Source organism: Pyrus communis, chromosome 16, assembly GCF_041283825.1.
Source record: "Pyrus communis isolate YQ-2024b chromosome 16, ASM4128382v1, whole genome shotgun sequence".
Taxonomy (NCBI): Eukaryota; Viridiplantae; Streptophyta; class Magnoliopsida; order Rosales; family Rosaceae; genus Pyrus; species Pyrus communis.
Genome location: NC_142580.1, coordinates 10,300,442 through 10,442,132, shown reverse-complemented (window position 1 = coordinate 10,442,132; position 141,691 = coordinate 10,300,442). Strand labels below are relative to the sequence as shown.

The following is a 141,691-nucleotide window of genomic DNA, read 5'->3' as shown; positions in this document are numbered from 1 at the left end:
ATGAGTAGTTTTCTTACTTGTTTTGTCTTTCAAACACTTATATTAGAGTTGTGTACTCTAATTTTCCCAACAATTGGCATCAAAGCAGTACGATCATGGACCAACTATTTGAAGCTCTTGGGAATCGTGACACATGGTTAATGTTGTACCGAGGCACTATTACTGTATTACTGATATGAGCAATCGGTAACCTCAAGTCGTTGGTTGTCACCACCAAGCGGCCTCCTTTTTACTCAATCAGGTTTTGTAACTTTTTCCTCATCACTTGTCATGTGGTTTGAGCAACCTGAATCCACAACCAATCATTCTCGTAGTCAATCTGTTCCAGACTTGTTGTTGTGAGAGGGAACTCCTGGCCCTCCATAGCGAAGGATGCTTTAACGTCCCAATCTTCCTCGTATTTCGTCTTTGGTTTCGAAGTGGCAGCATTACTCTCGACGAACATTTTGTTGCCCTCAAATCTTTTATTATTCTTGGATTGTCCACAATTACAGTGATACTTTGGAGCTCCCCCTGACCTAGGACTCCCCTCCTTTTGATGACCTGTCAACTTGTACCCGATGGGTTCTTGTCATTGTTATGTTCCATCATCATTGTACTCGTGCACCAACTGGTCATTAAAAGGCTGATTGGGTGAAGGCGACACATTTGGAGAATCTAAAGGTTTTCAGCGATGAAAACCCTAATGTGTTTCATTTGAGATGTCAAAAATAAAGATCTAATGGCTAATGTATAGGAATGAATCAAAAAAGAAATTTTTATTGGTTCTACCTTCTATTTTTTATGAAGAGAATGAATCTTTAACAAAATTTTGTTGGAAATTATGTATGATAAAAAAAATTTTGCTTATTTATACCGCATCGTAGTAGAATTTTCGATTGTAGTGAGGAGGAAATAGGAGAAAATTATAATGGAAACAAGTGGGGAAGTTTGGAAGTCCATCAACATAATGCATTTAGTCTTGAAAGGTTAGAACTAATGGTGTTTATGAACAAAGAATCATTTATGCTTAATTGTTTAGGCATGCTTTTGCAAGACCTAAAAATGCTTTCAAATAATAATCCAAAGAGCCTTTGGTAACAGTTACAAGTGGCTCCGAATTATAATAATGTGATTTTTTAAGAAGTGCTTACAAATGTTTTTTCAAGATGCGCTAGAATTTTTCACAGAAATTTTAGCCTGCTTAAATCTAATTAAAGCATTTTTATTGAAAGTGGCCATGTATACAAGTGCTTCCTACAAAAGTATTCTCGAATGGCTTGTAGGTCTCTTTGTGAAGTTTGGAAAGAATAGAATACAATCAATATATTGATTCCCTTTGGTCCCATATGAAACTGCAATTGACATTCTTTAGAAAAAGCTCAGGTCAACAATAGAGCATCCCTTCTTTATTCATCAGTATCTGCCAGAAAATATTCTTTTCTTTGTTTTTGGTTGAATGCCAGAAAATGTTCTTTGAAATAATTAACTATCAGCAAAAGAATAAACCAAACAAAAATCGATATGATTGATAAGAGTATAAAGGGGCAACCCAGCCAACAAGAAAGCTCCCCGTTTTGTAAGGGTACAAGGAATGTCTATCGTACCATTCACGAGGGAGAAAAAGATTATTATAATCTCATAAGAAAAGACATAGCATAGTTGGAGCTAACGGAGAACTTGGTGCAAAACCGACTGCACTGGCGTTCTAGGATTCATCAGCCAACCCCACTTTATTTAGTGGGATAAGGCTTTGTTGTTTGATGTTGGAATCTAATAAAAATTGCCAAAATTGCAGAAAAAATAATATAATTTATTTGCCCTTCTTGAACAAGCCTGCAGATGAATGCAATTAAGCAGTCTTTTGCCAAGCAAATTTGGTAAACTATAAACATTATCGCAGAGCAGAAGCAAAGTATATCTGACATCCACTATATACAATTTGAAACCTAACACCCTGGACTGCCAAAAATATCAATCATTCTATCACACATGAAAAATAGTCTTACACGCACGTTGACGCCTTTGTCGTGCGCTGATCTGTACCGAGCATAATCACAATTACAGTTACATCATCGTGATACTTCCTCCGCCTTCCTGCTGGAATGTTCATGAGTTCTTCCATGCTGAAACCTGCAACGAACGAATAATGTGCTTAAAGACCTGGCAAACGAAAACTATGCCAAAAGACTAAATGTAACCAACCCTGTATTGGTATTTACTTTTGGAAGACTTCAGAATACCAAATTTTGGAAGCAAATGTGAATGCATGCCTTCAGGTGTGGTGTGGTGGACGTATGCATATTGGTGTCAAATATCATCTAAGTTAAATCTGGTCTTAAAATGTTTCGATCAAATATGGTTTCAGGAAGAAATCTGTGTCAAAACTGGAAGTTTCCTACCAAAAGGTATTTACTACGTACGATTAGGAGGACATTACATGAGAAGTTAACAAACAGCACCAAATAAAATTGAGACAACTTATTTTAAACTAAAAGATCTGTTATCTTTCAACAAATGCAAGAGGTCGTATGATAATAATACCACATACACCATAGAAGCGGCATCTGAAAGCAGAGAAAACGAAAGTGAGAGAACTAAGAGCACATGATATATAAAAAAAAACTCTACCTGCAGAATTGGCTGCTCTTACTACAAGCTGCTCGAGCAGAAACTTAGCTGGATCGCCAGAGGGGTTGCTCAAGATATAGGAGTGGACAAGCTTTACTGCCTCGTCATTGGTAAAAAAGTCAAACAGGCCATCACTACCAAGTACTACAAAGCAATCAGATTTTGATATTCTGTGCACATTCAACGCTGGTTGAGTGGAAACATATGGTGGGCTTATGAGGTTACGAACTTGAAGAATTCCCATCAATGCATCATTCAGTTTTTTCTGCGCAAAAGTGAAAAGAAAATAGAATCAGTAATCACCACTAATTGAAAATATATTGATAACAACGAAGGGGCATAAGACATAAACACACCAGATAGTGTCAGTTTATCTAAAAAACTTCTTTTTATCCTACTTGGTGTTGGTGCATAATTGTTAAACAGTAAGAGTAACCACCTTTTTCAAGTAACCAACTCCAAAAGCTCGAGTGACCTTCAATTTCCCCTTTACTTTTCCAGCCACAACGGTCATGGGATCGTCAGGATGTTCACACAAAACTCGCATTCTCTCACTTTCATCATCAACTGTATGACTATCAGTGAGCTGGATAGCCTTTAACCTATCACTCCCACTCATTAAATAACCATCACCATATGTTGCCAATACAGCTCGGCTGTCACCTAAATTAAGTGTATACAAATCCTTTCCATGTAGAAGTGCAACTAAAACACAACACCCAACGGAAACTAAATCTGGGCGATCCACCATTTCCTGGTCAACCATGCATAGAAAATCATTCTCGGCCTGACTAAGAGCTTGTTGGAGGCTATCAAGCACCCCATGCCTAAACGAATCAGTTAATGTTTTTACTTTTGCACATGGAGCATTCTTAGAGGTATTGTCAAAACTTGAATCCTTGTGTGCATAAATTCCGGATGAAAATCTTTCTCCACTAATAGTACTATCATCTCCTATATATGGAAGGGACTCATCTATATCTAGATCATTAGAAGCTTTGATGGATTCCTGACTTGATTCCCAGTCTAATGAATTAAAGTGAAATATGATGGTTTCATACAGTGTCCCAGCCAGAAAATCAGCTGCGTCTCTTCCATTGAAACCGTCATAAATTGCACAAAAGAGCCACCCATTTTCTTCAGAACAAACAGCTTGGACCCTGTCTTCACCAGCAGCTCCACCTGCCACTTGCACTTCCATGCCACTAAGAAAACTATCATTTCTGGAAGGACTCGTGGATTTCATTAAGTAAGAATCAGAATCAGGTGTAGATGGACTGCAACTTAAGTTCGATATACTACTCTGAAAAGAAGATGATAATATATCCAACCTTGACATAGACGGTGAAGAGGGAACTCTACGAAATGAATTAGGAGAGTCCCAACTAGGAAGTATTTCTGCCCCTATCAAACCATTGCAGATATTTGTGTTTGCCAGAGTGGCATTTGCACTTAAGGCAGCACCAGACAAGCAAGAGAAACTACTGTTCCTTCGGAATTCAGGCGGGATTTCATATTCATCGGAATCCTCACAAAAACTGCCTCTGTTGCTATTGCATTGATAGCCAAAGCTTACTTTTAGCTCTCCTTCAGGTTTAACCATAGTTTCTCCTAGCATGATCTACAGATGAAAACATACAAACATCTAGGTTATTCATTAACTCAAACGTTTGCAATGTAACAACTTGGAATTGATTTTGGCCATCTTTATTGCACAAATACCAAATTTTCTCCAAATAACATGAACTTATAATTCATAACTGAACCACTGTTTTCCGAAGTGCGTTGTTATAGTTTTAAATGGTGATACATTGGAAAACTTGAAGATCCGTTAATATAACTACAAAAGAAAAACAATAAAAATACAGCTTCTTAACTTCAAATTCTTTTATCTATGACGATGATGTAAAAAGTGTGTGCCTTTGTGTGGATGTGTGAAACACCGTAAGTGAATTTTCCAAGCTATAAGCCACAAGAATGCATAGATCTCCAAGTTCAATGATCAATACTAATAATTTAAATGCTTATTCACAACAAGAAAATAAATTGAGTTGAACAACTAAACATGGAGCTTATGGGGGCTAACAGCTCTAGTGATCAAGAACATTTAACGTTGCACGAAGGCCATAGTTTGAAACTCCGTCCCCTTGCATAAACTAGATGATTAAAGAAAACAGAAGGAAACTAAAAGGTTGGAACCAGGCAGTGGGACTGGTCCGTTGCATCCAAGTTTGAATCCCCCTCCCTTACATTAGAATTGTTTAGAATAGAATATCGTCGTGTGAAAAAAGAGAATGAACCAAACTTGGAGGTTAAGGAAATTAGAAAATACAGAAATTATGACAATTCAAAAAAGAACAAAAGCAATCATAATATACTTATATCCTTATTACTCCATCGAAAAATCAACACTTGGCAATAAACATACGGTTCCAAAAGTGATTCTTTTAATTGCAGAAGCAATAAAAAAAACCCAACAGGGTGAAACAACAAGCAAACTCAATCAAATAAAAGGTTCAGAAAGATAGAAAATATGGTTCAAGCAAAACCCAATAACTATTTGTGAATTGTAATTCACGTATTCATACATTTATCAAAGAAACACAAGAAGAAATGGAGTTGGGATTGAAAACCCACCTGGCCCAGTTGTCCTTCAACAAAGAGGCCCCCAGAAGAGCAATGGAAACAACCCCAGAATGCGGCTAGTGTTATACAACATATATATGTGTAAAGGTGTATGTATAAAAAGAGTGATGCGTTGTTGGGTGGTAAGAGGGAGTGATAAAGGGTATGACTTTGGAAAGAAAAAGCAGAAAAGCAAGCAAACAGCAGATCTGAGAGAAAAAGAGAGACTTCGAGAGAAAGAGAGAGAGGTGTGAGTGGAGTGGAGAATCTGTATCTGGGTGGTACATCAAAGGGGGGAGGGGGAGGTGGAGTTGGAGGTGCGATGGGGAGGGAGAAGGAAATGGAATGGAGGGAATGGATGGTGAGGAAGGGGCTTTGCTGAAATTAGCGGAATTTGTTTGGCTGGCATTTTGGCTTTTTGTCTATTCGTGCTCTTACCGGTAATGCCGTTTTCCCAGTTCCATTTGAACTCTGCCATTCATCAATTGTATTATGCTTATTATATTATTCCTTTTTCTTTTTTTTAATTAATGATATTATTTACACTGAACAGAGAAGTGGGTTTTAGGGCTTAGGGTTTAGGATAAATTACCCTAAATTTTTGTTTAAATTACGAGGAAGAGAATTCAAATTTGAGTGCAAAAAGGAAGCACGTTACTTTAACCAACTTAATCAAGCTTAGCAAGTCATGATTATACATCATTTCCGAGGCCGGGATCAAAGTCAAGCAGACTCATCAATTTGGAACATAAATGCCGGGACCTCCCACATTTTTTATTTATTAAATAATCGTAATCCGCGTCCTTACTACTGGACCACTTGTTGCGGTTGTAAGTAAGATGTTATTCATATAATGTTTTAGTTGGCCTAGCCCACGGATCACATCCAAAGTACATGCGTGGTATTTTGTTATGTTATTATAATTTTTCAAATTAACAATTTAATTCCACGGATAAAGCTCATTTCAATTTCTTAATTTGAAAATAATTGATTATCTTCATATTAATTTGTTTTGGTTAATAAAAGTTTAGATAGAGAGGAGTCTAGCTCATTTTAAAGTCAGGATATACCACAAGCTTCTTTATGAGATCTGTATGTTAATTTTTTGTTAACAAACAATAAAACAGTCCACATAAAATTCATTTATCCTATTTCACCAAAAAAAACAAAAAAAATTAATCTAAACTATGAAAAAAGAAATTGATTTGGATTTCGAGAAATAAGGACGCAACTCTAACCAATTTGCCTAAGAACATCTCCAATGAAGACCTTAAATGGAGTTTTTACAATCGTATAGTCCTTAAATATAGGTACAAATCACTTCTAATGGGCCGGAATCGAAGTCCTCAAAGTATCTAAATACATAGGGACTAGCTACATACATCAAAAGAATTCTCAAATATGAGGACTATATATAAATACTCAAATAATGGACTTCATATTAATTTTGAGTGGGAATGGTGCTACTCTTTATGTTTTTTTTCCTTGTTTTTTGAACCCAACCAAGTGGGGCAACTTCTCATTTGCCTTTTTTTTTTAATTCTTAAAAAATCAATGTTAGAAATAGATTTTTATTTTTATCAATAGTTACAATATTTCAATAAAATAAATAATATTTTTTTAGTTCCTATATTTAGGGATTATATTATAAGAAATTTTCTTTGTAAATAATATTCTTTTAGGGAATCGAATATTCCTCTAAAACTCCTTAATGAATCCTTAAAGATGATGGTATGAGTCTTAAGTAAGAACTCTCATTGAAGATACTCCAAGACGGTTACTCAACCAATGTCTCCATCAGATGATCGATTTTGGCTGAGTTAAATAGGTCATCAGATGCGATAGTCAATGACCGAGAGATGGCTTCAAACTTCCCCAATCAACCTTCCACGTTTTTCAATGGATTTGACCTGGTCAAAGTCCTAACGAGAAGCCACGTTTCAAAGAAAAGTTGAAGCCAACACAAACATTTTGACCATATTTACGAGTTCAGCCAAGCTAACTAAAAGAACGTGCTACATTTCGATATTTAAATTTGAATCTTCGTTCTTATAATTTAAATAAATTTATATAATTTCTACAATGTTATTGTTTGTCAATGAAAACGAAAGTTTTAAGCACCCAAATGGAAAAACAAAGTGTAATCCAAATTTTTGTACATTTCCAATGATTTTGTAAGTGTATCCAAAATGTAGGAAGATTGTGAAACTTGAAGCGATTCTTTCCAAGCATTTTCTGATACGGCCTGCGGACCACACAAGTACATCTCCTAGGACACGCCACAGGAATGGCATTGGCGATTTCCAGCTGCCCGATAAGAATTTCGAATCTTAATCGAAACTTGAAACCAGGGAATCCAAATGAGGATGGCGACGCTTTCGACTTGTTCGTGCGAGACAAACTGCTCTCCTTGTCTATGCTTGTGGAGTGTCAATGGATTCCAAATATACTAATTAAACGGAACTATTTAAAAAAATACTAAATACACGCACACAATACAAACAAATTACAATCATTGCTTCGCTTTCGACGGAATTGTAAAAAACCCGAAAAGATTTATAGGTTTACAAGAACACGCTATGATAAAAGTTATATAAATTGTCAAATTTTACACAATGATCCAGATCTTTGTATCAAATATTACACAAAGATTGAGAACCTGAGTCACCCGATATTGTAAAAGACCTTTGGCGGTCCTTTCTATGTCCATATTTCAGTAACCTGAACAAGTAATAAAATAACTCACTTGAAATAAGAGTAGACCAACATATTCTTGCTTTAAACATTCATTTCATGCTCCTAAATTTGAGAAAAATTTGAGACATCAATCAGTGCATAAGAACATCAAAGCAAATCGATTCTTACCATAATACTCTTGATCTCTGATATAACAGAAACATGGGTACGACCATAATACTCTTGATCTCTGATATATCAGAAACACGGGTACCACCACACGGGCAGCCTATACTGTCACTGTCCCCTAGCTTCACAATGCGAGGAATGCTATCCTGCAAACAGTGGCAGATGCATTGAGGGGCAGTGGGGCAGCTAACCCTCCGAATTTGGGTAAACGTCTATGGATATTTTGGATGCTGACCCTTTGAACTTCAGTGAATGTTCATGGGTACCTTAGGTCATCTCCAACCGAACAAGAGCCAAAGGGCTTGTTTTAGCCCTCTGGTCTTCCGAGATATTAATATTTTAATGAACAGTACATGATCATATTTGCCTTCATCTCCAACCGAGCAAAGGGCCATAGGACGCGTTTTAACCTTGTCACAAAAAACCGTCTCCAATCGAAGGCCAAAGGGTCATAGGGCCAAACATAATTCATTATTTAAATTTAGTGTTGTTTCATATTGTTTCATATTACTTAATTTAATTTAATGTTGTATAATGGCTTAGGAAGTTATGAGAAAAAAAATAGAATTTATAAAAAATAAAAAATAAAAGGCATACCATTCCTGTTGGCTATAACCGACAGTAATAAATACAATGTTGTCGGATATAACCAACTAGAATAATGAAAAGTTTGGCCAGCATGAGGCTGGCTGGCTGGCTGAGTTGGGCTAACCAGTTGGCCATTTGGCATTTTTTTGTCCAGTGGGGCCCACGAGCCCTTTGGCCTAGCCCTAGGTTGAAGATGGTTTTCGGCCCTCTGGATCCTTTGGTTGGAGATGGTCTTAAGTGCTACCTTTTTGAAGATTAGAGTTAGCTTTATATATGCACTCCAATTATTTGATAAAATGTCTGAAAGAAGAGTGAATGAAATGGTGATCTCAGTGACTAAAAAAGCATCATCATTCTTGGACAAATATATTATTGAGATGCAATGATATCAAACATTATTAGTGTGTTCAAGATAAGTCTGTTTCTTTATTAAACATTCATATAGGAGCAGCCTTGAAACATGTTAGTTACCCACGCACATGAGGCATTAACAGGTGTGTAGTATGCCTTTCCAAATGACTTTAGGTCTACCAAGACTCGTTGAAATGGTGATATGCATGTTATTTCTGGTAAAAAAAAATTGTGCGCTGTGCATGCCTATTCTTACTAACCCCCTCAATATTATTTCCTGGATCCGCCACTGCCTGCAAGAGACTAGAGATGCAAAAAAGTAAATGCAATTAATAGTTAGTACTGGAATATTTTAAGTACTAAAACTTTAAGGGGGTGTTTGTTTGCCCTCTCTAACTCTCATTGGATTGGACTGGACTAAGGGTTAGTCCAATCTCGTGTTTGGTACCCGCTGGGACTAACTTTAATGACACTAACATTCACTCGCCTCGACTAACCATGGGATTAGCCAGTCTTAGCGAAACCCCTCAAAAACTATGGGATAGCTAGTCCCGTTTTCAAAATTGTCTGCATGTCGTATGAAAGCTACAAGTTTGCAAGCATGCTTCTGGGCAACTCCATTTGCCCTCCCATGCCCAGATTTGAAACCCAAACCCACTCACAACCTAAATCTCAAAATCCAACCACCAAAATCCGAAAAAAAAAAAGAAAGAAAAAAAAAGGCAAAACAATAATATCAACAATCTCAGTAGAAAAATTCTACCTTATTTTCGAAAATTCCCATAAAGGTTCCCTTTTCTCCAGAAAATTCCGGAGAGAAATGGATAGAGAAAGGGAGAAAGTTGGGGACAAGGAGAGATTAAGAGACAAAGAGGGAGGAGAAGGTAGCCTTGGCGATGATTTTGCAGGAAACTTGGTTTTGAAGCTTTTTGTAAGAAAAAGATGGGAGGAAAAGAAGTATTGGGGACAGAACCAAAGTGGAACAAAAGTAAAGAACTCTCTAGAGAGAGGTAGAAGTGCGTGTTCGAATGTTTTGGGAAAAAAAAGTTGAATTAATAATAAAATATTATTAGATATATATTAAATAATATAATATTATAATTTGTTATTTTATCCAGTTTTTTAGTCCGACATTGCACCAAACGCTTCACTAAGTTAGTCTAGTTTAGTTTAGTTTAGTCTAAGCCAGTCCAGCTTAGTCTCTAAAGGTAGTCCAGTCTAAGATAGTCTGGTATATCAAACGCACCCTAACGGTCCGATATGAGAATGTATTTGAAACAGGTCTAGAATAACCTTTGCAATATAATTGGTAAGGTAATCACCACATAACTTACATGCTTCTTCTTATGGTAACAAGGCAACAGAAATCTAAGAAAACTATGGTAACGTATTAGATCTAAGGTCATCTTCAACCGAAGGGTCCAGAGGGCCAGAGGGTCGAAAATAGCCCAAAAACCGTCTCCAACCGAGGGCTAGGCCAGAGGGCTCGTGGGCCCCACGAATTCTGAAAGGGCCAAAAGACCAAAGGGCTGGCCCCTTCCAACCAGCCAGCCATCCCTGGGTTGGCCAGAATTTTGCTTAAAACTGTCGGATTTATAACCGACACGAATAGTAACGGCTACACAGGAATAATTTTGATTACTTGCAATTGACACAAATAGTATTACAAATTTGAATACAACGGCTAGCTGAGTCAACTAGCTGTTGTATTCATTTTTTTTTTTAATGAATTTAAAACTTTGTTTTTTCTATTTTTTTCTATAACTTCTATTTTACAAAATTTGTTTCATATTTTTTTTTTTTAAATTCTATTTTTTTTCCTATAACTTCTATTTTACAAAATTTGGTTCAAATCCAACGGCTAGTTGATGTTACTTAGCCGTTGGATTTGAATTTAAGTTGTAGTTTTAAAATAATAAATTATGTTTGGCCCTTTGGCCCTCGATTGGAGACGGTTTTTTGTGATATGGCTAAAACAAGCCTTATGGCCCTTTGGCCCTCGGTTGGAGATAGAGGCAAATATGACCCTATATTATTCATTAAAATATTAATATCTTGAAGGGCCAGAGGGCTAAAACGAGCCATCTGGCCAGCTCTCGGTTAGAGATGGCCTAATATACCATACCAAGCATGCAAATTCTGATCAGATAAATATTGCAACTCACTTTTCCTCCTCTGGATATTAATGCATTAGCTTCTACCTTCAACTCCTTTTGCTTACTTGCTATATCTTTTTGCGGAACTGTGCTTTTATATTCCGCTTATGGCCTGGAAATAAGTACATTATAAATTTATAAGTACCAAATCAGAAGGATATGCGAACAACAACATCGTGTCTAAAAGAAAAAAAAAAAAAAAAACTGTTCACATCTCAGAATACTAAGGCCGATAATGAACTCATATGAATTTGAGAAAAACTGGTGAAGGATATGTTGCTTCAATCTGAAGCATGTGCGATCACTTATGCCACAGCGGGTTCTTTTATCTATTTAGGGGTAAAAGCTCCAGCAATATATGCTGACACTCAATAGGTCCCCAATTCAGAGGAACACTTTTGACCTAATTGGCTCTAAGTAGCATATTTATTTGGTGGCTTATATCGGGAGACACAACCCTTTCCACAAGGACCACATAACATACCGGAGACTTTATGGAGGAGGTTTGGAGGCCTACACAAGGCAGCTGCTGCCTAAGCCAATTCGGTGGGGGTGGGCTAGGCTACACTCAAATCCTTGTGTTTACATGTGTGACTCTGATTTGGCCGTCTAAATATATCGATCCAAATTCACTTACGGGATGGTAATAAGTTTTCACTTTAAGGCTCAGGAGGAACGATCATTGTGCTGTTTGCCACAGATAAATTGACTCGTGGAAAGTTGAAGTAAGAGTGGGCTGTTACCACTTCCTACAATCAAAAGGAAGGATCATTGTGCTGTTATGTGAAAAATTTCTTGGACAGCTCACGTTTACCATATCTAAACTCAGAGTGATCGTGCCTTTCTGCTTATTCTAAATTAAGAAACACACTCGCCAATGAACGAGGATTGAGGAAACAATTAAAAAGAAGGTTCTTGCCAACTAATAAGTTCAGTTCCCTGATGCTAACAGAAGATTTTGCAACAAGAAAAATGCCGACACCTTCTAATAATATAGGCTTAAAGCAATAAAGCAGAAGTAATCATACCCCGGAGGGAAATGGTAGCCTTTGGTTGGCTCTAAATCACCCAATCACGCATTTCTCGTACATGTATGCATCCAGCAAATGCCCGGCCGAGTGAAGCCTGCACAAAAACAACTCCACAATCAATCATCAAAATATGAAATATGAAACAACGAGTAAGCAAACAAGCTTCGGAGTATTTTGGCCGAAAATCGAACTTGGAGTTCGTTGTACAATAATAGTTTAATCAAAGAACAAGCACAGCAACTTAAATGATAAACTTAAGCAATCAAATGAGTCGATTTCTGCGAGTATATGCGTAATTAGCTTTTGCTTGACTCATCCACACACACCACCACCGCTTTACCTTTCTGAATTTCGGACTCCGATTCCTCGCCGGAACTCTCAACGAAACCGTAGTGGAAAACCTAGTCAAAATTGGGTGAAACCGTGAAACACTAATAAAAAAACATAATTTTTTTATTGGAATACTTTGAATGCAGTTCCTAATTCTTAACTTTTTTTTATTAAAATCTTAATAGTATTCAAAGTTTGATCAAGGTTTCTTGACTTTGTACACCTCATTATATTAATATTAATATTAATATTTTTATAGTTTTGACATTTTATAAGATTTATAATCCTATAAATTTAAAATCCCTCATTATAATACTATTAGAAACGGTTACAATAAAAAAATTCAAACATTTTGATTGAATAAATGGATAAAAACTATGTAAAAATAAGAAATAATAAATAGCAAAAGAATGTATCCATAGTGTTAAAAAAATTGGTACATTTCACATATAACAAAGTGGTACATTAATAAAGAAGAATGGGTACATTATAAATAAAGAGGAAACTTGATATAGATCCAATTTTTTGAGCCAATAGTAGGAATAGTTCAATTTATTAAAATAAGTCCAATTCCTTAAATCTTATTATTTTATTATCAATAATTATCTCTTAAATGATAAGATTTCTTATAAGAATCAAATTTCTTCCTAATTATCTCTTTGATTATTTATTTATTTTTGTTCTTTCTTGTTCTTTATCCTGTTTTAAACCCCATTTACATATTTTATTTTTTATTTTTATAATCAACCTATATCACAGGTTAATTATATTTATCTACCTATATTACAAATTCTTTTTTATAATCAAGTAAGATTCATGTGTCTTGCTTGTAGATATATTATGTTTTTTTTATACCTTTTAGTTAAGTTTCATATCTTAGTTATAGGTATGATATACATTCATATATTGATTACTTGAGTTAGGCTAGAATGATTTGCAGATAGATTTATGTCAATATATATATATTTTTTTTGTTATAAGATATTAATTATATTTTTTGGGGTTGAAAATTCATAATATTAGAAGATTTTAATTGATTTTTAATATTTTTAGAAAATATAAAATGAGCATTAAAAAAAATAAATACATATAATTAGGTAATTGGACTCACTCCTAAAAACCATCTATGTTTTTGGACCTGGATCTAAAAGCCCCATAAATAAATGAGGGTACAGATAAAAGATTAAAAATTATGAGTACAAATGAATTTTTAAAAATATAGGCGCTAAAAGAAATTAATACATGGGTACAAAATAAAACTAAAAAGAAAATACTACAAATTTAAAAAAGAAAATGTTGCAAATTAAAAGTGGGTACAAACTAAAAATATAAATATATGATACAAAGTTTAGGCATAAAACATAAATATACCATATGTAATTTTTCTATCATTGATTAAATATAAAATGTCACGTGACGGTATACATATGGGTACAAACACAAATAAAACTTTAAAAAATATGGGCAAAAAAAGAAACTAATATATGGGTACAAATTAAAAATGAAAAGAAAATTGATACAAATTAAAAAATATTTGCAAATTAAAAATAGGTACAAACTAAAAATAAAAATATATGATAAAAACTTTAGCCATTAACATAAATATACTAATTGTAACATTTTTAACACTAAAAGAATATATTTAAAAATAAAAAATATTTTATTATTCAAATAATTAATGATGTTATTAATATCCAAAGACCTTGATCAAAAATAGAAAATGAATAGGATTTTAATTAATGGAGTAACAAAAAAAAGGATGTGAACCTAATTTTCTCTTTTTTATTTTCTTAGCAAACATTTGAAGATTAAGGAAGAATAATATCAAGTCATCAACAATTTGATTACTTACTATGCCGTCTTTGCACCGCACATCTTCAGCTACGAATTTGATGCCGGAATCGGCAACGGCGATGACGCCTGTATCGGCAGGTTGACCACTGCCTTGCGGATGGAAAAATCGTCCGCTTACCTTGCAGGTTCTCTCGGGAAAGAAACATAACAGAAAGGAAAGGACTGAAGAGTGTGAAGTGAAAAGCAACTGACTTCAGATAAGGATAGCAATGTGGCGGTGGATTGGAGCTTCCACATGTCGTCGAAGTAGTCGAGATTTGTGGAGCTCGAGCTGCTCGAATCCATTTTTCGTGCCGAAAACCGAATGCCGACTTGGAAACTGAGCGGCCGCCGCCGCCGCCGCCTCAGTGTTCGGAACTCGTAAACAGTACAATGCCATGTTTGTTGTAAGGGGTGTGATATTCCTTTTCATTTCTCACGCATTTTTTTATAATTTTTGTTTGTCGGATCTAATAAATTGAATAAGATCACACAGACAAAAATTAACAAAGATGCATGAGAAGTAAAAAGGGATGTGGATAGCACACCCCTTATTGTAAATATTATTTTTTACGTGATTGTTCACATTTAAGTATATTCAATGTTTAAAATATTGCAAGTGACCATTTACTACAATGGTGGAAAGGTGTTGAGCCTTGCATAACAGTGTGGATTCAAAACCCGCTGGTAGCTAATCTAACATCTAATCTAACAAAATATATCGCTTGGCAAATGTTTAAAATATTGATATTGGTAGAAATATCGACGTATATATCGAGTATATCACAAATTTGTATATCCAATATCTATATAGATATCAGTTGCATTCTATAGATATTATGGAAATTTAAAGTCAAACATGGGATTGTTAAACATGGATTTGTACAAAATATAAAAGTTTCTCCAATATATAAAAGATGGGTCTGAAATATCAAAGATATTTGTTGATTTTTAGTCTAAACTAAATAGTTTTTCCGATATGAGGTGAAGTTTAGACTTCACCACCCATTTTCATATCTGTCTTTGATCTTTTAGATATTTTATGAAAATATCGACCATATCGAATAAATATTAAACACGGATAATATGTACTTAGTTAAAATAATTTCCATGTAAATTTTAAGGCCAATAAATAGATATTTAAAGGCTTTTTTTAGTAGCTTCAATAAATGAGTGTTATATTAATATATTAAATTTTTACATAAATTTATTTTTATAAGACCATCTCCAACCCTTAGAGTAAAACCTAAAAATTTTAACCCTTAAAATTTAGGTTTTAACCCAGAGATAACTTTTCTGTTCCAATCCTTCTGGCCTAAAATTTTAGCTCAAGATTATTTAAAAATAAATCTCACCTGTTAGATTTGAAGGAGATGGAAATCTATGCCGTTTAATAGAAATAAAGGAGATGGGATTGCATATTGGTGGCCGACAACCTCATCAGGTTGGGCCCCACTTCCCCTCAAAGTGTCCCATTTTCCTTGCTCTTTCGCACGTTGCCATGGTTTTCGTGCATTAACTAGCGTGCTTTCTTTTTCTTTTTTTCATAGCGCGTCTACACACACAGTGGGCCATGATATTTAGCCTAGGTTGGTTTCTTGGCTGGTGCTTGAGTTTTTTTTTTTTTTTTTTTTTTTTTTTTGAGTTTAAGCACCCAATTTTAGAACAAGGGTTGGAATGAAATTTTGGGAAAGGGGGGGGGGGGGGGAGGTTGGAGTTAGTCTAATAAGCTAGAAAATTTGAGGTGATACAAATTTATTGTACTCTAATAAACTTATGAGTGTCATATTGATATTGAACTAACAATGGCTCAAACTCAGGCGGCATGATTCATATTTCCTGTATGTGTATCACACACACTCAAACTACTTTGAAATACCTGATGAGAAAGAAAGCAGGCTCTGATTTATTCTTCCAATATCTCTCTTATCACTCTTTTGTTCTCTTCCTGTATATTTTATTTCTAATACTTTATCACTACAAGATGCTATTGATTTCAACGTCAAACCAAACAGACAAAATTGACTTTGAATTCATGTATTTCTTATTGCGTATTTGTGAGCTTAATCAATATCTTATAGTCAAATATTTTGATCAATGACCTAGATATATCTACAATCTACAATTTACGTCATTCGCCATTATTATTTATTTCTTAAATAGTCCAATCTGTTTTACGCTTTATATACTACCAATTTATGGTTAAGCCTGACAATAATTGCTTACTTTAATAGTACTTCTAGTTCTTTTCAAAAGCAACTTGTTGCATATTTCAAATTTCAAATTATTTTGTGCATGAATTTTATCTACTAAAAATATGACTTTAGCCCTTGAAACTCAAGTTTCTTTACATAAAACCCGACATAGTCTTTTTATCTGAATAAAACCCAATGACTAGGCTCCACATAAGTAAATTCATTAATTTTGTTTGCCTTTACACATTTTTCATTTTTTAGATGCCTAAAATACCCCTAATTACCGTTTTGATGTAGACATTTAATTCTATGCAGATTTGAAGGGAGAAATTAATAAAAAGAAATGTATTAATGTTTAAAATCATTGCATTAATATATCAAAACAAATTGTATGTTAAGGCAAAAAAGAACTAATAATGTTATACTTTCCTTAAGAGTTTGTAATTGTTTTTTAAATTTGCATAAATTTAGACAATTTTAATTTAATCTTTTCATTTTCTTACCAAATGAAAATTTGGAAGAGCACTATAAAATAATTTACCTATATTTAAAAAATATAAGTAAATTATTTGGACATGTGCATTAGTAATAAATTTGCCCTATATATATAATGATACATGCAAAATAATTTACTCCAGGGCACCCTCTTGCATTATTGTATGTCGTCTTCTTGACATTAATAAAGTCGCTATCATTTCAACTCAAAAAAAAAAAAAATTAAATTAATTATAGAATAAAAAATGTTATTTGATTCAAAATAATTTTATCTATATTTTATATGATAATATAGGTAAATTTTTCCACACATATATATTAGTAGTAAAATATGCCCAATATATATAATAATGCATGAAAATAATTCACCAACAAATAAAGGAAATTTGATTAAAAATTAATATATCTACTACTTTTTGTTTATGAATTTCAATTCTTTTTTTATATTACAAACATAATGTACCTACAATATAATTTACCTATTGTTTAATCTTATAAGAAAATAATGTATCTACTATTTTATTTTATTTATTTATTTATTTTTGTTTTTGTCGAATATGTACTGTTTTATTCTAATGGAGATAATTTGTCTTGGTTTAATTTTTACGAAATTATTTATGCACTGTTTAACTTTCCCAAAATAATGGAACTACTATTTTAATTTACCTACAAAATAAATACTATTTGATTCAAAATTAATTTACTTATATTTTAAATATAAATATAGATAAATTATTTTTAACAAGCATATATGATAACAAACAAAAAATGCCTAATGTATGTAATAATCTAGGTAAAATAATTTACCTACAACATAAAAGAATATTAATTGGTTTTTTGTTGTTTTATAAAACAATATTATTATTTGATGCAAAATAACTGATTGTACAAAGGATTTTTCTTTCCAAACGAAAAATGTGCCCATAAATTGTTTATGAACATAGCTATATATATATATATATATATTCTTAATATTTATCATACAAGAAAGGTAAAATTTTCATATGGGGTTAAATGCTAATCATAATTAGGGTGGATTATAATATTTATTGACATAACTAGAGTTTTGTGGCATAAGTTGTAAATATGTGATGATAATTGGTTACATATTTGTCTACATGGTACTCTATTTGAAATTTGGGTTTTATTTGGAGGTTTAATATTATGTGGGTTTTTGTTTGGAAAATAAGAGTTTCAGGGCCTTTTTCTAAAGAACCCTTTTTTGACATAATGTTTTGGTCGTAAGAAAATCATCGCAAAAAATAGATGTCGTGTGACATCCCACATCGCCCAGGGAGTGATCCTTAAATGTATATTCCCATCCCTACCAAGCGCGAGGCCTTTTGGGAGCTCACTAGCTTCGGAGTTATCGGAACTCCGAAGTTAAGTGAGAAGGGGGCTAGAGCAATCCCATGATGGGTGACCCATCGGGAAGTTGCTCGTGAGTTCCCAGAAACAAAACCATGAGGGCGTGGTCGAGGCTCAAAGCGGACAATATCGTGCTACGGTGGTGGAGTGGGCTCGGGTTGTGGTGGAGGCCCGGGCCAGGATGTGACAATTTGGTATCAGAGCCTAACCCTGGCCGCATGTGTGCCGACGAGGATGTCGAGCCCTTAAGGGGGGTGGATTGTGACATCCCACATTGCCCAGGGGAGTAATCCTTATATGTATATTCTCATCCATGCCTAGCACAATGCCTTTTGGGAGCTCACTGGCTTCGGGTTCCATGGGAACTCCGAAGTTAAGCAAGTAGCGCGCGACAGCATTCCCAGGATGGGTGACCCATCGGGAAATTCTCCTGTGAGTTCCCAAAAACAAAACCGTGAGGGCGTGGTCGGGGCTCAAAGCGGACAATATTGTGCTACGGTGGAGTCGGGCCAGGGAAGTGGTCCCCCTTGGACTGGGATGTGACAATTTGGTATCAAAGCCTAACCCTGGCCGTGTGCCGACGAGGACGTCGGGCCCCTAAGTGGGGTGGATTGTGACATCCCACATCGCCCAGGGGAGTGATCCTTATATGTATATTCTCATCCCTACCTAGCACGAGGCCTTTTGGGAGCTCACTGGCTTCAGGTTCCATGGGAACTCCGAAGTTAAGCGAGTAGCGCACGAGAGCACTCCCAGGATGGGTAACCCATTAGGAAGTTCTCGTGTGAGTTCCCAGAAACAAAATCGTGAGGGCGTGGTCGGGGCCCAAAGCGGACAATATCGTGCTACAGTGGTGGAGCGGGCTCAGGTTGTGGTGGGGGCCCAGGCCGGAATGTGACAATTTAAGCCCAAAGCGAACAATATCGTGCTACGGTGGTGGAGCGGGCCCGGGAAGCGATCCGCCTCGGGTCGAGATGTGATAATTTGGTATCAGAGTCTAACCCTGGCCACGTGTGTGCTGACGAGGACGTCGGGCCCCTAAGGGGGTGGATTGTGACATCCCACATCGCCCAGGGGAGTGATCCTTAAATGTATATTCTCATCCCTACCAAGCGCGAGGCCTTTTGGGAGCTCACTGGCTTTGGAGTTCATTAGAACTCCGAAGTTAAGCGAGAATGGGCTAGAGCAATCCCATGATGGGTGACCCACTGGGAAGTTGCTCGTGAGTTCCCAAAAACAAAACCGTGAGGGAATGGTAAGCCCAAAGCGGACAATATCGTGCTACGGTGGTGAAGCGGGCCCGGGAAGTGATCTGCCCCAGGCCGAGATGTGACATGTCGTCGTTTGGAAAGTATATTCAACGACCATACAAGTATTTGCGCCCACACAGACATGTCGAAAATAAAATAATTTTGTCATTTTGAAAAATCAATTCCAACTAAAAGATAACTAGTAACGATAAGCCACAAGTATCGTAAATGAAGCATTTTCGACGACTGGTAAAAAAAAAAAAGTATTTCCAATGGATCAATTTGCGACACCCAGCGAGGACTTTTTCCTGTCGTAAATAAGTAATTAAAGGTCAATGAACACAAAATAATTGGATGAGCCTTGTTTATAAGATTAAAGTATAGTCATTTTCTAAAACTAAACTTTTTTTTATATATTGTTTAGCTAGTCCACCAGAGTTAAATTTTCTGGCGCCGCCTTGAAGATACATCCATAAAAAGTGTATTATTTATAAAGTATGCTAGTGTTGGAGTGTGACACGTTTTAACCTCGTAATTCATATTATTTCATAGCAATATTTTTCAATATTGAATGGCCAAGCACCATTACCCTCCGATATGAAGTAATTTTTCTTAGTTAGTAGTAGGGCAAAAGATTCTGTATTAGCATGAAACAAATCCAATACCGATTTAGCCAAGTTAACCGGTTATTAATAACAAATCCAAGTATTTAAAACTCTATAAACTCTTTTGACCCAAAAAAAAAAAAAAAAAAAAAAAAAAAACACAAATCCAAGTAGTATTAGTAACAAATCCAATTCCGATTTGGCTTCGGTTGCTTCTTGTCCTCTTCCTACAAGGATAAAGACTGCATCTGTTTGACTATATATAATCGCACTTAACGTTGTTTAATTGTTTCTTGTACCGGCAGCAAAGCAAACTGATTTCGTTGTCTCCTTCGCAAGTTCTCCATGGTTCGGTCTTTTGTTCTTATTTCAGGCATGGTCAACGGCGCCTCTCACGGGATCAAGAAGAAGAAGATGAAACCTCGCAACGCCTCCTCGTCCATTCAATCTCTTCCGAACGAGGTTCTGGTCCAAGTACTCGCGAAGGTCGCTTCGCGCTCCTTCGATGATCTTTATTCAGCCATGTTAAGCTGCAAGAATTTCAACGAAAGTGCCCAAGATGATCACATATTCGAGCACGTCGACATTAGCAAGTTCCCGCTGGTTTCCTGGCGCGCAAGTGAAAAACACACGAGGTTTCTGAAGCGGTGCAGGGATCTCGGCAATGCGGAGGCCTTGTACAGGCAAGGGATGCGCGACCTCTTCACAAGCAAGAGGATAGAGCCTGCGGGGGTCGAGTCTCTGAAGAGGGCAGCCTCAAAGGGTCACGTAGAAGCAACATACGTGTACGGAGCAATCTTGGTGTGTTACGGGGGCGATTCAAGGCAGAAAGGACTCGAGCTTCTGTACTCACTCAACCGCCACAAATCGAGAGGGTTAAGCGTGACAGAATGCCGAGAGAGGATTAAGGAATTGATTTGGAACACAATGTGGGTGAATAGGGAAGTAATAGGTAGAATTGTAGAAGCACACGATGAGAACACTGCCATGAAAGCATGCAACGACTGTGGAGATCCACAAGGTCCGTACACAATCGAACAAGGATGGGATTTCGATGACCATGATAAATTCAGTAGTTGCAATTCATGCAGATGGCATCAGGAAGTAAATATATTTTGTGATATATTATGTCGCAGTCGTACAAATTAGGATTAGATAGTGCTTGGAATTTTAGGATTTAAGTCTCATCGGATTTGTATTTTGTAACTAATTTCTTTTGTTTATAAAGTGGTTAATTACGGATTTTAATTTTAATCACAAGTGGTTAATTCCTTAATTGTACGCTTGCAAACATTCATATTCATGTTCGAAGTTTTCGACGAGTGACAAGATTACATGTCAGATGTAAACTTGCGTTGCTTCCTAGCAACCTTTTCGATGTTTGAAACTTTGTTTCAAAACGGCGAATCCTCAAGATACTTTTCACTTGTAACTGACATGACATAATCTATGTCGATACTAAAAGAGTCGAGAAACATCGAGGTCACTACAACGTATATAGCCATGGGCATAATTTTTGACATATATCATAAGATAATCATGCATTACGAGTGTAAATCATTTCAAGAAACCAGGAATATATTTAAAGTACTCAATGAGTAGAAGTTTCACTACTTAACAGTCAAAAGAAGCCCAATTCAAGAACACCAAAACATCGGCAACTACTTGCGACCAGCAGCACTAATTGAATAAGAAAAACCCTCAACGTCACGTTTTACTTCAGAAATTAAACACTTCCATCACCAAGAACCGAAGGTTCGAGGAAGCAAGAAGAATCATCATCTCTTTCTACTGTTGTTTAACTTCAGTTTTCTTCTTCTGCCAGAGTCGGTCCAAACCACTGTCGGCCTCTCCCTGAAAAATGAAAGCATGCAAAGGAAATCAGAGACGAACAAATGGAAAGCCAAATTGCAAATGACGGATTCAAAATTAAAAATACACGCTAATTAACTTTCAAGTTCGATTGAAAACCTAATCAAACAACCCCTCAGTAACGCAATATCAGAATAATCGAAAAACTTCATCCTTCGGTTTAAAATCTCTCGGTAATTGAACAATTTCAAAAACAGTAACTGCAAACTTGCAATTGAATCCTGATGTAATAAAGAAAATCACAGCTGAAAAAAAGGATCCTTGTTTTGGCATAGTTTAGGATTTTCGGCCGCAGCCAGTCATTCATCGTGTGAGATTTGTATGTTATTTTTCTCCTTGCAGGTTTTGAATGAAGCATTAGTAATATAGTGAAAACACAAAGCAAATAAGCAAAAACCAATGAAACTAATATAATGAAAACACAAATACAATCAATTTCCGCAACCATTCTACACATTCTAATCACACATTACATTCACAAACGTCCAATAAAAACACAAATATTACCACAATAGCCCTGTAAATGTACGAATGAAAGAAGGCGAACCTGAGCACGGACGTAGCCGCATAGAGCGAAGGTGGAGAATTGGCCAGTGTAGATGCCATGCTCATCCAAATGCCCAACGTTGATCTGAACAGAAGCATGGTCCTTGGAGGTGATCAGCCTGTTCGTCGCCGAGCTGCATCCACACACAAACACCACTAAATTTAATCCAAAACCCTCAAGTTCCAATCCCCCAAAAAATAAAAAGAAAAAAAAATCACAACAAAAAATCGCCGATTAGATTCGATTGAGTACCATTTCCTCGGGATGTAGAGCTCGGTGATGATTCCTTCCTCGTTTTGCATCTTGGCGATCGAGATCACAACCCTAGAAACCAAATCGAATATACATAGAAACGGATCTGAGAATTTTCTCGAATCGGCGGAGATTATGAAGACTCGGAATGTAAGGAGGAGAGGAGAAATCTATACCTCTGGGGAAGTCGCAGTGGTGGCGGCAGCTGCTGGAAGTGAAGAGCTCTGCGTTCGTTAGGGTTTTCTAAAATCTGAAGGGGTTTTTGCTTTTATACGAACGGAGGAGTGCGACAGTGATAACTATAAACTGGGCCTATCAGACGAAACCCTATTCGCCCAAAGTTATATGCCGCGGTTCGGCTCGTGTATTGTTCTGGACCCGTTACGGGATTTGGGCTCGGGCTAGACCAGTGACATGAGAGTCCGACACAATGCGTTGAACGTAATTTATACATACTTGAAGGGTTGAAAATCTTTGTAGGCATTGTATTTTAGAAGATGGGTGATGCTATCCACATATTTTTTTTATATCTCTCTTAGTTTTTTGTCGGTAGATCAAATAAATGAAGATGGTCAGCGAACGAAAACATAGGGTGTGTGGAAAGTAAAAGGAGTGTGTAAATAGCACTACCCTAAAAGACAGTCGTGTGTATAATGTCGTCTCTCTAAAATTAGGTGGGACAATGGCAGTTCCATTAAGGGACCAGTTGGGTTCTAGTCTCCCATGACCCTAAAATACGGGAAATAACTCGAAAGGTTTTTTATGAACTCTATGTTAGTTTAGCATGAAACCTGGTAGTACTCACCAAGTACTTGATAAAATGCATGTTCATCATATTTCGACAAAGCTCGAAACATGATACTTGTTGGGCCTCGACATCATTGTTCAACATACGTTGGCAAGGCATGAAAACATAGCTCGACAAAAATCGATAAAGCCATCAAATTCTTGACAAAATGTCTCAGTGACAGAACTTCGTAATAATAGACGAAACTTGATCCATTTAAAAAAAAAGTTTTGAATTTTTACATTATGACTTACGTCCATAACAAGATGGGACCATAAAGTAGAGACGAAAGGAATTGAAATACACCAGATCCCCTTTTTGTATGTATAGCTGCACATACACGTAATCTAATAGGCGAACACTCAAAATCTGCCTTATTTTGAAACAAAAAATGGTATATGTTTTTTAAATTTAGCCAATTTCATCATTTTGTTGTCAAACATTACCAATTTGATATTTCAAATAACCATAAACTAGGTATACAATGACCAATATAGATTTTGATTTCAATCCAAAACATAGTGATCAAAATTTTTTTAACTCTTCATGTGAATTTCTAATAAGCATGGTCTGAATAGAATTTACTATGGATCGTTACTTTTCAATACTTTATATTTAAGCCTGACATGTAGGCTTGGAAGCCTAACATGTAGTTTTTGCCATTTAAGACTTGGGCTGGAGATTTCCGAACTTATCAAATTTTGGTTTACAAGTTGATAGATGATAAAGAGATTCGTTAAAAAATGAGACTCTTCATGAACTTTCTATTAGGTCCTTTTTTTGGCACAGTGTTTGATAATATTGGTATGAGAATTGACGTTAAACTGTGAGGTAACAAAGAATTCATGAAGAATTCCACTTTAAGAGAATCTCCTTAGTATTTCTCAAACAAGTTTGTTGGCTTCCGTCTTTTGATTTGAATATTTGAATTCAATATTATGGCAATCTCCATTCTTTCTTTCAGGTATTGCAGCAAATCAAACTAATCACTTGACAGATTTTATATATTCTCCAACAACCCAAACTCATTTGAAAATGGTTATACACATCTTTTAAATACGAAATACTTCATCGTCTGACATAAGACGTTTTCAACATATTCCTTCATGTGTTTTTGAACGTCGAAGCATTTATTTTCGTCCCGCCGAACACTCCATTTATTACGATGATGTTGTTAATTAAAAAGAATATAAATGTGTCTACCAACCCAAATTAGGAAGGAGATTGGGCATTTTTTGCACAATAAGAGGAGTGGTAGGGATGGTTCTTTTGCTTAAGTTTGATCTTAGTAAAGCTTATGATCGAGTTGAATGGTGCTTTCTTGAAGCTATGATGGAGAAGTTGGGGTTTGCTAGTGAGTGGATTAAGATGGTGATGGCATGTGTCAAATCTGTGTCGTATTCTTTTCTAATTAATGGGCAGCCATTTGGATATTTGATTATGTCCCGAGGGCTTCGGCAAGGGAACCCATTATCTCCATATCTATTTTTATTATGTGTTGAAGGCCTTTCGGCACTTATTGCACAGAAGGAGCAAGTAAGGGAGTTGAGTGGCATTCGACTATGTGGGAAAGCACCCACGATTCACCAACTTTTGTTTGCTGACAACAGTTTCCTCTTTGTTAAAGCGAATGTGGATGAATGTGTGGTGATTCAACATATTTTAGACATCTACTCTCAAGCTTCTGGTCAATTGGTCAACTTTGGTAAGAGTAGTGTTGCATTTAGTGCGAATGTGCTTCAATATGATCAACAAATGTTAGTAGGTTTCCTCGGCGTTTAGTTGGTGGAACGACACGAGAGATATTTGGGGTTGCCGACATGTGTGGGGAGGAATAAAAAACAAATTTTCTCGTATATCAAGGAGCGAGCACAAAGGCTTAACGGGTAGAAAAGTAAGCTCCTAAGTAATGCGAGAAAGGAACTTTTTATAAAGGTTGTTGCTTAAACCTTCCCTTCTTATGCGATGAACTATTTTTTGCTCCCGAAGACATTTTATGAATTAATTACATCAACTTATGGCACAGTTTTGGTGGGGGAATGGTTCGGAGGATCAGAAAATTCATTGACGGTTGTGGGACAAGACGTGTAAACCCAAAGCTAAAAGTGGGTTGGGGTTCCGTGATCTCTATGCTTTTAATATGGCGGTGTTGGCTAAGCAAGGGTGGTGGGTGTTCCACCATCCATCGTTCTTGATTGCGCAAGTTTTCAAGGCACGGTATTTTCCAAATTCCTCATTTTGGGAAGCAGAAGGCTCTGCATCCTCTTCGCATTATTGGCAGAGTATTATTAAGGTGAAAGAGGTACCGGTTCGAAGGTCTAGGTGGGTGGTGGGAGATGGCTGGACAATAAAGGTTTGGTTGGATAAGTTGTTACCTCGGCCTAGTACTTTCAAGGTAATCTCGGCACCTCCCCCAGAACGGATTCAAATGAAGGTTAAGAAGTTGATTGATACTTCTACATGGATGTGGCGTACCGATTTGTTATCAATATTTTTTAGCCTGGTGGAAGTATCTAATTCTATTTATTCCTATTAGTTTCCGTGCTTCGGAGGATAGGTTAGTGTGGCACTACGATAAGCGAGGTCTTTTCTCTGTTAAGAGTGGGTATTGGGTGGCTCGGTAATGGCTACAATCCTCTGATAGTAGTTCATCCTCCTCTACCAATGTAAGTGCGTATGCGAGACTTCGAAAGCATCTTTGGAAGGCTAACATTCCTCCCAAAGTTAAGAATTTCACTTGGAGGGTGTGCCATGACATTCTTCCAACCAAAGTGAATCTCCGTAAGAAAGGTGTGGGAGTGGAGTTGGCGTGTGAAGTGTGCCAAGGGGAGGAGGAAACTGCAGAACATGTATTACTTAAATGTCCATTTGCTAGAGCGGTGTGGTTTAGTTCTTCGTTCGGTCTCCAGTTCTTTAGGAGTATTCGAATATCGTTTAAGGATTGGCTGCTTGTGGTGCTAGAGAATAAAGAGGTGGACTTTAAGTTGGCTTGTTTGATTATGTGGGGTATCTGGCAAGAAATGAACTCACAGGTGTGGAGGGGTTCCCAAGCATTACCTATGGTTGTGTGGCAGAAAGTTTCTTCTTGGTTATCAGCGGTTCAGTTGATGAATTGTGAACTTGCTAGGTCGGGGGGAGTGCCCACCGCACGGTGGTCTCCTTCTAGCCAAGGATGGGTCAAGATTAATACGGATGGGGCGGTGAAGGGCCATACTAATATGAGGGTTGTTGGAGTGGTGATACATGACTGGAAGGGGGTTTTTTGGTGGCCGAGGAGCAGCAGTTTCCAGGCGTGACTTCGATGCCGTTCCTAGAGCTGTTTGCCGTGCAGTATGTGCAGAGTAAAAAATAATCAAAAAAATTATAGAGGCAACATGTGTACTTTTGGGTGAAAAGGTCAAAGTTACCCTAGAGCCACACCGAAACTCTCACGCCCAAGTAGCGGACAAGCACAACTCAATCAAGGTCAAAAGTGATAAAAATAGGTATTTATTCAAAACTTATTTCATCCATTCTCATCAAATCTTCCCCACAAGGTAACCCTCAATTATTCATTCATATTAGGATTAATTACCTAAATTAATTGATTAATTTCCTAATTAATTAATTAATTTCCTAATTGATTGCAAGATATTATTTTGACATAATATCTTGTAATTACACCCAAAAACCACCATAAGTGGCCAGACACCTTTTCTCCAAATAGGGGCCGCCCACACCCCTATAAATAGCTCCAATTTCTCCCAAAAACCTAAGTCCAACTCTCTTGCAAAATTCTCCAAATTTCTCTAAACACTTTTCCCTTAAATTCTAACTTTGACATCGGAGGTTCTTCGGCCAAAGCCCCCCATTCATCGTGGGCACGTAAGGCTCTTGGCCTTAACCAAAGGTGTTAATTGTTTTGCAAGTGCATTTTTGTCCAAGAAGAAGGCGGAAATTTGCATTCACAAATTGGTGCTTTCATTGAGAGTTTGAGTCACATACTCATAAAAGACTCTCGCATTCAAGGTTTTTCGTTTTCTTGTTCATTTGTAGATTTTTCGTACGTTTTAACTCTTGGAATTCTTATTTATAAAAATTCTTAGATAAAACGTAAAACAGAAGTACAATGACAAAAGATTCAAAAATCTCGATGAACGAAAATTTCAATGTTCAAGAAATAGGATCACGGTGATCCACAAAACTTAACACAACAATGAGTGGAGCGGCACCACTCTCATGGGGCACCACCGTTCAAGCCACAAAGGCCCAAGCCCAAGGCGAGCCAGCCCGAGCCGCTCAAGCCCAACGTGAGCCCTGGCCTCGTACCCACGTGCGCCGCACTCCGAGCAGCTCACTCCCATAGCCCAACCTATTCCCGTGGCCTTCTAAGCAGCCTAAATCGGTCCAAAATCGGTTCAATCGTCCCGTCTCCAAACTTGGGCTAACGATTGAACCAGGGGCATTTTCATCTCATTTCTCAACTCAAATCTTACATCCAGAGACTACCACACTTCTACTGCTCAAGGAGACGCATTCCTTCCAAGCTCTTCCAACCCAAATGGAGAACAACACTTGTCTCGACAAGTCGTAAAGTTGACAAGTGCCCTCGCACATCAGACAACTTTGGTGAATTAGCTTTTGCAGCACACCGAAATGTAACGTGCCCTAGACAAGGTGTCCTGAAGTAGGACAAAGGAAGACGAAGAACCTCTCTAGCAGCGTCCTGGCAAGCAGCCACTCGACTAACCACGAACCAAACGTTCGGGTAGTGTACACTCTCGACTGGGCCCCCGAGATAGCGTATATTCTCGTCTTATCATGCGGAGGAGCATGCACTCTCGACTAGGCCCACGGATGAGCATACATTCACAGTTGGCGCCAAACTTCAATAGTCAACATAAGCAACCTTCTAGGCGAAATGTTCATTCGCGGCTAGGCCCGCAAGGAGCATCATCCACCTCACATCGGAGCATGCAACACAAAGGATGGAGAGAAGTAATCACTCAGTCCGGCTCAAGTTCAACCAGCAGCTTGCGAAGAATTCCCTCGCCTACTAGGAACGAACCACAAGCACCGCCACTACGGCATAGAGGAGCTAAGCACGTAGAAAATTAGCTTAGACCAGCAGGTCGAGATTGGGGCAGCCAAGAGCTCTGTTACGCCAACAAAAACAGATTCAGGAAGAGGTAGATATGCTCTTAAAAGAACGATTGCGTGATTTCCAACACAACGAAGTTGCTGATGAAACGCTACGACGGGACATGACCAATATGAGCAGGTCACCCTTCACGGATGAGATCAAGCAGACAAAGCCTTCATGTAAGTTTGGCATGCCATATTTCGCAACCTTCAAGTGAGATGAAGACTCGGAAAAATATTTGAAGAACTACCGAAGCACAATGGTCCTTTATCGGAACAACGATGATCTTATGTGCAAAATATTAGCCACCACTTTAGATGGTGAAACGCAAGATTGGTTTCACACCTTACCACCACAATCCATCCGGAGTTTTGATGATCTTTCCTTAGTTTTCACCAAAGAATATTCATCATACCGCTCAATCAAGAAGAAGTCCGACCACGTGTTCAACGTAAAGAAAAACCCAAAGGAATTGCTTTGCGACTATATGAAGAAGTTCAAAGTAGAGAAGGCAAAGATAGGCAAATGTAACGACTCAATAACTAGTGCAGCCTTCCAAAAAGGACTCTCAACAGCCCACCCGCTATTCAAAAAATTGATCATGAAAGAATGTCTAACTCTGGTAGACTCTTTCGCTCTGGCAGATAAGTATGCAATATAGGACGAGGCTTACCGATGAACATTCCAGGCAAATCCGAGCAATCTTGAATATGAAGTCCCCCACTATTCTGAATGAGATTCAAGGTTTGACTAGACAAATAGCCGCATCTAAAGCAGCAATAAGCTCTACCCTCATATGAGAAGAGTTGGGGGCCCAACTACCTGTATTCCACAATTCAAAAGCTCTCATCGATGCGGAAACCAACTACCAAAAATTCAAAAGCCAACTTTGGCGACAGTTGTTGCAACCCGGAAGCTCAAATTATACCTTCAGACGCACGCAATCATCCTCATGACATACTATTTCGCCAAATCCAAACACCCAAAGATAAAGGCGCAAATACTGGTGATGTAAAGTTTTTTTTTTACTAACGCAACAACTAAACCCAAAAGGCACACCAATGGCAGACAAACACTACAAGGACACTCGGAAGCAAGTTTTGTCCTTGTCGCCCCAGAAGATTCTATATAGGAGCAACATGTACTGGCAGTTAAGCATCATCTCCTACTACGTATCACACGGCCCCAGCTGACCCTTGAGCCATAATTAAGCTCTAGAGCGGTCTAATACCTGCAGTTGAGCATCTCCTATTACGTGTAACATGGCCCCAGCTTCACGACTCCCTACCACGCCTTCAAGCCTAGCCTAGGTGAAGCAACAAAACGACCCAACGATGCTCCACAGTCAACAGATGCCCCGGGAACAGGCGTCTCCCTTGTTACCCTAGACAGTTCGATGCTCGAGCAAGCAATCACTCTAGGCTTCAAAGCATCCAATAATGAAGTAGAGTACGAAGCCTTACTAGCAGGCCTCCGAATGGGAAAAGACTTAACGGTGAAAAAGCTTGCAATTCATTCCGATTCCCAACTAATCACCAGACAGACTAATGGGGACACGGTGAAACATCCAAGGATGGCACAATACTTAGAGAAAGTACGCAACCAACTTAAAGCATTTCAGACTTACACCATCACTCAAGTTCTACGAACAGACAACGCCCACGCGAAAGCATTAGCCGGCTTAGGCTTCGCCTTCGACCACCAACTCAAATGTTTTATCCCGGTGAAGTATCTAGACAAGCCAAACATAGAGATGGAGCCAGCAGCTGAAGTGTCACAGGTTAGTACAACTCTAAACTGGCAAAGTTCTATTACAGACTACTTGGTCAATGGCACACCCCCTATAGAAAAGTTGGAGTCTAGAAAGGTCCAAATAAAGGCAGCACGCTACTAGATGTGGAACGACATTCTCACCTGAAGATCCTACATTTGACCACATCTCTGCTGCTAGTGCCTCCCGACGACCTAAAGGTTCTAAGCTCAATCCACGAAGGCGTTTGTGGAAATCACTTCGGATACCAATCCTTAACGCAGGCTTTTACTGGCCTACCATGCATCAAGACGATAAGGAGTTAGTGCAAAAGTGTAACCACTGCCAACGCTACAAGTCGGTACCAGCATTGCCTGCCAGCGAGCTACACCCACAAACGAGTCCTTGGCCATTCATGCAGTAGGCAATTGACTTGGTAGAGCCAATGACGCCCGCTACTGGGGGCAGAGGCATGATGATCGTGGCAATCGATTACTTCACCAAATAGGTAGAAGCAGAGCCCATGACAACCACGACTCAGGCAAACATAGAGCTCTTCGTATGGAGGAACATTATTTGCCGATTTGGCATCCCTAATCCATCATCACCGATAACGGCCAGTAATTCGTGGGCAAAGATTTGGCGAAGTTCTTCCAAAAGTATGTCATTAAGCAGCATATGTCCACGCTGAGTTATCCTCAAAGCAACGGGCATATTGAAGCATCCAACAAGATGATTCTCGACCACTTCAAGAAATCCTTCTCAGAAAAGAAGGTAAAATGACCAAACGAACTCCCTGGATGTCTATGGGCATATCGCACAACCAAACGATTAACCACCGGTGAGACTCTTTTCTCTTTGGCATTTGGTTCAAAAGCAATCATTCCTCCCAAATGTCATCGTGCCAAGTATCAGCACTGTACTGCCAAACATTGAGCAGAACAGTAAGGAGATAGCCATAAGCTTAGATCTGGCAGATGAGAGACACGAGCAGACCATTACCAGCATCGTAGCCTATCAGCAACAGTTCCTCTCCAGTTACAACAAAATGGCCAAGATCTGGCAGTTCCAACCTGGAGATCTAATCCTAAGAAAAGCCTTCATCACTGCCTATAAAGAATGCTCCAAAAAGATGGATCTAATCTGGGAAAGTTCGTACAAGATCAGCAAAGTAGGCGGCAAGTGTAGTTACACCATTGCCACCATGAATGACAAAGACATCGAAAAGCAGTGGAATGCCTACAATCTGATGAAGTACCATGTGTGACCTTTCATAACATCAAAGCTCGAAGACTCAAGCAGCTCGACCGGCACTACCTCGCAAGCTGATGACTATCCAGTTGTTATACAGTTTCTACCTTACAGATAAGTTCTCGTTAGTTTCACTCGTTTTTAATGAGGAATTCAGACATAATCTACAACTTGGCTCAGCTGTATGCTCACAAAAACTGATCACTCATGCACTTCAAAAGAAGATTGCGTCATTCTTAGGGATTCATTACAGAAATTGCGCCCCATCCCGATGGTCCCAACATACCCTTCAGTGAGAGAGAGAGTAAACTAATTCCACGACACCAATCTGGGTCTGCTCTCTAGTGCGAGAGGATAAACTAATTGCTCTTCAGTGCGAGAGGGTAAATCAATTCCCCGACACCCACATAGGTCTGCTCTCCAAGGTAGAAGGAAAAACTTACACTCTGAATATCCAGACGTGGATGAGCCGGGTTGCCCTAGTATAACTAGGTGCACAATGGCTTACATCGGGATTCCTAGAAATAACCACAATGGTTTTTTTCAAGGTTTAACTAACTAAAGGATTTTAGGTATCTTGGCCTAATCAGCGAGGAATCGGGCCTCAGAGACGAATGTGGCACATTACACAGTACGCCCCATGGATGGCTGCCCTAGAACCCTAAAATTGTTACCGAGTACACTAAGGTAGCCTACAGTTTTCGAAAGACTGTCTACGACTTGCCCTTCGAGCAATAAAGTTGTGCTAGACTTATACAACTACACATTCTTGTGAAAGGTTAAACATGCTAGCGTGCATATACGAAGCTTTATCCACTATGGATATGCTACGCAATCGATAAGCTTCACCTCTGCCAAGCACAGAATGATCAATTAGATCTACACTAATTTCTGAAGTGTTGTGATACTTGCTACGCAACCCACGAAATTGGTTACATAAAGAGCAAGGAATTATCTCAAACCTTGACTTATGAAATTACATACAATCATGTACTTTTGATACAAAAAGTTAGCGAATTTCATGACCCAAAAATGTTTAGTATGTTCTGATGCAGGCCACACAGGTCAAAGGACAAAAGAAAGCTAAGGTTAAAAACCAAGTGGTCACACGGACTCGTTTGCTTCTGTAAGTGAGGTGTTCGGCTGCCGACCCTATAGTTAACAACCTTGCAAAAGTTCTACACTAATACCTACGGTTGCATAGTCTACATGGGCCTGTCTACTTATAGAAAAGCAGCATGTCTACCGCTGGCCTAAAAGTCAAAGGTTGGGCGTAAACAAAAGAAGCGATGATGAAGAAAAGTGAAGGAAGCAAGTTTATTAAATTTTCTAGAAAATTTGATAAACGACGAGCAAAGGTCGAAGGAGTTCAAGCAAAATAAAAGCAACAAGGAAAAGAAAGAAAATCCTAAAGGTTACCTAGAAGGCTACCTTCAGCAGCTTGGACATCCCACGACTACTCGGCCGCCACACCTTCAACAACCGTAACGCTCCTAGCAACGGTATCATCCGATGTTTCACCCCCGACTGCTCTAATTTGGACATCAACCTCTCCGACTACTTCACCAATAGAAGCCTCAAAAGTAAAGGCATGCAAGTTTTCCGGAGAAATAGAGAAGGTTTTGAAGTCTCTCCCAGCAAACTCAAAGTCGTATTGCCTACCAAAAAGATGATCTACATAACCCCGCTTATAGAAATCGGCCTGACTCTAAACAAGCGGAGCCTCGAGCCCAACCTTCTCACCTTTTAGCTACCTGTTCTCCTCATGCAAACCAATACGGACGAGATGCAACTCATCCACTTCTTTCTTCAAACTTTCGTTGATCTTCAGTGCACCTTGGAGTTCCAACACTTGGGGTTCAAGCGTATCAACGACCTTCTTGAAATAGATCACTTGGTTATAAACAGTAATCAACTTTTCATTCTTTGCATAAACAGCAAAATGAAGCTAAAAAAACGACACACTCAAGATTCCAACCTCTTGATCTTCTTGGTAAAAGAATAAGCTTCGGCTGTCACAGCCTTTGCCACATCCTTGGCAGCCTTGGTATCTTCTTAGTTAAGGAGCATAGACTCAGCTGCCATAATAGTTGTCTTCTGCATCATTGTAAGTAAAATAGTCTTCATATACTCGGTCGTGTGCTTCGCAAAAGAACTTGGGCAAACAACCTTTCTAACACCGTCAACAAACTTGGCACAATTGTCCATGTCTTCAAGCAGATCTGGTTTCAAAAGTGCATAGATCTCAACAGCGTCCCTAGAAATAGGCTTAGTGGATTTCTCACAGCTGTCCATGCGAGTAATCTCTTCCTTCCCAGTAAACGAATCAGTCTCAGCAGCAGGGGAGTAAGCCTTGGCGCCACTTTAGTAGTAGAGTTCACCTTATCGGTCTTCATAGTAACAAGTCTCTTCAAAGGTGAACCCGACTTAGCCCCCGAATGACGTTTTGGCACAAATTTTAGCATTTGGGGCATGACGGAACTTTTACGCTGAGCAATCTTATCAGCAATCGTACTGGCCACCTTTGGCATTACAAGCGTCACTGGCTTAGATCTAGCAGCCTTAGCTTTCTTCCCCTTGGAAAAAGTCAAGTCAATCACAAGCTTATTAGTAGTAGGCGGACCCTTATGAGCAGTGGAGGAAGTCTTCGACTTTTCTTGAGCAGGTGGGGAAGATTTTTTTTTTTTCACCTTCATTCATCCACGATAGTGATATGACGAGCCAATGCATCTGCCTTGATCCTCTTTATCTCATATTTCGAGAACAGCCTATCTTTCTTTTAGCAAAAATGACTAATCAGCCAACACTATTCACGATACTCGGTAGGGGAACTCAACCTATGATGGCTTCTCCCTCATTTTTTTCTATCAGACTAGCAGGCAGGAGGTTTGCATGCCCAATATTCCAACAGTCCATGAAGTCCGCGACCCCCTCATTGCTCTCAATCACCGGGCTTGGTCCCCGTCAAGTCCAAAAACCCAAAAGACATGAGCCATGCAGCTTACCCAGCACTGTGCCCCAACACCTTGATCCACGGCCCTAGCCACACAACTACCCTTGGCTTTAGCCAAGCCCAGTAGCCCAAGCAGTGATCTCTGCCACACCACCTCCTTAGCTTATGCCAAGCCAACTCCTGGGCCCTACCAGCCGATGTGCCACACCACCCTAACGGCTGCCCTATGGCAGCACCACCCAAGAAGAAGACAAGGAGAATTAAGTTTTTTTTTTTTACATCAGTGCGACGCAGAGAAGACAAACAAATCAACAGAAGACAGTTCTTTGCACGGGCAAGCAAAGAAGAGTGTTAGGGGAACAAATATCCTCTAGTGGGGCCTATATAGATTCATCGGCTATCTATATGATCACGGAAGATGTGTTGCAGTTGGCTTCCACTTTTGCTATGGCGGGATTTATTCATGTCTCTCGTTTATCTAATAGGATTGCCCACCATATTGCCAAGTTTGCTTTGTCTAGTAGCAATAATCTAGTTTGGATTGAGGAGCCTCCTATTCTCATTTAGGAGCTCCTCCTCGAAGATATGTAACTCTAAATGAGTTTATTTAATAAATACAACACTTCCTTTCAAAAAAAAAAAAAAAAAAACCATATATATATATATATATATAAATGGCAGTTTTATTAATTTCCCAAATTAAATGTACAAATAAAGTCAAAACTAGCGTGATTAGTGGGCGGTCATAAAGTCATTGACTCTTGCAAAGAGGGTCAGTCGAGTGGCATCTTCCCGTAATTACTCCCAAACACAGTGGCATTTTCTCTCCAACGGTCACTAAGTTTATAAACTCCCAAGCCATTCTGCAAAACCACTGCCTCACAGAAACTTGAGATTTTAGACAAAAACCGAAAAAAAAAAAAAAAAAATGGGAAGCTCAAGCTCAAGAACTCCATCACTCTTTGCCTGCATCTTCATCTGCGCAATCCTGGCCGCCTATTTGGTAGTGATTGCTTCAGCTTCGGCCGTTGATTTCAGCAGGGGCCACCAGCTGGGCGAGCTGAGCGGGGGTTCGACGAGATCGGCGGCGGGGGGACTGATAGCTGACGAGGACGAGGATGCGGAGATGCAGATGGACTCGGAGATCAACCGGCGTCTCTTAGCCACGAGGACGTACATTAGCTACGGTGCGCTGAATAGGAACACTGTCCCCTGCTCGCGACGTGGCGCGTCCTACTACAACTGCCGACCTGGGGTTCAGGCAAATCTCTATAGCCGAGGCGGTAGGACTCCGACTCGACATCGGTCTCCGGCGAATCCCTACCGTCTCGGCTGTAGCGCAGTTACTCGCTGCAGCGCTAATTTTTATTTTTATTTTTATAATTTAATTTAATTTCCTCCCATTTTTTTTGTTATTATTGTTTAAAAATTATATGGGTCTAGTTGGTGATTATGTTATATATAGCTGAAGAGATTTTAATAAGGAAAATTAATGAAAAAAATTTGAAAATTTTGAGTTTTAACGATAATAACAAAATAAAAAGTAAAATGAGTAATAATATAATTAATTTTTTAATGTAAAAATGTTCGCTAAAATGAAGAGTATTGCGGGTTTTTCGTTAAAATTCTCTCTTAATAATTGTTATATTGTCATGTTAAAATACCAATTTGCCACTCTCTTTTATTTGTTTATTTAATTATTTGTTTGTGCATTGTTTTTTAATTGGTACCCAGATGATTATTTGTGATGAAAATTAGAGAAAATAATGATATTATTGTTGTGGTCTATCTTTAATTGAGAGTGGGCCTAGCAAATAGGTCGTGTCGTTTTCATGTAACACCTGTTATTTTCACAGATCGTGTCGTGTCACACCTGTTATTTTAACGGGTCCTTAATAAGTCGAGTAAAGTGAACCGACTCGTTATTACCCGTTAAGATTTTTTTTTTCCCTTAAATTTGCACATATCACACATTGTCACATAAATATTACTTCAAAACATTAAAACACATTTGTCGTTTAAATACTACATCTACACTCGAAAATAAGAGCTTAATAAACAAACATCCATACACTACTAGTTTATTACAAAATAGTAAATGTGCAATGATATGTAAAATGAAAGAGTTTTTGTTTTCAAGATTGTGAAACCTTTCTCAAAAGTTTAAACCTTGTGAATGGAACTTAAAGCTTGCATGTTATTTCTTTTACAAAATCCTCAATTTTCCTCGATTATCATGATATAAGATTTTGTGGTATCCACTAGTATAAATATTTTAAATTGAAGATCGAATTCATTCATTATATTCATATAGGGTCAAGAAGTGTAGTTGTAAAAAATCATCAAAATTGGAGTTAAAATAACCATTAAATCGTGATTGTTCGTTGATAACCGTTGAAAAGTTTTGTCTCGTTACTTGATCTCTGAATCTCTTTTTTTTTTTGCGATTTTTGGTGTATATGATATTGAAGTATATACAAACAAGTTTGACGGTTGGATCATTGAAATTAGTATCGTAAAATACGTATCCCATCAAAACGACAGATCCACTAACACATAGAGTTTATTTATACTTTCATTAAGTATAACATATGATTTTGTGGTATTCAGTAGTGTAAATATTTTAAATTGAAGATCGAATTCATTCATTGTATTCATATAGGGCCAAGGAGTGTAGCTGTAAAAAATCATCAAAATCGGAGTTAAAATAACCGTTAAATCGTGATTTTTCGTTGATAACCGTCGAAAAGTTTTGTCCCGTTACTTGATCTCTGAATGTTTGTTTTTTGCAATTTTTGACGTATGCGATGTCTAAGTATATACAAACATGTTTTACTGTTGGATCGTTAAAACTGGTTTCGTACAACGCATATCCCATCAAAACAATATATTCGCTAACATTTAAGAGTTTATTCATACTTTCATTAAGTATAACATAAGATTTTGTGGTATCCACTAGTGTAAATATTTTAGATTGAAGATCGAGTTCATTCATTGTATTTATATAGGGTTAAGGAGTGTAGTTGTAAAAAATCATTGAAATCAGAGTTAAAATAACGGTTAAATTGTGATTTTTTGTTGATAACCGTCGAAAAGTTTTGTCTCATTACTTGATCTCTGAATGTTTGTTTTTTGCGATTTTTTGCTGATGCGATCTTGAAGCATATACAAACAAGTTTGACGGTTTGATAGTTGAAATTATTTTTGTAGAATATGTATCCCATCAAGTTCAATGGAGTATATATATTTATTAAGTAGATTTAAATTTATTTATTTTGTACGTATAACACTTAAAAAATTGAATGGTATATATATTTAAGCTGATCCAATGGTCACCAATTTTTAATATTTAATTTAATATATGTATATATATAATTATTATAGTTTTTAGGGGTATAAAATTGTTAATTAATATATATAATTATTATAGTATTTTTTTAGGGTTATAAAATTATAAAATTAGTATTTTGCTTATCATGTATTGTGTTACCCACGTATATACCCGAACCAACCCGTTATCTTAATAGGTGCTTATCGGGTTACTCGATTCGTTATCACGTCGATCCGAACACCTGTTAATTTCATGTCATGTCGTGTCGTGTCAGGAATTGCCAGGCCTAACTGAGGGGTGTGACATAAAGAGAAAAAGAGTAGAGAATAGGTTTGAGGAATTTTGTGTTAATTCTCCAGTCTTTATGCCTTTATTTATAGTAATAAGGAGAAAAGAAACTTGCTCTTCAAGTAATACAAAGTCTATTAGGAAAGATCTTTTAGATCCTAAATGATTCATATTCTATCTCTACTTAGGATTTACACAATCACAATATTGATAAGAACATATGTCAAATCATTCCCCCCTGAATGTGCAAATACTCAAGTAGATGGCGCATCAAATCTTTAGGCAAATGTAGAAGCAGTTGATGAAGTTGTCTTGTATAGTCGGCACAATTAGCGAAAGCGAGTTTCAAAACAAATGGAAGAATGCATGGGTAGTAAAACTCACAAAACTTCGTTATGGCAAACCCCAAGGTGGGACAAAAATTCATAGTCAAATGAGAAAAATGAGAAGTTGCATTAAGTCAAAACTATACGTCTTCGGGACACAAGTATGATATACACAAGGGTATGACCAACCCATAATGGGTGTCTCGTCAAAACCTAGTTAGGTAGGAAAAACCCAGTGGGAAAAATGCTCCTAATCATGAGAAAAATAGTATATTAAGGTCAAGTGAGTATACTTCTAAACACTCCCCCTGAGTTTGACAAAACTCCAAATGAAACTCCAAGCATAGCAAGTGAGAAAATTAAGCATACCAATTCCTCGGACAAGCTTCTGGAAGGTATACTTCGGCAGTGACGTCGTGTAGAAGTTGGCAAGGTTGTTTGGGATTGGACTGCTTGATTTCAATATTCTGATGCTCATGCTGATGTGGACACAATATCCTTGGTGTTGACTTGTTGGATGTATCATGATCTGGTTGATACATATGGTGTTGTCTTCATGGATCATTATTAGGACTTAACGATATATGAAAATTGCAAAGATTTTGAATATGCTCAACAAGAGCTCTCGACCATATCTCTCACGTGATGAAATACATTGAGTCTTGGAACGATTCAAATGTTTTGCAACAAAGGTCTATCTAATTGACCTCCAAGATATTGCGATGTTCTTTAATGGTAAAGACATAACCATTCAGGAACGTACCTTGTGCAGTCAAACAGATGGTTTGATTCAGCGAATCCCACAAGGTAGGCATCGTTATGAAGATCAAATGAGTGTGATATATTCTGAGATGCATAAGGATAAATAAGCCCAAATCCGTAGTAACGGAAAAACGTCTTTAACACCAAATTGGTGATGGCGTGTAGGCGCAGTGCTACTTTATTCCAAAAGATTATCAGCACATCAGATGTCCGATCTAGTGCATTGAGTTAAGTACAACAAATGCCAATCGTACTTAGATATGGTTGCCTCACGCTCCAATGTGGAACCTTATGCTCTATACCCTCCGTAAATGTCTCATTTGCATCTAGCATACAAACGACTAGGGTATACTCAAAGGTAACACCTTCTGGGTCTAGTTCGAGTGGTGGACCAAAATACCATCAGAACTAGCTCGAAACTTCAGGTCAAGGTAATGTCGAGTTTTCCCAAGATTATTCATCGTAAAGTTTGACTTTAGGTGCGAACCAGTATACTCGACTCTAGCAATTTCAGATTTTGTACACGCAGGGACATATATCCTAACTGATCAAATGTTCACTTAGATGGGTATACCACATCCTCCCGGATAGTTCTGCATCCGCAAAGTGAAGGCCTCTTGAGAACCGAAAGGGTGTTCTTATGGTCTATAACTATTTGAATCAGTACATGTAAGTCCTTTGGAAACTCCATGTAGGTTTTGTATCAGGATCCCAGAGATACTACAACCACGTTTGTAATGCTGCAATCAATCACATGACGTATGAAAGAAACCTTGCGCCATAAAGCATCATATCGCACTATTTCATTAATCTCATTCATCATAGATTGATTCTTTTAGTTAACCAATCAGTTCTACATTGACACTAATCAACAGAACGTGGTTCATTATTGTCACTTTTCATTTATGTCGGTAGTTAGCATATAAATGAAACATCATCTATGGTAATCTCATTCTAATTGCATATCTCATCCAAACTAGTATACTGGCAAAAACTTCAGGTGTCGGGAGTAATCCAGATTTAATCTCATGAGATGAAAAGGATTAAGACAACGATCGAATGACAGATTTGTTTGTGCCACATTCCTGCACTTTTGAGGAGGTGAATCCTTAAACTGAGTGATTTGCCAATTTGCCAGCGTATGACAAGTTGATTGGCTAGCCGCCAATTTATGAGGGTCGGCCACAGTAGTGGCGTTCCTGTTTTCAGGATGAATGTCCGTCGTACATTTGGTGCATATCTTTGCAGGCACATTTGCAGCTGGTATATGTGATTTCGTCACTTTTGCTAGATCAGAGGAAGTGTCTGGTTATACTCTGACGATCTAGATTAGGATTGAGATGAGACATAGTGGGGACGTCCACGATAATTCGCGTCGTTCTTTAGGAACGTTGACGTTTTTATCTCCCTTTAATGGCGGGAAGACTGTCTAATAAAAGTGACAATTCGTAAAATGAGTGGTAAAGAAATCGTCTGTCAAAAAGTTCTAAGTAATGAATATTAGAAGGAGAATAATAACCGACAGAGATTTTCATCCTTCGCTAAAGACCTTTTTTTTTTTCTTTTCTTTTGTATGTAAGGGCGGCGCAAAATGGCACATAGACCGCACAACCAAAGACTCACAAATGTGATATGTCGGGTTTGTATTTGGTAACCAACTGACACGCGCTTTATAAGGTTAGGTCACGACAAGCTTCAAGCAGACCAATATTGTTGCTTGCAATATTGCATGGCCCCAAGTAGAGATCAGGAACTTGGTACGTATGACCAATGATTACATAATCATTTGAAGACGTTTAATGAATGCTTCTGCTGGGTCCTTTTGGGTATGAACATGGGGTACTTGATGTTCAACTTTAAAACCCAACCAACATGCAATATCCATCAAAAGTTTTTCGATGTAAATTCTCCAATTTATCCAATCAAATAGGTTTGATCAGATAATCAGGGTGGTGAGCCCTGAGCTTGTTAATCTAAGCCACCAATGTGGAGAATGCAGCTTATGGATAATAGCCACACATGTAGAAGCATCAACCAATACTATGAAGTATCTCAATGGTCCAAATGGTGGGTGAATTAGTCCATAAATGTCCCCTTGAATCCTTTGTAGGAAAGATGGAGGGTGCTGAGGCATGATATGTGTCCAAGTATGATGTTTTTACTTCTCGTAAAAAGATGCCTAAAACGGCGCATCACGGATCATCCTAGATATCCCAAACATACATCTATAGCGAAAATTCCTTTGAAATCACAAACTTCTAGCCACATAGTAGGCCTGAATGGGTGTAATCCACTCGTTAAGTGTTTCATCTCCTTTAGAATATGCTTCTGGCTATATTCATAGGAAGTGCAATATGGTAATATGCCAAGGAATTTGACTCCATTTTCTACATTGGTTTCAATATGGTAATAATGTTCTTGAATATCCTTAAAGCTCAAAAGGCGTTCTTTCGGAACGAGTGAGTATAAGGCTTCCCTTTATGGTAAAATTAGTACCATTGGACAATATAGGACAGTGCCATGCCCCATAATCAGGTTGAATAAGCCTGAAAGGTTGTCAGGGAATGATTAGGTATAAAGTTAGCATAGAATCAGACTGTTAACTTCCTCACAAAACATACCTAAGCATGAGTTAATTGTATTAGTTGTGGTAATTTTTTGTTAATTAACTCTTATTCAAGAATTATTGTGACATCCAAACACCAATCTTAAATCCGAGAATAAAATAAATTATTCACAAAGTAAACCAAATATACAAAACGGTTCAACCAATACGGCCTTTCATGTCAAATTTCGCTTACATAACCAATGATTTGTTCCGTCAAAACGAAGTTAGATTCTGCAAGGTTAAGATTCAGCAAACTATTCCTTATTCTTGAAGTTTTAGGTGCCAAGGATCATACTTCGAGCGTGATACCACCTCTTGGCAGGCTTGATTCTACCATATATTGTAAAACAAACTTGAAATGGGATTGGGAGAGAGAAATAAACCCAGACTTGGGTTCGGTGGGCTCCAACCGAAACTAGATGGGTTTATTTGGTAGGCTTCGTACTGTTCAATGCACCTCTACCGAAATAGAGCATGCATGTTAGTGTATCCCTGCCGAAGTAGTGCACCACCATTCGGTAAACTCCAGCCAAAACTAGGTCTATATCATTCGGTAACTCCTAGCCAAATTGCTAAGGTACCTACTTCAGGAACAATTTAGATATAGAAGGACAAGAAAATTTTTCTTCCAGTCAAAATTCGATCGGATATAAACTTCATAATTGTACCAATTCATGGACGTAAAGGTTACAATCATGTTTTGCTTCGGGCAAGAATTCATCTTTGCATGATTTGAAACGGTCCATAGTGAGTCAAAGAGTCATGGAGTCCTCGACAGTAAGGTATTTCTATTTGATATGCTTCAGGCATAAGTCTTTGAATGACTTATTTAGCTCTTTCATACCATAGATGGCTACAATGATTTCGCAACTAGTCATAGTCAAACAAGGTGTCACGTCTTGTATTCACATAAAGTAGTTTCTTGTTCGAAACTTCCAAATCAGTGAAATCGAACTTGTTAAGGTTCGACAATACGTTGAAGGGCAAAAACAAAAATGTGATTGGTGTTTTAAGAAATAAAATTTCCATAAACATGAAAGTTAGAACATTCAGGTTCTAAGACATGGTTTAGTTTAAATGGATTTAAGCATGAAGAACTTCTGGTCTCAACATGAGTGTTGCGTGTTCAAAAATTATTATTTTAATTAGCTTGGCTGTAGGCCAACAAGAAAAAAAAATTTGGGTTAATTGAACCCAGCCCCAAATATGGGCTAAGAAAGAAAAAGTAAAAACAACTCCCATTAAATGGGGCAGTTCTTCATGAGCTAAAGTAAATAAGCCCAAAAGAAAACAGTTTTTTTCACACGAATTGGACTGCAAGTCCAACTAGGAAAAAATAGGCTGAAAGCCCCAAAAAAAAAATTGGAGAATGAACCCAAGCCCAGAATGGGCTACTAGGCAGGCTGCAGATGCAACAGGTGTAAGAAAAACAAGACGGGCTGTGAGGTCCTAAGCCCAAAAAAACTAGGGTTGTTTGTTGGGTGTGGGCTGAGAGAAATAAGGGCCCAAGGCCTCTGAAGCGTGAGATTCGAGCCCATTTACGATGGGTGGAGGGTTTCGTCGGGAAACAATGTAGGTCGGCGGCATCACAAGGGATGGCAGTGAGCATGGATCATGGAGGTCGAAGTCGTTGTCGGTGAATCTTGAAAAACAAGACGGCAGAAGACGGCTATGGAGGCTCCAGGAATCGTAATGAGTGTTTAAAGAAATTTGGCAAAGTGTTTAGACTGAGAAAATTAATCTCCGTCATCGAGATCGATGGTGGTGGACAACTTCTGGCATCACCATTGTCCTGTAATCACCGAGATTCGATGATGTTTGTGGCTACGGGCAAAGTCTTCTATTCCATCGAGGTGCAGGGGCTAGAGGAAGAAGAAGCCATGAACGACGTTGTTTGTACGTTGAGGCCAGGATCTTTTTGGCTTAACTAGGCTTGGCGACTTGGTGCAGCTGTGGGCTTCAAGCCACAATGTAGACACAGGTGCAGCGCGAGCTCAATGCTCAAGCACTGGGCACCCATAGATTAGGCCCAAACTGAAACATATATATATATATATATATATATATATATGTTTCCAGGCCCTATGTCACATCGCAGTCTCGACTTCGCCGTAGCACGATATTCTCTGCTTTGGGCCCTGGCCACGCTCTCATCGTTTTGTTTAGGGGTGGGCATAAAAACCACCAAACCGGAAAACCGAATCGAACCGTGACAAAAAAACCGCATTGACCAAAAAAGTCAAAACTGGAACAAAAACCAAACCAAACCGTTTTAAACAGTTTCGGTTTGGAAATATTAATAACTAAAGGAATCAGACCGAACCGCTTTTAATATAAATTATTGTTTCATTATTATTTTTATATAAATAAGACATTTTTCCAAGAAGGCCATGTGCATAAGCCCAATATTTTTCTTCACTTCTCTCCCCCTCCTTTGTTGTTTTATTACTTTTCTACCCCTACCTTTTTTTTCTCCATTCTTTTCCAGTATATTATGCATTATGTACATTTTAGTTTTAGTTTAAGATCTACACTTTGGTCTTAATATGAGCCTTTCTTTCTTTTGATTTATATTTATATGCATACTTTCTATCCTTCGGTCACAAATCTTGTAGATCTAGTAGTGGAAACTCAAATTTACTTGAATTTGTGGTTGAAATATGTGTTTGGTATTAGAAGTAGAAAATTAGAAAAAACATATATATAATTTTGGCTAGAATCGTAAACCGACATAAACCGAACCGTACAGTTTTAGTAATAAATTTAATCAGAACCGCATCAAACCGAACCGTTGACATTTTCCGATCTGATTCTATTTTGAGGGTGAAACCGGATCGAACCGAACCATTCCCACCCTAGTTTTATTTCTAGGAACTTAGATAAGAACTTCCTAGTGGGTCACCCATCCTAAGATTGCTCTCGCCCAAACTCGCTTACCTTCGAAGTTCCGATGGAACTTGAAGCCAGTGAGTTCCCAAAAGGCCTCTTGCTAAAAGAGATGGGCATGTACATATAAGCCACATCACCCCTTCTCCATTGGTCGATGTGGGATGTTACAATCCACCCCCCTTAAGTGCCCGATATCCTCGTCGGCACACTCACACCGAACGACAAAGTGGCTCTAATACCATTCTGTCACATCCCAGTCTCGACTCCATCGTAGCACAATATTGGCCATTTTGGGCCTCGACCACGCCCTCACGGTTTTGTTTCTAGGAACCCAGACGAGAACTTCCCAGTGGGTCACCCAAACTTGCTTAACTTCGGAGTTCCGATGGAATACGAAGTTAGTGAGTTTCCAAAAGGCCTCGTGCTAAAGGAGGTGGGCATGTACATATAAGGCATGACACCCTTTCTTCGTTGGTCGATGTGGAAGTTACACTCTAGTCGAGTTCTAAGGTTTTCTTTTTTTCTTTTTCTTGCTTATTCACTCATATTCAATTCACATAATAGCAATACTAGTCTTCATGCACGTGCTCACGCGCATGCAGAAGACATTTTTTAAATCACGACATGCTACGCATGACTTACATGTTTTAAATGTATTTATATGTGTAAATTGACAAAAGAAAAGTCAAATATTTGAAGTAAATGAATAATTTTAGATCATACTAGAACAAACCCCTTATAAACCAATTAAAGCAGCTGAATTCAAATAATAAAATCGGCTTCTATTGACACACCCCGACCGAGATCGGAGCGTGCTGGCCGTCACACGAAGGTGACGTAGCCATGTGCACGTGCGGAAGCTAATAAAGTAGTAACATAAAAAGTACGAATAATTAAAAACTAGCATAAGTGAAACACAATTCAGAGTAGGTCTACAGCAGTCCAAAAGAAGATTGCGACAATAGTACACCCGAAGGTGACCCTACAATGGTGAGTGTCTGTCAGAAACGCCGGAAAAGCCCTCTGGGAAACCACCGAAACTGCTAAGCAACTAGAACCTGGAGGGGCGCAAAACAAAAGCGTGAGTGGGCAAAAATAAATCTTTTCTAAAACCATTTAGCAAAATACATTCTAACCCCTCGCCGTAAAACCTATATACTTCGCAGAAAATAATCATATATACGTATGTATAAATATGCCAATCATGCTCAAGGGTATGCCCATCATGCTCAACAATGTGCCATGTCAAAGCCTCATAATGATATGCAAGTGCTCAGGTATAAATCACATCAATAGCATAACATCTGGCAGCCGGAGTCACCTAACGTGACCTGTACGGCTGCATATAGAGCTCAAATCTCAAACTCAATAACTGAACCTGCCCACGAGTCGGAACCACCTAAAGTGGTCTGTACGACAGGCCTGGGTGTAATACATATATACGCTCTAGTGCTACAATCACATGAAGACTGTGCGAATAATCGCGGATCACCTACGAGTCGGAACCACCTAAAGTGGTCTGTACGACAGGACTGTGCACCTAACTTGGATCCAAGCTGAGCGTGTGGTGCGGGAGGTGAACATCACGTGAAGGACTGTGCCCTACTCTGGGCAGGAGCACTAACACCGGGGGTGCAGGTTATGAGCTCTCTAAGCCTCTCAAACTACTGCTGAAAGTAAATATGAATACCACTTACCTGGCACTTACCTGTGCGTCCACAGCACCCAATATGTATATGTATATGTATGCCACTACTAATGCATGCAATGATGCATAAACGATAATAATAACATGCATGGCATAAAACAAATAACCATTTTTACTCAATTTCTGGGAAAATAATTGTATATAGGTATATACAGAAAACAAAAGCCCACTCACTGATATGTGGAAGGGTCGTAGCCCCCTGCCTCGAGTGACCACGCTAGTCCTCGGGATAGGTATCACCTATATGCGAAACAACTATAAAAACGTCAATTTAAAAACACATAACCAACTTCTCGTAATAACTTCTCATACATTGCTCAAATTGGACAAATGAATATACCAACGTGCTCTACACAACCTCAGGATCACAACCATATTTTTAGAAAAATTTTCCTCCGCCGCACGCGGCCACACGCGCCGGCCACGCGCAGGCACGTGCGGCGCACACGGACGGCGTCAACTGACGCCGTGAGGAATATTCCGTTATTTCTAATGGATTCCGTCAACGGCGTCAGGAATATTCCGTCAGATTTGACGGAATATTCCGTCACCTTCTCCGTTCAATCTCCGGTGCCGTCGCCGGCGCCGGAAAACTGGAAAACCTGTAAACCGTGTTTTCTCGTTCGTTTCTCAACCGTTTTTCACGTTTCTTGCACCAAATTAAAGCTTAGGACTAGTAGAACACATCCATACAAGTTTTAAGGGCTAAAACTCACGCGATCTTACCTGTTCAAACTAACCAAAACCGGCCAACTTCGAACAGGACGATCCCGACGTCCAATTTCGTCCAACGAAGCACTCCGAGGCTCCTTGGGACCTCACTAAGACACCTATGAGCTTCAAAAATCCAAAAACATGCTAGATTAAGGTTTGCATGAACAGTACACAAAACTGCCATTGTCGAATCGACGTGAAAACGTTAGAGTTCTTACCTGAAAATGGTATGATCGTGCTCCTCTCAACCTCACGAGTTCGATAGTGACCTTAGTTTCCTCGATCGGTTAAGGTTTGAGGGGTTTGGTGTTTGTCCGTACGTATTAAGGTGAACGGGAATGGAGAGGGAGATGAGAGACAGAGACAGAGAAAGGGCAGAGAGAGACAGTGAGTGTGCAGGTGTGTGTGTGGCCCAACACATGCCACAACACACAAGACAACCAATAATGTCAAAGAAACGAACTAGGGGTAAAGTTGACAATTCACACATGCGTTTCGATATTTCCGGGACGGGATGTCACATCTATAGAATTTACATTAAGAATAGAGAAAATAATATTCAATAAACAATTGATTGAATCACATTATTGCTAACCCATTGTGAGGCTAAGCCTATGCCCTCCCCCTTAGTGTAGATAATATCGTTTATTTAAAAATAAAAATAAAAAACAATCATTTGACAATTAATTTAATCACATTAATATCCGTGTGCGAAAGACTTTTTTTATAAAGAAAATAATATTTAATAAACAACTTATTGAATCACATTATTGTTAACTCATTATGAGGCTAAGCCCACCAAATTTCCTTAAGTGTAGATAATATCATTTGTTAAAAAAAAAAAAAAAATCATTTGACAACTTATTTAATCCCATTATTATCCGCATTTGAAGGACCATATAACCGGCATTACATGCCTTTTAAGAAGTTTTAAACACAACATTCATGATTTTTCTTATTTTTTATTATATTTTTCTTTCTCCTTCACGTGGGCACCATCGACTTTCACTTATCCTTCCATTTTTTTATTTTTTTCTCTCTTCCCACTTATATATATATATATTATATTTTATAATGATCAAATTACCAAATTACCCATGCATTATTTGATATATTATATTGGGCTTCTTTTGGATTTTTTTTGGTTGAAGGGCAATTTTGTCATATTGTTTTTTGTCGAAGCCGTGACCCCAAAGTGGGGCTATGACTTTATATATTATATATTATAGATATAATGCATAATCAATTGATGTAGAATTTAAAATTCGTAAAACTTAAAGTTGGGTCATGCATTATGGTGAAAGTTCATGCAATTAAGACTGAAAAAATATCGAGATAAAAACCATTGTTTTAGAAAAACCTGGATTGCGTGATGAATATTGTGAACGGGTTTGTAGGAGTTCTTTCTTCGGGTTTCAGCCCTCCATCTTCTAAACTTGTATCACGTTTAACACAAGAAAAATAAATTGAATCAATAAAAATATATGAATCCAATAAAATCAAAATTTAATCAATTAAAATAATTGAAACGTAATACTCGCTTGAGTCAAGACGAATAAATTCTCTTTAGCACAACGTGAAGAGCGTGCTGATAACGTATTGTGACCTATCTTTAACTGAGGGGTGGGGCATAGAGAGAGAGAGAGTGGAGAATAGGCTTAAGGAATTGTGTGTTAATTCCTCAGTCCTTATGCCTTTATTTATAGTAATAAAGAGGAGAGAAACTTATTCTCCAAGTAATACAAAGTCTATTGGGAAAGATCTTCTAGATTCCAAAATATTCATATTTTATCTCTACTTAGAATTTACACAATCATAATATTGATAAGAACATATGTCACAACAATTATTTGTGATAAAAAAAATAAAAAGCCAGATTTCAGAAAACGCGTAATGGGTTGTAAAGGGTATTTGCGGGATGTGACTCTTGGAAGGCAATAATGGGGTGTGTGAGCTTGCAGTGTATAAATGTCTTGCTATGGTGCAAACAAGAATATATTGCAACATGATTGGATTTTTGCACAAAGCAAATGAAACTGTGATGCAAAGCTTTATTTTCGGCTGTGGTTTTTTTAGTGGGATATTTTAAAAGTGTTTTTAAAATACTAAAAGCGTTTTTAGAGAAAATATTTATGAGTTTTTAAAGCATTTAAATGCTTGCTGGTTTCTTGCAGAACGAACTTGAAATGCTTTTTCAAGATTCACTTGTACTTTTACTGAAAGTTAATTACAAAAAATATTTTCACAATAAACGCTTTTAGTTATTTTAAAATCAGTTTCCAAATTTTCATTGTTAAGATTTGTCTTTAGATTTGTTGAGAGTTTTGCAACATGGTTATAGATTTTTTTTTAGTGGATATATTCAGAGATATTTCCAAATAAGGTCAGATAATTAGCAACAATAATTCCCACCTGGAGGAGGTATTTTGTGGGCAAGTTGACACATAGTGCTATTAATATTGTATGAGAAATTTTATTTGGACCTATATAACATCTTTCTACACCTAATTTAAACTTTAAATGTGAATTGTTTTTTTCCCTATTGCATAATTATCATCAAGTACAAATGTAATTAACAATAAAATTAATATTTATCAATAAACCCACTCCAAAAAATAAACCCTGCCATCGTACAATGTTTATTCTAACTTCATTTCAGCTCATTCTTTCATGCAGTTTGGCTTCCTCCTGCCAATTTGGTTTCCTCGAAGGTTTATGCATATAGTACTTGCCTCATCTCTGTCATGCATTTTTTTGCAAATATTATAATTCCACGTTTCTCTCATCCTTTCATGCAGTTTTGGCAAATATTATTTTCTTCCTCCTGTTTTCTCCTTTTTACTAGATATATATATATATATATATATATATATATATATGTGGAGAAGTATACAGAGGAGTAGCAACGTTTTCTCTTTTTTTACTAGATATATATGGAGAAGTATACAGAGGGGTAGCAATGACATTGAGTAGGTGAGGATGGAGGCTGAAGGATTTTTACCCTTTTAACCTAATATTCTTTCAAATTCGACAGGAAAAAAAAAAGGCCCTAATATTATTTCTTGATATATTTTTAATTAATTTGAACTTTGTTTTTAACTTTTTTGCCATTGCTGCATATCTAGTCTTCTCAACAAACACAATAGGCCATACAATCTGGAGGGGAAACTAAAAAAGAAATTATTATTAGTATATGGAAGATTCATAAACAAGAAGAAACTTCACCAAATTATTCAACTTGTCCATAGAAGTCGAACTCCAAAAAGCTTTCATAATTCCCATAAAGAAACTTCACCAAATTATTCAATTTGAGATTTTCTTTTATAAATGGGATTAAAGATAAATTTACATTTTAACTTGGCTTTGTGAGGTTAGTTTAGGTAGTAAATTTGGATTTAAAGAGATATTAAGTATTTAATTAAAAATAAGATGAGTGTAGATAGTAAGTTGGGTGTAAAAAGAAGTTATATGGGTTCAAATAAAATTTTTCGTATTGTATTTTTGACAAGTAGTATATGTCATGTCGATTAACGATGTCATCAAAACTAGCCAAATTATGTGTTAAAATATGTTCTCTGTACTAAAGTGTAATTTGGAATGATAAATTTGACAACTATATTTCTACTTGTAGCATGTTTACTCAGTAGGAACAAAAAAAAGTAATAAGTTGTAAAATTTAGAAATAAATTAAGAAAAGAAGTCTAATCAACTAGTACTTCATAGGTGATCTGATTCATGAATTTCATGTATTGGATTATGATTTTTAAGCAAAAAAAATCCACATTTTTTTTTCCTAATTCTATGTGTAGTAAACCCAAGAACAGCCAGTACTTAATGATTTCAAAACCCATATCATAGAAAACAAAGCTCAAGAATCATAATAATTTCAATTCTCATTACCTATAAGGGACATGTTTAGTTTTTTTTATATGATAAATTACACTAAATTTATCTGAATTACGAGGATAATAATTCAAATTTGAGTGCATAAAAAGAAATACATTACTCTAGCCAACTTAATTAAGCTTACAACTTTGTAAGTAACATGTTATTGACATATAATGTTTTAGTTGGCCTAGCCCACGTATCACATTCAAATTACATGTGTGGTATTTTGTTATGTTATTATAATTTTTCGAATTAATAATTTAATTTCGCTGATAATACTCTTTTAAAATTCTTAATCTGAAAATAATTTATTATCTTCGTATTAATTTGTTTTGGTTAACAAAAGTTTAAAGGGAGAGGAGTCTACCTCATTTTTGAGTCACATACCACAAATCTTTTTGAAATTTGTATGTTAATTTTTTGTTAGCAAAGGATAAAATAGTCCACATAAAATTCATTTAAACTATTTCACCAAAACGAAAAGAATTCATTTAAACTACAAAAACACATAATTTTGATTTAAATTCAGAGAAATAAGGACACAACTCTAATTAATTTTGATAAGACATTTTAAAATAAGTAACTTTTGTCCTTACTTTGCTTTTTCATTTTTCTCACTTGTCTAATGTCGACCAATGTCTCCATCTGATGATCCACTTTTGCCAAGTTAATAGATCATCAGATGTCATAGCAAATGACTGAGAGATGGCTTTCAAAATTCCCCAATCAACCTTTTGCGTTTTTCAGTGGACTTGACTTGGGTCAAAACCCTAACGTGAAGCCACGTTTCAACCCAAAAGAAAAGTTGAATACAAAGAAAATAAGAGCCGACACAAACTTTTTGACCGTAAACACGAGTTGAGGCAGGCTAATTAAAACAATGTGCTACGTCTTGATATTCAGAATATTCATTCTTGTAATTTAAAATAATTTATATAATTTCTATGATCTTATCACTTGTCAATGAAAGCGAAAGTTTTAAGCACCCAAATGAAAAACAATGTGTAGTCCAAATTTTGTTCATTTCCAATGATTTTGTAAGTTTATCCAAAATGTAGGAAGATTGTAAAACTTGAAGCGAAGCTTTACAAGCATTTCCTGATGTGGACTGTGGACCACATAAGTACAACTCCTAGTACACGCCACAGGCATGGCATTGGCGATTTCCAGCTGCCCGATAAGTGTTTCGACTCGCAATCGAAACTTGAAACCAGGAAATCCAAATGAGGATGGTGACGCTTTCGACTTGTTCGTACGAAACAAACTGCTCTCCTTGTCTATGCCTATGGAGTGTCGATGGAGGGTCTCTTTCCGTATATACTAATTAAACGACAATACAAACAAATAACAAACACTTGCTTCGCTTTTAGCAGAATTGTTTAAAACCCCCGAAAGATTTATAGGTTTACAAGAACAGTATGACAAAAGTTACATAAATTTTAGATAATGATCCAGATCTTTGTATTACACAAAGAGGACCCGAGTCACCCGATACTGTAGAAGACCTTTGTCGATCCTTTCTTTGTCCGTATTTGAGTAACCAGTACAAGTAGTAAAATACCTCACTTGAATAAGAGTAGACCAACGTATTCTTGCGTTAAACCCTCATTTCATGCTCCTAAATTTGAGAAAATTTCGGGACGTCAACCAATTCATAAGAACATCGAAGCAAATGGATTCCTACCATAATACTCTTGTTCTCGGATATATCAGAAACATGGGTAGCACCACACGGGCAGCCAATACTGTCCCGTAGCTTCACAATGCGAGGAGTGCTGTCCTGCAAGAGACCAGAGATGCAAAAAAGTAGGTGCAGTTCATAGTTAGTATTGGACTATTTTAAGCACTAAAATATTAAGGGTCCGATATGAGAATGAATTTTGAACAGGTACAGAATAACCTTTGCAATATAATCGGGAAGGCAATCACCACACAGCTTACACGCTTCTTCAAATGGTACAAGGAGGTTAGTTGGTTTTGTAGCCTTTTCAGCTCGAGTTAATAAGTCCATAGAGGTGTTCTACGTCTAATACCCTAAAACCTTTGTGGTTTGGGAGTCATTGACCTAAAGCTCGTTAGCTCGTTACATGGGTTGGATCGAAAACTTAAGGAAACTGACATTGCACGACCACTACTATTACTAGAAAAATAAAATTAAAAAAAATTGGAAAAAAAAAAATATATATATATATGTATATATATATATATCAAATTAGTATGTGTGAAGTCTTAAATAAGGAGGATGAAAGGTAAGGATTTTAGTCGAGTCTTCCTAACTATATTGGTTCACTTTGTACCAAGCGAAGTTCATGAATTCTTTTCTAATTGTTTCTAAATGGCTTAGACTTTATAGTGGGATTGGTTGGAACTTTTGGAAAGATGTTTTAGTTTTTAACATTTTCTATGGATTGCAACTTGAAGATGAAAATTTTGTCTTAGTTGAGTTTTAATAAAGTTTTTAAATATCATTGTTTTTGAGTTTTGTTTTGCTTGAGGACAAGCAAAAAGCTAAGTTTGGAGGTATTTGATGAGTCCATATTATACTATATATTTTACCCTAATCTTAGTATTAATTTATTGGTTATTTTGTGAGATTTTGATACTTTGTTATACATTTTCAATGTAGGACATTCAATTTCTCTATCAAGAATTTGGCACCGTTGCCCAGCTCCAGGTCCTATCTTCAAACCCAGGTGTGTCCATTCCCTTTATTTTCTAGTCAATTACTACAAAATAAATGGTCATTTGCGAGGGTCAAATGTCATCGGAAAAGGCATTTTGTCATCGCAAATACTTATTTACGATAGGAAAAAGCCCTCGCTGCGCGTTTCAAATTGATCCATTGGAAATACTTTTTTTTTTTACCAGCCGTCGAAAATGATTCATTTACGATGCTTGTGGCTTGTCGTTACTGGTTATCTTTTAGTCGAAATTGATTTTTCAAAATGACAAAATTATTTTATTTTCGACATGTCTGTGTGGTCGCAAATACTTGTATGGTCGTCAAATATACTTTCCAAACGACGACATCTATTTTTTTGCAATGATTTTCTTATGACCAAAACATTATGTCGAAAAATGATTTTCCAACAGTAAAATGTTGTTTACAAGAGCGCACAATCGTCGCAATTACGATTATCGACAGTTAACAATTGTCAAAAATATGCACAAAAACATATTTGTGAGGTCGAGAGTCGTTGGAATTATACATTTCCGTTGATCCTACTTTGTCAGCAAAAATAAAAGGATACAAATATTTTTTTTTTTTAAATTTAATAATATTTTCAATGCCAATTTTTATTGAAAGAATTGTTTTATATTAATAATCATATATTCAAGGGTAAATTACATTGTGCATCCTCAGGTTTAGGTGCTATTGCAACTTCATACAACATTTTTAAAACATTTCAATCTCATAAATTATTTATTATTTCATTTCAATGTCATATATTCGTCAAAATTTTTGTTAATGTTTCTATTATCTGCCTACGTGGACTCCGTAGGCTCCACTATATATGTGCAACGTGTATAAAAGTACCCAAAAAAAAAAAATCAGTTTAGAAAAATGTGGTTAAAATAATTTTATTTTAAAACTATAAAAAAAAAATGCAGAACTTCATCTTCATCATAGACACTCTTCACTGCCGAATCCCAGATCAACAACCAAAACCATTCTACAACTTGCCCAATACATTCAGAACCTAGAAATCGTCGCGACTTAGTACCACCGAGTTGTTCTTCAACGGAGATCTGACCCAAAAAGCTCTGAACCCACCTGAAAAAGCAACTGCCCAAGCCAAGGCAAAAGGGTTTTGTTTGTTGGGCTTTAGAAATTTGGATTTAGGGTGGGGAAAGATGGTAGAAAACCAGACGGCAGCCGTGCGAGGGGGGGTGATGGTGGTTTGGACGGGGAATGTTTTTGGATATTTTATTAGGTTTTGTTTTTATTTAATTTTATTTTGGTTTGGTTTTATTAAACACTTAAATATTACTTATTTATTTATTTACATGGCAAAATTGACTTCTATATCAGCAAAAAAAAGGGACCCACAGTTGCCACACCATCACTTTAACGGTCAAACTAACAGTTTGACTAACAGATGTATGAATTTGTAACTAAAATACAAGAAGATGTATGTGATTGAAATGTTTTAAAGATAATGTATGAGGTTGCAATTGCACCCAAACCTGAAGAAGTAAAATGTAATTTACCCTATATTCAAATACATACAAAAAAAAAATCAACGTAAATTTTTTATAAGTCCTTGTTACAATCCTATGATATGTCTTATAACGCTAGTTTTTCATATCCACTATAACCAACTGTCAAGGAGTTCGAATGCAGTGCTACGAACATTGATCCACAATTATTATCTTTATTTTGCAAAAAAAAAAAAAAAAAGATAACTTATATCAAGCACAATATAATTGTCAATTGGTAAGAAACCCAAACAATGAAAATTTGAAAATAAACATAAGCTCTAATGAAGAGCCTTGCATAATTTTAGCTCAAGGTGTGAGCATAGCAACCACCAATCTATACCATAAATAATGCAAATGAGTAGTTGAAGTGAAAATTAAACACACCTCCAATACATTCTTCAATTTTTCTCGTACCACCCTAAGATCAGAGGATGCTCATAAATCCAAAGACTCTAAAAAAATATAAGGAAAGTAAAACTATATGCACAGTTTAACAATTCTGATGTTTCACAGTTTCAAGATTATAAGGACAACTATATCACATAAACTAAACCATAATCACAAGTTCACAGAGAAGTTAAAATGAACCACACACATGCTGAGATCCAAAACCAGCCACAAAGCTAGCACAGTACATACTTTAAATATTCTAATACTATAACCCACACACTACATTACATATTCCAACATCCACGCAATCCAATTCAAACCAATCCGTAAATCCACCAAAAATCAAACCAAGAAATTGAATCGAGAAATTTGTTTATTACCTTCTGTGAGCATTGGCAGGGAAAAGCTTGACGATCTCATCAGTGGATATGTTGAGAAGAGCATCCAAATCGACGCGCCTGTACTCACTAGTGTTGTACTCTGAGCTTCCACCCTTCCCTATCAGACTACCAACCTTATCAACATGACATAGCAACTTGAATACCACCTCTTCTTCCATAGCCATCCTATTACCGCTTCTAATATTTTCAGCCCCGAGACTAGAAGAATAATTCCTTGAGTGATAATCTGGTGCATTAAAGCTAAGCCCAAAGCCTGGATGAGCAATAGGGTCAACTTGTGCAGGTATACCAGTTCTGTGACTCGATCCCCCTGAAATTTTGGTAGCACCAGAGTTAGCTACATCTACCTAAGGGTTATCTTGAAGACAACCTGAAGCAAACAGAAGTGCTTTCTTCATAGCTGAAAAGTCTCATGTTATTTGCATATGAAACAAACAAGAATATAGCCCTGGGTAATGCATTAGCTCAACAAAACCAAAACATGTTATTTGCATCCCCACAGTAAGTGAAGCATGCTTCCCTCGTAGTGTTAACAATCATTGTCCTGTTTGTATTTATTAACCTTTTTCTCTGCCCTTGGGCAGGTTTTGAGTTAAAGTCTTACCATCTTTGCCTGGATGAAAACGTCTAGTAATGGAAATCATCTCTCTGTAGTTTTACCGAAAATTCATAATGTGGTCTTCCTCATTTATGCATATTTTTAATAAGATATGAAGAGCACTCACTGACATTTAGGTCTAAGCATGATTACCTAGTACATCATTGTATTCAGAAGAACTTCGGTGGGACTTACACATCACACCAAGTCATTATGCAGACATGACGAGTCTAATCACTCAAAGAAATTCATTTCTTAATATAAAGATACTAAACCAATAACTTTGAAATAAGCTACCTAAAAAGCACACAATTACAAAGTAACAACATTTCTATCATCTCCAATGCAAGTAAACGAAAGCAATCTAAACCGAAAAAAAAAAAAGCATTCTTTACCTGAATCAACTCATCTGCAGGGGATGCACACGACGGAATCTGGTCTATGGGCAAAATCCTAAAGTAGGCTCCACTCTCCTGCCTAATTTTCTCCACAATCTTGCCCCCTCTCCTAAGCACACATCCAACTTGGCTGCTCGCCACCAGCACAACCTACAACACACCGAGCCACCTCCGCCACTATTACCCTTTTTTACTTCACCAGCATGGTCTAACGCCACCTTCCTGAAAACCCTTTCCAGGGCTTGCTAGGCAATAGACAGACAAATCAATGGAGTGAGCAGGGGAGGTGAGAAAGAGGGCGAAACCAAGGTTGAATTTATAAGGTTTTCAACGAAATTGGGGAAATTTGCTCCAAAAACAAAGTTTTTGATGGCAATTTGAAGAGACAAATACATATCAATCTAGAAAAGTTAGAACTAAAGTTTACCCAGATTATACGTTGCGGAGTGCGGATGTGCATGTGGATGGCTGTTAGAGGCAAGTACCTGCAAATTCAAATCCAAATTTATAAAGAAAAATGATAAAAATATGAAAAACATTCAACCTTAGAACATTGGCCGAAAAACGGTGGTCTTGTGAGTCTGGGAGATGAGGATTAGGTGTGGATTTGAGTTTTGTTGGAATGGATCTCTTGGGTTCTTGAATTTTCGGTGGTGGACAGCAAGTGACATGGAGGGGAGGCCATGGATTGCGACAAAGCGATGGAGAGAGAGAAGCTACAAGAAATTTTGAGAAACGAAGGGTGGAGGCTAGGGTTTTGCTTCTTAAAGAGGAAAGGCAAAGAAGTAGTGAGAGAGAAATGAAAATGAGGAGAGAGCACTAAAAGGCATTCTCTTTGAAAATATAGTTTAGTTTTTGGGCACCATGCCAAAAACACTTTTATGATTTAATTGCTAGATTAAATTCAACAGTAAGGACTAAGGATTTAATCTCACATATATAAGATTAAATCTTATAGTTGTTATTGTAGTTAAGATTTTAATAGTTTTTTAATTAATGTAGAAGTACAAAAAAAATATGCAAATGCTCGTAATATCAACCTCAACAACTTTTGTGAAGAGATCAATTTCGAAATTTGTTACGATAATCTCATAAACCATAGATTAAAATTTAAATGTTGTTGTAGAAGTACAAAAATGTATAATATATATATATATATATATATATAATTTCTAATATCAAGCTCAACCCTATAAGAGTATGATGAATGAATTCAGTCTTCAATTTAAAATATTTGCACTAGTGGATACAAAATATTTTGTTCTACTTAATGAAAGTATAAAATAAACTCAAAATATTTGTTGAATGTATCATTTTGAAGGAATACACATTCTACAAAATTAGTTTCAACGATCTAACCGTTAAACTCGTTTGTATATGCTCCAAGATCGCATACGTAAAAAATCACAAAAAACAGACATTCGGATATTAGGTAACGAGACGAAACCTTTCGATGATTATAAACGAAAACTCACGATTTAATGGTTATTTTGACTCCGATTTTGATGATTTTTTACAAATACACTCCTCAACCCTATAAGAGTACAATGAATGAATTCAATATTTAATTAAAAATATTTGCACTAGTGGATACCACAAAATATTATGTTCTACTTAATGGAAGTATAAAATAAACTCCAAGTGTTTGTTGAATCTATCGTTTTGAAGGAATACACATTCTACAAAACTAGTTTCAACGATCCAAATGTCAAACTTGTTTGTATATGCTCCAATATCACATACGTAAGAAATCGCAAAAAACGGACATTTAGATATTAGATAATGGGACGAAACCTTTCAACGGTTATAAACGAAAACTCACGATTTAACAGTTATTTTAACTCTGATTTTGATGATTTTTTACAAATACACTCCTCAACCCTATAAGAGTATGATGAACGAATTCGATCTTCAATTAAAAATATTTGCACTAGTGGATACCACAAAATATTATGTTCTACTTAATGGAAGTATAAAATAAAGTCCAACTGTTTGTTGAAAGAAATTTGTCAGAAAAAATATGATTACTTCCGACAACAACTAATCACCCTCGAAAATATAAAAGCATTACCAAGAGGACTTTTTTTTTCCCTCAAAAATATAAAAACATTACCGAGAGGACTTTTTTTCCCTCGAAAATACTAAATCAATTTCGTCAACATGAGTAAACCTTCGGAAATAACCATTATATTTCTAATAAGAACTTTACTCGTCGTTAATGCAACTGGAGTCAATTCTTCCCGCCAAACAAAAGTGCATTTCCAACGAAATTTGAGCCTTTTTCTGTGGGCATTATGTGTGTTGGTAATAAAAATTTGTTTCATGGCATGTTTCCGACAACCCATATTTTATGGTCGCAAAATGTGCTTTTTCAGACGGTTTTTTGGGGCCCTCGAGAAATCTTCATCAGTAATGACTACTTTTTTTGTAGTATAAGGTGGTTGTTTATTTTTATTTTGATGTTTTAGTTTATTTTTGCTTTTCTTCTATTTTCCACACCTTGACAACAATGTGTGATTTAAGTTTAGGGTGGTAAAAATCTCAATCACCTCTCTTCAACATCTAGAATTTAGAATCCTTTTCATTTGGTCCCATCCTTCACAGCTCATATATTTGCCACGACCATTCACATATTTGGAAAAAGACACAATGCCTTGAGCATCTCAAATTGTTCCTCATAAAGAAGTTTTAATCCATGGTCATCCAACTCCAATATATTGAAACCGAGAGACACTTCCCTCTATTATTCTATTTGAGATGATTTTTCAAATACGTATATAAAATCAAACCTTTCATGTATATGGATTTGACAATTCAGTTCAACTATAAATATATACTCTTAATGTATTGTCTATACAGACATTAGTCAGATGTCTATCTTGTTAGACTATAAATTGATCGATCGATATGCAATAATACAAATTACCAATCAAGTGGTTATACAAGTCTGACAAGAGAGCATCAAATCATTCAATATCGTTGAAAATGGAATATAAGTGTCACCAAGTGAATTGATACCCAAATTCAAAATATTCCACTTAAAGGTATATGAGGTAGCCAGGGTCGGCCCTGAGGGTGTGCAAGTGGTGCCACCGCACAGGGCTCCCAAATTGGAAGGGCCTCCGATTTTTTTTTTTTCTTTTTTCAAAACCAACGATATTATTTACTCGAAATGTCTTTTATGAGCTCTATGTTAGTTTAGCATGAGACCTGGTAGTACCCACCAAGTCCTCGATAAAATGCATGTTCAGCATATATAGACAAGGCTCGAAACGTGATACTTGATGGGCCTCGACATCATTGTTCAACATATGTTGGCAAGGCTCGACAACATAGCTCGACAAAAGTCGATAGGGACACCAAATTCTTGACAAAATGTCTCAATGACAAAACTTCGCAATAATAAACTAAACTTGATCAGTCTTAAAAAAAAGTTTTGAGTTTTTACACTATGACCTACATCCAAAGCAAAATCTGGACATAGCTTTAGTCTGACGGGCAAAACCTCAAAATCTGCCTTGTTTTGAAACAAAAAAAAATGGTGTGTGTGTATTTAAGCCAATTTCATCATTTTGTTGTTAAATGTCAATTTGACATTTCAAATGACCAAATTAACTAAATTCGGTATACAATGACCAATATAGATTTCGATTTCAATCCAAAACATAGTGATCAAAATTTTTTTAACTCTTCATGTAAATTTCTTATAAGCATGGTAAGCATGGAATTTACCATGGATCATTAGTTATTCATTACCTTATATTTAAGCTTGGTACGTAGTTTTTGCCATTTAAGACTTGTGCTGGAGATTTCTGAACTTATCAAATTTTGATTTACAAGTTGAGAGATGATAAAGAGATTCGCTCAAAAATATAACTATTCATGGATTCTCTGTCAGGTTATGTTTTTGACATAGTATTTTATAATATTAATATAGAAATTGAAGTTAAACTATAAGGTAACAAAGAGTTTATAAAGAGTTTCATTTTAAAAGAATCTCTTAGTATTTCTCAAACATGTTGGTTGGCTTCAGTCTTTTGATTTGAATATTTGAATATTTGAATTCGATATCATGACAACCTCCATTCTTTCTTTCAGTTATTGCAGCAAATCAATCTAATCACTTGACAGATTTTATATATTCTCCAACAACCCAAACTCATCTTTTAACACACGAAATATGTTGTCATTTCATCGTCTGACATATGACGTTTTCAACATATTTCTTCACGTATTTTTTAACGTCGAAGCATGTATCTTCGTCCCTTTGAACACTCCATTCATTACGATGCTGTTGTTAATTAAAAAGGAATATAAATGCGTCTACCAACCCAAATTAAGAAGAATATAAATGGCAGTTTTATTAATTTCCCAAATTAAATGTACAAATATAGTCAAAAGAAGCGTGATTAGCGGGCGGCCATAAAGTCATTGACATTCTTGCAAAGACGGTCAGTAGAGTGGCATCTCCCCGTAATTACTCCCAAACCCAGTGGCATTTGCTCTCCAACGGTCACTAGGTTTATAAACCCCCAAGCCACTCAGCAAAACCACTGCCTCTCAGAAACTTGATATTTTAGACAAAAACCGAAAGAAAAAAAAAAAATGGGAAGCTCAAGCTCAAGAACTCCATCACTCTTTGCCTGCATCTTCATCTGCGCAATCATGGCCGCCCATTTGGTAGTGATTGCTTCGGCTTCGGCCGTTGATTTCAGCGGCGGCCACCAGCTGGGTGAGCTGAGCTGGGGTTCGGCGCGATCGGCGGCGGGGGGACTGATAGCTGACGAGGACGAGGATGCGGAGATGCAGATGGACTCGGAGATCAACCGGCGCATCTTAGCCACGAGGAGGTACATTAGCTACGGTGCGCTGAGGAGGAACACTGTCCCCTGCTCGCGACGTGGCGCGTCCTACTACAACTGCCGACCTGGGGCTCAGGCAAATCCCTATCGTCGCGGCTGTAGCTCCATTACTCGCTGCAGGCGCTAATTTCAATTTTTATTTTTTATAATTTAATTTCCACCTTCTTTTTTTTGTTATTATTTTTAAAAAATTATATAATTAATGGGTCTAGTTGGTGATTGTGTGTTAAATACCTGAAGAGATTATTGTTATATTGTAATGTTAAAATACCAATTTACCACTCTTGTTTACTTATTTATTTGTGCATTGTTGGTCATCCATTTTTATATTTTAATTGGTACCCAGATGATTATTTGTGATGAAAATTAGAGAAAATAATTATATTATTTGTGATAAAAATTCGGATTCGAGTAAACGCGTAATGGGTTGTAAAGGGCATTTGCGGGATGTGACTTTTTGGAAGGCAATAATGCGGTGTGTGATCTGTATCTTGCAGTGTACAACTGTCCTGTTACAGTCCAAACAAGAATCTAACAACATGATTGGATTTTTTTTCATAAAGCAAATGAGACTTTGATGCAAAACTTTAATTTCGGCTGTTGTTTTTTTCGTGACGTATTTTCTGAGTGTCACGTGTCAAATAATAATGTACGTATGATTATATACAATTGGTGATACGAGATACAGTAGATTTCTCTTTACACCGGCCAGAGTCAATTATGTTGGTAAAGGCATGCTTGTGGTTAATTCTTAATCCAAGTTTGATTTATGCTGACAGCAATTTTCATTTATGCACGATCTATAAATTGATACGTAAAATTAGGTATCATGCGTATGTCTTTTTGCCTTGAGATTGTGTGTATGTTCTGACGTTGGTGGTGAGAATAGCCAAATCTTGCCCTAAACTTATTTTTGTCAGAAAAAAAAGGGAAATGATGGGAAATTACCAAATTTGGGAGGATGTTAATTAGAAGGTAGGTACTTTATTTGTTGGGAAAATGTTAGTACGAAGGGTCATGCGACCTTCACCAAAATGAATTTATTTTTCATACCAGACAATTTGACTTCATTTATTCATCTAGTTAGTTATCAAGAGAAATGTTTTCTTTCGAAAACAAACAAACAAACATTTGATATAAGCAACTGCTATCAATACTCTAAAATAGCTATTCTGTATTTTGGACTATTAATGACAGCTCTTTTTATACGTTAAATTTCAAAAGTAGGACAACAACTGGACGATGTGATTTCAGTGCTCAGTAGTACTGAAGGATGTTTTAGCCATTAAATTTGATTTTCACGACTGTTTAATATTTATTTTCAATCTTAATCATTCAAGTATCATATCAATTAATTATACGTTCCATTGAAGAAAACTGGATCACAATTAAAATTGTTATTGTCAAAGCATTAATCATATGATGATAGTGTTTGCCAACGGTCACAAAGCCAGCGCATTCTAATTGGCATTTTAATACGATGGTATGGAAAGGAAAAGGATACGCCCCGGATCCTAGGAATCCGTGATCTCATCCGTTCATCGTATATTATATGGTTAATTTTTGTTACGTACTATTTATATTTAATTTTAAATTTTAAAATGATTTATAACCACACGATGTACGATGAATGGATGAGATCATGAAATCCATAAGAAAATAATCCTCGCCGGATCCTTTTCCGTATGAAAATCTCATTGCCATCCACATGCAGTAAAGCACTCGAGGGAGGTCGAACTCGGTGACAGTGAGAGCACACAATTGTCAATTATGGCGATGTTTTAAGCCTTTTGTGAGATGCAATACAATCTAATCAAATCGACACCTCATATGTCTTTGTCGCATTAGCCTTCCATAAACCACTATAAGCATCAGAGGAAATTGTAGCAATGATGCTTTAACTTTAACTCAATTAGAGTAATGGTCTATCAACTAAAAATTATTAACTATTAGTCTCTTAACTCCTTAAAATGTGCAGTTATGGTCATTTTCATCAACACCCTTAGAACTTTCGTCAAAATGAGCCGTGTTGGAAGAATTATTGCTACAATTGGGTTCAGGGAACATTGCTTCAATTGGATTAAAGTTGAGGGACCATTTCTCCAATTGGATTAAAATTAAGGAATCATTTTACAATTTTTTCATTTAGTTTTTCATATTTGCCCCTTGATTCTAACCTAAAGTGCGTGGCACATAACTCATTTTGATGGAAGTTTTGACGAAGTTGACGAAAAATACTGTAGCTATACGTTTAGTTGAGTTGATAGACCAATAGTCATGAAATTTTAGTCGATGACCTATTGCTCCAATTGGATTAAAATTGAAGAACCATTACTACAATTTTCTCTAAGGATCAACATTTGGGAATCAGGACCACAACAATCAATTACGTTATGGTGGAATAGTTAAAACCCAAGATTACATTATTCGTTTAAAATACCGTACGCACCACATTTGGACAAGTCCTACAAGTTGTGTGATAAAATAGGATACTCCAATAGTATTATAATAAAGGGGATTCGATCGTGTGAAGCACAACTAGGTAAGTCCTAAGAATTACGCTAGACACCTCAAGCCAGGCCTTTCAAATATAAATGGGGAAAATTCAGGCAAACTAACCAGTAATTCGAAATTTGAAGACGGACAGAAAATGAGAATCATTTGGTCTTGTTCACAAATCCATGGAGTATAGATCTGCTCCGAGATATCATCTATACAGGATAGTTTCGAACCAAAAACAACAAAACGAACACTCAAAATCAGGCGGTAAACACATCATATCGATTAAAACAAGTACTAACACAGCATGACATAGTTACTCCTTGGCTGAATCATCCGCTGACTTGGGCTCTATATTTGGCTTCGACGAGGCTGAAGGAGATGGTGATACTTCCACTCCAATCTCAGCTCTGAGGTCATTGATGCTCTGCTCCAGCTCGTCGATCCTGCTGCCCATCTCATCAAGTGCATCAAGGTCAAGGAAACAAGAACCAGCTTAATCCAAAGCAATGCGATCTACGAAGTTAAAAGTCCCGCGCAATGCACATAGAATAAATCCAATGTGATAAACAAATAGATAAGGGTCAAACGGACATGCTTCCCACAACAATTAAAAGAACACATCTAACCTTATTAATCAAGTCTAAATATGACAGGTATCACCAATCACAAAGTCCACCAACTGAAGAATTTGACAGAAAACACGAAAGATGATTGGATTAATCATAATCTATAACATTCCTCAAGATTCTTATGTGATGTTCTCATACGCTAAATCTAGGACAGCCAAACGGACCAAATTCAAATGCCAGCACCAACTTAATAATTTTGCTCTCTAATATCATATAACAAAGCTACAATAAAATACTTCGTAAAATCAGTGTAGAATAATATCAATTTTGAAATTAGTAAGCAAAAAGGATATTCTTTGTAATGATGGAGTCGGACATTGTCTGGAACCTGGATTGCTGCAAATCTCAAAACATAAGCCACACAGTCCATTGAACTTCATTTCAAATAAAAAACGTCACAAACGAATAACAAACTCACCATCTGTTGAAGAAGATTTTGTACCTGAAAAAAACAAACGAAAGCTTAAGCAAAGGGTGGGACTTCGATTGCAGTATAAAATTCTGCTATCATACTACTACACAAATGGATTGACAATATTAATGTACACATATGGCCATCAAAGCCACCAAGTATACGGAGTAAACGCAATAATTGAGAAACAAAAAAAAAAACCCTCTTAGCATTGTCACATATGATAGTTTTATGAATAGTGGGAAAACCAACAAATTAATCATATTAACTAACTGAAAATATCTTCATCATTCAATTCTAAATATATTTCTGCCGTCAAGATTCCCATTACTTAGAGCCACATACTCATCAGCCTCAACATGCTCAATACTCGTCCATATGGGCAATAGAAGTAGTACAAACTAACATGAATAAACAAAAGACAGTAGAACCAGAACTCACAAAAGCAGTCATATCAGCAGTGCTTTGTTTTGGGTCATCCGTATCATCCTGCCAAAAAGAAATGGATGAGCTACTTCACCAAATTGTCATCAATAGTATAACAATTGTACATATTATGGTGCTAAATTAGAGTAAACATATAGTCAGTTCATATGAAAGGGATTTTATCAGGAAGAAACCATTCTCAGCAGATAAATGTTAAGGGACTGTAGTTTAACTGCTTCTATTTTGACCCCGAAAGGCAACAAAAGGGCTGCATGGTATGGGCTCTTTTATGCCCAACTGGACCTGTCACTAACATGTAAGCCTAAATCTCGCTCCAAACACACCCTCACATTATATATTGTGCACATTATATTTCATCTTCATCCAACAAGTTTACGAATGTGACCTTGACATCCCATGTACCAAAAGAAAGATGAGCTAAACTCCACCTTTGTATAACATTCCGAAATTCACCAAAGACACACATGTTCCAAAATCTCCATCAACCAAAGAATACAATTGTGTACCGAAACTCGTACAAAGAATATTGAAATTCTTACCAACATGAATATCAATGCATTCATCTTTAACCATAACATGGTAAAAGTACATGTTTCATGGCTCTCTAATCCTTACTCAACTCCACCCTTGTATAACATTTCAAAATTCACCAAAGACACACATGCTCCAAATCTCCATCAACCAAAGAATACATTTGTGTACTCAAAATCTTACAAAGAATATTGAAATTCTAAACAACATGCATATCAATGCAATTGTCTTTAACTATAACATGGTAAAAGTACTTGTTTCACGGTTCTCTAGTCCTTATGTGTCAAGCTTCCACAATGAACATCCATTATTTTCTCCATACACATGCATGCATTATGAATAAGTTTGCAAAATCTATTACACTCTCAGGATGACAATGGTGTATCTCAAGCCACTGACCCACACCATTGTAGGGTCATCCAGCCTTTACCAGATCCTCCTTGCTAAAGTAGTTAAAGACATGTGTGCAAGACACTACTGAGCTTCTCTCGTTATTTTTACCCCCACTTAGGGGTGGTTTGGTATTGTTGTGCTTTGAAAAAAAAATACTTCTGCTGTGCTATGAGAATAAGCTCATTTTTGCTGCTTCACGTTTTCAACTTTTTTTCACTCAAAATTGTGAAAATAAGTTGTTTTTAAGTGTTTACCAAACAACTTTTTGAGCTTAGCTTTTTTTGATACCTACTTTTTATAAAAGCACCTCAGTACCAAACCAGTACTTAACAAGTCTTCTACTAGTTACAATTCAATGAATACCCGATAAGCTAGTAAGATTGACACAAAACCCAAACGATCCAACAAAACACCATATAGTAGTAGGTTCCTATAGTTAAGCACTACCATATTATTTCAATTTAACATTGTAATTTCACATCATCAAGGAATGCCAAATGTATGTTTGATGAACTGATAGTGGGCAGCAGAAAGTGAATTTCATCACAGCATATAGACATGCTAGCGAAAAACGAAGTACAAATTGGAGCATAACAAAAAGAGAAAATAATCAGAAGCATAACATCAGTGCTGCTTCCAAGACCCCCTTTCCAGGACTGGAATTGCTATACTATACAAAATGAATCTTCAAATTAAAGATTTCAGAAACAATGCAGATATTTCAAAACACATCAAAATTTATTATCTTCACTAATTTTCTCGAATTTTCTCAGCAACCAAACAGAATACTGAATAAGAAACAAAAAAGACTCGAAGAAATCGAAAATATTCAAGTTTCAAGGCAGTGAAACAGCACAAACTTACTAAAATTAAAATATACAGTATCGAATAACAGATCGGAGTTAATTAGCAAGGTACGTTCTTGTAAATAATAATATAATTTTCAAAACCCTAAGGGATTCAATCTGCATATGATCAAAATCAGTGAAAAATACACAATTCGTGGGGATAAAATTTGACCAGTAAAAGGGAAATTACCATGTTCGAAGGCTCTGTTGCGAAGGTTTGGAGACCCTCGGTTGTGCAGTGCAGTGCAGTGGGTATAAGAGGAAGGTGTGTATATTGTGTGGCGGTATTTGGTTGCAACTTGGAGGAGGAGGGGAACTGGAACACAAGCCTTGTGAAGCTATCAAATTACCATTTTGTCCCTACTGCTTATTATCCAGTTTCTTTTTTATTTATCCGGGGACGAATTTTACTACTGATATTTTTCTCATTTGTTTTAGTAAAAATAGCAAAGAAAAAGAAAAGCAAAAAGTTTTATGCTCACGTGAAAATAACCATTTTAATTCAAGTAAATGTAGTTATTTATTACTACGGTCTAGTAATATTTCTCTTCACTTACAAGTGAGATGTCTTAAATTCAATTTTTGTCAAATGACGAATTTGAACCACATTTTTGCTAGCTCATTGTGAGACTAAGCCCATCTCATCCCCTTAGTGTAAATAATATCGTTTGTTCAAAAAAAAAAAAAAACTCCAGTAAATGTATGGGAGTTTCTTCAATAAGTATTTTTATATAGGCTGACGTAGGGGTGAGTTCATTGTCATTCGGTTCGGTTCAATTTTCTTTCGGTCTTTTTTTCGATTTGGTTTTATTCGGTTCGGTTTCGTACAGTTTCAGTTTTTTTTTGTTTTATAAACCTTGATCTTTTTTAATATGGAATTTAGAAAAGAGGTTTGTATTAGTAGACTAATAATAAGAAAATAGGGAAAGTGGGAATGTGGGAAGGTAGTTGTACACATACAAGATCATATAAACCAAATATATTATATCAACAACCTCAATTGCAAAGAAAAATGATTACCGTATCCATTCAAAAAGCAAACAAATAGAGAAACTTTTCCAAAACTTTCCTTTATAACCAATGAAATATTCTCCCTAATTGAACCAAGTATGCTCCTTGAAAAAGCCCTAGGCTTAGTTTCAAACTTGGCAACAAAGTTTCACAAAAGAAACATCATGGGCATACATTCATAAAGTGTAAAAGGATTCAGTTTGGTTCGGTTCAATTCGATTTCTGAACCTCCAAAACATCGGTTTTTTATTTTCGGTTCGGTGTTTAGTCTCCTTTTTTTTTCTTTTTTCAGTATTTTGAACCCACCCTTAGGCTGATGTATGGAATTATTTAATTCAAAATGCATAGAGTAAAGTAGAAACCACTTATGCTAATAAGTGCTTCTACTAGAAATGCGTTTTACTATAAACATGTTAGGAAAAAAATAAAATAAAAACCTAAATGCTTCCCAAAAGTACTTTTTCCATAAAACGCTTATAGGTCCTAAAATCACGTTTAAACTTTTATATCAAACATAATCAACAACCCTTTGGTTGTAGGAAATTAATTTTAGCCCCGTGAATGCAATCTCAAACCTGCCCTCATTGTTCTCCACGTTCCTCATGGGACTCTCAGCATGGCTTGTTTGGGCCGACGGCGGATTCCATGCACAGTCCAATGCATTGCTCAAAATTCATTGACCATTTTGTGGGATCCTGTTGTGCTCCGGATTGGGGCTGCTTGGGTTGGACAATTCCTTTGTTTGGTGCATTTTGGAGTTCTTTTCGTCTGCTAAAAAGTACTTTCGGCGTGTGAATCCATTTGACAAGGATCTTGTAAAACCTTGGTCGGCTTGGGTGGCCTATCTTGCCCTTGTTACTTGTAAGCTTGTGTGTCTTGGATTTTGATTTGTACACACCAAATTATGAACATGGTTAGGTTTTAGGATCTTGGGGAAGAAATCTTGTCATGAATCGTCGTATATAAATACGCAGTTGGCTTAATTACGCGATACAATGGGAAGAATTCTATGGTGCCCTCGGGAAGATATCTTGTCCAAAATCGTCGTATACAAGAAAGCTAGTCGCGTAATCTTTTATATGCTAGTCGCTTAAACTTTGTTAAATACATGTTGTATACAATGGTTGTATGCAATAATATAACTATCCTAAGAGGTGTGAAACAACATATATACAAATTTGTTTATTTATTATAGTTTGCAACACAACAAAGTATAAACTTTGTTTTAATAAAAGTTGGTGCTCCGAAGTATGCAATACTCTAAAGTTTTTAACCATTAGTTTTTCGGTGTGTTGTCCACACACTAATTTTTACTATCTACACAAATTTTTGTCATTTGGATATCTTTAATTCATCTGATCTAACGATCGAAAATTGAGAGAATTGTGCGATAGAACCATCCTCACTTTTATGAGAACATGTACTCTAATATTTGTCCATATTTTTTTTTTTATGAAATTATCAATGTTGTAAGTAAAATTTTTGGAAGAAAATTTAAAGGTTTTCTGTACGTCGATGCCATAGCTCGCTTCCTCAAACAGAGTACAAGAACGTCTTTTTATTAGAATAATTCAGACGCAGTAGCTTCGATCTTAAAACCACATTAAGAAACGAAGTGATGTGACAACTAATTCAATTCATAGCTCAGGACATTAAAAATATATTAATGCTAACCCAAAACTCCCATGCTCAGTTCCTTATTTTCAATAGGGGTGTGTGGATAAATTATTTCTTATACATCCCTTGTTCATTTATATCCGTTGATTTTCTTTAATTCATCCGATCCGATGGTCGAAAATTAAAAGAGTGTGTGAGAAGTAAAATAAGATGTGTGGATATCACACCCCTTTTCAATATTGGGGATATATAAATGGAACACATCCGTGACATTATTTTTCTACATAATTTTTTACAAAGGTTTTGTGTGCCTTATTCCGTAAATTTATTTTAATGACCCGAGTCATTTATATTTTAAAACAATATTCATAGATCATTCTTGAAAGAAAAAAAAAGACAAATCTAAAATAATTAAAATATTCATTTGCGATGAAGAAAATTAACGAATTCGGTCCTACAAAAAAAAAAAAAACCTAAATCCTTAATCCAACAATTATATGATTTCAAACTTGTGTGATTTTTCGTAGACCTAATCTTTAAAAAATGACTTAAAAGATAAATGGTTTGGATCGTTTAAATACATTATGGAGTGAGCCTTACAAAATATTTGTAAGAAATTGTGTAAAAAAGGTAGTGTCACAGATCTATTCTCATGTATATAAAATATATTTGGAATGTTATTTTTCCGATATTGTGTGTACCCTCACATGAGCTTTCTACATCCAATGCCAACAGATCTCTCAATATAACAAAAGACATGAATTGAGTAAAAAGATTAGTGAAGAGAAAAGATGATTAAAGAGTGCCAACTCTTAATAACAGGTAATAAGAAACTTCCACTATAATTTATTTAATTATTTTATTGCATTACTTTATACTATTTTATATTATACAAGAATTTTGCATACAGACGTCGAGGTTGAATTAAAAAAATAAAATCCAATCACCAAAACAATTCAATGCTTGCAAGACTAGAATTATCTTAATTATCTAAGTTAGAAGAGTACATTTTTACTCACCATTATTTAGTGTGATGTATATTCATATTCTATTTATCATCGTTAGATGAATTTGAATTTTAAGATTTGTTCATATCCACTACACGAATATCGAAATTCAAACTTATCTAATAATAATAAGTAGAATGATAAGTATATACCACAATAAATGACGGTGAGCAAAAATACTTAGGTTAGAAAGTGAGTGAAGTCGCGTAGTGCTTGGCAGCTGCCACATGTAGATTTGCAATGGAATAAAGAATTATCATTGTGAAAACTCGGTTTTGTCTTGATTAAGTTGGGTGGAGGGCAGGCCGTGTATTTCTCACATCAAACACATATTAGCTGTTAACTCGTATTATTAGCTGTTATTAGAACGACACACGCGGACATCCATGTGATGTGATGTGATGTGATCAATCTATATATCTACGTGAGAAGAGGATTTTTTTCCAAATCCACTTCCTAGCAAATCTTATTTTAATCGTTCGTCGTACATTGTACAATTAGTTTTTGTCAGATATTATTTGTGTTAAATTTTAAATAGAATAAATTAAATAATTTCTGATCGCAAGATACATAATGAATAACTAAGATATGAGAATCTCTTAGATCTCCACAAAATGAATCCGAATACGATCCAATTCCATCTACGTGAAGTCAAGCTCAAATGGCTCACAACACATGGTTTGGTTTTCTTCACTTAATTTGGAGTTTGATTTGCATCGCATTACGTCAAACTGTCAATTGAACCCTCGTGATCTCTACGTAAACAAATGTGGCCTCATGATTTCTTTCGCTGGGTCTCGTTTCCGTGGTTGCTTGCAAGATTTTAAATAACGGATATTTCTTGTGGTTGCATACGAGATTTTAAATAACAGATATTTTGAGTGGTTACATGCAAGGTTTTAAATAGTGGATATTTTCGAAAGATATTTTTTATATTTTATAAAAGCATACCATTATACTAAAAAACATATAATATATTCATCTATTGAAATATGAACCTAAAAAATGTGTATTGTTCTATTAAAACATATAGTATTCAAATCACCAAAACGGAAAATAGAGCGTTTTATTTTTGCTCAGCACCTAACAAAAGTAAGAAAAATATGAAATTATTGTTAGATTTAATTAATAACCACGCCAAAAGTGGAAGTGCATTTAATTGTTAGATTTAATGCAACTCGTGAAATCAATAATGATCACCCAATTTTTCTGATATCAAGCTCAAATATTACCCGTCACTTTTTGATGCTTCTCTTTTGATAAACTTAATTGATGGCAATTTTTTAGGTACTATATAGTGGTTTTTCTTATATATGTACTAACATTTACCTATACACTTTATGTGATATCCCACATCGCCCAGAGGAGTGATACTTAAATGTATATTTCCATCTCTACCTAATACGAGGTATTTTGGGAGCTCACTGGCTTCCGGTTCCGTAGGAACTCCGAAGTTAAGCGAGAAAGGGGGCTAGAGCAATCCCATGATGGGTGACCCACTGGGAAGTTGCTCGTGAGTTCCCAAAAACAAAACCGTGAGGGAATGGTAAGCCCAAAGCGGACAATATCGTGCTACGGTGGTGGAGCGGGCCCGGGAAGTGGTCCCCCCCGGGCCAGGATGTGACAATTTGGTATCAGAGCCTAACCCTGGCTGCGTGTGTGCCTATGAGGACGTCGGGCCCCTAAGGGGGTGGATTATAACATCCCACATCGCCCAGGGGAGTGATCCTTAAATGTATATTCCCATCCCTACCTAGCATGAGGCCTTTTGGGAGCTCACTGGCTTCGGGTTCCGTAGGAACTCCGAAGTTAAGTGAGAAGAGGGCTAGAGCAATCCCATGATGGGTGACCCACTGGGAAGTTGCTCGTGAGTTCCCAAAAACAAAACCGTGAGGGAATGGTAAGCCCAAAGCAGACAATATCGTGCTATGGTGGTGGAGCGGGCCCGGGAAGTAATTTGCCCCGGGCCGGGATGTGACACTTTATGTGTATGAACACATTTTTTTTTTTTTAGAAAATGAGAAGGGGTGAGAGAGAGAGAGAGAGAGAATGTGGGGGAGTGAGAGGTTTTTATTTTATTTTTTATTTTATTATTATATATATATATGTTGTAGGTATTTTAACATTACCTGTAGGTGAGTTTTCAATAAAAAAAAAAGTAAAATTTGGACCTGTGAAATTACATTATTGCCCATCATTTTTTTTTGCGTGATAGAAGACTAATTTGTCTTTTCATCCTCTTTTGGTTGGCAAAGAGAGTTTTATTAATTAGTAGAGATATACTACATTGTTGAAAAATGGGAATGAAATACGATTTATGACACACCCCGACCGAAATCAAGGCGTGCTGACCATTACGTGAGAGTGACGTAGCCACGTGCACAGTGCGGAAATATAAATAATAATAGAAAAGTGAATAAATAAAAAACCAAAGTACTAGATACCCAACCCGAAATGTCCACTAGGATCCCGAATCGAACTGCGCTGGACGACACCAGGAAGGTGATGAAGCCATAAAGTGTGGTAGACATAATCAGAGCACAAAAAGCCTAAGTGCAGTCCAGCGCAGCTCGATTCGGGATTCTAGTGGACATTCCTGATCGGGATGTGTCAATTTAAATCACAATATGAGTTGATCATAATAATTTAATATAAAACTCGTTAAACATAAGACATCTTAAGTGGAAAACAACTTATTACATGATATAAATATTAATTAAATTCCTATCATTAAAGTAAACAAAAAAATCATTGGAACTTTATCTCTAGACGTAACGATCCGGTTTGATTATAATATTGACACAAATATTAAAGAGTATATTTAGAGTTTCTTAATTCCAAAAAACTCAAACACAACATAAAAGATTAATTTGGCCAAACTAATTTTCATCGTACAAGTGGATCTAAGGGTGAGAAATGCACGAGAATAACCAAACTCAAAGGAACACAACGGCGCTCCAAAGATACAAAAACTCCATTTCTCATGAAAATGTAAAAGCTTCGCGAATTAGAATGTGGATTTTTACACACAGAATGTTGAATACGAGTCCCGACCAAGTCGACCGCAGAGTATTTTTCCCTCCAACGTGATGACGTGCGAGAAGAGCGTAAATAAAACATTACAAATAATTTCAAAAAATAAGGAAACTTGTCAGAAGCAATACATTTCTGATATTCTTTCCCCCAGACGCGCACCGACGCTTGGTGCTTGTCGTTCTCACTAGTCACTTCTTTAAAAGCTCACCCCTCTAAACGCCCACCATTTCCCCCATATTTACAGTCCTAACCTCCATCAAAAGTACAAAATCCTGCGGGCTGAAAGCGAGCAGCCTCAAAAGCTCCAGTTTTTCCCCCGATCGACGTTCCAGTTCAACTTGGGCGAGTCAGAATGCTGGACCGGTTCTTAGGGCCTCGCCGGGCCCGTCAGATCCAGAGGGCGCTGCGGCACGGAACGGTGACTTTTCTGTGCTTGTTCTTAACCGTCGTCGTCCTGCGCGGCACAATCGGCGCCGGGAAGTTCGGAACACCAGAGCAGGACTTCAACGATATCCGCGAACACTTCTACACTCACAACCGGCGCGTGGAGCCCCACCGAGTGCTCGAGGAAGCCACCCCCGAAACCAACCAAAAAGACGCCGACCCGGCCGGCCAGTCCAACAACTATGCCGAGTTCGACATATCCAAAATCCTCAAAGACGAACCGGCAACCGACGACGAGAAGCGGGACCCGAACCAGCCCTACAGTCTCGGCCCCAAAATATCGGACTGGGACGAGCAGAGGTCCGATTGGCTGAAGAAAAACCCGGGCTTCCCTAATTTTGTCGGACCCAATAAGCCCCGGGTCCTGCTCGTAACCGGGTCGTCGCCCAAACCGTGTGAAAACCCGGTCGGCGACCACTACCTATTGAAATCGATCAAGAACAAAATCGACTACTGCCGCCTCCACGGGATCGAGGTATTTTATAATTTTGCCCTACTGGACGCGGAAATGGCCGGGTTTTGGGCCAAGCTGCCACTGATCCGGAAGCTCCTCCTGTCCCACCCGGAGGTGGAGTTCCTCTGGTGGATGGATTCCGACGCCATGTTCACCGACATGGCGTTCGAGGTCCCCTGGGAGCGATACAAGGATCACAATTTCGTTATGCACGGATGGAACGAGATGGTGTACGATGACAAGAACTGGATCGGATTGAACACCGGGTCGTTCCTGCTCAGAAATTGCCAGTGGTCGCTCGACATTCTGGACGTCTGGGCGCCGATGGGTCCGAAGGGGAAGATCCGGGACGAGGCGGGTAAGGTCCTAACCCGGGAGCTCAAAGGCCGACCCGTTTTCGAGGCGGACGATCAGTCCGCCATGGTTTATATATTAGCGAAAGGGAGGGACACTTGGGGGAAGAAGGTGTACTTGGAAAACGGGTATTATCTCCACGGTTATTGGGGGATTCTGGTGGACAAATACGAGGAGATGATTGAGAACCACCACCCGGGGCTGGGCGACCACCGGTGGCCGCTGGTGACGCATTTCGTCGGGTGCAAGCCGTGCGGGAAGTTCGGGGATTACCCGGTGGAGCGGTGCTTGAAGCAGATGGACCGGGCATATAATTTTGGGGATAATCAGGTGCTGCAGATGTACGGGTTCGAGCATAAGTCGCTGGGGAGTAGGAGAGTGAAGAGGGTGAGGAATGAGAGTAGTAATCCCCTGGAGGTGAAGGATAAGCTTGGATTGCTGCACCCTGCTTTCAAAGCTATCAAGCCATCATCATCATCTTCCTGATGCTTTTTTTTTTTGCTTAATTTTTGTTTTTGTTCTTTTAATATTTGTTGGGATTGAGTTAATAACACGGTTAATTTGTAATTCACTTTTGATGGTTTTTGTTAATTATTTTGTGTTAGAAGGAATTTTAAACTTTGAACTTTTGGTATCGGATTGATTCGTGTATTTTTAGGAGGAATGCATTTATAGAGATTATGTGAACGAAGTAGTGTTTGTCCGGTTTCGAGGAAATGCAGTGTCCTAAATCTAATAATTCACATGTTATAAGTGAGCGATGGGCAAATTTACACTTAAAAGAGTATAATGCAAACAAATGTACACCGTTATAGTGAGAATTTCTATGCAACATGAACGTTTTTGTGATAGCAATTCAAGTCAATGGCACACTGATATGGATTAGGCACAAAAGCCATCTTCTGTGTTGTAGGTTTGGTTGTGTCTTTTGATGTAGAGAGGTTGGGAGTTGGGTTTCAGTTTTTGGTGTTTGATAATGTATTACGAGCATAAAATATACACATTCGTTCTTGAATGAACTAGTAACACCATGTTGCAGTTTTACAGTTACGAACAAAATTTACCAAGTAAAAAATCTCTCTTGTTCAAAACACCAATTACTCTAATTTGCAACAAGTTCGTAACAATTTTACAGTGAGACAAAACAAAATTTACCAAATCGATAATCTCCCTTTTCAAAACACCAATTGCTTTAATTTTACGTGCTTAACTTTACTTATTCTAAGTTTTTGGGCTATCATTCCCGACCCGGCCCGATACAATGTGTTGTTTTAGTGGCGGTGGGTCCAGCCCACGGACATCCCTTGGGTCCACAACCGAATCCAACCGTCTCAGACACCCCACGTCATCACCAGCGCAATGAAGACGTCAGGACGTGTTCCACGTTGGAACCTTTCACTGAAGTGTCAGGAGTGTGTGTGAGCTCTCCCTCTCAAAATCTCGACTCTCCTCAATTCTCGCTCTCTCACTATAAAAGCCCAACAGCTCTTCTCTTTTTACTCCTCGTTTTTTGCTCTGGCGGCTCTCCAAATTCTCCAATCCCTTCCTCCTTTCACTTTCTCTCTCTAGCAAACCCTAATTTTCTCACTCTTCCTCCACTGTCTTCGAATAACCAGTCGCTGCCCTTTCTTTTTTTCCTATTTTTTTTCTTTTTTTTTTTTAATTCTTTAGTTTAATTAATATTCCGATTGAGGTTGGAGAAGGCGATAATGGAGGGCTCTGTAGCAGAAGCGGCGAAGAAGCAGCAGGAGTTTGCTTTGGCATCCGCCTCCGAGCTCGCTTCGTCGTCGTCTTCTTCTACTCTTGCGCCGGCGCTGGCTCGGTTCAGCGCCGAAGACGGAGTTGCAGAGCTTCGGTTTCAGCAGGAGGCTGAGTCCGTTGCTCGTCTCAATGTCGATCTCCTAACTGCTAAGGTTTGGTTTTAATTTGGAGTACGCTGTTTTAGTTTAGCTTTGTAAGTTAAGAAGTATTAAGTTTTTTTTTGGTTGCCGAGAAATGAAGGAAGATAAAATCTCATAAAAAAGAAAAAGTATTAAGTTCTGTTTGGTTGCCGAGAAAGTGAAGGAAAATAAAATCACATGAAAAAGAAAATCTAGTCGATAACAGTTTACTCTGTACGTGGTGTGTGCTTACTGCTTTGAAGATTTAATCATACATAGATATATGTATATGCAGATTTTGCTCCGTAGTAGAATACTTGATACAATGTTGTAACTCAGTCTGTTGTTTGATTTTGGTATGTGTTTTTCCGTCTGCAGCTATTCAAGTTAGGTCCGGTGCAGTCAATTTGCATAACGGAAGGTTCTGATACTGACAAAGAGGTAATCGAAATAATTCATCTTTACGCGTTTGCATTTTGATTATTTTACTTTGCAAACTTTTACAGTGCCAAATATGTATCATAGCGGATTTTCACGTTGATTGTACTTTTTTGTGCAACATTGTACGTTGATTGTACTTTTCTGTGCAACATTGTACGTTGATTGTACTTTTATGTGCAAAATTGTTATACAGTTAATTAAATTTCTGCCAGATGTTTGTTTCCGTTAACATTGCTTTTCTTGAACCAGAAATCGTATTCAAGGGGAGTCACTATTCATTTTGATAATGAGGTGGAGAGTGGAGCCTTCCACCATGCATTTGAGCAATGGAAGAAGGTTGATCAAGGTGCTGTTCCGGAAGTTTACTTACGACTATTTTAACTATTTCTTTTGTTTATGGATGAACTGACCGAAGAAGTACGAAATGAATATCGTTGCACATCTAGAACATAGCTATACTGTTGTGACATGATTTAAGTTTGTCTTATGAGTCCTTCCATACAAATACTCGTATACTTTGACTGTCTTGCTCCTTGTCGTGCAGCGTTGCTTGCTTGTCAATTACTCTGCTTTTGTTTACTCTTGCAGGACAAAAATTACCAAATGGAGAACTATCATCTACCAAAAGCAAGTTTGACGACAAAATAGAGCCATCTTCTGCTAAAATGTATTTCCATTACTATGGACAACTGCTGCATCAACAGAACATGTTACAAGATTATGTGAGGACAGGTTAGTTCACTAGTTATACTCTCTTGATTATTTTCAACTTCACGGTTCTTTGAATTTGGATCAGAGAAGTTTTCTTGAGCTTTAAACTCAATGCTGTAAATTTATACCAAATTTGTTAGTTTGCAGTAAAAAGTGCTATTAGTTGATGTTGAATATGTTAGTGATGTCCTATTTATCTTTCTTCAGGAACCTATTATGCTGCAGTCATAGAAAATCGTGTGGATTTTAATGGTCGTGTGGTTGTCGATGTTGGTGCTGGTAGTGGTATTTTGTCATTATTTGCTGCTCAGGTACACTCTGCTCTTTGATTAACTGGATATTTATAGAAATCATTTGCTCTTTGTTCTGGCATACATATTTTCTCCTTATTAACAGTCTTCTATTTATTCTCTGCCCCATATAGGCTGGTGCTAAACATGTTTATGCTGTGGAAGCATCTGAAATGGCAGAATATGCACGCAAGCTAATTGCAGGGAACCCTTTACTGGGTCAAAGGATAACTGTGAGGCTTTCGATGTAATTTTTAACTTTCCTGCCCTCTTTACTTATTATTCCTGTCTTCTAATGGGGCCATATGTCATCTACATATAGGTAATCAAAGGTAAAGTCGAGGAGGTTGAATTGCCTGAGAAAGCAGATATCCTTATCTCGGAGCCGATGGGTAAGCCTTTATATATTTTCTGTAGACATTCACGAGCATTTTGTCCTGCTCTTGTTGATGTTAAACTCATATTTTTCTACCTCTGCTTTTGTTCTATTTTTGGCAACATCTGCTCTAATGATACTATACCTAATATAACATTTTGTTTATCATGGCTTTAGGCACCTTGTTAATTAATGAAAGAATGCTGGAAACCTATGTGATTGCAAGGGATCGGTTTCTTCAGCCAAATGGAAAAATGTTCCCCACATTGGGAAGGTAAAAACCTATATTTTTTACAGCTTACATACTGAGCTCCAATTCCACCATGAAGCAGTGAAATTGACTGGTTGCACCATTATTAACGGGTACTATGTATTTATTACGAACCAAGTGCCTACATCAAAATATCAACATTAGTTTATCCGGAAAAAAAAAAAAATATATATCAGCTTTGGAATATTTAGCCTTTTTATTTTCTTAGACAACAGATCTGTTCCCAGCAATAAAAAATTTATCAGTGCATATCAGGACTACTTAGGAAATTCTTGCAGTGCTTTAGTCACTATTCATGACAAAATATTCTATATAGTATTACCTGCATGTTGCCTGATCATGTTATTTTTCTCTTGGGTTTGGTGATGCAATATGAGATTCTTTCATTTATATCTTTTCCTTTTGTTTTTCTCATAAATTCAAGTTGATGCAGGATTCACATGGCACCTTTCAGTGATGAATATTTGTTTGTTGAAATTGCAAATAAGGTGCGTATGTCGTCATCATTTTCTGTTAATTTATACAAGGAATGACATTATGTATGGATAACCATTCAGGAACATGTAACCTACGAGCCATGTATAGTGCAGCTGATCTAAAAGAATATTAGATCGGTGTTATGAATGTATAGCGCATTCACTTTCCTTCCTTGTTTGATGTATATTAATGTTCTTGTTTTGCATGTATACAGGCCCTCTTCTGGCAGCAACCAAATTATTATGGTGTTGATTTGCAACCATTGTATGGATCTGCATTCCAGGGATATTTTTCACAGGTCCAATATTTCTTATAGATTCCTAAAAAATATTGCGTTCACTTATTGGTTGACGAATGCTTATTGTCTGCAACTGATATTATGTGCGCACATCGAGATATTGATCTGGTTTTGCAACCGTGATTCACATGTCTAGGGTAAATAAGGTCTCGAGTAATAGAAGTTTATCCTTTTTTTAGATTTACTTTCTAAATTTGTTATATGAAAATTTTGTTGTAGGATTTCCTGGTATCTTCCTATCTCCTTTTCCATGAAATTAGGCTTTTGAAGCAAAGAGGATTTTGAAATGAACATTGCCTTTGTTTGTTTGTTTTTTTTTTTTTTTTTTCCTGAGAGAAAGCAAATTGTACCCTTAGGGGGGCGTTTGTTGCTCGCAATAGGCTTGTTTTGGACCAATTGTAGGGACTGGTCTGGATAGACTTGGCTTGTTTTGGATTGGGCTTATTTATGGCCCACCTTTTAAATGGCTTAAATTAAGCCCTGTTTAGTGAAGGTCTAATGGTAATTAATCCAGTTCTTAAATAGCACCAAGTTTACACCAACTTACATTGGGGTTAATAACCCGATCCCAGTTCTTTTCCGGTTAAACAAACGAACCCTTAGAGGACAAATCAAGTCAAACTTGACAAGTTAAACTCTTGGCATGCTCTTCACATGTTAAACTCTCTGCATTTCCCATTCTCTCTTATCCGGTTAAACTCTTGGCACGCTCTTCACTGTCCATGATCTTGTGAAATAAGGGATAGCTACAACCCTATGCCATCACAATTAAAGTACCTTGTCCCTTTTTAGTTGATTGGTATAATGTATCGATTTGCTTAGGCCTTGGAGCTACGGGTTTATGAATCCAATGGACTATGCCGCATCAATATTTGTATTACCAAGGCTTTTCCAATTCCCTTAGACTGATATGGCTGAATTGCCTTGTTGGGTGACCGTTTAGCACTTCAATGTCTTAAGATTATGTCTACAAAATGTTTGATTGGTGGTTGTTTTGGTAGCTCTGATTTGGTGATGTGCTGAATTGTTCTGTTTTATTCTGGTACAGCCTGTGGTAGACGCTTTTGATCCAAGATTACTGGTGGCTCCTTCAATCTCTCATGTGATTGACTTTACCAAAATAAGTGAAGAGGACTTGTATGAAATTGATATACCGCTACGGTTTACAGCTGCAGTGGGCACTAGAGTGCATGGGTTAGCATGCTGGTTCGATGTCTTGTTTGATGGGAGGTAATCATCTGAATCAATGAATCAATGATCTTGTGGAATCAATATAATCTTCTGCATTTCATTTATGAATACAAATTTGTGGGTCTCATAACTGCTTTAACATTGCTTACTTACAGTACCGTGCAAAGGTGGCTTACCACCGCGCCTGGTGCACCAACCACCCATTGGTACCAATTACGTTGCGTTCTCGCTCAGCCAATTTATGTGATGGCGGGACAAGAAATCACTGGCCGACTCCACATGGTTGCCCACAATGCTCAAAGTTACACAATGTACCTCACATTGGCAGGTCAATGTCTAATATAACACTCGTTTTGGCTTGAGATTTCTTTTTCCCGGTTTTCTAACGAGTTTATGGTTTCACTCTTCAGCTAAAATGTGGGGCCCTGGTGCCGAGCAAGGAGGAATAATTCAGCAATCTTCTTGTAAACTTGATCTCAAAGAGCCCTACTATAGAATGTCCCAACCGCAAGCGTACACAATTGCCCAAGATCCGCAACCACATCAGCAAATACAGACGCAGGTAAGGGGTTATCACCGTCAGCTGGACCCTATCCTTCTGATTTATTTGAGTTATTGGTTTTCGGGTCAAAGCATAATGATTAACTAAATCACCAGGGCCTCTATGAGCAACATAAAAAAGTATACATACCAGGTTTTGTCCTGCAAACGTTTACTAGAAAAAATGCTCTTGCTCTGCCTGTCAAGAGAGTATGCTGATGCGGTTTATGTTGTTACAGGATATACCCATTCAGTCCCAGGATTTGGAAGATTCTGAATTTTTTCCACAACCACCATCACCGACTTCAGGAACAAAGATCTTACTGGACGAGTTTGCCAAATCCGCGGGGGCTTGGAAGAACGTTTGATCTCTGTTTGTTTGTAACATAAACTGTTTTAATTCTAGCAACTGCTAGGGATCCCTGTTAGTCGTCCACCGCATCCTGTTTAACTGGTCTCTCACTCCCTCCATGTCTTAGGGTTTAACCCCTGTAAATTAGATATTCATTTGAGTGGCTTGTGCAGCAGATTTATGCAAATTTTATCGTGCTTTCACCAGCTTATGAATGAGACTCGGTCTGTTTTCTAGGCGATCGACCACCTGCAGATACGCTTCCTAACTGGTTATGTCAATTTGAAATGCCAAGGCACCAGTAATGTCTCTGTTGCGAGTTGAAGGCTCGGACAACCTGTACCGTCGGAAACTGAACCCAGAAAGTAAGGGATTGGATCGACTGATTTTGTCAAAAGGAAAATCTTTGAAATAGCTGCGTAGACACTCGACGGTTCAGTTTTCCGGTATCCGCTTGGGTCGACGCCTGAATGTTGCGCAAAGTATGGTCATAGACATTTTGAAGCCTTTTGTTTCCAAATTGATTTCATGGTACGTACCACTTACTGGCCTGAAATATTCACAATTAGATGTTGCACATAGAGATCAAATGGACCTTTGCAACGGTTAGTTTAATCTCGCATAGAACGTATTATTATAGCCGGACCCCATGGTTTCTTCAAAAAGGTTGGGAAATTTCCATACATCATGTATTGGTTGAAATATTCAACAAAATCTTCAATTGGTGCTCTGCGCAAATGGAGCTCTAAGCAATATGCTGTACAAAAGCTACTTGTCTGCTCAACCCGAAAAGAAACGGAATCCGAGCAAATATCGTACAGCCGGAATACAACATAGAGAACAAATCAACTTGTGGTGAATAATTCTTATGATGCATATCGTATCGACTAATGTTGGTTGGAACGTTTCAGATTTTGCAGTTGAATATCAACTGACCACAGCTACAGCTGGAGATTGAGACTGTTGAATATCAACCACATTATAACAGCGGCTGCAAAGGGTGTTGTGCTCTGGAAAGGAACCAACTTGAGGTGAATAATTCCAGCATCTTTCGCACTTTAAGCCCTCGGCGCGAGACACTCCAATCCAGACTTTGATGTTTTCTTCGATGAGGTACTCTCCTTTGTGCGGTATATTCGCAATCAGCTCCTCCTTCAAGGACGGGAGAACCTCTGCCTGCAAGCATATAAACATATAATTCGAACGTGCACATAAGTTATAATCGAGTTCCTCCTCAACAACGTAATTATTTTGTTCTTGACCATCACGAGAATCCATTATATGCTGAAAACATCAATATACTTACTTGAGATGTAATGAAAATTCGATTCAATGTGTCTGCATCGTTGTCGGCTGCAGAAATTTCAACTAATCTAGAGGCCAGACTGGAATCAGAAGTGTGGAGGTAGACCTTGGCATCTAAACTAGAGCCAATTAGCTTTTCCGTACGAGCAACCTCCAGAACTTTATTCACCTCAGTTCTCAACTGGTCACAAGCGCATACGCATTAGAAACAGGTGAAACACATCGAGACAGATATCAACAGTGTCATTTTTTTTTTCAATGTTCCAAGAGCCATCTTCTAACTTAAGAATCTAGATTTATCTGCATTATTTCACAGGTGAATACATGTTTTCAATAGAATAAACAAACAAGAAGATCTAAGTTTACGATATTGATTATATTTTGAAAGAAAACCAATAGGCACAACAGTTTAAATTTTTCAAGGTTTCCCTTTAAACAATTCAGTTGTAATATAGCACAAGGCCATGCACTGTACGAACCCCAAATTGTACTAATGTGTGAACATTAAACAGAATGGTGCTTACCTCAAGAACTTTTTCCCAGAAATCAGTTTCCTCTTTCGAAAGAGAGAGCCATGTGTTGTTCAAAGCTGGCCATCTTGATTCAAAAACAAATTCAGCAGCAGAGCCATCTTCGTCAGTGTACTGGAATGGAAGGTTTTGCCATACATCTTCAGCCAAATGAGGTAATATTGGAGCAATCACTCTCACTACAGATAGGAGAAGTGCTGCAAGAACTGTTTGACAACTTCTCCTAGTAAAACTTGTTGTGCCCCTGAAAACGATAAACCATGCGTCGTCACTAAATCTGGGCTTAAAATTACAAGATCGCAACCCAACGTTTGAAGGTCTACAGAAAATGAAAACTTGCAATGTAAATGCATATGAATATCACAAGGGTCATAGAATGAGGATACAGGAGTTAAGCACATGCATAGAACTAGTACATTGAGCAAGGGAAGAATTACCCAACATAAAGGCGATCTTTGGCGACATCAAAATAGAAATTTGAGAGGTCAACAACAACAAACCGCTGTATGATCTGAAAATAAGCAGAAAGCTAATTAAATAGTTGCAAGAAAAGTTCTCCAGCTAAATTAAGGGCTAAGTTGACACAGAATCAGGAATCAGTAGCAACAACCCCTGAGAGACTATCTACTGCTGCGCTTTTTAAATGAATTTTCCAGTGGCTCAGATTGGCATCTCAGTATGAAACCAAGAATGGTGGATTTATTTCTAAGCTTTCTTTCAAAGGGGACATAACCCACCATATATTTACAAGCTTTTCTTCAAATTATTTGGTATATGTACCAAACTGTCAACCATACTGGTAATTGTATGCTGCTTTTATGAATTGGCACAATCTCAGTTTCAGTAAATCTCTGTGATTTATCCTTTTTCATTCAACTCCCAATTTTCAGAGAGGGATGATCTCTAAAGTTGCTACATATATGAGTATATATTCTAGGAGCCATTTCGAGAAACAAAGTCTCACTTACAATGCTATCATCTAATTGAGCATAAAAATGTATGCTTTAAACAGAAACATAACTAAATCAAACCAACAAGAATAACAAAAAGTTCACCTGAAATATCTTGAAGAATTGATAATTTTCATAGCACTCTCCACTGTTCTTCACAAAATTTTCAAGCTGAAACAGCGCGTACTGATCAATCATGGGAAGATCATGGTATGCGATAGCATTATCAGCCTGCCAAGAGGATGTAGTTATATATAAGTGAAAACAACAGACCGAGATAAAACTGTCTGAAACTGAATTCTTACTTGCAGCATAAACATACAAAAAGAAATAAACATCTTTTAAATACTAGTTGATGCATGAGAGAGAGGGAGAGAGACGACAATTACAATATTTCAATGAAATATATTTATCCAGCAAAAGGTAGAAAAGATTGAAAGTCTTAAGATAACAAAAGTGTAGAACTTTTAATTGAGTGAAACTTGTTAACTCAAAAGCACTAATTGTGAATGTTGAACATACATTCCAATCATGAAGATTTCCCAAAAGGTATCTCAATGTTCCTCGCATCTTCCTATAAATATCTGACATTTGACGGAGAATTTGGGTGCCGATTGTTACATCGCCTGTATAATCTACACTAGAAACCCAGAGACGCAGGACATCGGCTCCATAGCCATCCTGCCAGAAGAAGTACAAGATTTTAGTATCCAGATACCGTTGAAGATTGGTTCAGGTGGTTACTGAGTAGGTTTAAATTTACTTTACTGACCTTTTGGTTCTTGCCTCCTTCAATCACAGTCCGTGGATCTACTACGTTACCCAAAGATTTGCTCATTTTCAAACCTTTCTCATCCAATACAAATCCATGTGTTATAACACTGGAATATGGAGCCTTTCCTGTAACGAAGAAAAGTAATAAATTCATGTGGTGTCACTGTTTGAAACAAATACTTCTCTGTAAAATGAAATCAGCCTCCGTGGCTTAGAATCCATACATAAGAATGAACATCTGCACATAAACAAGTATATGCATTGCTTAACTCTTTCAAATTATATACCATTTCCCTCTACGTTCAACTACTGTTTTTAGAGACTAAAGGCTACATTGTAGTCACTACAATGCTGCAGTCAAGATATTTAATTCCAAAGATATAACCTATCAACCAATCTAAGTCTGGTTCGCATTCTCAACATACTATTCTTATTCACTATGATGCCAATGCTGAAAGAGCAAGGGTATGAAGATAATGCAATGGAAGGATTAACATGGCCTTTTAACCATATTTATCCTACATAAATCATGCACCCAAAAAAAATCGCATATGTTTCCTACAACATATGTGATTCTTTTTTCCGTCAAAAGACTCAACTGCTTTACATAACAGTACAAACTACATTAGGTATGGGTGACAGACAGAACCACAGGATGTTTTGTCTTAAATAAAGAACACTACTTCCAATGAAAATGTGTGCGACTTATCCCCAAAATTAATAACAATTCAAACACAAGGAGTAATGCACAAATGTGCTACTTAAACAAAATAAAACGAAAAATTAAACAGCCAGATTCATTGTTATATTGCATAGTGAAGATAAATGAATATGTCCTGATTCTCATTACCTTTAGTAGCAATACTTGTTAACAAAGAACTCTGGAACCACCCACGATGCTGATCCATACCTTCAAGGTACAAATCTGCCGGAAGACTATGGCTATTTCTTTTTCCCAATACTGCAGCCCAAGAAGAGCCTGAAAATAGAATGTATCCATTTACTTAAATCCATGTAAAGAGATAAAAAATTAAATTACATTATAGCACTGAAAAGGTTAGATGCAAGTTATGTACATACATCCAAAATAGTAAACACATACCGGTCCCAATATAGAATATGGTATGGGAAAAGGCAAAGTTCAATTATATTCCGGAATATTTGACCCTAAAAAAATATGTTCTGGAATAGGCAAGGCGATTATACATCAGAACCGACAACTAACCATTATATGTACCACATACCAGCAAAACAATCAATTGTGTTTCAACCAAACAAGTATAACTACATACATGAACATGATAAAAATGACCATGGCGATACAAATGGATTGAGATGCAAAATGAGATATTTCAAGACTGCCCATCTGTAAGGAAAATACAAACACCAATGATGAAATTATCTATATGTATTCATAGCAAGCAATAAAGAATATTCTTATAAAGCAGCGGAAGATAGAGTTGACAAAGGTTAAATAATTACAACAATAATACCTGAATCAAACCATACATCCATTGTATCAGTCCCCTTTTCATATTCAGATGCTTTATCACGATATTTATCAGGGAGGAGATCCTCCACCTTCATGTACCACCACGCATCACTACCCTTTTCGGATATTATAGCTGCAAAAATAGGTGACTTGACAGAATCAAAATACACCATTCATCTTTAAAATTAAAAGTAAGCTAATCAATTGAGCAGTCTGTTTATATGGATATTGATTTATTGATCTATCTAGCTATCTCCTTATAAGTACTAAAATAACACAAATACACGCCCGTGTGGGCACAGACGGACAGACATGCATTAGCAAAAGTGAGAAAACCCTCATATCATATGCTGTTAGATATATCCCCTACTGATGCTCAACTAAAGCACATATTAACTTCTTTAAGATCTTCATTAGACAATATTTTTGGCAATGAGTAGACAGAAAGTGAAGTGATATCTATATGGCTCTTACACTTGATATACTCAATAGTCTCTTCATTCATCAGAGGTTCCTTTGAATCGACATGATAAAAGACTGGAATTGGAACGCCCCATGTCCTCTGCCGCGATATACACCAATCAGAGCGGCTAGAAGTCATTGCAGATATTCTGTTTTCTGCCTGAACAAACAATGGCCATGCACACTAATGTAAATCCAGAACTAAAAATAATGTTTAATTCTACAACTGTTAAATCGGTAAAACCCCTAGGAAAACATAATACATAAGCTTCATATTTCCAAGCACATTTTCCATCTAGGCAGGTGGAACTGGATCAATTATTAAGTTTAATGAAGGCGAATCAGGTTACTTGTCCTAAATATGAGTGAAATATTTATTAAACTTAGTGTAAGTTGAGGAAATGCAGTTGAAGTTGTCATATCAGTACTGAGAAACACTGCAAATACAAGAATTCAGATTCTGCTAGATGATGAAGCAATGTTGAAAACAAGAAGCTAGCAAAGGGCACAATTAATTATGTAAGAGTCCAAGATAATTAATATGACCTTATTATTTATATAATAAATAGTCAAAGAAGACTAGTCCATTATGCCGTCCTGACCAATACCTTAGATGGAATCCATTTTACACGACCAATTGCATCCATAACAGCGTCACGAAACCCTTCCACTGAAGCAAACCATTGCTCAGTTGCCCTAAATATTGTTGGCTTTTTTGTTCTCCAATCATATGGATACTTATGTTCTGCATAGCAGAAGGAAGAGCTTGTCACTGACTCGGCTTGGTATAACCCGGAAGAAAAAATAATAGGAAAGTTCCCTAATTATCCGCTCAAGTGGAAGGAAAGAAACTTACTGTAGGATTCTTCCATGATAATTGATAAATGTTCATCCAAGTATTTCACAACAGCAATATTACCATCCGCAAGCACATCAAGCCCACAAAACTTTCCAGCTTCTTCAGTGAACTTTCCATCATCATCTACAGGAGAAAGCATAGGTAGTCCGTACTTCTGGCCAGTGACATAATCCTCCTGACCATGTCCAGGAGCTGTATGGACCAGTCCTGTTCCTGAGTCCGTTGTAATATAATCTCCTCCAATGACAACCGGGCATTCCCTATTAAATATTGGATGGACATACCTGATATGAAAATTAGATATCACAGAGTCAATAGTTTTCAGTTTCATCTGTAATGGAAACAGGGAGATAACTATGTTAAATACATCTTCTTCATAGGTATCTTTTTAAATTCGTAACCTGCAGTTTTCCAGATCTGAACCTGACACCCTTTTCCTAACAACAAGCTTCACACCCCATTTTGCTTCTAACACTGGCACAAGATCTGAAGCGACAATTAGGAAAGGCTTCTTTTCTTCCTTCAAAAGATTTCCAGGCCTTCCCTTTTTATTTCCATCAGATAAAGAATCTTCTGGGACTGACTGTACTTCAACAATGGCATATAAAAGCTTGGCATTCACTGCAACAGCTGTGAAATGAAACAGGGAGAGTAAAATTACTACTTAGAATGATCAAGGCAGTTGCTCATATCTACAAGTGAGAATGCTTTATTATGTAGGAAAGAAAACACATATTAATTATTACGAATTACTAGAAAGATGAGAATTCTTAATTACGTAGCAACTAGCAAGTTCTATTATAAGTGAGAAGTGGCAAAGATTATAATGGTACATTCTCTTCAAAGTCCGTTCATCCAATATTCCAAATCAAGCTAAGGCTTAATTACAAACAGTTAACCTTGTCCCATACACAAGGCATAATGTAAACAGATTAAGAAAAAAATTGACCGATTAATAATGACTAAGATCAAGAAGTTTGTACTGCAAAATCAAAGCCGAAGAAATTTAGCAAAATAACTACAGCCAGCTTCAGTAAACAGCTTATTTATAGAGTATAGAGATGAACATAAACATAGCGCTTTCTATTTGTAGAGCCTTATTCACACACAATGATATACCACAGTTGTGGTACTTTTCTGATGAGTTTTAACAAATACTTATGCTTTAGTAGGCTGTTATTGCCTTGAAATCCATAAAAATAAAAATAAAAGAAACTACTATAATTAATAAAAACTGTAATAATATGCTGCTACCAATATTTTAGCAATTTGAAAAAGGCAGCAAAGAAACTCACCAGCATTGGCTGGAATAGTCCAGGGAGTAGTTGTCCAAATGGCCAAGCACACATCTGGGAAATACTCATTTAATAAGCCACCTGAAGTGGGAGAGGCACTGACCAATTTGAAAATGGTGTATATGCTTCTCGAAACATGCCCCTCCGGATACTGTACATAAAAGTTTCAGTCAAGTAACAGGAACTAAACCAATACAATGTAAGAAAGCAAAATCAGATAATACATGATAAGTGACGTCCTTTTACACAAGAATCACAGAAAAAGTGGATTCACCTCCAACTCAGCCTCTGCAAGAGCAGTTCGTGATGAGGGGCTCCAGTGAACTGGTTTCTTGCCTCTGTAGATAAAACCTTGAAGGACCATCTGGCCAAACACTTCTATCTAGGAAATGATATGACACAAGTGAGATAAACTTGTATGGACTCAGCAACATATAGGATCAATATCCTTAACAGAATGATGAGCAAGTTTAGGTCATTTTTCATATATTACTTCTTCTTTCTTTGTAATTTCTGTTAGTAAAAGAAATGCTATATGAAGTCTAGAAATCTCTTTACCACAGTATAGGATTGTTGACAATCTTCTACAAGTTACATTCAGTTTAATTGTCTACAAACAAAGCATGAGCATTGTGACTACCTGAGCAGCTTCATATTCTGGATCAAGAGTGAGATAGGGATTATTCCACTCTGCCCACACTCCATAACGCTGCAATCAGATGAAACAATTAATCTTCAAGAATATTCCAATCTGTTTAAATACTAAATCCTTTATTATTCTTTTTCCTTTTCAAAATGAAAACTCAACATCCTAACAACATAACTAAATTGCAATTTATACCTGAAAGGGCAAGAGAATCATCTCCAAAGAATCACTCTAATAGAGCCAAAACACAGACAAATAATATGAGACATGATAAAGGGTATTTACCTTAAATGATTCCATCTGAGTTTTAACGGTTTGCTTGGCAAATTTGGCTGCCTTTGCTCTCAACTTTATTGGTGTTAGATCCTTTCGAGCAGCATGATCAAGTGATTGAAGAACTGAAATGATCAAAATGATGCTGAAGTCAATGATCACATGCACCAAGGAAAATAAACCTATTGTACTTAACTGGATTTTTCCACTTCTCTTTCAAATAAAAAATAAAAACCTTGGTTTCTACCAATGAAGGCAAGTTTAAGAGAAACCGAGAGGATTTTACGCTTCTTCAACTTGTTTTCCCTCTAAAAGTGGTTTTCATGATACAGAAATGAATATGAACGAAGCAGTACTTGCCTTTCAACTCAATTGGTAAGCCATGACAATCCCAACCAGGCACATAATGAACTTTATAATTTTGAAGAAGCTGCCCACAGAAAAAGAATACAGGAATGAACTTTACTTATTTTTGTGAAGGGGTCGTTGAGTTTGACAGCCAATCAAATGTAGCTTAGTTTGCATGTTTAAAGAGGACAGGAGCTGGGTTTACGAAACTAAAGCTGTTTTGTTTTATTTCTTTTAGTATGTTAAGAGAATAATTCATCAAAATATTAGTTGAATAAATAACTGTAAAGCAGCATGAAATTCTCATGCTTTTTTATTTTCTTAACCACCACCCAAAGTAGAAATGTATAGACCTATTCTGATACTTAAAAAGAACTGTAGAACAAATGAAATCCAGATATCACCATGTTATTCAAATGAGAGCTAAAATTTTTGTGCAAGCCTTCAATTCATTTTGTTGTTCAAGACTCAAGAGTGCTAGAATATTAACATTAGCATGAATACGAAAAGCTAGCAAGCAATTGGTGATCTGGAACAATCATTATTTATTAATTAAAACTTGGTTTACCAATACTATTCAGTTTCCAAGCTGTTAACAAGGTAATTTTCTTTCTGTTGGGTGTTCCCACCCCCTTTGTTTACTAAAAAGGTTGTTTTGTTTGTGATGAAATGCCAAATATATGTAAACGTATCATAGTGAATGGATAAGTAGAGGAGGAATATATACCTTATAACGATTGATAAAATCCTTTAAAATCTTATTTAAAGCATGGCCTATGTGAAGATCTCCATTGGCATACGGAGGACCATCATGAAGAATGAAATTTTCCTGACCAAGAAAGTAAAAGTTTGCCATTAAGTCATGCCAGGTCAAAAATACGTAAATCCAAGAAAGGCATGGCATGAAACTCACCCCTGTATTTTTACCAACAACTTTCTTGAAAACTTGATTGTCATCCCATATTTTTTGGATTTCAGGCTCTCGTGTTAAAGAGTTTGCTCTCATGCTAAATGATGTCTTTGGCAGTTCAACCGTGTGCTTGTATTTTCCCTCTTCTTGCTTTTTCCCTAAACAAAAAAAGGAGTATCGTGTTTGGCTTTCAGACAAAATTTACAACTAGTTCGGTTTTCGGACAAAAAATTTAAATATTTGAATCTCTAGAAATCATGTGGTAGATCAACACTATAAGCACCCAATTTCAAAAAAAGAATAATAACACAGAAAACACCTTCAGCTACTTTCTTTGCGGCCATAACAGGTCCTCGAGATCTTCGCTTTGAGGAAGAACCAAACTCATCATTGGAAAAAGCAGAGTAGTGCGCCATGTTAAAGACAGAGAAAACTTTAACTGAAGACCTGTCTCTGAAATAAAATAAGCCAACAGAAGCTGTGCTCCTAAAAGATGAGCAAGTTCTTTGTGACAGAACCTGATCACATACAACACAATTTAAGATGGAGTTAGATAAGATACAAATCCAATGTTCAAATGACCAATTGAACTCAATTATGAATCAAACAGTTTATTCAAGTATAACTATGTCGAAAGAAGAAAAGAAAAGAACAATTCAGAACTCTGAAGGTCATGTAAGACGTGTGGAAGGAAATCTAAATTTCTTTGTTAATATTAAGTCACAATTTAGTTCACAGTTAGTTATTCGCACCAGTGATTCAGTTCGGTTGTCGAATTCCAATTAGAAGCTAAGAGAATTTATAGTGTCTTTGCACTCTGTCATATAGAAAGAAAGAAAAAAAGCCAGTTTCCAGATTTAGGAAAATCAGTTCTGTCTGCTCTTATTTTTTGAATTTAAGCTACAAGCAGCAGAAATTTCATAATCTTTTTCTTCTATTTGCATCAAAATTCACTGAAAACTCCAACCATGGAGAACACAATCGAGACGTCTCTCTGTGACATTCCATCAAGCAACTGGTGCACACCACAAGAAAAGAGCCCAAAAATGCCTTATACTCCCATATGCCGGTAAAAATATTAACTTTATGCAAACAAACACACCGGAATCGTAATCCACTTTCGGGCACAACTCAAACTAAAAAAATCCGAATTCAAGCACATTATCACCTCATAACCAGAACCATTTGACAAGCAAAAATTACAACTTTAAAAAGGTAATACAAAAACAAGACGCTTTTGATTTGTTACTGATCCGGAAACCCTTTTCAACTACTTCAGAACTTGGTTCGAAAAGAAATGTTGGAACAACACACAAAGCTTGAAATGTCAAACCAAACTTCCAAGTCTCTCTAATTTTTCCCAACACTTTCTCGGGAAACAAACAGAAAACTGCGAGCTCAAAACAAGTGTTTGCGTGTGTGCGCGTTTATATCCAATACAGATATGTATATATATGTCTCGTGCGTGTATATGTATATACCCTGTAGGGGGAGGTCTGAATCACAGCCATGGCGGCTTCCCTGGGTTGGAGCGCCCAAGAGTGGGCGGCGATGGATTTGAAGTTCATTGGAAGAGCAGCTTCTTCTCCATTTTTGGGGACTGGGACTGAGGAGTGTTAGCAGAAAGAGGGAAACACCATCCGGAATGCGGATAAAACCAGCCAAAACCTTGCAAGTTACAGCCGTTTGTTTTTTCCGGTTCGAACCCGTCAAAGAAACGGGTAGGGTGGACGGCTCAACCCATTTTATTTTTAATTTTTAATTTCTCACATATTCTTTCTCCTTTTTTTTTCACCTCACATACGGTTTCTTAGTAGTACGGTTTTTTTTCCCCCTATAGCTTTTTTTATTTTTAGCTTTTGAATTAAATAAATCAAGTAAATAGTAGTACGATTTAGAGATACTTTTTTTCATGAAAAGTCAAATTTTATTTTCGTTCATGACGAGTTCGAACAAAATTATTACGGCTGACCCATTATGCGACTTGAATAAAACACATACAACACGCAGTGTAAATATATCATTGTATTATATAAGTCACAAAGCAATTAAAAATCATGAGACAAAAATTAACATGGGTATGCATAAGATATATCCTTCTATTCTCCTAGCTTCATAACAGTGTCTTTTAATACAAACAATAGTCTATACTAAATTAATCTATATTATGAGAAGAGAAATTTAAATATGGTTACAGATTACCTATCAACTTGGCTATGCTTAAGTCTGTTAATAAAAATTTAAACATTTAATTTCTTAAAGAAAAATTGAGTGGTTGTCATGTTTTACAAGGCAGTCGTTAGCTTGAGGCTAGTTTGGTAGGAAAAATATATATATAATTTTTTATTATGTTTATGAGTAGAAGTGATTCATAACTTATATAAAATATTAAAACCCAATTGCATAATGAGAATCGATCTATACGATATGATACGATACCACCAATAAGTAAATGAGAATTTGAAGAATTAAGAAGAGGAATTCTTACACGTTTTGTTATTATTGGGAATTGGGATTTGAATCTTTGAAGCTTTTCAACATGAATAATGGTGCATTAAAGGTTGGTTTATATAAACAGAGAGCTTGTTCATTTCAATCATTTTTAATTAAGAAAAAGGGCACATTAATTACTTGGGGTGCAAGTCTGAAAAGATAGGGCAACCAAATAGAAACTTGGAGTGCAAGGCCGAATAACTTTGACTAGAAACTTGGAGTGCAAGGCCGAATAACTTTGACCCCTTTACCTTTGAAAGTTGAATTGAAACGATTTATGCGTTGATCCTTGCTGATGGACCATGCTAATCTTTTCTCTGTCGTTTCAGTTCTATCAGATGTCCTCGAAGAGACGACAGACAGAGTAGATAACTTTGGGAATGACTGAACTCAGACATGATGTACAACAACTTCAATACGTAGTTTTGGTTTCATAAACATAGGGTACTAGACATTGAAAATTAGTGACAAGTACAACCAACAGCAAAAGGAAAACTACACCTATTATCTTGAGTTTTGAACACCGAATCTCGGGCGAAAAATCCCAAAGATTGAAGCCGCAACTGAAAGAATCCCAACAAGTGCAACTTGGAGTTGGTTTGAACTGCCCGTCTTTATAGCAATTTTGCCCCTTTGCTTGCTGTCCAGTACAACATGAACAGCCATTTGAGAATTGCGGACAGAGAACAGAGACAGTATGTCGGCTGTTAGAACAAGACCACCTCCCCACTTCATCAGAGACAAACCCAAGCTGGTTGGGTCCTGCCTTCTAGGGAAATCCTTGTCGTTGAGACGCACCTCCAATTTGGCTCCATGTGCTGTATCACCTTCAAATTGCAACGCTCCAGCACTTCCGGCCAAAACCAATTGCTCCCCAATAGCCAACTGGTCCTCAAACTTGAGTCCGGTGACCATATTTTCATCTGAAAGAGTTACAGTTACCTCAGCTGCTGTTCCGTTTATGCTGAAACTTTCGACTTTGGTCTCATCCCTAAAGATGTGATTGCGTGTCGCGGAGGAACTTGGCGTGACCAATTTAAGGAAATCCCTACACAGTGCATATTCAAATCTATCACACTTAGTAGCTTCAGACAAATCGCCATTACCCAAACATACAATCTCCTGAACTGGATTTGGCTCTGAATATGTCGTCGAGTCTCCAATTTGATCTTTATTCCCCTCAACACCAAAATCAGTTCTTGAATGCTTTCCTCTTTCGGGTGCCTCAGAACTTCCATTAGAATCAACACCACTCCTTTTGCCATTAGTGCAATGCACGACTGATTCATCTGCCGTATACTTGCCTTTCTCTGGTCCTCTTTCAAGTCCCTTGTTGATCTCAGTAGCAGGAAGACCATTTTCTTCAATCCTTTGCGCTTGAATAGACCGTTCAATGACCGAGGACTCTTTCGACAGCACCGGCCCCGATTCTTCTCCTTCAAGAACTGAAACTCTAGATGTGATAATAATCTTCTCCCCAAACAGACCGAAACTGGTTTGTTCTTTCTCTGTAGGGAATTCCTTCTCCTTGAAAAGCACTTCCACTTTGGCTCCATATGCTGCTGTTTCACCTTGAAATTGCACAGCACCAACATCTTCCGCCCCATTGTTGCATAAGAGAGGTACAGATAGCGAACTCAGTGTGATTGATTTAAGTAAATCACTACACAGTGCATTTTCAAATTCATCATCCTTAGTAAGTTCAGATAAATTACAATTTTCCAAATACAAACTCTCGGGAACTAGATTCGGGTGCGAATTGGTTGTCAAGTCCACATTCTGATTTTCATTCCCCTCAACACCCAAATCAACACCATTACTCCTGTCGCTATTTGGGCAATGCACAAAGCATTCTTCTGCCACATACTTGCCTTTCTCCCCTTTTTCTGATACACTAACGCTCAATTCCGCAGAATTTCGACGGTTATCTTCAATCTCAGCAGCAGCAACACCATTATTTTCAATCCCACTTTTGGCTTCGAAAAAATTATTCAAATCCGAACCCTCATCAGCTTTAAATCCCTTTAAATTTGCAACAGGTTCAGCTTGTTCAACCACCAAAGACTCTTTCGACTTCACTAACTCATCTTCTTCTTCTCCTTCTTCAACCTCGAAAACCTTGACCCTCGGCGCAACACTACGCTTCTCCACAACCCCATTACCCGGAACCTTAACCCGAACCGAAAACTCCCCGTCTTCCACTTCACTCAAAACCCCATCACTACCCACCACACCATCATCATCACTCTCCCATGACAACTGAGCAACGGGCATAACCCTCCCCGAGTCACCCACCATAACTTTCTCAACAACAGGCTCGAACCCATCATCCGGGTCAGCCACTAAAGGCCAGGAAAGCTCGTATCTTTCGACAGGACCGAGAAATTCCTCATCTGGGTCGGCCAACAGCGGCCTCTCCGATGCCGTTTCGAACTCCTCCCCAGTCACGAAGGCCTCGGAATCAGATTCACTACTACTAATATTACCACTAGAGCTATAACCCAATTCTTGGAACTGGGAATCGTAATCGGAATCGGAATCAGGGGTAGGAGGAGCTCGGATAGAGAGCGAACCTGAGAGTGAAGAGGTGTGGGAAAGAGCAAGCTTGTGCGGCGGCGGGTTGCTGGATTGGGCGGATACCAGAGTCCCTTGTGCTGCAGAAAGACGGACAGAAGGCTTTGAGGAGTCCATAGATTCGAGCTTCTGCGCTTGCAAAAAGCTAAAAGATTCAGCAGCTGCCAAAAGCCAAAAGGGCTTTTGCTTGTTGGGTTTTAGAAATTTGGATTTATCTTTTTCTTTCCCTCGACGACTTTTTCAATGTGTTATTCGTGTTTTCTTTTCTTTCGACAATTTCTATGTTTTTAAATTGTGTGTCTTTGCGAGCAAGGCTAGCAGCGTGTGACACATCATATCCATACCAGCGTGTGAGCAAGGCTAATTAGCTTAAGCCGCAATGGGCGCACGCCTAATTTTGATGATTATCGTCCTCATCGTATAGTTACATCGACATACCAAGCTACTCCATTAACAAATTGTGACTAACGAAAAAGACAATTGTTTGTAAACAGCAAGCATTTACTTCCACGCTTTCTTCCTTCCGTCGATATGGTACTGAAGACGCTATGTTTGTAAACAGCAAAGGTTACTATAAGGGCCGAGTCCAAATAGCTGAACCATTGAATCTGTGACTCTCGAACTAACAACCAGCATGAAGAAATTAGGCTGCAGATACATCAATTTGTCTACAATGCTAAAACAAGCATGGCTGCTTGCAATTAGGCGGAAGAGGTAGGCCCCTCAGATTATCAAACGGGTTCCTTGACACTGACCTAATTCCTAGCATCTAAATTAACCATTCAACCCCATCTAATCGTAAGTTCGAAACAAAAACCAGTTGTTTCGACGATACAAACCGTAGGCGGCCACCAAGTGAGAATCAAAACACACTGCAGAACAGGAATTTTTCGTTGTTTCGACGAAATCCCTCCCATATAACAACCGATAATTCCCACACCATCTATATCAAAAAATCCATATTAAATCACCTTCGGTTTCCTTTAAACATACATTACACACTCAACTGTCGTTCAAACCTTCTTACGGCTAAATAAAATTTTAACTCACTTTGGTGGGGTGCGCCAGCCCGAGCAGTAGTGCAACGCTTGGGCGACACGCGAGGATCCCAGCAGCAAGCTACCGTCATGGACCCTCCCCCTAAAAAAATAAATTTAATATCGTGTGAACCATTGGTCCACGTATCAGATATTAAACTGATAAGAACAGATACTACACTTGATCTTAGCCAAAAGGCCGAGAAAGGTATGCTTTCTTCAGCTTTGGAATGTGGCTTTTATAGGCCTGTTTGCTTGCTCACTTCTCTTGCGCGGCCGATGTGGGATTCTAACCTTACAAAAAACAAAACGTCTTGCCGCGAGAGCTGATACTTGTGAATCATCTCTGGCTTGAACTACATTATAGCCAGATTGAATTTGGGGTTATATATGCATATATTTGTGGACAGTGATCAAATGTTAATTGATCAAACAAAGATAATTTCTACAACTTGACAAATAAAAAGGTACAATCCCTCAGCTTCCTATCAACGGAAAAATTGTTTATGATGATGCAAGTCCTTGCGCTAGATATAATTTCAAAATACGTAAAAAATTTGACATTTACTTTATACAAACTTGAAAAAACATCATTAGCACCCAGATTAATGTTAGGTCTTCTCCAATGTGTCGATTTTTGGGTTGTTAATTGCTATGCTATAATATGAAACTTGAACGTCTACAATGCACCCTAATGCATTAAAAGTTGGAAGTGCAAAATTCGGTACAATATTCTGTCATTTCATTCACTTCCTATTTTCTGATACCCTAAGCAATTTGATCATATCTTGCCTTAGTTCATTTAGACATCTCATTTGGCTTGAAATATATTATGGTACCCCAAATATGGTATTACTATTAGAGATGTTGAATGTGCATTTATCCTTGTAATTGTATTAATCATAAAATAGTGAAAATTCCTCTCTTAGATCTTAAGTGCCCCTCTTTTTTTGTTTCTCACTCACTCATGTCTAAATCTTGTCGAGTTGCATATATTTAGTTGTACGAATGAGCATTAAATTGTTAATACAACACTTAAATCAAAATTAGACAATAGAATAATAAAATTAGGCATTTTGTAACTATTTTTTTAGCATTCATAAAAAAAAAAAATTAGCTTTATTTGTCACAAAAAAAAAAAAAGCTTAAATTTTTTAAGATGCCCCTCTTAGTTAAATTTCTGGTTTCACCCCTAATTATTTTCATACACGACATTATAAAATGTTCTTCTGATGTTCTCTTTAACAATTATCAAACTTTGATAGTAGCTATTTATTTAGTTCAAGGATACTAGAAGGAGTCACATATATTTTGCATGGAGTGTAATTAGTTTATTGCCCAGTTCTAAAATTTATTATTCATCCTTTTTAATGTTTTGATGCAATAATATATCTACACTAATGGGGTGAATTAATGATTTGGTTATGAACTCATGGATGGTGAATTTGATACCAAATTAGGTTGTCTAGTGTGTGGTTTAGCCGAACTCCTCCCTTCTTTAGTGTAAAAATACATCGTTGTACTAAAAAAAAATGGTTACAAACTCACTATTGATACAACCTTTTTAATGTTAAAAAGTGTGTAACTGATACTTCACTCTCTTTAGTTCACATAGTGAGTTCTCTCTTTGGTTCTTTTTCGTCCTCTTGTCGGTTAGGTTTAGAAATTAGAATGGGCTCACCCTGAATGGAAAATAAAAAATTGGACCAGAATCCAAATAGTTGCTGAAGATATTTGTAAACAGCAAAAGCACCAAGTCTAAATAGGTGAACCATTGAATCCGTGACTCTCTAACTAATAACGAGCATAAAGAAATAAGGTTGTTGTTACATCAATCTGTCTACAACGTCAAGAGGTTAGAAATTAAACCAAGATATTGAATTATAAAACAAGCATGGCTGCTAGCAATTTGGGAAAAGATGTAGAGCCACCCCTCAGCTTATCAAACGGGTTCGTTGATAATAACCTAAATTCCTAACATCTAAATTAACCATTCAAACATCATCTGAATGTAAATTTGAAAGGAGAATATGTAAATTTGGGCAGCCACAATAGTGAATTAGAAATTCTGATGGTTAATTGCACTTGGGAACTTGGTCTAAAACATTGCAGAACACCAATGTTAAGCATATCAAGGGGAGGGAATATGGTTTATGACAATCTTAGCACCTCACAAGCTAGTGAGCAACGGCTAGCTTTTAATGGGTTCTAGCGTAGTGCAACGAGTGACACGAGAATATAAACTCGAATTTGTTACGATGAATAAGGATAATGAACATTTCCGTTTAGTAGCTTAGTCAAGACACAACAAACATTTTAATCGCAGTTTTATGAATAACAAATTCAATCACTTTGCTTAAATATTATGAAGTAATAAGTTTTGACATTTTCTTTTTGTCGAAATAAGCCAACAGGATTGAGTTAATGAGAGTTCTCTTACTTGGAGATAAATAAATTCAGACACCAAATTTAGTAATAAACTCCAAAGTAAATTGTAGCCATGGTCCCTTAACTCAAAATTCATTACCATTGGTCTCTCAAGTTATCAAAATGTGTAACTATAGTCATTTTCATCAATTTTGTCAAAATAAGTTATGTTGGAATAACCATTTTTATATAATAAGGGTCTCTCAACTTATCAAAGTGTGTAATTATGATCATTTTCGTCAACTACGTCAAAAATTTTGTCAAAACGAGTTATGTTGGAAGGACCATTACTACAATTGGGTTAAAGTTAAAAGACCATTTCTTCAGTTGAATTAAAGTTGAAGGACCAATGGTAATGAATTTTTAGTTAACAGATCATTGTTTCAATTGAGTTAAAGTTAAGAGATCATAACGACAATTTACTGTAAACTCTAAATTTTAATTTCTTTATTTTTATCAAATATAATATTTAATTACGTTACATCTAGTGGCAAAAACATTAAAATAAATTTTAAATCTCTAATTTCGATATTTATATCATCCAAGACTAAATTCTAAGTTAAACTTATTATGGCAGTAGCACAACGCTTGCGCTACAAACAAAGATCCGAGTAGGCTAGCCAATGTGGCGAACCCTTACCCTAAACAAATAAAATTAATATCATGTGCACCATTAACCCACATATCAAATATTAAACAGATAAAAAGGTACTACACTTAATCCTTAGATCAAAGGCAGAAAAACGTCACATCTGTGATGGAATGTGGTTTTTATAGGCTTGTTTACTTGCTCACTTCTCTCGCACGGGCGATGTGGGATTCTAACGCTTACAGAAACCAAAACGTTTTGCCGCGAGGGCTGGTACATGTGAACTTGTGACTCGAACTAGGTAAGAATCAGATCTAATTTGGGGCCTTCTGTCCTATATTTGTGGACAGCGATCGAATGATTAAACAAAGATAATATGTTCTTATGCTTAGCAAAAAAGGCTACAAACCCTCTACTTATCAACAAAAAAAAAGACAAGTCCTTGCACTAGATATACTTTCAAATTGCGTTGAGCAGCAACCTGATATATGTATTCGGACGAATTATAAAACAATTGACACACTCCTGGCTTCCAAAATTCAATTCTTTTACTTTATATAAACTTGAAAAAACATAATCAGCATCCAAATTAAAGTTTAGTTCTATTCAACGTATTGATTTTCAGTCGTTAATTGATATATTATAATTTGGAACTTCAACGCCTAGACGCATGCTTATGCGTAAGAAATTTAAAGTGTCAAATTTGGCACATTATTCTTCATCATTTTATTCACTTCCTATTTTTGTTAATATCCTAAATAAAACCTCCCAATATTTAGAGCAACTTTGGCAATGTTTTGCATTAGGTCATTTAGACATCTTACATTCGGCTTGAATTATACTTTGGACAGCCCAAATATAATCTTCCTATTAGAGTTGTAACTAGGTAATTGAACACTTAATACAAACTTCAAAAAAACTTGGCGGTTCTACAAATTACAAAAGGTTTAATTTGTTTCCTGTCATTATTTCTACACATGACATTACAAAATGTTCTTCTGATATTCTCTTTAACCGTACTTCTATGGAGCCATTACCTCAAAGAGAATATAACATGGTAAGGAGTTAATGAGAACTAGGTAAAGTGACGCGCGAGCTTCATCTTGAACTTAAAAAAGAAAATTTCTTGAATTCACCACTTAACTTGATTAAAACCAGATCGTCACAAAACAAAAGTTATCAGAATTTTGAGTTCCAATTCCTCAATCTTGGGGTAAAAATAAGGTTCACAATTTTCTTCTAATCCTTCCGCCCCTCCTTCGTTGGTTTGGGGTTTTTTTTTTTTTTTTTCTTTTTTTTTTTTTCATTTTTATTCATCATGTCTTCCATTTGCTTTTTACTGGAAGAATTATATGCTACTTCATCGCATTCTGTTTTCTGTTTCCATTTAAGAGCTCTTCTTTCTGTGTCTTATTTGGTGTTTGGGTTTTGTCTCCAACCAACCATGAAATTGTTATGTATTTTCCTTCGTTCAAGTCATCAGTGTTAAGATGATAAAGGGACTTTATGTTTTGCAGGAACTTCGCGACGCCATAAAGTCAGATAACATGAGGGTGATTTTTGTGAAGAGAGCGCAGATTCAGCTGTATGCCGGGCAACCTTTTGAAGAAGTTGAGATTGCGCTGCGCTCTCTTGTTGAACAAGATTGAAGTGCTTGAAAATTGACTTCTTTCCTTTTTCGAGTTCTTCCTCCAATCAGGATTGCTTTTGGCTTGGATCTCAGTTATCTCAACTGAAGGTATCCTCGTGGTTTTGGTAGATGCGAGGGATGCGATGAATGAGCCAGTTGTAAGAAAATATAGAGAAGGAGGCAGTGATAGCTTGCAGAGAGATTTTCGTATTTCTCTTCTTTCAAATGAATAGGAAATAGTTCAAATGTATGAACCCATGTATTCGTTCGTACTGATAAACAATATATCGTGGGAATTGTATTGATCTTCAAATTATATACATGCTATTTTATGTGGCATGTTCTAGTTGCAGACACCAGAACACAGCTGAAAATTTGTTTATAGAAGTCACTCTACATAACCACCCGCTTGTTTCTCTGTCCGTATGTGTATGGCACGCTGGCTCAGAGATATTTTTCCGAATTTTCAGAGGGGTTGGTTTGGTTACTTGCATTGCTGGTATATTACGATTCTGTAGCTCTTTCGTTAGCTCTTCCATTATCAACAACGAAAATTTTATTAAACGACGAACTTCATCGACATAAAATTACGTAAAAACAGCTTTTAGACGAAGCTGGAAGATGTAAACTCATGGCACTCTCAAAGTATATATGCTGCTATACGGCTACCAGCAGAATCAGAAACCAAACTAGCACTCCCACTATAGCTTCTACTACCAGCAAAACACAACCCTAATCATAGTCTTCTTTCTACTGAGAAGAAGTAATTTTGACCATGGACTGAGCATGGATTGTTGACAAATTAGACTGGCAAAAGCTTAGCCAAATCTCCTGCTTCTCCGGCTTCTCCTCTTCATTCTCCCGCAGCTTCTCCTCTTCATTCTCTGTATAGGCATTGTATACCGACATCACAATTCCCCGTGCTGCTTCTCTCGCCTCAGGCAGCCTATCATTCAACAAGTCTGCAGCCATTTTCACCAAAGAAACCACCCCATAATCCTTCATTCCTTCAAGCCCCTGAAAATCGGTACCAAAATCCCATTTTTCGTAACAAGGTTAACAAGAAAAATGGTATTGTTCAAAGTCATAGCTCAAGAGAACATTTTGGTTTCATAGTAAATACCATCTTGGCGACGCAAGATGCGACAGAAATGGCAGCTTTGGCTCTGACTCTAGGGTTGCCATGAGAAGCGTAGGCTCGAAGCTTCTGAAGCAGAGGAAGAGGGGTCAAGGACTGCACCACTGAGCTCAGTGCCCTGTCTGCTTCTTCACACACAAAACGTTTGTCTTGAGATGACTTCAACAGCAATTGCAGCAGCTGTGAAAAACGCATCGAACAATCCAAGCCGTTCATCAGAACATAAAAAAATTGAAAACTAAATGAAATGGTTGTCAAACGATCCTTAAAATTAAGAAGAAAAACAAAAAACCGTCTGGGTTACACACCAATTGATCAAATGCATTAGAGGCTGCGGACTCAAGTAAACCATCACCAAAGGCGGCGAAGATGTCGGAAGATGCCATAATCGAGGTCTTGATTAAGGCACTTCTCGGATTCTTCATTGCCTTGACCAGCACCACCATAACTTTCTCTCTGTACATACAAAAATGACGTCGTTTTAGTGACTTTACAGCAGAGAATCGGAAGTTGATACTGAGAAGAAAAGCACTTACAGGGTAGGAGCCAGAAGGGCAGAATGGTAGAGCGCAAAACGCCTGACATTGTTCAGAGACTCACACACCTTCACCCAATCCTTTGATTCCAATCCCTCATTCAAGCTCTGAAATTTAAAAAATTATTAAAATTTTACTCCGACATTAATACACCAGTTAGCAGAATCGAACTCGAGTGCAAGGGGCGACATCAATCGGGTTTTACTCAAAGTAACAGAAAGGGAAAAATACCAATGAGATGGAAAATTACCTGAATCTTGAGATCCGGGTCTGAGATGGGTTTGAGATTCTCGGAAGAGATGTAGTCGATGGCGGCATCAGCGGTTGCAGGAAGCGGAGCCTGGTTTTCGTCATTTATGAGGCCGAATTCGGGTTTCTGCTTCTGGATTGGAACAGCAACTTTGGTTTGCTTTTTGGGTCTTTCCGGTGTGGTTGAGAGAGCATTGTCGATGGGTCTGAGAGCCATAGCCATTGAAATCGGAGACGGACACGGCAGTGATGGGGGGAGAGAGAGAGAGTAAGAGATGTGAGACTGAAAATCTTTGGGTTTTCGATGATGAATGAGGGATGGTGTGATGGAGATAACGAAAGTAGGGAATAAATTGTTGTCCACCTTTTTAATTTATAATTTTAAACTTTGAAAAGCCGTAGAAATATCCGTTGGGCGGTCCCTTTTGTAACGGTTACATTCAACAAGGCGGATCATACTCTAGGGTGAGTCTGCTCTATCAAGACACGTGGCATGAAGGTGATGTTTTCTACCATGGAAGTCTTCATGAGAAAGGGAGCATTATTGCCCATCAGAATAAACTATAGTGTATGCTCATCATCTTATTTATTATCGTTAGATAAGTTTGAATTTCGAGATTCATGTAGTGGATAAACATAAATTTCAAAATTCAAACTCATCTAACAGTGATAAATAAGGTGGTGAGCATTACCACCACTTGAGGGTGGTGAGCAAAAATGCAGTCATGAGAAAGGTTATTGAAAATTAGGGGCCTAGGGTAAGAAGAGATTTTGACGTCCAATGGTCGGATCAACATATTCCTCTGACTTAGATACAAAAAGTTCCCTAATTCTGCCTCTGAATGGAAGGAGAAATTTTCAGGTCCACCATGGCCTACTCTCTTGTCTCACCTCATGTCTTTGTTTTAGTCTGATGTCTGGACAATAGACCCTCTCGCATGTAAGGCCCAACCTCTTAGGTCGCACATGACAAGTTGCAAAAAAAGTGACCATATTCTCAGTGGCAAAGCCATAAATTTACAGCAATATGGTCAAAAAATAGCTTTCTAAAATCGATCATATTTTCATTTAAAATTTTCAAACTCAAATCTGAAATCCTACATACACTAATAGCTCTCACTTAAACAAAGAACAAGTAGAGAATACGAAAATATACAACAAGTTTCTCTAGCACCAATATAAGTGATTTCTCAAAGGAGAGCAAAAAATGAAGCAATCCAATGAGAACACCAAAGCAGCAACTGCTGCCTTCTCTAAATAGTGCCCCATGTTTTTCTCACTCTTTGCATCTGCTTCTCTCTCAAAATAGTAGACCCCTGTGCCCTTTTTCAAATGGGAGAGTTGAATGCTCACCCTGGTGTGGCTCTCATCTCTCTCCTCTGCTCACAGATTAGAGCTATCGACAGACAGCTCTTCTCTCTTCTGCTGCTGCTCAAAACCAAAAGGCATAGCAAATGCCTTAATATATATATTGGATGCTGCCAAAACAAAAGGATCTGCCTTCTCTCCCATTATAAAACCAAGGCCATCAACCTTTCTTTTCTTTAGTCTTCAAAAAACCAAAGCAATGCCTCTTCCCAGTTTTTCTCTTCTTTGCACCGAAAGAAAAAGAGTGGCCCAACAAACTTATTGGGGTCAATGAATCCCATTGCACCCCACCTTAGCTCTGCTAGTGCATATTCTACTCAGTTGCCACCTGAGGTAGGGTTTATGAAGGGAAAAGGTGTGATTATTCACCACTAAGTTTGTAATGTTGGTCAATACATGTAGAAATTACCTAATCAAAATTTTAAATTACAGAAGATGGGCGCCCAACAACTATATCCAACATAGGCAATTTGCCATACAGCAAAAAAAATTGTTCTCTAGGTCAAGAGTTTGATATCATATACTGTATAAACAATAAAGGTCGTCTAATGATTGGGGAGGCCGGCGTGCATCTGCAAGTATTTAGTCAAGCACCTGTGGAACTTGAGCAATTATGAAAAAGGATACATATGAGTTGCAAATAGAACTCTTGCAGCAGCATCATTACGTGAATGTTTGTTTTGAGAATTTAGAATCACCGAAATTGAAAATCTGCCAGAAGCACATCAACAGGAAAAATTGGAAAGAAAAAAATGCAAATATCTGCCAGAAAGATTGCATATATATATATATATATATATATATATTACCCAGCTTTTGTTTACCTTACTATGTATAACACAGTAGAATCCAATATTTTAAAAGTTACAACACTAACATGTTGGCATGCTCCCTAAAGTCGTGACGCATTTTGCAGAGACATGTATAGAATTTCAGTAACTCCATTTGAAGTCATGAAGCTATTACCTCCGTAAAGTAGGACCCGTCTCTAACCATATGATATTTTATTTTGAAAGGTGGGAATTTACCAAAATCCCTTAGAGGCGAGAATGTTGACTTTGGTTGACCCTCATGTCGTGACACATTGAGTTACTATTTTAGCGTATTCGGATAGTATTTGTCACTATGAACGCGTGAACGCAAACGAAATTGAAATCGGGTTAAATGAAGTGAAAATATCTAAGTTAAAATTTATAAAATATTGATAAGATGATTAAAAAGTAACAAAAAAATATTTAAGTTCTAAAAATAAGTTAGTCATTGACTTAGGCTAATACTGCACCAAACGCGTTCTTGACTTAGGCTAATACTGCACCAAACGCTTTATTCTTATATTACTTGGTTCATGTCAAGCCAATCCAACCTAGTTTTTGAAGCTAGTCCAGTCCGAGATAATTTAGTGTAACAAACGCACCAGTATACGTGGCCAGGGTGGGATGGCTCTGACCTTTTTCAGTTGGACCTCGACTGGACTAGGACAGTATCAGAAAATTCAGTCTATAACCTGGTCATATGAAAAGCTAGGTGGAAGGAAGGAACCAAGCCAATGACATCTAAGCTCTTGTACAACTGAGTTAATGGCTGCAAAGAGGAGGGACTGCTCTTCACATGGGGCCTTGGTTTTCGAGAGATTGTGATGGAAATGGATGATCAAGGTATCGTACACGAAATAAATTATCGTGCAAGAGTAAACTTTTTAAGTCGACGTGCTCCAACTTTCTTTTGTCGATGGCAACAGAGCGCGGGAGTCCAATAAAGCTGAAATTTTATGGAAAAATTTTGTTATTTTTCTTCTATATGACTTTATGCAAGAAAAAAAGGGTCAAGCCAAGTGATACTATACAATATATCAGGTAGGGTGAAATTCTTCATAGTCTCTCCGGATTCAGAAGGAATGGATAACTGTGGATTGCCACAAGTTATCTCCCTTTTTGAAAAAAAAGAAGTGATACAATATAGCTAGCTTTCGGTTACACTAATAGAGGAACCAATAGTGTAAGAATTCGTAATTTTCATATAATGAAGTGTCATTTAGAAAAAAAAAAAGACAGAAACCAAACTATTACTACGTACTAAAAGCCTAAACTAGGATGGTGCAAGGTGAAACTAAGCAAAGTTGCACCATTGTTTAAAATTGTATTATCTTCCTCAATAATAGGTTATAATTGTGATTTAAAAAGTCAAATTAATCAAATATTCATACCGATCTCATCGTAATCATCACAAGCTTGTTTTTGTAGTTAAAGCATTTAGAATTGCCTTGTTGATCTAATTATTTTATGTGATGTAACATGGCCAGTGTGATTGACATTTGATTTTCCATATACTGATGATCCCACTGTCACTATGCGGCGGTTGCACATGCTGCTTTGAACACTATTCTTATTCTATTTTGATTCAAAATTATTGAACTTCCTGTGTTTGAGGAAGTTCCCGCACAAATAACAATATCCGAAAAATGCTGGAGAGATCAAATGTTTAAATTATATGATGTGATAATAATAGCTGCACTTCTGTTGATCCTAATATGCACTTTGTGGTTAGGGTTTATCACTAAGTAGTGAAAGCCAAACGTTTGATTTACTTTCAAATAAGCAAAACCCTAATTATGTGAAACTTTTGGAATTAGTAACACTGTGAGGAAGTGAAAGTAAAAGAGTCTCACATCCGAGAAAGGATAAATCTTGTATGAGCTTATAAGTAAGTTGAATTACTCTTCATATTGGTAATTGGTTTCATGGTAGAACCTCAACTTCCTTTATATTATCAAAGCCAAGTTGGCCCACGTGTGAATCTCAACAGCCACATGTGCTCCACTTCGCCCAATTTATGTTGTCCATGTGTGTGTTGTCTACGTGTTTGACTTGAAAATTCAGCACACATGAGGGGACATATAAAGATGTGAAGGTAAAATAATCTTACATCGGTGAAAGAAGAAACCTTGCATGAGATTATAAATGCATTATTTCCTATATTATCAATTGGTTTTATGATAGAACGTCAATTTCTTTCAAAATACTACATAACACATAAAAGCCGCAGCCGCCGCATTTAACGGATATTATATGTTTGGGTTTGGTTTGATAATTAATGTTAACAGCTCAGCTAAATAAAAATATGTCCCTTTAGTTTGATGTCAATTCTCATGTTCAACTCCTCAACCATAAGTTTCGCTCGTATAATAAAATACCGATTACGTACAGCGTTACAACCTTGCAAAGCCCAAAGTTTGATGCTTCTGATTCCCACGTTCACATCCCAATTCCCAGCTATTTCGTTTGAACTTGACGCCACCATTTGTGGTAATGGCTGCAACCTGCATTCTGCAGGTACCTTCCTAGTCTGGAAGCAACAAGTTCATGCATTACTTTTTCTGAGAAACCATGTCACTTAATTAATAATTTACCATAAACAAATATGTCACTTTAACATTTATTGAAAATTTGGAATCGAATGTAATTTTCTTCTGCGCACCATATGCTCTTTAGCTTGATATTTTCTCTTTTTGCTAGATAATGGTTTTAGTCTCTTTAGTTTGGATAAAGTTTGACTTTCATTCATATGATTTTCATGACACATGCTGCTTACTATAGTACAATTTAAAGACAATAAATGAATTTTTGATAAAACTAAAGCATGCGTCAGAATAAAATAAACTTTTACATCTATACAACAAATATGTGCCCACCTGTGTTACTTTTGTTATATAAAAAAAATGAGTTATTGTCCTTTAGTTGCAATAATTATGATTTTGTAATTTTAAAATCGTGAAAACGGAAACTACATTGACAAAAATAATAATTTTAAAGTCCTTTTCTTTGTCTAACCAAAAGACATAATATAATTTGGTCCTTTTCTTTTTATAACCAGAAGACAAAATCGACCAAATAAAGACAAAAAGAAAGTTCCATCATCATCAACAACCCATTTAAAAACTCAAACGTAGATCCAAGAGTCACCCAAATAGCAAACATATAATAACACATGCCATCCTCATCAACTTACTCATTCTCCAATCACTTCTTAGAAAAGCACTTCACACCCTCAGCCAAACTCGTCATCCACCCTAGTTTAATCCTCCAACCCACCAAACCAAAACACAAAAGTCATATACAAACAAAAAAACAAAAAAACACCGCCACCTATAGCGACGGCACCGGTCTTCTTTTTCGATGAACTCACCCAACACGCGTTAGGGTGTTTTTTTGGTCAGCCTGAGCCCAAAACTAGGTATGGTACCTTCGCCCGCTACATCTCCTTCTCTCGGCCCATGAACAATAGCCCGTGGCTATTGTGGAGTCAAAAAGATCTCAAAAATCCAAAAGACATGTGGACTTTATCCCCAAGAAGACAAGATTGCCCTTAATAAATAGGTAGATACACAAATAGTCCCACATGCCCACATACAACTCAGCATCCTTGGAAGTTCAAGCAATGGACTACGACTGTTCAAAGCTCCCCTTCTCATGGCATGGAAAAGTCAAAGACATTGATAGGATTAATCACCAAATCTTATCTTTTATACATTCCTAGTTGAAGATCAACTATATGTAATTTAAGAATAATAAATTTAATTCCGATAAAATTAGAGCATGTGTGACGATAACATAAACTTTTACATGTAGATAGCACCTTGATAGTTTCTGTAAAATAAAATATGAGTTATTGTCCTTGAATTGCTACAATTATCATTTTGTAATTTCCAAATCGTGAAAACTGAAACTACAGTGTCCAAAATAATAATTTAGTCATTTTCTTTTCTTTTTTTATTTTTTTTATTTTTTGACAGAAGCGATAGAGTGTGTTAATTACTATGAACAACCAAACACGAGGTGCCGGATGGGTACAATTTCTCCAGTGACGAATTTTTTGATCTGGAGGTAGTTTGCACAAGATACAAATAATTTTAAACCCCTAAACGTCTACACAATAGACAACCACGAACATGAGCCCCGGGTAAAACTGTCACAAAGACGGCAGACGCGACAATCCTAACACCGGTACCTGACATAAAACCATCGACAACGAGACCACAAAAATCGCATAAGCGACACAAATAAATCACCAGAGCAAAACAAAATTACTAACCTAATTCAGTCCTTTTCTTTTCTTTTTATAACCAAAGACAAAGAAAGTTCCATTTGAATTTTGATTGTTCCAATCCATCATCGTCATCAATCCAAATAAAAAACTCAAATTTAGATCCAAGAGTCACCCAAATAGCAAACATATAATAACACATGCCATCCACATCAACTTTCTCAGTCTCCAATCACTCCTTAAAAAACTACTTCACAAGTCACAACCTCAGCCAAACGCGTCACAGCCACCCTATTTTAATCCCTCCAACCCGCCCAACCAAAGCACACAAGTCTTACCAAAAAAAAAAAAACACAACACACAAAAATGATACATCACAAGAGGCACGCCGGAACTGCCCCCCACGGGATTCTACTAGCGGCGGTGGTCGTGGCGTTGATCGTGGTGCCGTCCTATGTAGGTGAACAAGTGGAGGCCATAATCGAAGCCTGCAGCGCGCTTTTGAACCAGTTGGGTTTTCTCCTTCTCCCCATTATTCTCCTCGTGATCATCATTCAGTTCCTGTCTTCCAATAGCGGCTCCTTCGTCTCCTCGTTCTCGACTGGGGATCCCTACACCACCCACAGCATTAGTGGCTCGCCGTCGCCGGTTGGGGTTGCATTGTTTCTCTGCCTCGTTTTATTCCTTCTTTATAACAAGGTTTCGATCTTCGGTGGCGGCGGCAACGACGAAGGGGAGGAGTAGTTACGGCGTGGATCCTGCCGAGTTTTAATGCTTGTAAGTGTGTATTTATTTACGGAGAATTATACAGCTTAGAAGGGATACAGGAGTACTAGTATTGGGATACGTACTTGAACTTATCATGTATGAATAAACATGGAGTGGGGTTGAATTGTAATTAGTGGGAATAACCAGGTGACAAATGGAATTTTAAGGGTGATGATATGAGGATATTTTGGTCATTGAAAATAGTTGAGGGACAGTGGCGGTGCGAGGTACGATGTTGCCTGCCGTCTTTAGCTCCGTAGACTTTACTTTTCATCCTTTGTTTTAAGCTTCTCTTTGTGACTTGTACTTTTGTGTTGAAGGAAGTGATTTCTGTACATTTATTTTTACGTTTTGAACCTCAACTGGACAAGGATAGTATCAGAAGCTTCAGTCTATAGCCTGGTCATATGAAAAGCTAGGTGGAAGGAAGGAACCAAGCCAATGACATCTAAGCTCTCGTGCAACTGAATTAATGGCTGCAAAGAGGGACCGCTATTCGCATGGGGTTCGAGAGATTGTGATGGAAATGGATGATCAAGGTATCGTGCAAGAAATAAATTCTCGTACAAGATTAAACTTTTTAAGTCGACGCGCACCAACTTTCTTCTGTTGATGGCAACAGCGAGCGAGAGTCCAATAGCGCTGAAATTTTATGGTAAAATTTTGTTATTTTTCTTCTATATGACTTTATGCAAGAAAAAAAAAGGTTAAGCTAAGTGATACTATACAATATATTTCTGCTTGACTGTGGTCACGGGTAAAGTGAAATTCTCCATAACCTTTTCGGATTTAGGACGAATGGATAATCGTGGATTGTCACCAGTTGTCTTCCTTTTTGAAAAAAATAAGTGATACAATATAGCTAGCTTTCGGTTACACTGATGAAGGAACCAATAGTGTAAGAATTCGTAATTTTCATATAATGAAGTGTCATTTAAAAAAAAAAAGACAGAAACCAAACTATTACTACGTACTAAAAGCCTAAACTAGGATGGTGCAAGGTGAAACTAAGCAAAGTTGCACCTTTGTTTAAAATTGTATTATCTTGCTCAATATTAGGTTATAATTGTGATTTAAAAAGTCGAATTAATCAAATTCTATGAGCACAAATTCATACCGATCTCATCGTAATCACAAGCTTGTTTTTGTAGTTTAAGAATTTAGAATTGCCTTGTTGATCTAATTATTTTATGTTATGTAACATGGCCACTGTAATTGGCATTTGATTTTCCATATATTGATGATCCCACTGTCACTATGCCGCGGTTGCACATGGTGCTTTGAACTCTATTCTTTTTCTATTTTGATTCAAAATTATTGACCTTCCAGTGTTTGAGGAATTTCCTGCACAAGTAAAAATATAAATACTAAAGAGATCAAATCTTTAAATCATACGATGTGATAATAATAACTGCACTTATGCTGATCCTAGAATGTATTGAGAATAAGTCTCACATTGATGGGAGGAGGAACCTTGTATAGGCTTATAAAAAGTTGGGCTACTCTCCACATTGTCAATTGGTTTTATGATAGAACCTCAACTTTCTTCTTGATATCAGAGCAGATTGTCCCACGCGTGAATCCTAATGGCCACACATGCTCCACGTCGCCCAATTTGTGTTGTCCGTGTGTGTGTTATTTACACATAAGGGATGTGTGAGGATACGAAGGCAAAAGAATCTCACATTGATTAAAGGAAAAACCTTGCATGAGATTATAAGTGCGTTATTTATGGAACATCAATTTCTTTCAAAATACTACATAACACATGAAACCCGCCACATATAACAGATATTACATGTTTGGTATAACAGATATTACATGTTTGGGTTTGGTTGAATAATTAGTTAACAGCTCAGTTAAATAAAAATATGCCCTTTTAATTTGATGTTAATTCTCATGTTCGATTCCCCAACCATAAGTTTCGCTCGTATATAAAAAAATACCGATTACGACCAACGGTACAACCTTGCAAAGCCCACAGTTTGATGCTTCTGATTGCCACGTTCACATCCCAATTCCCAGCTATTTCGTTTGAACTTGACGCCGACATTTGTGGTAATGGCTGCAGCCTGCGTTCTGCAGGTACCTTCTTAGTCTGGAAGTAACAAGTTCATGCATTACTTTTTCTGAGAAACCATGTCACTTAATTAATAATTTACCAGAAACAAATATGTCACTTAACATTTATTGAAAATTTGGAATCGAATGTATTTTTCTTCTTGCGTACCATATGCTCTTTTATTTGATATTTTCCCTTTTTGCTAGATTATGGTTTTAGTCTCTTTAGTTTGGGCGAAGTTTGACTTTTATTCATATAATTTTAGTGATACATGCTGCTTACTATATTACAATTTAAGGACAATAAATTAATTTCTGATAAAACTAGAGCATGCGTCAGGATAAGATAAACTTTTACATGTATACAACAAATATGTGCCCACCTATGATAATTTTGTGAAAAAAAAAAATGCAAGTTATTGTCCTGAATTACAATAATTATCATTTTGTAATTTTAAAATGTTGAAAACTAAAACTACATTAACCAAAATGATAATTCGGTCTTTTTCTTTGTCTAACCAAAAGACTAATATTATAATTTGGTTCTTTTCTTTTTATAACCAAAAGACAAAATCGACAAAAAAAAAAAAAAAAAAGACAACAAGAAAGTTCCATCATCATCATCATCATCATCATCAATCCATTAAAAACTCAAACGTAGATCCAAGAGTCGGCCAAATAGCAAACATATAATAACACATGCCATCCACATCAACTTTCTCATTCTCCAATCACTTCTTAGAAAAGCACTTCACACCCTCAGCCAAACTCGTCATCCACCCTAGTTTAATCCTCCAGCCCACCAAACCAAAACACAAAAGTCAAACAAAAACAAAAAAACAAAAAAAACACACGGGCACATGTAGCGGCAGCACCAGTCTTCTTTATCAGTGAACTCACTTAGCACGCACTAGGATGTCATTCTGGTCAACCTGAGCCCAAAACTAGGTCTGGTACCTCCGCCCGCAATAGCTATAATTTAAAAATAATAATAATAATAACTATTAGGCCCGCCTGCAGCAGCCCGCTGCATTTCTTTGCTCGGCTCATGAACACCAGCCCGTGACTATTATAGAGCCAAAAAAATCTCAAAAATTTTAAAAACGACATGTGGATTTTATCTCGAAGAAGATAAGATTGCCCTTAATAAATGGGTAGACACACAAATACTCCCACGTGCAGCTCAGCATTATTGGAAGTTCAAGCAAGGGACTACGGCTATTCAAAGCTCCCCTGCTCATGGTATGGAAAAGTCAAAGACATTAAAGACATGATTAATCACCAAATCCTATCTTTTTTACATTCCTAATTGAAGATCAACTACATGAAGTAAGGAATCCTCCTTATAACCAATCAAGGATACTTCCACCATTATCCCAAGATATTACCTCATAATTAATATCTTGGGAATTTTCTTCCTCATTCATCCAATTGATGACACACCTTAGTCAATAGGATGCCGCCATGTGTTGGGCAAAACTCTAGCACTATGGTTGGTCACCTCGTCCTATAAATACCTCAATTCCCACCAATTTTTGGTAAACTTTTGATGCGCATACAAACCCTAAATGTGCAGGGCAAAACCCTCATAGCCACGCCACCTGCTCTGCGGTTCCCGACCGCCCTCGATCTTACACCACGGCTCCTAGTCGTGCCAATCATGCACTACGGCTCCTTGTCGCACCAAATCATGCTCTATGGCTCCCCATCGTGCGGACTCATGCTCTGCAACTCCCAGCCGCGCCGAAGCATAGGACACTCTAGGCTTCAAAGCATTTAATGACGAAGCAGAACACGAGGTTTTAACCAACAACCCCCTGGCTAGCGACAGACTTAACAGCGAAGAAGCTTGCAATCCATTTAGATTCTCAGCTGACCACCAACCAAGCCTTAAGAGAGCACACGACGAAAAATCCAAGGATGCCGTAATACTTGAAAAAGGTCCAGGAGCAGCTCATTGCGTTCCCCACTTACACCCTTACGTGGGTTCCATAAGCAGTTCGACGTCTTAAGTAGATCGTCGAACAAGACCTCACAAGTTAAGGATTATTGGGTTTTATTACTTTTTGTCCATCACTCTTTATTGGCCCGAAGTTGAATAAAGCAAAATCATCAATTCATAAAATTATTGTTGTAGGCCCTAAAGACCTACATGCATTTATCTATTGCATACTTTTATGTATATATTGCATATCCTTGCAGGAACCCATGAACCTGAAGTTCATATATTTTTCGAACCCGAAGTTTTTGAAAAATATGCTTTGAAAACCCGATGTTTTCTTAAAACATTACACCCATGAAAACTCGAAGTTTTTCATGAAAATTTAAGCAAACACATGTCTAATGGAACCCCGAATGTTCTACTTCTACTTCTATGGGAATGGATTGATAAATTTTGTCTCCATTGCACAAAGCACAATCTTGTCAATTTTTGTGACAGGAATGTCGAATTTGAACAAACTCGACCTTACTGCTTTAGAGGTCTCCTGGAGAAACTATCTCAAATGAGTCCAAGATGTGAAGCTCCACTTAGCAGTCCCTTGAAATCCCAATGTTTGACGCTTTTGATTCCCACATTCACTTCCCAATTCCCAGCTCTTTCGTTTGAACGTGACTCCTACATTTGTGGTAATGGCTGCGACCTGCATTCTGCAGATACCTTCCTAGTCTGGTCCTAAACAGTGCGAACCTTCTTCTGTGCAATTCACAATTCTGTACGCTGATTCGTCACTCGGTTACTCGGTTAGGCGAATAAAATCAAATATTACATTTTCTGAGAATTTCTTACCACACAAAAAAGTAGTCTAAAACCACAATTCCATACACGGACTCGCCATCCGGTTACCCGGTCAGGCGAATAAAATCGAATTACAATCCATTACATTTTCTGAGAATTTCTTACCACACAAAAAAGTAGTATAAAGCCATGTATCTTAATTACCAATTGACAAGAAACAAATATGTCCCTTAACATTTGTTGGAAAATTGGAAAGGAATGTAATTTTCTTGTTGCGCACCATATGCCTCTTTTATTTGATATTTCTATTTTGCTAAATTATGGTTTTGGTCACTTTATTTTGGGCGGTGTTTCACTTTTATCTATATCATTTTCGTGATGCATGCTGCTTACTAATATTGTAATTTAAGAACAATAAATTAATTTCCGATAAAATTAGATCATGCGTGAGGATAAGATAAACATTTACATGTAGATAACACCTTTTATGTGCCCATTTGTGATAATTTTTTTAAAAATAAAATACGAGTTATTGTCCTTGAATTGCTACAATTATCATTTTGTAATTTCCAAATCGTGAAAACTGAAATTACAGTAGCCAAAATAATAATTCAGTCATTTTCTTTTCTTTTCTTTTCTTTTTTATTTTTTGATAGAAGCGATAGAGTGTGTTAATTACTATGAACAACCAAATACGAGGTGCCATATGGGTACAATTTCTCCAATGACGAATTTCTTGATCTAGAGATAGTTTGCACAAGATACAAATAATTTTAAACCCCTATACGTTTACACAATAGACCACCACGAACATGAGCCTCGGGTAAACTGTCACAAAGACGGCAGACACGACAATCCTAACACAGGTATCTGACATAAAGCCAACGATAACAAGGCCACATACATAAGCGACACAAACAAATCACCAGAGCAAAACAAAATTACTAACCTAATTCAGTCCCTTTCCTTTCTTTTTATAACCAAAGACAAAAAGAAAGTTCCATTTTCCAATCTATCATCATCATCAACTCAAATAAAAAAAAAAATCAAATTTACATCCAAGATTCACCCAAATAGCAAACATATAATAACACATTCCATCCACATCAACTTTCTCAGTCCCCAATCACTCCTTAGAAAACCACTTCACAAGTCACAACCTCAGCCAAACGCGTCACAGCCACCCTATTTTAATCCCTCCAACCCGCCCAACCAAAACACACAAGTCTTACCAAAAAAAAAACACAACACACAAAAATGATACATCAGCAGAGGCACGCCGGAACTGCCCCCCACGGGATTCTACTAGCGGTGGTGGTCGTGGTGTTGATCGTGGTGCCGTCCTATGTAGGTGAACAAGGGGAGGCCATAATTGAAGCCTTCAGCGCGCTTTTGAGCCAGTTGGGTCTACTCTTTCTCCCCATTATTCTCCTCGTGATCATCATTCAGTTCCTGTCTTCCAATAGCGGCTCCCTCGTCTCCTCGTTCTCGACCGGGGATCCCTACACCACCCACAGCATTAGTGGCTCGCCGTCGCCGGTTGGGGTTGCATTGTTTCTCTGCCTCGTTTTATTCCTTCTTTACAACAAGGTTTCGATCTTCGGCGGGGGCGGCGACGAAGGGGAGGAGTAGTTACGGCGTGGATCGTGCCAAGTTTTAATGCTTGTAAGTGTATTTATTTACAGAGAATTATACAGCTTAGAAGGAATACAGGAGTACTAGTATTGGGATACGTACTTGAACTTCTTATCATGTATGAATAAACATGGAGTGGGGTTGAATTGTAATTAGAGGGAATAACCAGGTGACAAATGGAATTTTCAGGGTAATAATATGAGGATATTTTGGTCATTGAAAATAGTTGAGGGACAGTGGCGGTGCGAGACGCAGTGTTGCCTGCGAGAAATTTTTAGGAGTGCCGGGAACACCATGACACATGGTGTTCCCTCATTCATAAAAATTTGATTTGATTTATTTATTTATTTATTTATTCAATTTTTTATGAGTGAGGGAACACCATGTGTCCATGGTGTTCCTGGCACTCCTAAAAATTTCTCGTTGCCTGCGGTGCCGTCTTTAGCTCCGTACTTTACTTTTCGTCCTTTGTTTTAAGCTTCTCTTTGCGACTTGTACTTACGTGTTGAAGGAAATGATTTCTGTACATTCATTTTTACGTTTTAAACTCCCTTTTAATTTTGGTTCTTGATTTTTATTGGATTTGTTCAATCGTTCGGCTAAAAAATTGTGTTCAAAGGTGATAAATGGTGGAAAGAAATTACCTCAATTGTTCTTTCTCTCACGCGTGTTCGTGGTCGTGGACGCTCCGTTTGATCTCATCTCTTTTAGTTTTGAATGCATTGGGCTCAAGATTGATGATTTTCTTTTTAAGTTCATTAGTTTTTAATATATCAATAAATTAAGTAGTGAAGAAATGGGGATCTTTGTGAATCTGAGATCCTGAAGAAAGTGAAGTGGAACGTGATACGAAATTCAAAATTGGTGGGGGAAAGAAGCAAAAGATCATTCCTTCTTTGAACTAAATTATAATAGGTTTTTATTACAAATGGTTCCTGAAAATTATCGTCATCATCTAGATGGTTTTTGAAATTGAAAATCAATAAATGTAATCCTTGAAAATAGGTGTCGTAAATTAATATGGTTATTCCGTCACAATGCTGTTAAAAATTTCGTTAAGTGTTGATGTGGCATATAAATGGATCCCACAAGATTTATGGGTTTTTTTTAAATCACAAATAGTTCCTGAAATTGACTCATATCATTAAGATGGTCCCTGAAATTGACTCACACCATGGTCACTAAAATTGAAAATCGATGAATGTTGTCCTTGAAAATAGGTGTCACAAATCAATATGATCATTCCGCCACAATTCTGTAAAAAAATTTGTTATGTGCTGATGTAGATTTAATATTTAATTAAAATAGTTGCTAAATGTCTTTTTGCACAATATAATTTTTTTCTTATCGTTGGGCCTACAACGAATAGAGTGTCAAAGTGTGTTGATCTAGGTTGCACAATGAAATTGACCCTCACCAAAGGTGATCGCGATCTAGGTTCAATTCGGTGAAAGATGTCGAAGCGTGTAAAGATTAGTGTATTGAGATTTTTTTTTAAAGAATAGACAACAAAGGAGGTAGAGAAATTTGGACTGAGATCAGAGGTGATTGCAGGACTGGGTTTTTGGGTTCATAACTTTTTATTAACTATTAAATTATTAAACGTATTTGTAATTTTTTTTTAATTTAATTAGACTTGTGTAATTTTTTTAATTTGGAGTTATAACGAAAGAGTTATTAACGAATGAAGTCGAGAGCAAAATTGTAAATTTATTATTTTTTGGAATGCTCTAGATTTTTGGAGCAAAATCTCGAAATCCATGTGTGTGGCCTAGATTAAAGGGAAGAAAAGATGGGCAGTGGAGATAAAGATAAAGGAGAGGAAAGAGGATGGGCGCTGCCCAATCTGGTGAAGAGAGATGAGTGAGTGATCAATGGGAAGAGAGAGAGCAAGGAGGGAAAGGAAGGAAAAAGAGATAGAGGAAATCGGTCAGGTTCCTCTTAACCCGCATGATGACCCGATCTCCTTGAAGTTTCCCGTCGGTTTTCTGCCCAATTTTCCGGCTTTCTTCAACCTTCCATCACCACCAAACCTCATCACAACACGCCATCACCTAATTCTAACCAAACCCGACAAAATTTAGCCCCAGTGTGGTGAGAAAACCCATCGACGGGTTTGGGTGGGTCGGCCTTGAATCACCATTTGTGAAACGATTTCTATCGATCTTTACCACCATTAGACTCTCCTTGAACCCATGAACAAACCCCAACCAACCATAGAGGCAGCGGAGCACCAGAGAAGTCAAATTAAAGCACACCCAAATCTAGGGTTTCGAAGGGTTTTAGTGAAATTAGGGATTTTTCCGACCAAATTGGCCTTGGCCTCAAGTATGAAAGTTGTTCCTCTCATCTAGATCTTCATTCATGTAAAATTTGGGAAATTTTGGAGTTGTTGGATTTTTCAGCGAGTTGGGGCGGCCAACCGCCACGCGCGGCGGTGTGTGGAGGAAAAACCCGAGGTTCCTCAACGTGCTGAATCCGAATCTGCCATCCGTTTTCCCAAATTATAACATTTTAGTATAGTTTTACTAAAAAATCCCTAATTGTGTTTAGGCGCATTGCAGGGAAGTGACATCATCCTCGCTAGTTCGAGCGGTTCTCGGGCAATAAAATCAGTGAGTGGACCCCTTCATAACTTATATATTTTTATAAAATCTTAGCCTAGCATGCATTTCATATTTCATGCATTTAATATGTTTTATATTATGTTTTATGGATTTCTATAATTATGGTTTATATAGAATTCATGATTTAATTAAGTTGCTTTACGAAATATTATGATTTATTGAAAATTATGTTTTTACGAGCAGATATGAATTATTGGATTTGCGTATATGGATTTCTATGATTTTGATTATGATTTATATGATGGATTTACGGATATGGATTCATTAGATTTATATTGATGAATTGAGCTAGAAAGTTTCTATGATTTATAAGATTAGACTTTGAGCTTTCGAGCTCCAGATTAGACGTGGGATTTTGAGATATGTTTTTGGTGCTTACCTAGTGGGTTATCATACGGCACATCCGCACACCATGAGTATTATGTCTATGGCCATAGGACACAAATGATGGAGGAGTGAGATATGATATATTATATACCCTCAGCTTCACCGCCGAAAGCAGTGTCGGACAGCTTCACTAGCCATTACTAGTGTCGGTGTGGATGTTATGCTATTTGATTCAGCTTCACCTACGGGTGATGGACATGTTATTCTGCTTCACCTTTGGGTGATGGACAGGGTATACAGCTTCACCTTCGGGTGATGGACATGTACCGCCTTCGAGCGACTATGATACCCCTAGTTGAGTACTTCACTTATGAGATTTATGGATTTGCCTTCGGGCGATGTTTTCAGCATTATTGAGCATGGTTTTACATGTACATGTTTTACGAAGGTTTTGCGTGGCATGCTAGGGTTTTTATAAAACCTATATGTAGTATTATATATGTTTTCAAAACAGGGGGTTAGTATGTTCACAAAGAAAATGGTTTTCCTATTACTAGTATTATTATTATAAACTTTGGTTCACTCACCTTTTCTGGTTTTGCCCCCCTCAAGAGTTAAGATCGAGGCACATGATCCCGACATCAGGACATTTCAACATAAGTATCTTAGAGTCTTCGTGGTACAGGTCTCATTCCCTTGTTCGTATCTTTTCTTAGTAATTCTTTCATATTATTCTTAGTTAGTTGTATGCTCTGAACACGATCCTACTTTGGTAAGCATGTTCAAAATGGTAATTACATATTATTCTTAATTACATATTATTCAAAATGGTAAGCATGTTCAAAATGCTCTGAACACAATCCTACTTTCATATTATTCTTAATCTTGCTAATTACATATCTTTTATTGGTAAGCATGTTCAAAATGGATTTGTCACCCTCGGGTGTTGGCCAACACGTGCCTACCCTGGTATGTGAAAATATCAAGGTTGGGGCGTGTCAAGCACATAATAGAATTTTTGATAGAATTGTGACGGAATGACTACATTGATTTGGAACACTTACTTGAGGGACTATATTGATCGATTTTCAATTTCATGGACCATTTTGATGTCGCAATTCAATTTCAAGGACTATTTTGATGTCACGGGTCAATTTCAAAGACCATTTATGAGAAAAAAAAGGACTTATGAGACTCATTTATGTGCCACATCAGCACTTAATTGAATTTTTAACATAATTTTGAAGGAATGACCACATTGATTTGCAACACATATTTTCAAGGACCACATTTATTGATTTTCAATTTCAATGACCATTTGTGATAAAAACCCAACTATAGTTAAGTGAGTTTTACTACGGTTGGTCTCTAAAATTGACCATTCCAATTAAATAGTCTATGAAATAGGAAATTCATCAATTTGGCCTTGAAAAATGGCTTTGCAAATTATTCTGGTCCTTCCCTTAATTTTATGTCAATTTTTTTTGTTAGAGTGCTGATGTGACACACAAGTGAATCCACTTATTTAATCAAACGACAACACATGGCTTAATCATAAAACTTTTTTTTTAACTTCAAAAAAAACACACAGAGAACAGCACCCAGCAATGCCACCTCTCACTCCTCATGGCCCACTTCCCCTTTTGGGTTGCGTCGATGACATATTTGAGAAACAAATTTTCAAGTGCCAAGGGATTGATATCAAGTTAATAATGAACAGCTGACAAAATGTTATATGTGAAAGATTAGAAATGTATCATATAAACATTACAAAGGCATGTGAACGGAATACAATTGGTCTCTTAAATTGACCATTCCAATTAAAATAGTCTCTGAAATCGGAAATTCATCAATTTGGCATTTTTGTTAAAGTACTGATGTGACACACAAATGAATTCACTTATCTAATCAAACGGCAACACGTGGCTTAATCATAAAACTTTCTTTTTTAACTAAAAAAAAAACACAAAGAACAGCCGCCCGAGGGCAATGCCACCCCTCACTCCTCATGGCTCGCTTCCCCTTTTGGGTTGTGTCGTTGACATATTTGAGTGACAAATTTTCAAGTGCCAAGGGATTGATATCAAGTTAACAATGAACATCTCACAAAATGTTATATGTGAAAGATTAGAAATGTATCATATAAACATTACAATGGCATGTGAACGGAATTCAGACCCAAAGACCCTTAATCGAATGAATGGTCGAACTTCGGCCTCCGAACGGGAAGCTGCCCATTCTTGCCCTAACGCGCGTCCGCCCCTGCTTAGACGGATGACCCGAGCACAGTAAAAGAAGTCAGTTAGGAAGGTATCTCAATTTGTGATATTGAACATCTCATGAAGTTGGAATGAACAGGAGCAACCATGCATTTTCATTCAGAACTAAAACTGTAAAGATATCCTATATTCCCATTAGAGATGTTCTTTAACTCATCCATAGGACACCAGTGCCCTTCTGTTTTGATACCCTGAACGACTCCGAGGCAAGCAGACTCTTGCGATATACATCACATGTATCCTCGGAGGACGAGGACTCGTCTATGAGGTACATGGAGCTGGGAGTCTGCGACACTGAGGATTAAACCGTTCTCTAACAACTCTATTGAAAATCAAGACACTGGCATAAGACAATAGAGCTAAATCAAAGCAACATAGTTTCCTCCATACTATATGCATTGGTCAAGGACAAGATACGCTTAACAGTCAGCTAAGAAACGAGATAAATTCTTCGAAACAACAAATAACGAACGATAAGGGCTGATGCTTAAGCTGCACGGCTCGCTACTTGCATATAGACATGCTTAGTATCTGAACCAAATAAAACAAAACTGTAAACAGCAACCGCATAGTCTGATAGAAAGAATACATGGAAAATGTAGTGTTATAAAGCGAAAATAATCACAATCACAAACCTCTTGCTCAACTTTTCATAAACTTTCGTAACTAGTATTGACCTTCCAGGTAATTTCAAGAGTTGTGTACACTATTATTTCTAGCCAAATGATATGCCATTAGGGTGCTGAAAACCCTCGCTACCACTTTCCTGGACGTCATTCCTGAACAGCTGTATGGCCAGCAAGTCATATTGGAGAGGATCAGCAATCCTTGGTCACTTTCAAAGAAGTCGACCGGAGCATTTACAATATCAACCCACTGAACTTTGAAGTCCAGGCTCAACATAGTGGCACTCAACATCCACTTCAGCCATATAGCCTCTGCTTGATAAAAAGTCAAATACAGAATGTCGTTAAAATGGTTAACTTGAAATATGATACCAAATTACCAACCAACAAAGAAACAGGACACTTGGATTCAAATTAACTTTTTTGGCCAGGGGTAGAAACAAGGCTGGGAAGCATATACAGTTCTACACTGAAATGAAAGCACTCAAAGAGTACTCACACACGGAAAACTGCTTTTCGTGTTTGGCCCTGCAACTTAGGTATTGTCCACAACTTATGCTTCAAAGGACTTAAATTTGACAACTTTACAGTTGCTGAGAAATAAGTAGGGGTCAGTAACTTGTGCTGAATATGAATTTGTGCTGAAAACACACATAGCACCAAGAGGAAAGAGCAACGTTAAACTCCCTTACAGGATCATGCAATTCATACAATAGGTTAGGAAAACCTAAGGTTAGGAAAGTGGAAGACACGTTCTAATCAAGGACACAATGAACAGAAAACATTGGCACCATTTGACACAACGAACAAGTAAAAGTTACAGATCTCTTTTTTTGAGAAAATATCACAACTTACCTTCATGCTACTCCAATCTTATTTAGTTTGTCGCAGTGAGGAGTAGGCAGATTCTTACTCCAGTGGCGTCTTTGAAGCTCAACCCGACAGTAGTGTGCAAGCACATTTTTGTAATCCTTGATAACACTGCTCTCAATGTTAACTCGACCAGCACTTCCAATGGGATAACTCTCATCAAATGCTTGCGATTTAACAAAAAATTCCACTCCATATTTCTCTGTCGTCTTGGGAATCTGGTAGTTATAAATCTTCTGCAAAGAGTAGACGGGCTCTGAAAAGGGCAGATATGCCAACAACAAAATTACCAAGAAAGGTAATATTTGAAGAAGAAGCATGATGTTAGGTCCCCCTCCCTGAGACTCCTCCCTCTGATGACCAGCTGTTCTACTAGTCCTATAAACATGACTTGACCGAAACATGTCTGATCGACCAAAGAACGCCCTGAATATGTCATCGGGGTCAAAATCATCGTCAAAAAAGTCATTCCCACCTCTCCTCCTCCTTCTCCTCGTATTATTGTGCTGCTGGTTGTACTCAAATTCATCAACCAATCCAGTCTGATCATACTGCCTCCTTGAATCCCCATCACTCAAACACTTGAAAGCCTTGCTTACTATCTTAAACGCTTCTTCTGAACCGGGAGCCTTGTTCTTATCAGGATGAACTTTCAATGACAACTTCCTATAAGCCTTCCTAATGTCCTCGACCGAGCAAGTCTTCTCCACGCCAAGAATTTCGTAATAGTCTTTGTTTCTCTTAATCTTCCTAACCAACTGAACATGCTCTTCGGTATAACTAACTTCCCCATTCAAACCGCGGCCCAATTTCTCCACACCCGGCTCATTCCTAATCTCACCAGCACCCTTCTCATCAACAGAAGACGCGGAAGACCCCGAATTAATTGCCTCGCACGCAGCCAAAAGTTCATCAACTTGTAAATTCTGATTAAGCCGTTGTGCAATCTTAATAAATTTAAAGGCACGCCCTTTGTTGCCGGAAGCAATTGCTTCTTCGGCGATCCGAACACACCTCAAAGCCTCATCCTTATTACCTTCCATTGTCAAAAACCTACTGCTAATTCAGCAATTCAACAAAACCCAATTCCCAAAACTCGATAACAAGAACAATAAATGCCAGCATGGACAAACCAGCGCTCGAATTGGGCAAATTCCAATCTCAATTCGAATCCACAAATGGGGCTTTCGGTTCCGATTATCCAGTCCGTGAATTCAATTCGTCCTAAATAAAGGGAATAATGCAGATTAGATTCTGATGCAGACATAGATATACAGAGATTGAAACAAAATTAGGGTTTTAATTGATGAAAAAATTACCTGATAAATGGATCGAAACCTCGAAAGGTGAGTGCTTGAATTCGTGTGAGAGACAAGGTTTCGAGTTTGGGACACGAACAGCAGAGGAGTGGCTCAACAGCGAGTCTCATTTGATTGCCACCATGAATGCTCATCCGTCCAATCGGACCACGCCACGTCGGTACATGGTGCAGAAGGACTTGAATTAGGTCTTCCTCTTTTCTTTTTCTTTTCTCTTTTTTCGGCCAAAATCCAGGGTTGGGTTAAATAGGGTCTTCACTTTTTTTCTTTTTTTGACTAGGTCTAGGGTCTTCCAAAAATCGAAGTGAGTCGAAATTTTCGGTTCAAACAAATTGTATATTGATATCGAATTAAAATTTTCAGATTCTAAAATCCCGTAATATAAAAAATTATTTCGCTCTCGGAAGAATTCTGATCCTTAATTAGGCAAATTCAGACTTCTAATTCAACAATCAAACACTCTAATTTGAAATTTCTCAATTTCACACTTTTAAAAAACTTATCTTGAATCCTTTATATAATTGAAGGTGAAAAATTGGAGTTGAGGTGAATTTCCTCCCAAACCAGGATTTGTTTGGTTTTAGAGATGGAGGAATAGGTTGGAGATTGAGGGAGAAATAGAGTGTTGTTGGTGCAACGGTAGTGGCTGATCTAAGAATGGAATAGACGGAGTTATAGTGGTTGACCCGTCGTTTAGAATAAAAGGAGAATGGCAATAGAACTTGCACGTCGAGAAAATGAAAAACCAGAAAGAGAATTCAAACAAACGGAAGCAATCAACCGGAAGCAATTCGCAAGTGGGATAAAAAAACTGATTTTACGTTGATTAGGATTTATTCATAATCCAACTTTTTAATTGAATCAATCTTGTTTATATTTACATTGAAGTACAAAGACCAAAAAAAATAAAAAAACGTAAAACATCAACTTTAGCAGCCTTTTATTTCATGGGCTGGTGTCCTAATTTAGTTCACTTCATCAAAGTCAAAATTCTGCCTTCTCCTCACAGATTCTAACACATCTAAGGGCCGGTCACTGCGAGCGCTGCGTCCTCCTTCGCATGTCTTGAGTTTAGGCACGCTCAGCGCGCTAAGAGGGGGCGACTGCAGCCCCCTGTTCACTTCCTTCAGCACTGACCGTGCGGTGGCTTCAGCAGCAGCATCTGCCATTGCAGAAGCCAGTTGTGTGTCGCCTTGCATTTTGCTACTGAACTGGTTTTGTGCATGTCTCACGCTAGCAATCTTAGACATGCCGGGGGAGTTGAAGCTGATTGCTTTTTTGCTGATGGCAACAGCCTCTGCAGCTGTTGTTTTGGCCTTTGATGCTTCGTACTTCTGCATATCATATACGAGCTCCTTCTGGAGCTGCTTGTCAGCAACTAATATGTCTTCGATCTCATTTTTGTAATCCTTGAGAATGATTCGGAGGCATTCCATGAGAGAGCCGATGAGGGGGCTGTTTTTGCTTTCCAGTAGCCGTTTCAGCTCTATAAAGATGGGTACTGTGTTTTGGATGAGCCCCTTTTTGACTGCTTGAGTTATCCTTCCCTTAGCAGATGCCCCGCTGTTATCACCACCATCTTCGTCCATTTCTCCAGTGTCAGTTGATGATCCACGGTTGGATGGGATTCGGATCTCTTTGCAGGCAAGAATTTGGAAGGCATCCTGCTCTCAAAATTAAGAAAGCACGTATAAAAAAGGAGATCTATCAGAAATCTAGAAATATGTTACTAAGAAACTCAATAAAAAGACTCAAAAGGTTAAGCTGGAAGGACACAGAATGTATAAGTTCCATTACATACACAAATGTGTCAGTATAACGTATTACAGTTATACATATTCCAGACAAACGGAGAAATATGAAAGAAGTTTTTGAACATGTGAGGCAGCAAATACCTTCAGAACAGATTGTCCGGTAACATCATCTACATTGAGCATACCGTCAGATGCTGCAGCGAGAATCTCTGCGCATAACTTTGCAAAGGTAGCCAATAAGTGCTCTGGAGCCATTTGTTTTAGCAAAGTAACATAGATCTGCATTCTTTTAGACCTCGAATTTTCATCGTTCCCCCTGGGGACAATAACATGGACTATATTTAAGATAATCTCATTTTCATAGTTGCTTACTTTCAATTGATGATAGACACACCTTACCTGATGGAAAAAAGTCGGCTCTCTGCTCGTGATACCTGAGCATTACTGTGTCCATTGTGGGCATGGCAATCATTCAGAACAAAAATTGCTTCTACGAAACTGTTATATCCTAGAAGAGGTGCCTTCACTGAAAGACAAAAAATCATACAGAATGGTCAAATCTCATTGACAAACACATCCGCAATTTCACAACTGGAAATTTGATTAGCAAGAGGAAGCCTTTTAACCTTTCAGAATATTGTTAAACAGAAAACTGGAAAGCTGCCTTATCTTTTCTGACTCATCAACAATTGACAAGAGAAATCTGAGGAACATAACACCTCTCCACTTCACGTAATCCCTCTGAATATGCCAGCACAGAATAAAACACGGAACTAGTTATATGCTTAGATTTCAATCAAAATGGAAAGGTAAGACACAGAACCAACATATACCTGCAATAATCTCGAGAGAAGTATAAATGTCTGCCTTCTTACAAGTTCACATGGATCACGGAGACACTTTGTGATCTTTGGTATATAACTGTTGATTCAAGAAAAACTATTGAGAAACTTATAAAGCAAACAATAAAGTTTCAAAGGTAAATGTCAAATATATTACTCAAGTTTTTTAAGGTACAGTTTCACAGGTCTTACCTATCAACTAAAGCAGTGTAGCGAACACAAAAATCTGCCATCACCACTATCAGATTGTTGCGGAGTGCAGCACAATCACTCTTTTGAAGTTCCTATAAAATGTTGTGAGGTTTGGAACTCAATTACTTAAATAGACACAAGAAGCAAAGAATTTAAGAATGAACAATTTTGAAACTGCTGACACACGCAGATATGACTAATATACATATATATGAGTATATGTATGTGAGAATAATTGATAAGGGTGTAAAACTGGTATGCTGCAGGTGAGCACAATTGTTAGCAAAACAGTTTCTAGGTTTTAGGTACCCTAGAAATCTGAAGCATTTTTTCATGGCCACGTGTCCATGAGCTCTTCCCAAAAAGCATTTAAAGAATGTACAACAGAAAAATGCAAAGTCAATGAACAAACCTGCACAAACAGCGGAATATAACTCTTTGCAATTTTTCCATCTGCAAGGCAGATCTTCCCCAAAGTCAGCCATGCTTGAATGTATAACGAAGGGGCTGTCTGCTTTAGAGAGACTTCAGGCCCGGTTAATTTATTAACTTTTGGATCAGGATTTCCGGAAGTGATGATAGTGTACAGTAGTGGAATGACGGTGGTCATATCAGCAGATGGGTAAATGATAACTACAGACCCAATGGTGTAAACTGCTGTGACTGCTTTTGACAATGACCCGGACATGGCCAATACTCTCTTGCCCTTTCTAGTCTCACTTCTAGGTGGCGTAAAGAAATCAGCTTTTCTGACTGCATCCGAATCACCCGAAATATACTTTTCTAAAATCGTAGAAGCCTCTGTGATGAGCCTGTCCACCCATTTCTCAACAAGAGCATCAGCCTCCTCTGGGTTTGAAGCCTTCCGCTTGCACAATGTTCTAAGTGCTTTTACATGAGCATTAACCTGTCATTACATAAAGCAACTAAATAAAGGAGCACATTTTAACAATATGCTCATACCAGCAGATATTACCTCTGTTGAATGCATGTTGAACTCATGAATTCTTTTAAGCATGTTGTGAGCTAAGTCTGCTGCAAGTTCAGAGGGCAGCTCAACAGAAACATTAGAAATTGTCTGCAGGAGAAAAACACGATCCCCCGCCCAAGCAACAGAATTGGAATCAATACCCTCTTCCTCTTCATGTGCATATCCTTGAGCCGTAGGCCTTTGAACCTCTCCTCCCACTCCATAGTTGTCAAAGAGCTGCCAATGATGATGAAGAAACTCCCAGTCCACTGCTTTTGCAAGGTATGCTGACACCTCTGATAAAAGAAACCAAGATCCAGGTGGGGCTGTCCATTTCTCTATTGGCAAGGATTGACTCAGCCAGAGAGACTCAGATGTTCGTATGATATTTTGAAGTGAAACAGCAAATTTGGGCTTCATCAGTTTCTTCTTTCCCAGGTTTGTGCAAATTTTCTTCACCCAAGGTGTCACCTCTCCATTGCAAATCTCTTTCAATATACACAAAACACCTTCAGGAAACACCGAATCAACATCCATTTCTGTGCCTTTTGCTACAGATTCATCATGAAGTGAATTAACCGAATCAACAGTAGATACCCGTTCTAATACCAGCTCTAGAAACAAGTTCTCACATTCTTCTTGAATGCTAGACTCATTATCAGCTATTAAACGTGGAACAGAATGTAGCCACTCAGTTGCCACCCTTTCATCCAGGAATGTTCTGAAGGCCTACGAGGTCAATCCAGAGGTCCAACAAATAATATCAGGAGTTGCACAAAAATAAGTCCATTACATGTACAAGTAAAAAAGAACACGTAAAGTGATCACGAGCATATGCACTAACTCTAAGGCAGGCATCCATATGGATTTTCAAGCCAAATAATTTCCACGAAGAGAAACTTAATGAAGCATATTTCTCATTATCTATGTGATTTGATCTTTAGTTCAGAAGATATGTATCTCATTGAAACCAATAAAATATCATTTGTTTAGCTGACCCATCAGCCAAAAGTGTACACTAAAAGAATATTATAACGACTTGTAAAAAATTGTCAGCAAATACAGATGTGCTTCTACAAAGCAGTTGACAGAAATTTAATTGAGATTTTTCTGTCAAATAAAAATTCGGATTTCTGAAAGTTTATATACTAAGAGAACCATTGTGAGTTAGAAATTGTGGTCCTGGGGCTGGTAGGAAGTTAACATGGCAATCCTTTTGATAAACTCAAGATAAGTTCCCAAAAGTATACATTTTTTTAATGGTTTATGGGACTTGGGAAGCTAAACAAAGCATTCCAACCCAGTAATATGCTCATAATTTCGAACATTAACTAACTACACAAAATATATAAACCAATTAGAAACCATAACCAAAACATTTGGTTGATGAAGAACAATGGGAAACTTACCACTGAAAGAGCTGAAATTGCCGTCTTGCGTATGCTAACAAGTGGATCAGAACAAGCCATTCCCATTGTCTTGAGCAAGGCTCCATCAAAGCCACTGCCTAGAATGGCTATCAACTTGGTAATCAAAAGAAGTGCAGCCTTCCTCACACCTGCCTTCTCATCCATGCACCTCTTCATCAAAATTTCATTTACCCAACTGTCAGGCCTCTGGTCACTTGCATTGCCAAGCCCCATAACTTGTTTCAGCACATCACGTCCCCTCTCATCACTTGACAACAAGCCCACCAGATGTGACAAGTTTGATAAAGCACGACCTCGAATTCCAGCGGTTGAATCCGAACAGCGTTGAATCAAAGCCTCCAAGCATTTGAACCCCAATGAATCAATCACTTCACTTTCCGAATTCAATCCCAATGTATCTCTCAATGATGTCACTAGTGCCAGAATAAGGTCAACCGCCAAGAGCCTCAAGCTCGCCTTACCTTGAGTCATCTTCACTACATAATCCACAAATCCAATTTGGTCCTCAAACTCCATAACTCTTACAACCTCCATTATAGACTCCACAGCCAAAGACCGAGGCTCTGACTTCTCCGGCGACTTCTGTACCAAATACCTTGGAAAATTCACTACTGCTTTCTTGACACCTTCAAGTGTTTTAGCCACACTCATCATCTGATTCGTCACAAACCCCAACGCAAAAAACCGAACCTGCAACTTATACTGAAGAATCATTGGAGACAATGACTTCAACACCTCGGCTGCAATGTTAGCTTGGTCGCCATGCTCAGGTATGAACACTTTAAGCAAAATCCGTGAGCACAAATCGGTTAGTTTGTTATAGCTACCTGAATTACCGCAGACTTCGAGCCCCATTACTGGAATTTCAGCCACAGTTTGAACCAAAGACTTCAAACTATCTGGAAACCGGTCCAAATGAATCAAACCAATTACAAGTTCTAACCTTTCAAGAACAGTAAACAAGACCCGAATATCAAATTCCCTCTCTTCGCCTTCACAATCCTCATCAATAGCATTCTTGGCACAATTCTTCGAACCCTGATTTATGGCCCGGCCCTTTCTCTTCTTATTACCGGCAACGTAGGACCCATGGCTCGATTGACCGGCAGGACGATGCTTGAGCGACCGGCGAATTGACTGGAGGAGAGAGAGAAAGGCCATGGGAGTGAAGAGAGTGCAGACGGGGGAATTGGGAGAGAGGAGAAGAGAGAGGTAGACATTGGAAGCCGATAGAGCGAGATGGGCACGGCCCAAATCCATGGCGGAGGCGATCGGACGGACGAGATTGGACAGAGAGATGGACTTGGAAGAGAGCTTGTCGTGGAGGCGGTCCATGAGTTCTGGGTCATCGTCGGAGAGGGCAATGTCTAAGAGGGTTTGGAGATCGGAGATGGTGGAATCGGATATGGGTTGGATTTGGGGGTCGGAGGGATTGTCGGAGTGGCGGAGTTCTTCGAGCTCCGTGACTATTCGGGTTATGGTTTCCTCCATGCCTGCTTTGATCTGGAGGTCTCCGTGAAAATTGGTGGCTGAATGAAACCCCTTTCTCCCTGGATGGACCAGATTTTCAAATTATGGGTTTCCCGCTTAATTGGGTCTTCATTTTTCTCGGGAAAATAAAACTGAAACCGAACGTTTTTTTTTTTTATCTTATTTACCCCTAAACTTGCAAGACATTGTAAATGTGCACCATCAAGTCATTTTAGCTAATTACTATATTTTTTTTTTTAGTCCAACGATAGTTTTACCTATGGACAAGGCAGGCAGAGTTCGGCAAGCCACATAATGAAAAACTAAATTTGATATCGAATTTACCATTAACGAGATTCAAACATAAGATCTAATTTTTTTTAACTATAGTCAAATCTCATCATCTACAATAGCTTGGCAATTATTTGAGGCAAAGTTATTAAGCCGCCCAAGAAAGAGAACCAAGGCCAGTAGCCCTGTTAAATGGTGGATTTGACATAAAAAGCTAACTTCAAAGTAGTTTTGACCGATAGTTATCCATCCTACAAACATATCAAAATTAAAAAAAGGAATATTGATACGGTCCTTATATGTATTTATAGCCTTCAAGGAGTCGTTTGAGGTGAAAATCTCATGTAAGGTTTTGTAATAACGATGATAACAATGATTGACTGATATGGCATTTTGTCTAGTTCATTTCTCTAGTTAAAATGACTAGCTAAAGGATAATGCAAAATCGATAAGCCAATTCTTCATAATCCAAAGTGTGTCAATACATGTTTTCATTAACAAAATACTAGTAGGGCCGCAAAATAGCCTCAAGAAAATGATGTTTTTACCCTCTTAAATGGCAATTAGTGTTAAACTTTATATATTTCATAAACAACTAAAAACACTAACCTAAAATAATCCATAAATTATGCTCAATTGATAAAGTACTGGAAGTCTACATGGCATGTAGGAAAGATGAACAGCCTTTGATAGAACCGTGCGGAATAGGCTCAACCATGGACTTCTCCTTAGGTGGAAATCGTATTGGAATCCTGCGGAATAATGTGTTAGTTGACCAAAGTCTTATGCACACTCAACACTCCTTTATACGCATAACTAATGGGGCGTTCATATGAGTTTTCTATGTGTTGTCAGCAGGGACCTTAGCCTTGTATTGATATGAACTTAACCCTAATGAATCTTCCCATAATAATGTCATTAGGATTCCTTGCAATCCAAGGATAATTGATAAACCAAATCTCATTACGAATAGGATAGAATTAGGAGCCCTTATTCTCCGAGGAAATCTGGAATATATTAACTTTACTTGCAATACGAGCTATAGCTATTAACTAAATCCTAATCTTAATTATTTATATTCCAAGCATTCTTTAAATTAACTGTGTAGACCTATTAACCGTTGGATCATGGTCCAACGTCCAACAATTAGTACTCGTTTGGGCTCGTGATTAGGAAAAATTAGAAGGCTAGTTATAGGATAAACACGGCGAATCCGGGGCACATGGTGGAAGGATCCGAAGTTCTATGTTGTGTTTAGCCGTCCTTCGATATCGCTCGTATCCAAAAAAACAAAAGGACGACTTGGAGTTGAAGTTAGAGATTTTGAGAGATATTTCAACATATACTGTTTTCACTTTGGTTGCTTGCATAAAACAAGCATGAAATAACAACTTCATAAACTATATCTATAGTTTTGCAGTTCATCATTGAAGTTTATGCTTCTCATAGAAAGAGGCAATGCAGCTGCGGTAATAAATTTTTGACGGGGTAGCAACTCAGGCATTTTCTGCTACGATATCGGCTTACTGATTCGCTTCAGGGAAAAAATAAGTCAGAGGACCCGCGTCTTCTGGAAAAAGATGGAAAGGTTGGACATCGTTTCCTTCCTGGACAAGGCGATGGCCGTTGGTTGCTGATTCCGACAGGTCAGAGTTCATGTTGACGAGAAATGAATTGGAGTCTGCAGCCTGTTCAAGTGAAGGTGCTGGCTGCCCTGACCGAAGCCAGTCCATCACGCTTGGTTGCACGGACACTCCAACTTCCATCAAGCCAGGCTGCCCTGCCCAACTTCCAAGTGAAGGCGCGTCATTTGATCTTCCCATGGAAGCTTGCGCTGCTTGTGAAGGGAAATTGGCTGGCGACTGCTGCATCATTTGGAAGTTGGGAGGAAGTGGATCATTGCTTCCTTGATAAGCAAGACCAAATGGAGATTCATAACTGGTTTGAACACGCATGCTACACAGAAAAGGAGCATGCGATAAAAGATTCAGTACGCTATTTAAGAAAAATGAAAAACAACGAACAAATTCATCTTTCAAAATGATTCGGGGGGCTTTAAGTTTATCAAAAGCTTACCCGCAGTCAGCAATTTGAGGAACAAACGGTGCATTTGGCATGCCAGTAAAATCAACCCCGGAACTCAAGGTTGCGGAAGGAACTGAAGACCAATTAGCACCACCAGTATAGCTGCCCGTTGGAAACAAATTGGTATAGCTATCACAAAGTAAAGGTTCGGTTCTCCAGTCAATCCGGGAAGGATTCGAAGGCAATACCTCGCTGGGTACGGGAGGGCCATTCCATTGATTGTTGGTATAAGGATAGCCAGGAAAGACCGAATAGGGGGCAAGCAAATTCCCTTCAAAATGTGGTTCTGAGCCTGTCATGAAACTAGTTTTACATCAACTGGTAATTTGAAGTTAAGGTGAAAAAAAAGAGAAAGAAGATGAACTTACTGCGATGGGCAGGCGGTAACCATCCCATTTCCCTGCAAGTTTTGAAACATACAGATATAAGACAAAAAGAGGCACCAATCATGATGTGAAGTTCAATAAACTGCCTGGAAATATATGTGAGTTTCATGATTGTTCAAATCCTAGGACAATTGACGTTTTCTGCATAAGTTAACTTTTTTTCCTGTAATTCTGCTTCCGCTCAAAGAGCAAACGGAAATTATCTCTAATCTCTAGAGAAGAATCGATTCATAAGTTAACCTCTAATATCTAACACAAAAATGCAGCGGAAGGAAAGTAAGGAACTTGCACAGTAGAAAGAATGCTTACCATTCACCATGATAAAAACGGCGTAACATAGTTCCCTGTAACCCCTGAAACAGTCACAAACGTACTTACGAACTAAAAAATGGATGAATTTTACAGTCTAACAACATAAAATGGTTTTATCCGTTTACAGATCTATAAACCACGCGCGTTGGTTATTGCATCTTGTTATGCAGGTGTGTGCACATTGTGTTTTATATTGGCCATACCCGTGCTTCACTAAAAATCAAACAACCTTCCGCGAAGCTTGTTTGATTTGACAAAAAAAAGAGAAATTGAAAAATGTTGTCATTGCTTTTACCATGTCAAAGAACTCCATAGGACCGTTCTCGTAATCCATCTCGTCCTCAGATACGTTGAGCTCACGGTCAGGGCTCCCAGATATAAAGTACCTCCATACGCCATCCTCAATCTCGCCGCAGATAGGGCATTCCATGATACCCTTTACGTTGAATGCAGAACCAATGCAATCTATAGCTCCACCAAGAAAAACGTTAAATCTTATAATTTCTAATTGACTCAATTTAAACTACTTCAAGTTCTATGATTTACATCAATGCTGTTAAAACAGCTAGTTCGTCGAACAGCCTAGGCACACAGAGTCACAAGACAAATTTCAGACAACCCGATTTTTCGAAATCCTCCAGTGTTCTCCTGATCCTTATTTAAGCAATACAGAGACCCTTTTTTTATGAATTACAAGATATCAAATTAAGGAAAGTGATTTTTGTACGCTTTTTTACTCTTTCTACACATCGCGGTTTCTTTTTGTTCATTGATTCTTCAAACGCAGTTCGATTAAAAACGCGCATGCATGCGAAGAAAAAAAGGGTGTGAAAATCAGCTAACCGAGGTGAAACAAGTCAGAGCACTGAAGCTTGACGACAGTGCGGCCACAGTCGTCGGAGACGCCCTCCATGCAGATGGAGCATTTCACGGCTGAGGGCGACGACAAAACGGACGATGTTGGAGAATCCATTTGCGCTCTGAGAGAGAGAGAGAGAGAGAGAGAGAGAGAGAGAGAGAGTATGTAAAGAGGAGCAGAAAAAGCAGAGGTGGGAAAAACTCTGAAGGGAGCAAAAATTAAACCGATTTGGGTTTTCTCCAGCGTCTACGTACGGTAACTCGTCTCATCAGAGTGGCAAGTGTATCAATGGAGGTTAAAAGAGGACTTGATTTCCTGTGGTCGAGTCTATGGGGGTGATTGACACGGTGAAACGCCCGGTTGACACGTGGAGGGGTTTCCGATATGTCGGATGGTGATTGGTTGGTTGATGTTTGGATGTGTAGGCTTGGTGTGGTTTTAGACATGTTTGAACATTTTTGAGTTGCATGGATGGTGAGTGGGCCAATGATAATCTGACGGTTGAGATTTAATCTTCGATACACTCGACGAAATACGTTGATTTTTTATTTAAAAAATTACATATGAGCGTTACAATGACATAAATGCATTCCACACAATTGTTATTAGAGTGATGATATTAAATGTTGAAGGATATTATTTGCTTAACAGCTGACGTCTGTCAGTCAATACTGAAACACTCTATTGGCTTTATTTCCATCCTTTTGAAATTTGTGTGACAATTAAAGTCATATAATGCAATTTTCTTATTTGTCTTGGGCAGCTGGAAAAGGAAAATAAATTTGGTGGTAAAAACATTAAAAATATCATTGCGCTAAGTTTTCGTTGTTGATACTAGTTTCATCAAAGGCGCAATTGAATGAGCTCGAATAACCTCAAACGGCAAAAGGAAGATATGTAACCATTTTGACACGACCAAACTCAAAATTGCACACATACAATTTGCGTGGGATGTTAAGTAAATCCTAATATTGGAGCGGTCGAGTATTTGAGGCTGAATCAACTCCAACAAGGCCGTAACGCCCCTTTATTATGTAAATGTTAGGACCGATTTGAAATCATCATTTAAGGTTGGATAGGTATTTGAAATATTTTGAAAGGTTATGATCAATTTAGTGCAATTAAGGATACAATAAGAAATATAAAGACATAGATGATATTTTAAGAAAATGGTTGACAAACCGTGTTTATTGATAAATGTTCAAATTAGTAAACAATATCCTAATGTAGTGTTATCCAGACACTCCTTTTTACCTCCCACACATTTCTGTTAATTTTTATTCATTGATCTTCTTTGATTTATTTAATCCAACAGTTGAAAATGAGAGATGTGAAAAGTAAAAATAAGTATGTGGACAACACCACTATATCCAAATGACTTTTTAACCTAGTCATTGAGATTTCATAACTCATCACTTTAGTCCATGAGATTTGAAATCAATAGAAGTGGTTCCTAAGTTTGTTCATCATCAATCATTTTGGTCATTTCTTGAAAAATTATGTTAAATAGGAACCAAATGCCAAAAATACCCTTAATTTAATAAACAATAGGCCACAATGATTTGACAAAAATTGAGAGTCTTTTGTCATTTTCTCCTTGTTTAATGGAGATTTTTCAAGGAATGACCAAAATGATTGATGGTGGATAAACTTAGATACCACTTTTATTGATTTCAAATCTCATGAACCAAAGTGATGAGTTATGTAAATCTCATAGACCATTTTGGCTAAAAAGCCTATCCGAATTAAACTTGAATTAATTGGGCCCAATACAAATTTCAACAGGCCTATTTAGGCCCAAATTAAGAGTTAGTCCGCTCCGACGATCCAGAAACCTCGTTCTACTCGGATTCGGAAACGAACATCAAAAAGGGCTTACAAGTAATTTTACAGAAAATCAAGTGCATTCTCGTAGTTGCGTAGCCTCTTGCTGTGCTCTTCCCAAACCCTCGCCTCGTATATATAATAGTTACCAGTGGCTTTTAGAAACTCTCTTGCTATCGTTGCCGCGTCGGTTTCTGCCCTCCTCTCAAACTCCGCCGTAAACTTGTTAGGGCGATCCGAGAGCTCAATCATGGTGGTCTGCCAAAATCTCCTTACTGGTAAAAAAATTTCTCCCCAATCTTCCGCGTATGCTTAAATTAGACTTCAGGTATGTGGTGCTCACTGTACTGTTGCTCTCCAAGGTTCTTTACGAGTAGAAGTTGATTGTTATTGTCTGACGCTTGCAGGAGCAACCTCCATATGACAAGAAGCAGTTTGTCACTGTAAAATTGGATCCAATCTGTTGTATTGAATTATTATCTGCTGCAATTGCAGCAGAGTTTTATATACAGTTGTACTACATACGCATGCAAATAAACAAACCAACTGGAAGTGGCATCCTTGCTGTCCACTATGCATAATCATACATTCTTAGGTGGTAAACCATTTTCCAGTCTGTAAAGCACAGTGCAAACTGTAAAGCACAGTGCACTGCATGAGGAGCATCTTTAACACTTAATGCACGGGAGAAGTATCCTGAGGTGGACTTCGTCTAACAGCCCCCCGCAAGCTTACTGGTGGGGAGACAACTGGAAGCTTGGAAACCAGAAATTTAAACCTTGACGAAGATAACCCTTTGGTAAAAATGTCAGCCAGTTGGTCCTGAGAACAGACATAATGAACCAAAAGCTGCCCACGAACAACTTTCTCACGAACATAATGAAAATCAACTTCCAAATGCTTGGTTCTGGAATGAAAAACGGGATTGGAAGCAAGAGCAATCGAGGAGACATTATCACACCATATAACTGGTCGAACCAAGTGCAAATGGAGATCACGATATAACGATCGTAACCATGAGAGCTCAGCGGCAGTATAAGCCAATTGCCGGTACTCCGCCTCGGCACTCGATCTTGAGACAGTCTTCTGCTTCTTCGAGCTCCAGGACACAAGGTTTGAGCCCAAATAAATACAGAAGCCTCCAGTAGAATGACGAGTATCAGGGTTACCTGCATAGTCTACATCAGAATAGGCTGTTAAGGTGGCATCTCCAGGTCGATATATTAAGCCATGACTAAACGTTGCTTTTAAGTAACGAAGTATGCGTTTAACCGCTGCCCAATGTGTGTTCTTTGGTGAATGCATGAACTGGCACACCTGATTTACAGCGTACGACAAATCAGGCCGAGTTAGTGTTAGATACTGTAAAGCACCAACAACACTACGATACATTTCTGGATGCTCATGGGGATCACCAACATGTGCACTCAATTTCTGACCAGTCACCACCGGAGTAGAAATAGGTTTGACATCAGTAAACTTAGTTCGAGTGAGTAAGTCTAAGGCATACTTAGACTGACTGAGATGCATGGAATCACCATTATATTGGACCTCAATACCCAGGAAATAATTCAATGGTCCCAAGTCCTTCATGGAAAACAAACTGCCAAGTTTCTTTATCAAATTTGCCATTTGAGTAGAACTATTTCCTGTAATTAAGATGTCATCGACATAGACTAACAGGAGAAGATAGACACCTCGTTTATTGAAGACAAACAAACTGTAGTCACAGGTGGATTCTTCAAAACCGAGTTGAAGTAAAAAATCCGAAAACCGTTGAAACCAAGCCCTAGGCGCTTGTTTTAAACCATAAAGTGAACGTTGCAACTTATAGACATGGTTGGGAAACTGCTGATCAATGAAACCTGAAGGTTGACGCATGAACACATCTTCAGATAAATGGCCATGCAAAAACGCATTTTGCACATCGAGTTGGCGCACAGGCCATTTCTTGGACACGGCAAGACTCAAGACAAACCGAATGGTGGTGTGCTTAACCATGGGACTGAACGTCTCATTATAATCCACCCCAGCTTTCTGGTGAAAGCCATTGGCTACTAAACGAGCTTTGTGACGCTCGATAGTACCATCAGCTCTTCTTTTAATCTTGAACACCCATTTATTGGGAAGCACATTCATGGTATGATGAAATGGAACTAAAGTCCACGTCCCACACCGTTGTAAAGCATTGAACTCCTGGACCATTGCATATCGCCATTCCTCATGCTTGACTGCCTGGCTGTAACAAGTAGGTTCAACAGACACAGAATCAACGGCAACATGCATAGCATACTTAGGGTTAGGTTTGATAACCCCTGACTTGAATCGAGTAGTCATGGAATGACCCGTAGTACTAGGTTCATCAATATGCACAGGTTGAGAATCCAC

At 37.6% G+C, this 141,691-nt stretch overlaps 15 protein-coding genes, 2 long non-coding RNA genes, 3 other non-coding genes and 1 pseudogene across 24 annotated transcripts; 8 read left to right on the top strand and 13 right to left on the bottom strand.

Annotated features, from left to right (window-relative positions):
• Positions 1-1,771: 1,771 nt before the first annotated feature.
• On the bottom strand, positions 1,772-5,708 carry LOC137731685 (putative protein phosphatase 2C 40). 2 transcript variants are annotated; one of them, XM_088687787.1, is made up of 5 exons: positions 5,248-5,592; positions 3,942-4,231; positions 3,050-3,833; positions 2,611-2,875; positions 1,772-2,112 (listed from the first exon to the last, which is right to left on the bottom strand). In XM_088687787.1, the coding sequence occupies exons 2-5, from the start codon at positions 4,226-4,228 to the stop codon at positions 1,985-1,987; spliced, it is 1,464 nt and encodes a 487-aa protein (XP_088543913.1). In that variant the 5' UTR covers positions 4,229-4,231; positions 5,248-5,592; the 3' UTR covers positions 1,772-1,984. The 2 variants fall into 2 exon arrangements, with proteins under 2 accessions (XP_088543913.1, XP_068326969.2); XM_068470868.2 differs by having other exon boundaries at positions 3,050-4,231; positions 5,248-5,708.
• A 14,878-nt stretch (positions 5,709-20,586) lies between these two features.
• Positions 20,587-21,556, top strand: LOC137731011 (putative F-box protein At1g67623). The gene has a single exon (XM_068470049.2). The coding sequence runs from the start codon at positions 20,648-20,650 to the stop codon at positions 21,449-21,451; it is 804 nt and encodes a 267-aa protein (XP_068326150.2). The 5' UTR covers positions 20,587-20,647; the 3' UTR covers positions 21,452-21,556.
• A 306-nt stretch (positions 21,557-21,862) lies between these two features.
• Positions 21,863-23,285, bottom strand: LOC137731012 (small ribosomal subunit protein eS21y). Its single transcript, XM_068470050.2, has 4 exons — positions 23,150-23,285; positions 22,974-23,045; positions 22,722-22,854; positions 21,863-22,156 (listed from the first exon to the last, which is right to left on the bottom strand). Exons 2-4 carry the CDS (start codon positions 23,021-23,023, stop codon positions 22,091-22,093), a joined length of 249 nt encoding a protein of 82 aa, XP_068326151.1. The 5' UTR covers positions 23,024-23,045; positions 23,150-23,285; the 3' UTR covers positions 21,863-22,090.
• Positions 23,286-35,721: 12,436 nt separating this feature from the next.
• LOC137732667 (rapid alkalinization factor-like) lies at positions 35,722-36,298 on the top strand. Its single transcript, XM_068471965.2, has one exon. The coding sequence runs from the start codon at positions 35,765-35,767 to the stop codon at positions 36,227-36,229; it is 465 nt and encodes a 154-aa protein (XP_068328066.2). The 5' UTR covers positions 35,722-35,764; the 3' UTR covers positions 36,230-36,298.
• Positions 36,299-52,709: 16,411 nt separating this feature from the next.
• LOC137724921 (uncharacterized) lies at positions 52,710-58,163 on the bottom strand. Of its 2 annotated transcripts, XR_015957432.1 has the most exons (4): positions 57,768-58,163; positions 57,338-57,585; positions 56,324-56,654; positions 52,710-53,130 (listed from the first exon to the last, which is right to left on the bottom strand). It is a non-coding gene; the product is annotated as an uncharacterized LOC137724921 (long non-coding RNA). The 2 variants fall into 2 exon arrangements; XR_015957431.1 differs by having other exon boundaries at positions 57,338-58,153.
• Positions 58,164-61,879: 3,716 nt separating this feature from the next.
• LOC137731525 (protein RALF-like 33) lies at positions 61,880-62,504 on the top strand. Its single transcript, XM_068470650.2, has one exon. The coding sequence runs from the start codon at positions 61,946-61,948 to the stop codon at positions 62,327-62,329; it is 384 nt and encodes a 127-aa protein (XP_068326751.1). The 5' UTR covers positions 61,880-61,945; the 3' UTR covers positions 62,330-62,504.
• A 2,302-nt stretch (positions 62,505-64,806) lies between these two features.
• LOC137731967 (heat shock factor-binding protein) lies at positions 64,807-68,286 on the bottom strand. The gene is made up of 5 exons (XM_068471238.2): positions 68,155-68,286; positions 66,187-66,234; positions 65,752-65,775; positions 65,627-65,669; positions 64,807-65,166 (listed from the first exon to the last, which is right to left on the bottom strand). Exons 1-5 carry the CDS (start codon positions 68,155-68,157, stop codon positions 65,018-65,020), a joined length of 267 nt encoding a protein of 88 aa, XP_068327339.2. The 5' UTR covers positions 68,158-68,286; the 3' UTR covers positions 64,807-65,017.
• A 6,295-nt stretch (positions 68,287-74,581) lies between these two features.
• LOC137730926 (xyloglucan 6-xylosyltransferase 2 pseudogene) lies at positions 74,582-76,521 on the top strand (annotated as a pseudogene). Its single transcript, XR_015957865.1, has one exon. The product of XR_015957865.1 is annotated as a xyloglucan 6-xylosyltransferase 2 pseudogene (transcript).
• Positions 76,522-77,262: 741 nt separating this feature from the next.
• On the top strand, positions 77,263-82,950 carry LOC137730687 (putative histone-arginine methyltransferase 1.4). Of its 2 annotated transcripts, XM_068469654.2 has the most exons (15): positions 77,278-77,800; positions 78,146-78,208; positions 78,458-78,554; positions 78,797-78,940; positions 79,127-79,230; positions 79,344-79,442; positions 79,532-79,601; positions 79,763-79,859; positions 80,290-80,344; positions 80,548-80,631; positions 81,680-81,861; positions 81,978-82,150; positions 82,233-82,384; positions 82,480-82,516; positions 82,602-82,950. In XM_068469654.2, the coding sequence occupies exons 1-15, from the start codon at positions 77,597-77,599 to the stop codon at positions 82,637-82,639; spliced, it is 1,599 nt and encodes a 532-aa protein (XP_068325755.2). In that variant the 5' UTR covers positions 77,278-77,596; the 3' UTR covers positions 82,640-82,950. The 2 variants fall into 2 exon arrangements, with proteins under 2 accessions (XP_068325754.2, XP_068325755.2); XM_068469653.2 differs by lacking the exon at positions 82,480-82,516 and having other exon boundaries at positions 77,263-77,800.
• Positions 82,951-83,367: 417 nt separating this feature from the next.
• LOC137730686 (isoleucine--tRNA ligase, chloroplastic/mitochondrial) lies at positions 83,368-94,332 on the bottom strand. The gene is made up of 22 exons (XM_068469652.2): positions 94,040-94,332; positions 92,878-93,076; positions 92,562-92,716; positions 92,376-92,477; positions 91,661-91,730; positions 91,313-91,425; positions 91,022-91,090; positions 90,656-90,763; positions 90,382-90,532; positions 89,488-89,716; positions 89,084-89,370; positions 88,836-88,972; positions 88,240-88,387; positions 87,767-87,898; positions 87,124-87,252; positions 86,272-86,399; positions 86,022-86,180; positions 85,605-85,730; positions 84,987-85,060; positions 84,544-84,793; positions 84,021-84,200; positions 83,368-83,890 (listed from the first exon to the last, which is right to left on the bottom strand). The coding sequence occupies exons 1-22, from the start codon at positions 94,124-94,126 to the stop codon at positions 83,642-83,644; spliced, it is 3,282 nt and encodes a 1,093-aa protein (XP_068325753.2). The 5' UTR covers positions 94,127-94,332; the 3' UTR covers positions 83,368-83,641.
• Positions 94,333-95,307: 975 nt separating this feature from the next.
• LOC137733055 (U6 spliceosomal RNA) lies at positions 95,308-95,408 on the bottom strand. Its single transcript, XR_011068373.1, has one exon. It is a non-coding gene; the product is annotated as a U6 spliceosomal RNA (small nuclear RNA).
• Positions 95,409-95,448: 40 nt separating this feature from the next.
• Positions 95,449-98,868, bottom strand: LOC148689948 (uncharacterized). Its single transcript, XM_088687611.1, has one exon. It carries the CDS (start codon positions 97,740-97,742, stop codon positions 95,556-95,558), a length of 2,187 nt encoding a protein of 728 aa, XP_088543737.1. The 5' UTR covers positions 97,743-98,868; the 3' UTR covers positions 95,449-95,555.
• Positions 98,680-98,874, bottom strand: LOC137733048 (U2 spliceosomal RNA). The gene has a single exon (XR_011068368.2). It is a non-coding gene; the product is annotated as a U2 spliceosomal RNA (small nuclear RNA).
• Positions 98,875-101,647: 2,773 nt separating this feature from the next.
• Positions 101,648-101,836, bottom strand: LOC148689947 (U2 spliceosomal RNA). Its single transcript, XR_015958097.1, has one exon. It is a non-coding gene; the product is annotated as a U2 spliceosomal RNA (small nuclear RNA).
• A 2,010-nt stretch (positions 101,837-103,846) lies between these two features.
• Positions 103,847-105,591, bottom strand: LOC137732354 (uncharacterized). The gene is made up of 5 exons (XM_068471663.2): positions 105,233-105,591; positions 104,983-105,089; positions 104,755-104,902; positions 104,432-104,626; positions 103,847-104,325 (listed from the first exon to the last, which is right to left on the bottom strand). Exons 1-5 carry the CDS (start codon positions 105,452-105,454, stop codon positions 104,059-104,061), a joined length of 939 nt encoding a protein of 312 aa, XP_068327764.2. The 5' UTR covers positions 105,455-105,591; the 3' UTR covers positions 103,847-104,058.
• Positions 105,592-111,952: 6,361 nt separating this feature from the next.
• LOC137732665 (uncharacterized) lies at positions 111,953-113,213 on the top strand. Its single transcript, XM_088688155.1, has one exon. The coding sequence runs from the start codon at positions 112,006-112,008 to the stop codon at positions 112,381-112,383; it is 378 nt and encodes a 125-aa protein (XP_088544281.1). The 5' UTR covers positions 111,953-112,005; the 3' UTR covers positions 112,384-113,213.
• Positions 113,214-118,388: 5,175 nt separating this feature from the next.
• LOC148689946 (uncharacterized) lies at positions 118,389-119,100 on the top strand. The gene has a single exon (XM_088688289.1). The coding sequence runs from the start codon at positions 118,463-118,465 to the stop codon at positions 118,835-118,837; it is 375 nt and encodes a 124-aa protein (XP_088544415.1). The 5' UTR covers positions 118,389-118,462; the 3' UTR covers positions 118,838-119,100.
• A 4,172-nt stretch (positions 119,101-123,272) lies between these two features.
• On the top strand, positions 123,273-126,448 carry LOC148689945 (uncharacterized). The gene is made up of 2 exons (XR_015957922.1): positions 123,273-125,051; positions 125,098-126,448. It is a non-coding gene; the product is annotated as an uncharacterized LOC148689945 (long non-coding RNA).
• LOC137731673 (chaperone protein dnaJ 49) lies at positions 124,434-127,132 on the bottom strand. The gene is made up of 4 exons (XM_068470854.2): positions 126,889-127,132; positions 125,555-126,793; positions 124,709-125,011; positions 124,434-124,604 (listed from the first exon to the last, which is right to left on the bottom strand). Exon 2 carries the CDS (start codon positions 126,610-126,612, stop codon positions 125,557-125,559), a length of 1,056 nt encoding a protein of 351 aa, XP_068326955.1. The 5' UTR covers positions 126,613-126,793; positions 126,889-127,132; the 3' UTR covers positions 124,434-124,604; positions 124,709-125,011; positions 125,555-125,556.
• A 588-nt stretch (positions 127,133-127,720) lies between these two features.
• On the bottom strand, positions 127,721-133,670 carry LOC137732542 (binding protein). The gene is made up of 9 exons (XM_068471863.2): positions 132,056-133,670; positions 130,653-131,375; positions 130,089-130,583; positions 129,677-129,768; positions 129,476-129,563; positions 129,269-129,383; positions 129,042-129,168; positions 128,784-128,958; positions 127,721-128,552 (listed from the first exon to the last, which is right to left on the bottom strand). The coding sequence occupies exons 1-9, from the start codon at positions 133,565-133,567 to the stop codon at positions 127,854-127,856; spliced, it is 4,026 nt and encodes a 1,341-aa protein (XP_068327964.2). The 5' UTR covers positions 133,568-133,670; the 3' UTR covers positions 127,721-127,853.
• Positions 133,671-135,282: 1,612 nt separating this feature from the next.
• Positions 135,283-137,593, bottom strand: LOC148689944 (uncharacterized). Its single transcript, XM_088687144.1, has 7 exons — positions 137,464-137,593; positions 136,916-137,085; positions 136,625-136,689; positions 136,291-136,322; positions 135,914-136,214; positions 135,645-135,793; positions 135,283-135,575 (listed from the first exon to the last, which is right to left on the bottom strand). The coding sequence occupies exons 1-7, from the start codon at positions 137,591-137,593 to the stop codon at positions 135,361-135,363; spliced, it is 1,062 nt and encodes a 353-aa protein (XP_088543270.1). The 3' UTR covers positions 135,283-135,360.
• Positions 137,594-141,691: the final 4,098 nt, after the last annotated feature.

Coding starts and splice junctions, on each gene's coding strand:
- LOC137731685 (XM_068470868.2), bottom strand. CDS start 4,228: ATGCTAGGAGAAACTATGGTTAAACCTGAAGGAGAGCTAAAAGTAAGC. Junction 2,876..3,049: donor GAGTTGGTTACTTGAAAAAG/GTGGTTACTCTT, acceptor ACTTTTGCGCAG/AAAAAACTGAATGATGCATT. Junction 2,113..2,610: donor AAGAGCAGCCAATTCTGCAG/GTAGAGTTTTTT, acceptor CGTTCGTTGCAG/GTTTCAGCATGGAAGAACTC.
- LOC137731011 (XM_068470049.2), top strand. CDS start 20,648: ATGGTTCGGTCTTTTGTTCTTATTTCAGGCATGGTCAACGGCGCCTCT.
- LOC137731012 (XM_068470050.2), bottom strand. CDS start 23,023: ATGCAAAACGAGGAAGGAATCATCACCGAGCTCTACATCCCGAGGAAA. Junction 22,855..22,973: donor CTCTACATCCCGAGGAAATG/GTACTCAATCGA, acceptor GTGTGGATGCAG/CTCGGCGACGAACAGGCTGA. Junction 22,157..22,721: donor GCGGCTACGTCCGTGCTCAG/GTTCGCCTTCTT, acceptor TTCATTTTTCAG/GGAGAGGCCGACAGTGGTTT.
- LOC137732667 (XM_068471965.2), top strand. CDS start 35,765: ATGGGAAGCTCAAGCTCAAGAACTCCATCACTCTTTGCCTGCATCTTC.
- LOC137731525 (XM_068470650.2), top strand. CDS start 61,946: ATGGGAAGCTCAAGCTCAAGAACTCCATCACTCTTTGCCTGCATCTTC.
- LOC137731967 (XM_068471238.2), bottom strand. Junction 65,776..66,186: donor CTGCTGATATGACTGCTTTT/GTGAGTTCTGGT, acceptor TGTTTTTTTCAG/GTACAAAATCTTCTTCAACA. Junction 65,167..65,626: donor CGACTCCATCATTACAAAGA/ATATCCTTTTTG, acceptor ACCTTGATGCAC/TTGATGAGATGGGCAGCAGG.
- LOC137730687 (XM_068469653.2), top strand. CDS start 77,597: ATGGAGGGCTCTGTAGCAGAAGCGGCGAAGAAGCAGCAGGAGTTTGCT. Junction 77,801..78,145: donor TCGATCTCCTAACTGCTAAG/GTTTGGTTTTAA, acceptor TTCCGTCTGCAG/CTATTCAAGTTAGGTCCGGT. Junction 78,555..78,796: donor ATGGAAGAAGGTTGATCAAG/GTGCTGTTCCGG, acceptor TTACTCTTGCAG/GACAAAAATTACCAAATGGA.
- LOC137730686 (XM_068469652.2), bottom strand. CDS start 94,126: ATGAACTTCAAATCCATCGCCGCCCACTCTTGGGCGCTCCAACCCAGG. Junction 93,077..94,039: donor TTCAGACCTCCCCCTACAGG/GTATATACATAT, acceptor GTATGTGATCAG/GTTCTGTCACAAAGAACTTG. Junction 84,794..84,986: donor AAAGATCGCCTTTATGTTGG/GTAATTCTTCCC, acceptor TATCGTTTTCAG/GGGCACAACAAGTTTTACTA.
- LOC148689948 (XM_088687611.1), bottom strand. CDS start 97,742: ATGGACTCCTCAAAGCCTTCTGTCCGTCTTTCTGCAGCACAAGGGACT.
- LOC137732354 (XM_068471663.2), bottom strand. CDS start 105,454: ATGGCTATGGCTCTCAGACCCATCGACAATGCTCTCTCAACCACACCG. Junction 105,090..105,232: donor ACCCGGATCTCAAGATTCAG/GTAATTTTCCAT, acceptor TTTAAATTTCAG/AGCTTGAATGAGGGATTGGA. Junction 104,326..104,431: donor CATCTTGCGTCGCCAAGATG/GTATTTACTATG, acceptor ACCGATTTTCAG/GGGCTTGAAGGAATGAAGGA.
- LOC137732665 (XM_088688155.1), top strand. CDS start 112,006: ATGATACATCACAAGAGGCACGCCGGAACTGCCCCCCACGGGATTCTA.
- LOC148689946 (XM_088688289.1), top strand. CDS start 118,463: ATGATACATCAGCAGAGGCACGCCGGAACTGCCCCCCACGGGATTCTA.
- LOC137731673 (XM_068470854.2), bottom strand. CDS start 126,612: ATGGAAGGTAATAAGGATGAGGCTTTGAGGTGTGTTCGGATCGCCGAA.
- LOC137732542 (XM_068471863.2), bottom strand. CDS start 133,567: ATGGAGGAAACCATAACCCGAATAGTCACGGAGCTCGAAGAACTCCGC. Junction 130,584..130,652: donor TCAACATGCATTCAACAGAG/GTAATATCTGCT, acceptor ATGTAATGACAG/GTTAATGCTCATGTAAAAGC. Junction 129,769..130,088: donor ATATTCCGCTGTTTGTGCAG/GTTTGTTCATTG, acceptor AACATTTTATAG/GAACTTCAAAAGAGTGATTG.
- LOC148689944 (XM_088687144.1), bottom strand. CDS start 137,593: ATGGATTCTCCAACATCGTCCGTTTTGTCGTCGCCCTCAGCCGTGAAA. Junction 136,690..136,915: donor CTATGGAGTTCTTTGACATG/GTAAAAGCAATG, acceptor TCCATTTTTTAG/TTCGTAAGTACGTTTGTGAC. Junction 136,323..136,624: donor GTTACGCCGTTTTTATCATG/GTGAATGGTAAG, acceptor CAAAACTTGCAG/GGAAATGGGATGGTTACCGC.